General features: G+C 36.8%; 11 protein-coding genes and 4 long non-coding RNA genes across 19 annotated transcripts in view; 10 read left to right on the top strand and 5 right to left on the bottom strand.

Annotated features, from left to right (window-relative positions):
• The window catches only part of LOC122341358, a 19,528-nt gene extending 12,168 nt beyond the window's left edge, over positions 1-7,360 (top strand). Inside the window, exons 18-32 of the mRNA XM_043234706.1 lie at positions 178-282; positions 835-983; positions 1,080-1,127; positions 1,334-1,415; positions 2,560-2,600; positions 2,881-2,968; positions 3,237-3,283; positions 3,464-3,515; positions 3,825-3,877; positions 4,127-4,208; positions 4,825-4,895; positions 5,073-5,145; positions 5,418-5,452; positions 5,788-5,860; positions 6,014-7,360. Of these exons, the coding sequence (XP_043090641.1) occupies positions 178-282; positions 835-983; positions 1,080-1,127; positions 1,334-1,415; positions 2,560-2,600; positions 2,881-2,968; positions 3,237-3,283; positions 3,464-3,515; positions 3,825-3,877; positions 4,127-4,208; positions 4,825-4,895; positions 5,073-5,145; positions 5,418-5,452; positions 5,788-5,860; positions 6,014-7,320 (2,306 nt within the window). The 3' untranslated portion in view covers positions 7,321-7,360. The remainder of the gene's footprint in view (positions 1-177; positions 283-834; positions 984-1,079; positions 1,128-1,333; positions 1,416-2,559; positions 2,601-2,880; positions 2,969-3,236; positions 3,284-3,463; positions 3,516-3,824; positions 3,878-4,126; positions 4,209-4,824; positions 4,896-5,072; positions 5,146-5,417; positions 5,453-5,787; positions 5,861-6,013) is intronic.
• A 4,313-nt stretch (positions 7,361-11,673) lies between these two features.
• Positions 11,674-16,095, top strand: LOC122341922. Its single transcript, XR_006250502.1, has 2 exons — positions 11,674-12,072; positions 15,906-16,095. It is a non-coding gene; the product is annotated as an uncharacterized LOC122341922 (long non-coding RNA).
• On the top strand, positions 12,932-16,095 carry LOC122341912 (deformed epidermal autoregulatory factor 1 homolog). The gene is made up of 10 exons (XM_043235611.1): positions 12,932-13,032; positions 13,255-13,454; positions 13,705-13,803; positions 13,935-14,086; positions 14,198-14,245; positions 14,360-14,432; positions 14,542-14,640; positions 14,866-14,912; positions 15,204-15,285; positions 15,375-16,095. Exons 2-10 carry the CDS (start codon positions 13,268-13,270, stop codon positions 15,845-15,847), a joined length of 1,260 nt encoding a protein of 419 aa, XP_043091546.1. The 5' UTR covers positions 12,932-13,032; positions 13,255-13,267; the 3' UTR covers positions 15,848-16,095.
• Positions 16,096-18,613: 2,518 nt separating this feature from the next.
• Positions 18,614-23,987, top strand: LOC122341907 (nuclear body protein SP140-like protein). Of its 3 annotated transcripts, none has more exons than XR_006250499.1 (15): positions 18,614-18,741; positions 18,854-18,968; positions 19,616-19,800; positions 20,036-20,137; positions 20,276-20,409; positions 20,610-20,732; positions 20,824-20,848; positions 20,936-21,061; positions 21,584-21,717; positions 22,484-22,552; positions 22,635-22,753; positions 22,825-22,938; positions 23,052-23,099; positions 23,430-23,564; positions 23,683-23,987. XR_006250499.1 is itself a non-coding variant. In XM_043235602.1 (15 exons), exons 3-15 carry the CDS (start codon positions 19,629-19,631, stop codon positions 23,761-23,763), a joined length of 1,368 nt encoding a protein of 455 aa, XP_043091537.1. In that variant the 5' UTR covers positions 18,614-18,741; positions 18,854-18,968; positions 19,616-19,628; the 3' UTR covers positions 23,764-23,985. The 3 variants fall into 3 exon arrangements, 2 of the variants coding, with proteins under 2 accessions (XP_043091537.1, XP_043091535.1); XM_043235602.1 differs by having other exon boundaries at positions 22,638-22,753; positions 22,825-22,927; positions 23,683-23,985; XM_043235600.1 differs by having other exon boundaries at positions 22,825-22,927; positions 23,683-23,984.
• A 1,804-nt stretch (positions 23,988-25,791) lies between these two features.
• si:dkey-68o6.8 lies at positions 25,792-27,979 on the top strand. Its single transcript, XM_043234707.1, has 6 exons — positions 25,792-25,928; positions 26,971-27,127; positions 27,221-27,374; positions 27,457-27,621; positions 27,713-27,745; positions 27,921-27,979. Exons 2-6 carry the CDS (start codon positions 26,981-26,983, stop codon positions 27,977-27,979), a joined length of 558 nt encoding a protein of 185 aa, XP_043090642.1. The 5' UTR covers positions 25,792-25,928; positions 26,971-26,980.
• Positions 27,980-27,985: 6 nt separating this feature from the next.
• On the top strand, positions 27,986-30,082 carry LOC122341920. Its single transcript, XR_006250500.1, has 3 exons — positions 27,986-28,040; positions 29,366-29,502; positions 29,648-30,082. It is a non-coding gene; the product is annotated as an uncharacterized LOC122341920 (long non-coding RNA).
• A 517-nt stretch (positions 30,083-30,599) lies between these two features.
• sp100.4 (SP110 nuclear antigen, tandem duplicate 4) lies at positions 30,600-36,147 on the top strand. 2 transcript variants are annotated; one of them, XM_043235605.1, is made up of 13 exons: positions 30,600-30,915; positions 31,799-31,897; positions 32,038-32,171; positions 32,382-32,435; positions 32,719-32,752; positions 32,864-33,040; positions 33,365-33,498; positions 34,143-34,211; positions 34,355-34,473; positions 34,556-34,658; positions 34,758-34,788; positions 34,876-35,060; positions 35,151-36,147. In XM_043235605.1, exons 1-13 carry the CDS (start codon positions 30,804-30,806, stop codon positions 35,217-35,219), a joined length of 1,320 nt encoding a protein of 439 aa, XP_043091540.1. In that variant the 5' UTR covers positions 30,600-30,803; the 3' UTR covers positions 35,220-36,147. The 2 variants fall into 2 exon arrangements, with proteins under 2 accessions (XP_043091540.1, XP_043091541.1); XM_043235606.1 differs by having other exon boundaries at positions 30,617-30,915; positions 34,758-34,817; positions 34,920-35,060.
• A 3,646-nt stretch (positions 36,148-39,793) lies between these two features.
• On the top strand, positions 39,794-45,575 carry zmp:0000000912 (interferon-induced very large GTPase 1). Its single transcript, XM_043235579.1, is given in 4 exon segments — positions 39,794-39,823; positions 40,387-41,016; positions 41,018-41,579; positions 41,582-45,575. Coding segments are annotated over 4 exon segments (4,770 nt in total). The 5' UTR covers positions 39,794-39,802; the 3' UTR covers positions 45,139-45,575.
• A 147-nt stretch (positions 45,576-45,722) lies between these two features.
• Positions 45,723-48,410, bottom strand: zmp:0000001062 (GTPase IMAP family member 7). The gene is made up of 5 exons (XM_043235612.1): positions 48,230-48,410; positions 48,036-48,121; positions 47,851-47,910; positions 47,731-47,775; positions 45,723-46,928 (listed from the first exon to the last, which is right to left on the bottom strand). Exons 2-5 carry the CDS (start codon positions 48,115-48,117, stop codon positions 46,054-46,056), a joined length of 1,062 nt encoding a protein of 353 aa, XP_043091547.1. The 5' UTR covers positions 48,118-48,121; positions 48,230-48,410; the 3' UTR covers positions 45,723-46,053.
• Positions 45,723-53,981, bottom strand: LOC122341921. Its single transcript, XR_006250501.1, has 2 exons — positions 53,943-53,981; positions 45,723-46,021 (listed from the first exon to the last, which is right to left on the bottom strand). It is a non-coding gene; the product is annotated as an uncharacterized LOC122341921 (long non-coding RNA).
• On the bottom strand, positions 49,773-52,847 carry LOC122341919 (GTPase IMAP family member 9). The gene is given in 5 exon segments (XM_043235620.1): positions 49,773-51,435; positions 51,437-51,494; positions 52,119-52,196; positions 52,408-52,513; positions 52,714-52,847. Coding segments are annotated over 4 exon segments (1,032 nt in total). The 5' UTR covers positions 52,508-52,513; positions 52,714-52,847; the 3' UTR covers positions 49,773-50,639.
• On the top strand, positions 53,571-59,247 carry slc25a17 (solute carrier family 25 member 17). Its single transcript, XM_043235613.1, has 9 exons — positions 53,571-53,774; positions 54,378-54,438; positions 54,532-54,598; positions 54,689-54,840; positions 55,820-55,936; positions 56,031-56,179; positions 56,666-56,761; positions 57,662-57,747; positions 57,916-59,247. The coding sequence occupies exons 1-9, from the start codon at positions 53,700-53,702 to the stop codon at positions 58,064-58,066; spliced, it is 954 nt and encodes a 317-aa protein (XP_043091548.1). The 5' UTR covers positions 53,571-53,699; the 3' UTR covers positions 58,067-59,247.
• Positions 59,248-60,158: 911 nt separating this feature from the next.
• On the top strand, positions 60,159-95,464 carry mrtfaa (myocardin related transcription factor Aa). The gene is given in 19 exon segments (XM_043235087.1): positions 60,159-60,244; positions 62,534-62,596; positions 65,322-65,492; positions 73,363-73,428; positions 79,662-79,717; positions 79,815-79,890; positions 80,195-80,356; positions 82,052-82,212; positions 83,373-83,495; positions 83,592-83,842; positions 84,256-84,409; positions 84,723-85,094; positions 86,402-86,753; positions 86,786-86,895; positions 87,385-87,561; positions 87,655-87,771; positions 88,133-88,288; positions 90,290-90,347; positions 90,435-95,464. Coding segments are annotated over 17 exon segments (3,081 nt in total). The 5' UTR covers positions 60,159-60,244; positions 62,534-62,596; positions 65,322-65,335; the 3' UTR covers positions 90,968-95,464.
• LOC122341610 lies at positions 88,466-90,303 on the bottom strand. Its single transcript, XR_006250475.1, has 3 exons — positions 90,164-90,303; positions 89,921-90,087; positions 88,466-89,733 (listed from the first exon to the last, which is right to left on the bottom strand). It is a non-coding gene; the product is annotated as an uncharacterized LOC122341610 (long non-coding RNA).
• A 4,798-nt stretch (positions 95,465-100,262) lies between the features above and the next one.
• Positions 100,263-143,149, bottom strand: part of LOC122341793 (protein shisa-9) — a 58,908-nt gene continuing 16,021 nt past the window's right edge. The window contains exons 3-5 of one of the 2 annotated variants that reach the window (XM_043235419.1): positions 130,010-130,125; positions 111,880-111,990; positions 100,263-107,947 (exon numbers count right to left, since the gene is read on the bottom strand). In XM_043235419.1, coding sequence (XP_043091354.1) covers positions 107,481-107,947; positions 111,880-111,990; positions 130,010-130,125 — 694 coding nt within the window. In that variant the 3' untranslated portion in view covers positions 100,263-107,480. The remainder of the gene's footprint in view (positions 107,948-111,879; positions 111,991-130,009; positions 130,126-143,149) is intronic. The other variant, XM_043235420.1, reaches the window with a different exon arrangement.

The raw sequence follows: 143,149 nt of genomic DNA on the forward strand, positions 1-143,149 counted from the left end.
TAAGCTTCTCAAACTGTGTTAAGATAATGGACAGCATTGAAATCAATTAGATAAAAATAAAGTAAGCTGAGGTGCATTAGCAAATCCAATAATGTGAGCATCTCCTAGAAATGCCTTTTTTCATTGATCTGAAGAATACTTCTGGTCTGTTTCTCTATGATTATGTCCTTACCCTAGTGGCAGACCTAACAGATGTCTTTCAAGAGGCCAGAAACAAGGACCAGATGGCTGTCCATTGTGGAAAAATGGCAGGATGTCTGTACAGAATAAAATATGACAATGGCAAGTTTTGGGAGGATTATTTGTTTGATTTATTTTTCACATGGTGAAAAAAATGACAGATGTAGTTTTTCAAAATCAGGTTGAAATTAGATTAATGAACTAATGTAGAGTGTCACTTTATTAATAAATACATGCACACACTTTATGTAAGTATTGGGACGCTTGACCATTACACCAAGAGGGACTGTAATATTACTGTAAGCATTTTTGTTGGAATAAGTCTGTGTTTCTTTTCAACAGTCCAAAAGTAGAATAAAGTCCATGCATCCATAATAAAATTTGAATCACTCTGTTTAAGGTCTTTTACAGTGATTTGATGCATTTTTGTGAGAACAAAAATCCATATTTAAAATGTTATAAATACTTTTCTCTCACAAAGCTGTGCTTTTAAATTATGTGCACAGGACCATAGTATATATAAAGCAAATAATTAACAATTTAAAAATTTTATGTATGTATAAAAAAAGTGTGTCTAGTAAAAGCAGCATTTGTTATTTTAAATATGTGCACCCATTCATGTTATGTATGATTCTTTTTCTTCTCCGTCTTCAGGAGAGGAGTGTATTTCATGTAAAGAGAAATGGTTTACTCCCGCACAGTTTGAGAAGTTCGCAGGAAAAGGGCATTATAAGAAGTGGAAGGATAGCATCTATTACAAGTCATCACATGGCCTTCAAGTTAGATTACAGAAACTCATACAAGTATGTACACGGTTTTAGTGTAAGTTCTGAACTTATTTGACATTTTTATGAACACATGTGAACCTCATTTATATGAACTTTCCCTTTTTCTCCTAGAGTGGGAGTCTTTCAGAGTTTGGACAACACAAGGAGTCAGTTAGAGAGGTATTTTGTATATAAAGAACCAAAGTACAAGTTATATGCCCATAGACTTTAAATAAAACCAAATGTTGTATATCAGCCTCATAACATTGTATTCTGTGGATTAGGTTTCAACTCTCTAAAGATAACTTTTTACAATTACCAATTTAATTATTGTTATGGAGAAATGTTTTGAAATCACTACCATTATTACCACTATTTTGCCATAGGGGACACAGACAGAATCCAGTACAGGATTGTTTTCCAAGACTCTGACAACACCTGGAATTGAAAAGGAAATAAACCTGCCGGGTGAGTTTGAATCAACATTTGCATTTTTCTGGGCCCGTATTCACAAAACATTTTAACGTAAAAAGTAGCTCTTAACTTGCAGATTTAAAGGAAAATCTTAAAGTCCCATATCGCACAACTTTTTGGAGTTTTATTTTAGACGTTGATGTCCTTAAGAATATATATTTGTGGTATAAGTAACAAAAACCGTCTCAATATGTTTCTACAGCTCCTTTCTCAGGAGCTCTGTCAAAAACGGGTCAATTTTGGTAATCTTTTCTGAGTTGGCCAGGCCAATGAAATGTAACAATGTCACAAATATCTCACAGAGCTAGCTGGAAACAAAGGGAAGGCTGAGGTGGCTTATTCAAAACAATGCAGATTCGGCTACATAAGGAGCTTAAAATATCAGCCTCAAATTAAGAATATGATCACATACCTGATTCCACTGCCAGACAAAAAAGACAACATCTGTGGTTGAACACTATAAAACAAGTGGACTGGACAGAAACGATCATCAAAAATGTTTAAGTTTGCACACTTTTAAAAAGATATTACCTTTAGGGTTTTTAAAGGGTTATTTCGACTTATTTCGAAATTTTCCAAATGTTATTTTAGACCTTTATATGAATATGGCAACATAACATTGCCCTCTGCAATATTTTTGTGAATAAACTTCTGACAGAGACTCCTCCCCTCTCCTATCAGCCAATCAAAGTGCACGTAGTTAGTAAGCGCGCTGACCCCATCCATAGCATACCCGCCCATACTCTTAGATTTTCAAGATTTCACTCTGCTCCTTAGTAAAAGTTTGTCTCAGCAGCTTTGTGGGAATATTTTAAGTTAGTTTTAGCTAAGTTTTACTTTTAGCTAAAAACTTTTACTGCTATATAGGATAACTCTTAGTGGTAAGATAAAATGTTTTGTGAATATGGGCCCAGATTCATAAGTTAGTGATCTACCATTAGTGATCTGATTCTGTCTACTCTGATCTACTTTTTTTTACCTGTTCTGCAGTTCTCTGATCCTTACTATACTTACTTAAGGACAATTGCACATATTAAGCCACGTTGATTGCCAAAGAGCTTTATTCTTATGGTTCGTGTTTCTGCTTGTATTTCTTCATCTACATTGACCCTAATAATGGTTTATGTTTTCTACACAGACAATTCTTCAGATGAGTCTGTATCTGTAAGGCTCAAAATGGTGAGATGTGCATGTATTAATAAATTATTGACTATTAGTGGGCATGCTTTGAATGGGAAAACATCATTAATGTTGTTTATTTAGCTCAAATAGTGTCAAAAAGTGTTTTTTTTCAGGTTATATCAGTCAGTGTAGATGCACAGTCCTAGGCAATGTCTCAGAATGCTTCCTGTTTCTATATATATATATATTCATTTATATTCATACTTTAAACAATGATCAATTAACATATAATCATTCTAAAATGTTTTAAAGTCAATACCATTTATTTGTACCATAGGTGACACAGACAGAATCCCGTAAAAGATTGTTCTCCAGGAGTCTGAAAAAAACTGTGTGTGGAATTGAAGGGGAAACAATAGAGCTGGGTAAGGTTGAATGAAGATTTGCATTTTAGACTAATTAGTGATCTACTGTTAGTTGTCTCTGTCTGAACGTCACCTCATCTGCTGTTTATTACCTGTTCTTTAGTTCTCTGATGCCCACTATACTTGCTTAAAAACATTTAGCAAATGTTGAGCCGATTTGCTGATTCTAGATTGCCAAAGTGCCTTTTTGTGTTTCTGTTTTTTGTGTGGTCATCTATATTGTCATCTAAAATGTTTATAGTTCATGTTTGTTTTCTACCACATACAGACAGTTCTTCAGATGAGTCTGTATCTGTTGCTGAAAGAGTTAAAAAGGTGAGATGTGCAGGTATCGATCAACTGTAAATTATTACACAAGCACTGTAATTGAGAACTGTTGAATTAACCCAAATAACTAACTTTCACCTTCTCCCTCATTACCGAAATGTACCTGATTACATATCCTCCATTAATACACAAAAATTGTTTTAATCTTATCCTTTCTTTTTGGCACAGAACAGGAGAGAATCTGTCATTTCAGCTCAAGAATATATTGTCATTGTTGAAGGTTAGCAAGCTCTTATATTTTACATATATATTATATTATTTCTCTTATTTTGAACTTTATAATTTTTACAATTCCATATTCTTTTAGACTGTGAAGACCCTTGGTTTCTTTCTTTTTATTGCTTCTCATTAGAATAAGAATACTTATAGTTCAACAGTAAACAGTGGTCTTACCAGTCTCTGATTCCCACTATACTCGCTTGAGAATGTTGTGCACATAATAAACCTGGTTGCAGAGTCTAAATTACCAACAAGCTTTTTCTCTTTGACCCCATGTACATTGACCCTAAATATGTTTGTTTTCTACCAGATACAGACAGTTCTTCGGATGAGTCTGTGTCTGTTGCTGAAAGAGTCAAAATGGTGAGATATGCATGTATTGATTGATTGTAAATTATTATTGTATTTGCATTAATCTATTTTTGAGAATTGAGTTTAGCATTTAGGACATTCTGAGGGAATCATAAAAATAACATGTACAATAAAATCTTTCAAATAACTAAATTATATACCTTCTCCCTCGGTTCCTGTAATGTAACAATCTATTGTACCCAGATATCCTCTATTAACAACTGAAGGTTTGCTTTAATCATATCCATTTTTTTGGCACAGAACAGGAGAGAATCTGTCATTTTAGCTAGACCAGTCCATAAAAACATAACAGAACCGGCAAAATTTCCTGCCAGTACTAGAGGTTAGTGAGCTCTTTTACCTTCTATATATTATTATATTTTTTTTATTTTTAACTTTATCATTTTTAAAATGCCATATTTTTTAGTGGAACTGTGAAGACCTTTGGTTACATTCTGTGACGAGGAGCATGATAACAGGGTTGAGGATACATTTGCAGGCTTTATATTTTTGGTTTTAGAAATAGCTAGGAAATGATCTAAGGTAAGGAACAAAATAATAATTGAAAACCAGGTAAAAATGAAGTTTTAAAAAATACAAAGGAAAGGAAAGGAAAGGAAAAGAAAAATTAAATCATGGAATACAGTATCAAACATAAACAATTTAGAGTTGAACAGTAACCATCGGTCTTACCAGTATCTATGAAATTGAATTTCTGAGTGATACTAAAATATATATATATATATATATATATATATATATATATATATATATATATATATATACACATATACAGTATATATATATATATATATATATATATATATATATATATATATATATATATATATATATATATATATATAAAATCTGTGAAATTACCATTTCAGACCTGTTTGTGTGTGCTGTCACTCATCTTCATTCTCATGATTTATCTCTTTGTCCTTCCCCAAACCAAGATTCACCTGCACTCCCCACTGTTGCTTCAGAAACTGCAGAATCAAGACCACTGAGGGAGTCAACTAGAGAGGTATTGTGTATATACAGTACCAATGCACAAGTTATAAGCCCATGACCCCATAAAACATGAACCATATTCATATGCTGTAGTTCAGCTTCATAACAATGATTGTATTCTGTCAGTTACAAATCCACTTTAATGTCACCCTGAGATGTTTTAAAATCACTACCATTATATTTTATATAGGCCCAGAAAATACAGTTTTCCAAGAGTTTGAAAATACCCGTGTGTCGAATTGAAGAGGAGGCATTCCAGCTGAGTGAGTTTGAATAAACATTTGCATTTTAGATTCATTAGTTAGTGATCTACTGTTAGTTATCTCTGTCTCAATATCACACCACCTACTGTTAATTACCTGTTGTTCAGTACTCTGATGCCTACTATAATTCCTTGAGGATGTTTTGCACATATTAGACCAGGTTCCTGCGTCTAGATTGCCAAAGAGCTTTTTCTCTTAGCGTTTCTGGATTTTACGTTGTCATCTGTATTGACCTTAAAATGGTTTGTGTTTGTTTTTTATCACCTCCTCAGATAAGTCTGGATCTGTTGCTGAAAGAGTCAAAATGGTGAGATGTGTGTATTATCCTATTGTGTAGAGTTGAGTTTAGCATATGCATAATAATGTATCAATGGAAATACATGTATATTGTTATTGACAGGATGCCATAACACTAGTATGCTTTGCTTAATATTCTATAGTATAACATAAGAATAAATTATGAAAATTATTTTATTAATATAGCTTAACACTGGTCATATAAAAATAACTACATATGTACAATTACCCAAATAGCTAATTTCTGTCTCACCTTATCCATCAGTTTCTGATATATACTCAATTACTGCGCCGACATATCCTCCATTAATGAAGGATTGCTTTAATCTTATCCTTTCTTTGTAGGCACGGAACAGGAGAGAATCTGTGATTATAGCTGAACCAGTAGAACCGGTAGAATCTACTGCCAGTGCTAGAGGTTAGTTAACTCTTTTATTTTCTATATATTATAATATTTTGTGCTATTTTATTGTATTTCTTATTGTGACATTTAAACTAATATTGTATAACTTGTTTGCGTTTGCGTGTGCTATATTCTTGTGATTATCTCTTTGTCCACCCCCAAACCAAGATTCCCCATCACCTTCCACTGATGCTACAGAACCTGCAGTATCTTCTGTCGTAGAGGATGCAGATCAGATCACAGATGAAGAAGCAGATGAAGCAGCAGCAGCTCAGCTTGACTTCAACGATTCTCCTGCTGATGCTACAGAACCTGTAGTATCTTCATTTGTAGAGGAGCCTGATCAGACCCCAGATGAAGCAGCAGCACATCAGCTGAACTTTAGTGAATCTCCTACTGATGTTAAAGAACCTGCAGTATCTTCTGTTGTAGAGGAGGCCAGTAAGACAACAAATAAACCAGCAGAAGCTCAGCTTAACGTCAGCGATTCTCCTGTTGATGCTACAGAACCTGCAGTATCTTCTGTCGTAGAGGAGGCTAATCAGATCACAGATGAAGCAGGTGAAGCAGCAGCAGCTCAGCTTGACTTCAACGATTCTCCTGCTGATGCTACAGAACCTGCAGTATCTTCACTTGTAGAGGAGCCTGATCAGACCACAGATGAAGCAGCAGCACATCAGCTGAACTTCAGTGAATCTCCTACTGATGTTAAAGAACCTGCAGTATCTTCTGTTGTAGAGGAGGCCAATACGAAAACAAATAAACCAGCAGCAGCTCAGCTTAACTTCAACGATTCTCCTGTTGATGCTACAGAACCTGCAGTATCTTCTGTCGTAGAGGATGCAGATCAGATCACAGATGAAGAAGCAGATGAAGCAGCAGCAGCTCAGCTTAACTTCAACGATTCTCCTGTTGATGCTACAGAACCTGCAGTATCTTCACTTGTAGAGGAGCCTGATCAGACCACAGATGAACCAGCAGCATCTCAGCTTAACTTCAACGATTCTCCTGCTGATGCTACAGAACCTGCAGTATCTTCTGTCGTAGAGGAGGCTAATCAGACCACAGATGAAGCAGCAACAGATCAGCTGAACTTTAGTGATTCTCCTGCTGAAGCTACAGGACCTGTAGTATCTCCTATAGAGGAGCCTGATTGGATCGCAGATGAAGCAGCGGGTGAAGCTGCAGCTCCTCAGATGAATTTCAGTGGTTCTTCTGCTGAATGGCAGGACCCTGTTGTTTCTGAAGGGACTGAGAGGACAGACCAGATGCAGTTATTTACATTTCTAGGAAATCAGTTCAATACCATACACGAGACCCTAAAATCAATTGATTTGTCTTTAAAGAAGCTGATGGAAAAACAGTCACAAGACACACTGCCTCAATATAGGTATCTAATTCCTGATTTTATTGGAAATTCACAAATTCACTCCTTAGTCAAGAAGGAGCCAGTCATTGAGGAATCAATACTGTGATCTAATAGAGGTTATAAATAAATAAATATTATTATTATATTATTATATATATATATATATATATATATATATATATATATATATATATATATATATATTATTATTATTAGATAATTCTTGTACAAGTTTGTTTTTAATTAGATTACACAGCCAAGACAATACAAAATAATCATTCACCATTTTTATCACATATTTATACATATTAATGTATATTTTACATTTTGTTGTTTTAATCATTGGCTGAGTTTTTTTTTTTTTAAAGAAATAAAAAATCAATATGTGTTTATTTTTAAAAATCTTTTTTATATTTACTTATTAATAGAAGCATTCTGTTTTGTTTTATGTGTGTCACACACGTGGACTCTGTGGGGTTGTTGTTTTTGTCCTGTGCCATGTGCCCTGTGTGACCTACTTTTAGTTAATGTCTTATCATATTCGGCTGTGTCTAGTTTATTGAGTATTTACGTTGTGTATTTAAGACCTGTGGTTTCAGTTCTCTTTGTCCGATCTTGTCGATTGTTTTATGTGGTTTAGTTTATTATTCCTTTGTGTGCATGATTAAAATCGTTAACTTTATATTCTCGTCGAGTGCTCCTCTTTAAACCACACCGTGACAATGTGAATGTATGTGCAATATTTGTTTTTGTGCATTTTTTTTTTTTTTGTAGTTTGTAGTTTGTTTTTGTTGTTAAGTATAATCGTCTTTGGATGCTCATCTGGCATGTAGATAGATTTAGATGGCAGATGGTCAGGTGAGTAAATTCAACCTTTGTATTACACCTTGGTTTTCATCTTAGTATTGTTTACCCGAAAATGAGAAGTCATTACACCTAATTTTATGAACCTGTTTGAGTCTGTATCTACTTTCAAAATAGAATCTGTTTTCAGCAGAATAATGGCTATATAAATAATTACTAATACAATTTTATTAATAAGATAATGGCTGTGGTTTATTAGGTTATAATGCAGTTGGAACTAGTGAGATGTTTGTTTTTATAGATGCATTATAGTCATGTCAAAATGTATGTTGTTAATCAACTATACAGCTAAATAAAAAAGAAAAAAAATGGGATGTGCAGGTTGCCCGGTGACACAACTGCAAAATATATATTTCCTTTTCCTTTACAGTCATGCACGTAGGGCCCCTCCTCGTGCGTCTTTCCCCATTTCTCCAGTCGGACAATTCAGAAAGACATCGAGGTAAGAGTTGGAGGTAGCTACCAAGATAACGCTTATTGCTGTCAGTAAGTACTGTTTGAATGACGCTGACTAACTGAGTGCTTTTCGCCAAATAGAGTTTTGTGTGAAGCTTGTAGTGCTGTTTTGAAACACTATGCCAGAAAGGTCGTGTGGGCTACATTACGTTAACGTTTCGGCCTTTTTTTATTGTTTCCTCACACAAAAAAAAAACACAAACGGTCCAGGAAGCAAGTATCTGCGTTCGTTTCTACGTTCACACACAGCGTTTGTTTGCATGAATGCATTGCATCTCCGTTGCTTTTTGCCATGCGAACACACGCTTCTAAACGCGAGACGCGAAGATGCTGTTAGGTTACTTATGAAATGCCATTTTAATTATTTTGACTGCGTTTTTGCTCTGAAAGTTGTTTTAATCTATGGCTAGCACTAGTTTATTCATTTTGATGGTTATGATAGTGAATGTGTATCAAAGGCATCTGCGTATAAGCAACATATGCAATAATTTACCTGTAGGCTATACGTTCAAATTTATGTATTTTTCTTTCATATTAATTTTGGCTCACTCTCACATAATCACATTTCATGTGATTTTTTTTTTTTATATATATATATATATATACAACGTTATACTTTAGCAATACACGCAGCACAAATAAATAATAAATGCTTATCATGCTACAGGAGATGGATGGAGAATTATTTACTGATTCAGGGCAGGATTGGGCCAGTACATCTGAATATGACCGGATGAGCAAGATGGGAAAACAGAAAGGAAAACAAGGGGAGAAAAGAAAAATGAATCAACAAAACAATAGCAAGAAGAAAATGGCCAGAAGAAAAAGCTCTAGGCTTCCAGGTAAGCATAAAATGATACCTAGAATAAATAATTTTAACTTTGTTGAAACAATCGGTGATCCTTCGTGTTCGTGTTTGTAAAAATATTACATCAAGACAATAGGCAGCATTGACACCATTCATGAAGTAGAGCCGAGGTTTATTAGTATAATATTAGTATTATCCAGTATAACAACATTTGGCCTTCACAGACTTGAAGAAGATGAGTGCTGAATCAGTTCTGAAGCAGACAAAGCCACAATGTGAACTGAAGGAAAACTCCTCAGAAACCATTAAACATTTTAATGAAGATGGCAGAAAGGGGAGGAAAGAGAAAATGAAAACGCAAAGAGACTTCAAGCAGAATAACAACAAGAGGCCATTTTCCTACCAAATATCCAGTTCAAAGAAGCAGAGCCAGAATAAAAATGACACGGGTAATTAATGCTTTAATTCCCCTAATAATGCCAAACACGTTTTACATGTATCTATTTTTTTTAGTAATTTTGAAGTATTTTTGGATTATTTTGAGAATGTTGTTTTTGTTCTGCATGTCTTTTTAGGGGTAGACCTAACAGATGTCTTTCAAGAAGTCAGAAATAAGAAACGGCTGGCTGTTCGTTGTGGGAAAATGGCAGGTTCTCTGTACAGAATAAAATATGGCAATGGTATGTTTTGGGATGAAAAAAAACAAGTCTAATTATATTTATTTCTCACATGTAAATGAACTTGAAAAGCACTGAGCTTTTAAGAACCACATGTTTTATTCACCATATGAGAGTGCCAAAGTATCCACTTCCCTCTGTCCATATTAACGAACAAGAATTTGTTCACTCCATTTATGTTCTGTATAATGTTTCTCCGTCTTCAGGAGAGAAGTGTATTTCATGTAAAGAGAAATGGTTTACTCCCGCACAGTTTGAGGAGTTCGGAGGAAAAGGGCATCACAAGAAGTGGAAGGATAGCATCTATTACAAGTCATCACATGGCCTTCAAGTTAGATTACAGAAACTCATACAAGTATGTACTCAGCTAGTGTGAACTCTGAACTGAGCATATGTGAATTTCATCTTATTTAAATGAACTTTCCTTTTTCTCCTAGAATGGATGTCTTTCAGAGTTTGGACAACTGAGGGAGTCAATTAGACAAGTATTTAGTATTTATAGTAGCGGTGCACAAGTTATAAGCCCATAGGCCATAAAACGTAAATGATATTCATATATGTTGAAGTTCAACCATAACATTGATTGCATTCTGTGATTTATTGAATCAACTTTAATACTTTTGACTTTAAAAATGATTCATTAAGTTACTAATATCATGCTGAGATGTTTTAAAATCACCACCATTGTATTTTACCATAGGTGTCACAGACAGATCAAGACGGTGCAAGCTCAGTGCAAAATGTCACGAGCAGGAGTGAATTAATTAACTCTTTAAAAGGTTTTCCAGAGTCTTGGAAAAGACTGTTTTCCAAGACTCTTGAAATACCTGTGCGTGGATCTGAAGAGAAAACAATCCAGCCGGGTGAGTTTGAATCAGCATTTTAACTTCAGATATATTAGTGATCCCTGTCTCCCTTTGACATTATCTGCTGTTTATTACCTGGTTTCACGTGGTCATCTGCATTGACCTGGAAATATTTCATGTTTTCTACCACGCACAGACAGTTCTTTAGACGAGTCCGTATCTGTTGCTGAGAGAGTCAAAATGGTGAGATGTTTATTTATTGATCAGTTGAGAAATTATTTTATTAGTGCATGTTTATAATCCTGTTGCGGAGTATAGTTTAGCATATGAGAAATTGACAAATTCTGCTCCCATTCTGAGGATGTCCTTATATAAAAATAACTATGTAACTATTCCACATACTTATCTTCCACTTTTTCTCTCAGTTACTGAAATGTACTCACATTATCTTTTTCGGCACAGAACAGGAGAGAATCTGTGACTATAGCCGAAACCGTCTGTAAAAAGGTCACAGAACCGGTAGAATCTACTGCCTGTGCTAGAGGTTAGTGAGCTCTTTTATTTTCATGTCATGTTATTTCTTTTATTTTGAACTTTATAGGTTTGTCATACCATATTTTTATTAGACTGTCTTTGGTCACTTTCAAATGTCTTATTTTTGCCCCTTGTTAATTAAATTAAATGTTTTAATTCACTATCTTTGACTGTCCTCCAAGATTCACCTGCACCTCCCACTGAAGCTCCAGGACCTGCTGTATCTTCTGTTGTAGAGGAGCCTGATCAGACCACAGATGAAGAAGCAGCTCCTCAGATGAACTTCAGTGGTTCTCCTGTTGAAGCTCCAGGACCTGCTGTATCTTCTGTTGTAGAGGAGCCTGATCAGACCACAGATGAAGAAGCAGCTCCTCAGATGAACTTCAGTGGTTCTCCTGCTGAATGGCAGAAACCTGTCACTTCTGAAGGGACTGAGAAGACAGACCAGACGCAGCTGTTTGATTTTCTGGCAAACCAGTTTAATACCATCAACAACACCCTGAAATCAATTGATTTGTCTTTGAAGAAGCTGGTGGAGAAGGAATCACAAAACACACTGCCTCAATACATCAGTCTAACTCCTGCTGTCATTGAAAACCTCCAGATTCAGTCCTCAGTCAAGGAGGAGCAAATCACACAAGTTTTAAATCAATGAAGTAGACTTTGACACTGAACAGAGTTAGTACTGAGGAAGCAGGACTGTGATCTGAGAGGTTATGGTTAAAAGAAGTTCATACCTAGAGTGTGTATTTATACCTATATACTATTTTTACTAGATGATTACTTCAGAAGTTTAGTTTTGATATAACATCTGAACAGAAAATTAACATTTTCGTATTCTTTTCCATTTTTATTTTTTGTCACTTATCATAAAATGGTAAACTGTACAAATGAGTTTGTCTTTGGTTCGGATTATTAACAGCCAAACATAATCACTCAAAATCAGCTTTGGTTATTAATTGGATCTCATTATATTAAAATGTATAAAAGATGACCCAACATAGATGATTTGGACGATATTTCTTTTTTGAGGATTGCTGTACAAAAACTCTTTCCATTGGGGCTGGCATTGTTTTCTCAATATGGGATGCAGGTGGCAGTGTTGTACAGAATTTCGGGTATTCTGTTGTTTATTTATGTATTTTTTTACATGGAGGTTAAACGTTGTTTCTGTGATTGCAAAGTGTGTGTGTGTGTGTGTGTGTTTGTGTCTCAAATAAACATTAACCAGCCTGCGTGTCATGTTTATAAAATGTAACGATGCATTTCAGTAGGGCTTTTAGGGTTAATTCATAGCAACAACATATAAGTATACACTTTTATATTAATGCTCATTTAATTATTTTAAGTAAGTTTTTAAGTAAGTATTTTATTTTTTAAGTAAGTGTATGTGAATTGTTTATGTGGTGTTGTAATGCAGTTAGTATATGACAGGTGCAAAATGTTTGCATTGGTACTGAGAGAGATTCTAATCTGATCCTTCTTTTATTTTATATATATATACAATAACAACTTTTTTTATTATTAAAAACACAGTCCAAGAGGCCAGTTTCAGTTGCGTTTCTGTGTTGTCGACTAGACTAGAATCTAGTCTGATGGGAGTGTTTCATTTAGTTTCTCTTTAGTGTTGTGGTGGTTTGAAGTGCAGCCAGGTTCATTTCTGTCTTTTACAGGTAAGGTCATCTTTTCATTTCTTTAATTATGCCCAGAGATACATTTTATGACCTAAATAGTGTTTACGATATTTTGTGCATTTGTGCGCACTACGCCTTCTTAGCAGCTTACATGGATTTACCTGAACGGTGTAAACATTCAATATGTTCACAAGTGTGCTTCTGCTTCGGCTCGTACAACCAGTTCTGAATGTCCTAAACTAAATGATGGCTGTGCTTTAGGTACCCAAAAGAGATGGATGGTAAGTCATCCATAGATTTAGAGCAGGATTCGGACAGCTCTTCAGGATCTGACTGGATGAGTGAAATGGAAAAAAGTAAAGGAAGACAAGGAGGAAAAAGAAAGATTAGGGAACAAGATGACAAGGAGAAGGAAACGTATTCCAACAAGAAGATAAGCGCTAGAAGTAAAAGCAATACTGGTAAGCCTGCGTGGAGCAAATAAAGCTTCAGACAATCAAAGTGTTTTTTATGCTCAAAGACTGCATTAAAGTACATCTTTGGCATTATTATTTCAATAAAGGTAAGGCTGAGGTTAATTTAGCAGAGTTGTAAATGCAGACATTTAATGTTGAATTGTCTAAAAGCCTGAAATACAAAACCAAGGGACGAGGAAATCAATACAAGTCTGATACCTTGAATTACATTATATTTTCGTTTTTTAATGTCTAGGCCTAATCAAAGTCTTTCAGGAGGCCAGAAATAAGATAAAACTAACTGTCCGTTGCGGAAAAATGACTGGTCTTATATACAAAAAAAAGTATGAGAATGGTAAGTTTTGAGTTTGAGTTATTATCAGAAAGACATTAAAATTTAGTTTCAGAAATACGTCTACTCTTTTAATTGCAGTATACGCTTCTTACGCTATTTATATGTTCTTTATAATGTCTCTCTGTCTTAAGGAGAGAAGTGTGTTTTATGTAAAGGGCATTGGTTTACACCCAGACAGTTTGAGAAGTTTGGAGGAAAAGGAAATAACAAGAAGTGGAAGAGCAGCATCTATTACAAGTCATCAAACGGCCTTCAACAAGTGCAGTTAGAGAAACTCATACAGGTATGTGTGTGCAGATGGTGTAAGGCTTGAACTTCAGTTTTTACTTTGTACTGGTCCTCGTATGATTTAAGAAAATCTGATTGTAATGCAAGAGGTATTTATCCATCTTAGAATAGGTGTCTGCCACAGTATGGATATCTGAGGAAGTCATCTAGACAGGTATTTCAATCTAGCAAACCCACGAGCCAAAAAACATAAACAACATTCGCTTGTTTCATATTAAGCATGAAAATATTGATTATAATCTATTTTTTTTATTTATGGGTGACACAGACAGATGTGTGTGGTGCATACTCATCACCTCAGCAAAGTGTGACACGAAGGAAGACACTCAACCACACAAAATGTAAGAAAACAGTGTCTTTATTAACTCTTTAAGACGTCTTTGTTCAGTACAATATAGGCTGTGACTTCTTTACAGTAAAAAATTACAATTGGGACCTTGCTACCATTAGATTTCACTGGCAGTAAGGAAAGTAATCGCAGAAATAATAATGAAATGCCCGCGTGTGGAAATGAAGAGGACACAGTGAGGAAGAGAACAATTCAGCTGGGTAGGTTTGCATGAACATTTGCATTGTAAATTCATCTAGACATTTTCTGTGCTAACATGTTCAGTGGAATACAAAGCTTTAATTTTTTTTAATTGTGTACAAAAAGAACAAAGACTCTGCTTGCAGAAAGTTGTTATTATTGATCTCTTGTTCACTTTCATACCATTTACTGATTAACATTCGTTCCTACGAAAAAGAAAAGTGATTGTTTTCTGCCCCATACAGACAGTTCTTCAGATGAGTCCATATCTGTTGCTGAAAGAGTCAAACTGGTGAGATTCAGATGTAACGGGGGAAAAATGGGTTAAGATGCCCACTGAGCAATGTGCATGCTTACGGATATATTTCAATATTCTGTTACAGTTTAACAATTGACATTAGGGAATATACCCTGCTACTCAGAGGTTTGTGGTTAGTAAGATATTTAATTCAGCAAGGATGAGTTAAATTGATTAGAAAAAATACCTTTAGAATCTTACTAAATATTTCTAATTCAAATAAATGCTGCTTTTGAACTTTTAGAATAAAAACAGAAAGCATAATCTTGTCATTTCTTTCCACAGAACAGGAGGGAACCTGTGAATTCAATTGAAACTGTTGGTAAAAAAATCACAGAACATATAGGATCTACTTCAAATAATAGAGGTTAGTGAGATCAGTTAATTCCTTCTATCGTGATTCATTTTAAAATTAAATTAAATGTTTTAATTCACTATCTTTGACTGTCCTCCAAGATTCACCTGCACCTCCCACTGAAGCTCCAGGACCTGCTGTATCTTCTGTTGTAGAGGAGCCTGATCAGACCACAGATGAAGAAGCAGCTCCTCAGATGAACTTCAGTGGTTCTCCTGTTGATGCTCCAGAACCTGCTGTATCTTCTGATGTAGAGGAGCCTGATCAGACCACGGATGAAGAAGCAGCTCCTCAGATGAACTTCAGTGGTTCTCCTGCTGAATGGCAGAAACCTGTCACTTCTGAAGGAACTGAGAAGACAGACCAGACGCAGCTGTTTGAATTTCTGGCAAACCAGTTTAATACCATTAACAACACCCTGAAATCAATTGATTTGTCTTTGAAGAAGCTGGTGGAGAAGGAATCACAAAACACACTGCCTCAATACATCAGTCTAACTCCTGCTGTCATTGAAAACCTCCAGATTCAGTCCTCAGTCAAGGAGGAGCAAATCACACAAGTTTTAAATCAATGAAGTAGACTTTGACACTGAACAGAGTTAGTACTGAGGAAGCAGGACTGTGATCTGAGAGGTTATGGTTTTAAAGACAGCTTCAAAAACTTGTGGTCTAATTTGAACTTGAACTAGTGGTCTAATGGTTTTTAAAAATACATGTAAGGTATATCCATAGATATGTGATCCCCCATTTCTTATAAAAGGCCAATTCAGAAATGGATTTTAAAAAGCAATCCCATATTAAATTCTGAATGTTATGCACCTGTCTTAATGCTGTGTTATTGTGTCATGCAGATTTCAAAGCACTTTCATTTTCATGTGAGTACGGACAGTGTTAAATGTCTAAATGGACCTCACCAGATTATTAACCCCTAATGTTGTCAGGTTTAGGGCCATGGCGGCTGTGCATGTCTCACCTAGGCCTTCAGTGGCGTTCAACATGAACTAATGAAACTCTTCTTAATACCATCATAATTATGCCACCTATAGAAACCATAAATATTACACAGATATGCAGCAGAGCATGGCAGGTATCTCATGTAATGTTAGTCAGAATGAATGCTGTAAAGAAAGCTAGAAACCCAGTTAATATCATTCAACTGTTCTCCGCGGCTGTGCAATTCAACCGTATTTATACCTCAGAGATAACATTGAGGTGTTAATTTAGGTGATTGTGTGTTTTAAATTTGACCTAACACTTTAATGAACACCTGCTTTCCGTCTTCACGTGTCTCCCTGCTGCTCTGCCCGCGTGATGGGGGAAGAAAACGATCAAGTACCATGAAAATAATTAATTCTCCGTATAAGTCAAGGTTGAAAAAGAAATGACTAAATGAGTCAGCGTGGAAAAACTGAAAGCAAAGTCCTAATCCCAGCTAAACAATTGTGTGACTTCAAATGCAGACCTTGAGCCCTAAACAAAGGTACTGGGACGCTCCCTGCTTTATGAACAGAAAAGAAATCTAAATGTGATGTTGTAGACACTGGAAGCAGGTGCGATACATAGTAGATCTATTTAGAAAAGGATTAAAGAATATATATATTTTTGTTTACTAGAAAGTGTGCCCTTTCCCAGTGTCTTCCCCATCTTTCCCCAAAAGGTGCAAACTCTCCACATCTAGGCCTTGATTAATGTCAATTCCACTTTTTAGTTCCGATCTCTATTTGGAGGATATTTGTCTTGAGTATTTACAGTAGTGTGACATCCCAGCTTAGTGTGTGTGTGTGTGTGTGTGTGTGTGTGTTTCAGCTGCCGTATGGAGGGGGGTGGCTTGTGCATGCCGAGCGTGGTTTAATCAATCAACGTTCTGTGCTGAATGTCCTTCCAGGCCCTGACACGTTCTCACCGCCCTATCAGACCTGTTCCTCCATCTGCTGTAAAGAAAAAAGTCAGCCCCGCCCCCAAACTCACAGCATTAAACACAAACACACAGCTTTATACAGAACCAGATCAATTTGGACGTTAGTATACAAATGGTTGATGTATAGATAACTTTTCGTAATACACAAATCACCTAATAAGACCAAAATGAAAATGCATTGTAGTATGTTTTTATTTTAATAATTTGTCGATTAGTGTGTTGCTTTATATCTTCTTTTTCGTGTAATTCTTTGTGTGGGTTCTTTTTGTTTTGTAACCTTTTTATATTTTCTTATGTAAATATTGTGAAGTATAATTAGTCTTCAAGTGACTCATCTGGAATGCTGATATATTTACATGACAGGTGACAGGTGTGCTGGGTGAATTCAGTCAAATGTTTGCATTAAATGGGAGGTTAAACATTCTTTCATCATTTACTCATACTGACGTCGTTTCGAGCCTGAGCCTGTATGAGTGTCTGTCTTCTGCTGAAAAGAAAAGATGCTATTTTGAGGAATGGTGGGAACCAAACCGTTGCCAGCAGCCACTGACTTCTATAGTATTTGTTTTCATGGCAAACATGGTAATGTTTCGAAATATCTATTTGTTTCTCTGTATCAGTCAAGTTAACTAAATGTGGCATTTGACCCTCACAGACCTAAAGAAGATAAACGCTGAATCAGTTTATCCAGTATTCAGTGTAAACAGAAACCAAGAATAAAAATGACACACGGGTAACTAATGATTTAAAACTTTGAAGCAAAAGTAAATAAGTAGTTTTTAATATGAGCACCCATTCATGTTGTGTATAATATTTCTCTGTCTTCAGGAGAGAAGTGTGTTTCGTGTATATTTCATATTTAATGTTTACGTCTGTACAGTTTGAGGAGAAGGGCTTCACAAGACGTGGAAGAGTAGCATCTATTACAAGTCACCTACAAAATATACATGGCCTTCAACAAAATCACTGAAAAGTATGTATTCAGCCAAGGTCTCAAATTTATTGGACATCTTTATGAAACATATGAAACATTTTGGATGTCAATTTACTCCATAAAGCCCGTAAGCCATAAAGCATACATCATATTCATATGCTGTAATTCTGCCTAACGACATTGAACAACTTAGTGAGCTCTTTTATTTTTTTATGATTTTTATGATTTGTTTGAAGACCTTTGGTCACTCTTGCATCTTGTTTTTGCTTCTCATTAGAGTAAAGACCTACCTAACCTTTTTGTATTTGGGTGCGATATATTGATCTCGATCGGATTATTTTAATTATTTCTATTTGGGACATTAATACAAGAACTACTATGATATACCCAGTAATTGAATGTATCTAACTTTTAAGCTTTTATTAGTTAATATTTGATCACGTGTGGAGAAGTGCTGGTTTGTAAGGAGAGTGTGGCTGATAGTTGTTTGTATTTGGTGAGACAGTTTAAATTTCAGTTTCATTTCCATGTATCTGAGACAAATACGGTGCAAGAACGTCTCCTGTAGGCGCTCTTTTGCGCAACAAAGGGGAGGATTTGTACTACAGTCGGTTCAAGTCAGTACTTATAAGTCAAATTCAGAAAATGGCTTACAGTTTAAACAGGATTCACAAATGAAATTCTGAATGATGTGCAAGTTGGTCTTTTTTCTTTCTTTCTTTTTTCAAGAGGAAGAGTGAGGCGGTCGCTGCTGAAAGGTGTGGTTAGGTGGAGTGTGTTTGTATGTTCATGATGATCTGTGCTTAGAGCGAGGAAACAGACAGCAAGTCATCAACACAGCAAGGTAAGTACATTCATTCAAGTTTGATATTATTGCTAATGTATGTTAATATTTTCTGCCCTGTGGTTTCTATTATTTTCTTTGCTATTTTCTTCTGCCTGTCACACGGTTTTCAAAACAGTACAGGAAGTGACTTTCAGTTTTGTTTCAGTATGATTCAGTCTCATTATAATGTACTGAGTTCATCTATTTCTTAGATGACTTGTTTTTTTGTGATTTAGTGTGCTTTCTGCAGCTACTATAATGCAGAGGATGTGATAAATATATAAAAGATATATAAAAAGTTAAATTACTGCAGAACATGAAGCGTAGTGTAGTGTAGCTATTGAAAAAGAATGAATATGACATTAATTTAAAGATATAATGCTAATATATAAATAATGAATGCATATGTACTTTTATTTATAAGTACATTTATTATTTTAATGTTACAATCAGTGCTTTTTACAGTGACTTTTACAGTGACGTCCCTTATATTGAAACGATTGCACTTAAACATAAACATTTACTTTATTGGTAAACTACTTTTTTATTAACATGTTCGTGTTTCATTTGTCATTTCGTGCTAATTTTGGTCATCTGTTTTTATTCAGCATTACATGAACAGAAAGATCATTTCCTATAATCAATCAATATTGCATGTTTTTCAGAGAAGCGCAGGACATGGAAGGAGAGTCGGACACAGACACGACCTCTGACTCAAAATCTGAATCAGATTATGATTTCGAGAGCAGCACAGAATCTGACAGTCTGAGCGAGAACGACAGCGCAGGAGGGAACAAGAGGAAACTGAGGCCATCTTCCCACTGTACGCCCAAGAAGAGAAGATCTGATGGTACCAAAGCAATTACATTACAAAACAATTAGATGCATTGTAAAGACACCACCCTGAGTGTAATGTTGTGTATTTTAAAGCTTCGATGATGCCCAAAATGACTTAATTTCAATGTAAAAGACAAAACAACGGATATATTGGTCAGATATATCCATATAGAAATGGTTTAATAGTACAGATGCATTTTTTAAAAGAACAAGTTTGTGTTATATTACGCATGTGATATTTGTTTCAGACTACAGCCAGTATTTGAAACGACAAATCGGAAACAAATCTGAGCTTCCCGTCACATGTGGAGATAAAGACGGCATCCTGCATGTGGACATGTATAACGACTGTAGGTGCAGCTGTGTTTAATATACACGTGAAAAGCCACTTGTGGGATAACGTCTTGAACGTCTCTGGAGCATCCTGAGAGGTTCCGGGACAAAAGTAGATCCAGTATTATTTTAGATAAATGTTTTTCTGTCTACAGTGAAGAAGTGCATCTTCAGCGAAGACCAGTGGTTCAAGCCCAGCGAATTTGAGAGGTTTGGAGGAAAAGAGAGGAGCAAAAAATGGAAGGCTAGCATCTTTTGTGAAAATATTCCACTCCAGAAACTCATAGAGGCGCGTAAAGTGGTTCAATTTATACATAATCAATGCATTTATAACAAGCATTCGATAAAGGCTAAAAAAAAAAAAAAAAAAAAAGCATGAATGATTCAAAAGTATGTTAAAAACAATAACATATTCAAATTCAAATTCTATTTGTCACATACACATACATACATGTGTCAGCGTTGATAAGATGAGCACATCTTCCATAGGCTGGACTTTTGTCATCCTTTAAGAAAAGCCAGTCTCCGAATAAACAGATCGATTCTCCTGACTCCTCTGACGCTGACTCTCCTGACTCCTCAACTGTTGCTAACAGACTCAGAAAAGGAAAGGTAAGATCCTGCTGTGATGACTTATGATGACCTGATATGATAACCGCATTCAAAAAATAATAACAGTAAATAACATTTCATTCATTTTCAGAAACAGCTGTTGCCCTCCTGCTCCGGTCAGTATATCAGTGACCCACAGCCAGACGATATGCTTGTTAATATCAACAGTTTTCTATATTTCTGTATTCTTTATTTTGTTGTAGAATCAAACAGCAGGACCAGTGATGACGATAACGATATCACCGACATGAGTGCGTTTGAAGGTTCATTTTTACCTGTCACCTGTGGTTCTGGCTCTGGCATCCTGCACAAATATCGCTTCGCCACAGGTATGCAAGTGGTCTTACTTTAAAAATAATGAATATTATGTGCTGGTCAGTCGTTTACAGTAGCTCTAAATAACACTGCACCACAAACGCGTCGTAAGTGTAAATGTTGCAGAGCTGAGATGATCTGAAAGCTGAATAAATAAGCTTTGGTGACCCATGCAATGTATTTTTAGCAATCGCAACAAATATACCCCATGAGGTTTGATTAAATTTAATTGGCAAAACAGTATATTTTGCATATAAAATAAACTTTATTGAACTGGTAAATTTGTTTAATAGAACAGTAATATGATACTGTACTCTAGATAACTGTGTAACTTTGAGAAGAACTAACTTCATGAAGACCCTGAGCAAAAAATGACATACAGAGAGGCTCTGCCGGCATTTAATTGCAAGTCCCACTTGTCATATTTGTGTCTAGTGCAATGACAAAAACTTTTTAAGAGTGATATAAGTGCCCAAATACATTAGTTCTAAAGGTTTGTCAGACTATGGTACGGAGCCTCAGTGTTGTTAATCCAGGGCGTTGTGGGAGATGCATAAGAACAAAAGACTTCTGGCTGACACCTGAGGATTTCATCAGACTGAACAAGCCAGGTGGAATGTGGAGAAGAGACATTTTATCCAATGGGATACCTCTGGGAAAACTTATAATGGTAAGCATGTTTTTTAAAACAATATTTCATCTTGAGCCCTCAGTTCTTATGTATTTAGGAGTGGAAAATTGAAAAAATATGTTTAAAATGTAAACACTGATTAGTCGGACGAAGATCAAACCATGCAGTCATCAGTTAATAGTCATTTGGTCTCATTCAACATTTCATTTTTTCCTCTTCAAAAAGTGATGCATGACGCAAACCACAGCAAGGCAGGGCTTTTTTATTTTATAGGCATTGATTCATCAACCTGTGTGTATATTAGTTCATTTTTAAAAATTAATGCACATTGGAAGAAAGCAACCCCTTTGTATTGATTTAACTGTAAATAATTCATATGGATCAGTCATAACACAGCATGCTTACTTTTGGATTAGGGATAAAGCTGTAATGATAAGATTTATATGAAAAGAGATTTATTACGGTGTTATTTTGTATCACTATCACATCTATTGTTTTGGTTATTGCTCTTTATTTATAGAGAAGTTTTTACAAATGTGTCATATAACATTTTCCTACTGCACTAAATTGTTACACAGGTGTATTATTAGTCAACATTTGAATTGAATCGAGTTTTTGTTTTTAGGTTTTACTTTGATCAAATGTTTGACTAGTGTACATGCTACATGATACTGTTCAACTTCACTGACGTGAAAAAAAAATATTTGTAACTTTTGCTAAATCAAACAAATTGTGAGACTAAATCAAAACCAACAGTGTTCAAAATTCTAACTTTTATAATTTGACACTCTCACGTACATTTCAGAAAAAAGTTTTGCAACTGCATATGATCGCCTGCGATTGTAAGATGTGTAAAGACCAGGACCAGGACCTAGTAAGACAACAATCACAATCACAATCGCACCAGAACATCATCCACATGACAACTAAACATGCTCTGTGAACTCTTGTCCCAGCAGAACGATGACGTGTGTCACGTGTGTGACTCTGAGGGAGATCTCGTGTGTTGTGACGAGTGTCCGCGAGCTTTTCATTCGCTCTGTCACCTGCCTGCCGTACAAGAAGACTCGTTAGGGTGAGAAAGGAAGAAATCGCGCTGGGTTAGACACTTTGTGTGCACGGACGTTGTGTGTTTTGTGTGTACAGAAACCAATGGAGCTGCACTTTTTGTGTGATGAAGAAGATGGGAGGCTCCGATCAAAAGACCACGCGGGACGTTTTGAGCAGTCCGGTCTCTCAGTACACGCTGGTGATGTTTATGTAAAACTTTTTAGTCCGTGCAGTGGAATTCAGAGTCCAAAACAACATTTCTTACATTTTATAGACCAAAAAATGTTGATATATAACGTATTGTCTGTTTGATTGTCTTCCAGCACTGCCAGTACCTGCTGTTACACCTGCTACACGAGAGCAAGACCAATGTAAACCTCATATTAAAGCCCCGTTCACAGCACGATAACGATAAACATGTAGTTCTGAAATCGTTTTTTAATATTAATGAACATCAGAGTCCATACCAGAATGACAGCGACAAGAGAAACGTTATCATTGGAATTAAAATCCATCCTGTTCTCACGAGCTCGAAACACTTGCGCTTAGAATAAAGAGACGATGTTGTTAGCTGGTGCGTACGCTAATATGATTATCTTTAGTTACGCTCATCGTTATAGCGCTTGGTGTGAACGGGCCTTTACGGATCTGATAAGTGGTGTATATGTACAGTATGTGACATCTGAACTGCTGGTGTTCAGGTCCCAGGATTCAGTCAGAACATTACTGCTCTGGACAGAATGAAGATGAACTTGGCGAATAATACTTATCAAACAGTACAAGCGTTTGTCACAGATACCGAACTGGTTTTCAACAGCTGGGACACTTCCAGTGAAGTGAGTCTTATTTTAACCTTACGCAATGTTTAGCATTAACAAGAGTCTTCGCCTTACCATCCTGTTTTCATATGCTAAGCTCTACATTTGTTTCCCCTCCTCTCTCTCTTCTCCGTAGGACAGCGACTTGAGCAGAAAGGCCTCGAGGCTGAAGGAAGCGTTCAAGAGGGAGTTTGAAACCGTCTTCAAGCTCCTTTAGCATCAGGCTGTGGGTTGTTTGTTAACACAACTGACAGCTAAATCAGTAAATGTACATCAGCAAATTAACCCAAAATTGTCTGATTTATAGTGATATATTTCTAAACTGAGATAGAATTAATTTAAACATGAAAAATAACATACTTGATTTAGTTTTGTCACTTGTTGTATTTTTTCTTATTATTATTTTTTAAACTTCAATAAACTATTTGTTTTGTATTAAAAATGTGTGCAGTAATTTGGAGAGTATTTCGATTGTTTGATTTACATTTATTATTAAACAATTACTAGTGTTTTTGTTTAAATATATTGTTGTTATGTCACTTTATGCTGCTATAGTGTAATCGACTCATCATGAATGTAGAGTACAATGATTCTGAATGAATGAATCTATCTATCTATACATTTCAGATGGGTTTTTTTTTTCTAGCACACCAACTTGCATCAAATTACAGTTGTATTAATATCTTTGAATTCCAATTAATTTGAGCTCTTCCTCACTTACAGATGAGAACTGCCCCCTCACTTCAAATTCAGGAATTAACTTAGAATTTAAAAGGCTATTCAGTTCAATTCAGCGCTGAGGGAGGAATTGTTCCACTCTATAATTATCAGGTGGAACAGCTAGGTTGAGCACTGAAAGAAATAAAGGCATCAATCCTAAACATCTAGATCAAGCATAACTAAATGATGACTGTATTTTAAAGAACCACAGATTAATAGCAGGATGCGGACAGCACTTCAGGATCTGACTGGCTCATCCAAATATAACGGGAATGAAGATTTAAATGGGAGGGAGAAACAATCAGTTCATTACATGTTTTTTTTGTAGCTGGCAGTTTAAACTGTCAATTCAGTTAAATCAAATTCAGGGAAACCATGCAAGTCATATTAAGTCTCTGGCTCGTTGTTCATTGCTTTAAAATCTGCATGGCTAGATCACGTCATGCCGGGTCCTGTCTGTTTCCACTTCCAGCTTTATTTGAATTTTCTTCTTACTATTTATTTATTTATTTTACATTATCATTATTTTTTTGTTGTTTTTTTAAACAAACTGTTCTTTATGTTAAAATTTAAGGGGGGGTTTGTTTTAACCTTAAATGCAATTTCATTTCATTATCAAATAACCTTTTAATATAAAGCAGTGGTTGCAGGCAGGTCTGCACTGAGGGGTGCCGTGAGATCTTTTGAGGGTGCCAAAAGGGAAAAAATTGCACTAACGTCTTCTATCTGAGGGGATGGAGGAGGGGACTACCGAGATAGCGGAGAGTAGAGACTTGCAATCCCGCGGGAGTAAGTCGTGGGACCCGACGCAACCCAGTGCGGCGCGGGACGAGGTTTGGTGTGAACGCGGGTGCGGGCGGTCACATTAAGCCAATTTATTTGCGGACTCCCGCAAAATGGTATCTTAAAATTAAATAGTTAAAAAGAAATGAAATATTATTTATCTGCTGACGAACAACTCAAAATTAAACGTGGTTTTTTAGACCCACACCGAGGCAAAATGTCACATACAGGTCAGCGCATGCTACAGATATTATCATTATTAAAGAAAGGAACATACAGAACTACAAAGCCAAACAAAGGGAAATCCGATATTTGGAAATGTTTTTCTTAGTATGACGGTATGGAAAGCACCTTCCTTTGCGAGCTGCGACAAATGCAGCAAAATACTGCATACAGCAGCCACAAGTCTGGAGCTTCAGGTCTGAAGCGTCATGTGTGCTCAGTTTTAATGTTTACATAGCGGGAAAAAATAATCTATATTGTTGCGGAACGGGACAGAATGTGCGGGAGCGGGACTGAAAAATCTGTCCCGCGCAGGTCTGTATAGACTGTCCACCCAACCCGTTTCAGTGAGGGTTGTGGATTCTAACACACGTACAGGACAGGACAGGGTATAAGGTTTGTTGCATGCAAACTCGAAATGAAACAAATAAATAAATAATAAGAAAAAGCTACGGAGATTTTAAATACCCTTAAAACGTAACTTTTGAATAGGCTTTCCAAGGGTGTCAAACTTGTTGGGAACCACTGATATAAAGGCTTCTGTGATAGCAAGTGATCAGGTGTGCAGGCAGGTCTGCTGAAAGGTGTGGTTAAGTGGAGCGTGTAAATCTGTATCTGACTGACAAGAGAGAAAAAGAAAGTCATAGACGCAGCGAGGTGAGTCGCATTAAGCCAATTCCTATTTTTTTGTATCTGTTCAGATCTCTTGAATTTTTTTTATTCTTCACATAATCACATTCTGAAATAACAAGCCAGGTAGCAACTTTCATTTTCTTAAAGCTGGTTTTACAGACAATAGACATGTCCTCCAACCAATATGTAGTTATTATGTGTGTTTTCTACCATTTTACCTGCGTTTAGAGGGTACTTAACCCTTAAAACGTAAATATAGGTCATGTAAGGTACTTGCACAAACAGTACTTTGTTCATTTAATCCTTTTTTTTTTTCGTTGGAGAACAAGCAGATTATAGGCCCATTGAAAGTTTACATACAATAGCCTAGTAGTTATTATGTGTTTTTCTTAATCTGCACCACTGCCATAATGCCCTTTGATTATTATTGATGAGATCATACACTCGCAGCTTTAATAGACTGCATTCACACTAATGCACAAATTTATTTCCACGTATCAGGTGTTTTGTCCTGCTCTGAAAACATAACTGGTTGTGTGCATCAGCTTCGTATCGTAAAAGCAGACGCAAGAGCATTTAGCCGCGCAGGAATGAATAGCGCTGAACTCCAAACGACAGATATGAAAGAATAAGTCAAATTCAAAGTCAAAATGGCTTTCACGGCGCATGATTCTGTACAGTAACAGCTGACATGAGCAGACAAGAGTTGCATGTTTGATCAAAGCCAATTTTAGCTACACAATACTAAAGATTGCAACATGAACAAAACAAAAGCAATAGCAATAATTTTGTTCATTTAATCCTTTTTGCTTACTCTCATGTCATGTCTGGTGCAACTGCACACTGTTCCTATTTGCTGCAAAACACTTTAGGGACTGGTCGTGTCTGTAAAACAATATATATTTTTTTACTCATGTATGCATGTTTACGACAGGGCTGTAATTAAGTCACTGTGGGCTCAAGGCTTACTGTGTAAAATACAATGAATAAAAAGTTATTTGAGGAGAACTGTTAAATTCATAGGTACTGTACCACACATTCAGTAATATAAAATCAGTTTTTTTAGCACAAGAAACATGGAAACTATGGACATCGGATTTTTCACAGATGAGCAGTTGTTCATTTTTTTCTGCCAAAACAAGACAAAGATGTCTACAATAGAAGAGCCGTTGATGTTTCTAAGACATCTCAAGGACAACAGACTCATTAAAGATGAGCTTTACGTAAGATTGATCCTAAAATTTCAGACCAATCATCTATTGATCTATAAATAAAAAGGTTTAACATTTTACATTTTGGCCTTTTCTTTTTTGAAGAACACTACTAAAGATGATGGTGTGTATTGTGCATTGGAACACATTGAAAAAAATGGAAAGAAAAATGTTAGAAGATTCTGGCGATGTGTGTCCCAGGAGCACATCTTACAACGTTACTCTCTACTCGATGAAGTCACTAAAGCTCTGATGAACTGTGAGCAATCATATCCATCCGTCTGTCTCACCGTCTCAGAGTAGATTTACCTCTTCAGCTGATTCATTGTCTAATTCCTTAGCTCTTGAGAGCCAGCCAAACAAAAAAAGAAGAGAAAGAGCTGAGGATCAAGGCACAGGAAAAGAAGAAGAGGTTAAAAAGCGAAGGACAGAGAGCCACTCTGTGTCTGACCAAGCTGGACCATCATCACAAAGCTCTAGCACCACAGATAAAGACACGAGGAGAGGTGACTTCTAATTCAGATCATTTATCTGTCTGTCTAAGTAAGTACATTAAGTTCTGAAATCATCTGCTTCTTATTTTGTAAAATTCTCCAGATCTTCCCAGCCCTCCAGACTCCAGTCCAAAAGGTTGGTTTTGTGTAGAAAAACAGGTTGCTGTTCATTAAACACCTTTTGGCATGAACACACATTTGCTGGACACTTCCCACCATTATTTATATAAAAAATGAAGCATATAGTAAAATAATTTGTACATTTTGATTTTACTGCTCAATTAACAAGACACCTCTTCTAAACACCAAAGAGGATCTCTGGAACATACATAATAAAAAGTCAAGATGGCTGAAGCATATAGTAAAATAATTTGTACCTGTCACGTGTGGGAACAAAGAGGCCTTACTGGACAGAGAAGCACTGTATAACAGTATGTTATCTTCAATGTTTATGTATCTCGAAGCACATAACCTTCTTTCTCAAGGTATTACACCAATTATAACAATACAGATTTCTGCATTTATGCTCTCTATCCACATAATTGTTTCAAAATAGCATTTTTTAATTGTTCTATTACTATTAGGATTCTTTCAGGTGTGCGTTTAATTGACACAAAGTGGGTTAAAGTTTCACCCAAAAATGTAAAATTGCTGAACATTCACTCAAATAACATTCTGCTCAAATAGCATTTTATGAATTGTGTTTTACTAGATATCACAGCCTCAAATCTAATGAATCTTTTCAATGAAATAGATTTGTAGAAATCAGGCTCAACATCTCTTACTCAACAATGGTCCTCTGCAGTGAATGGGTGCCGTCAGAATGAGTCCAACAGCTGATAAAAACAACACAATAATCAACAAGTAGTCCACAAGCCTCAATCAATTAATTAGTTTTATGTGAAGGGAAAAGCTTTTTAAAAGAATCGAAATATTTTTTAAGACGTTTTCATTCTGACGGCACCCATTAACATGCACAGAATCCACTAGGTGAGCAAATGAAGTAATGCTAAATTTCTCCTAATCTGGGGTGCGTTTCCCAAAAGCTTTGTTAGCCAACTATGATCGCAAGTTCAACATGGTTCAACGATTCTGTGTTTTCCAGAAGCATAGTTCAAATGAACGTTCGCAATCAACGTCACAAACGAACATGTCTGAAACTACAGCTTTGGACCTTTGATTAGAAGCATAGTGTCTTGTCAGAAACACATATAAGCTTTAATAAATATGCTCTTTGGCACAAGAATCAAGAGAACATGCATTACTATCTGTATCTTCCATTCTAGTTAAATGTATTTTAATTATGTATTTTTGCATATCCGTTCTAAATGTCTATTCAGGGAACCCTCAGATTATGAAGTAAGAAGGAACCCGCGATCAGTCAGAGATCAAATAAAGCATTGAACAGAAAATAGGTGTCATGTTCAATACAGCAGCATCTTAAAACTCTTGAATCAATTAAATAGCACAAGTTATTCCTCCACCACATGCATGTGACGTCTTTAACAACGGCCGTATGTTGGTTCAAAAGAAGGAGATAAGACTGTGTCCGGGAACAGACGTGGCTAGTTAGTTTGTTACCAACACAATGCATCGTACTATGGTGGTTAGTTTTTTATGTGCATTTTTTCAGACACCACTTACACACAACACTAGCCTATATGCAGTTATTACATTTTTATAACTATTGGTGAAACAATTCCGAAACTATCCAGATCATTTACCATTACCATTAATATTTCATTTTTATTTTCAGGAAAGATAAACTGCATAAAAAGTAACCAAGAAATGATCTCCCCTTTTACATTCGAGGAAATGGGTGGAAAAGAATCGTGCAAGGACTGGAAAACAAGTATTTTATGCCAAGGCATAACCCTCAAGAGTCTCATGGAGGTGAGAAAAGGAAGAGTGGATGCTGATGTGTCTGGGAAATTGAATGAATTTTGTCCAAACTGAAACATTATCTTTCAGTTCTGTGACTTAATGGTAGTCTTTAAAGCAAAGCAAAATAATCTCTCTGGTCTCTTTTTCTTTTCAGATTAATATTTTGAAAACACCCAAGCTTAAAGGAAAATTTACCCTTCGTAAATGATGTGCCATGCTTTATTTATTCAGCATTTTGAGTCACTCAATATGCTGACCTCATGAATGTACATATGTTTTAATAAAGTTTCAATAATCTAAGGCAATGAATGGAGTGTTATGAAATAAGAGCTTTGATTCAACTCTAATCAAACACACCTGAACAAGCTAATCAAGGTCTGAACGCTTACTTGGAAGTTTTAATTAGAGTTGGGAGCTACATTGGAGTTGGCACCCTATGGGGTGGACGGGGAAACTCGGATTATCCAAACAGTCCTATTGTTTTACTGATTCTGATTGCTTTACTAATAGCACCTTTGTCAAATGCAGTGCATTAGCAGCTTTGATACCTGCTCCATGACTGCCTTAATCTAATAAAGGTACCTATCAAATAAAGATGTGTCCAAGTGATCAGAATACGGGAGCATTATCTGTATCCAACAATTCCTGAAAGCTTAAAGAAATAAATATTTAATTTCTTTCCACACAAAATGTATTAAACATAAATATTTAGGCTACAATGGCCTGAAGATTTTGCTAATGAAATCAGATGCAATGGCAGTCATTGGCAACCAAAACAGTTTTGTTACCAACAGTCTTTAAAATACTAATATTTTATGTTGTGCAAAAGTAAGTAAGAGTAACATTTTATTTGTCATTGTTATACAGATTACATATAATTATTTATGCATTATTGCATGTAAGTAACATAAGCCAAACCCTTAATCATATGGTCAATTATTTTGTAATTCAATTATTTTGAATTCAATTATTTTGAAGTGTATTTCTGAAGATGCTGGGGGCGTGGCCAGTGCATTAACCGCGTCAAAATACTTAAATAATGAATTACGTTAACCCGTTAAACGGACAGCCCTAATTTAATTGAAAATGTTAATTTTTTTGGAGAAGCCAAAATAATGATATGCTTTTGTGTGGATGTTTTCTGAGGTTATAGTTTCTTCAGTGGACCGGGTGGCTGCTTTCAGTTTCGATAGCGCGTTAGAGTGGGACGTACACTTCCTGCTGTTCAAATAATGCGAAAGATACCACAGTCTCCTTCGTGAAATGACGCTTTTAAAACATCCAAGAATCAGACTGACTGAAATGAAGCGATGAAACACAGCAGGATGAAGAAACGAAGCTGTAAGAAGAGAAAGCAGACGGGGTCTTCCTCCCACTCTAAACATAAGAAGAGGAAACGAGTCGAGAGACAAAACTGCCCTAGTAAGTCCAGAAACTAGTTTTACTGATATAATGACAAAACAGTAATGAATCAAGTAGCTGTTCTTTGAAATAACAAGAGATGCACATTTTACACATTTATTCATCATTAATGAATAACTAACTACACAGGAACAAATGACTAATGCTCTAGTAACTAGAACTACCTAACAAGAAACTCTAATTAGCAATTTAGTAAGTAATAGCACTCAGTTGAAACTGGTAGTTTGCAATTAGCTAATCAAAAACTACTTATATATATATATATATATATATATATATATATATATATATATATATATATATATATATATATATATTTGGAGAACTCCTGAGAACTACCATATGCAGGCTCATAATTAATGTGAATTATAATAAATAATATCAAAATTAAGATGATGGTAACCCACTAGTTATGAGTATTATCAATATTCTGAAGTGAAAATCATCATAACTCCCTGATATCAGCTGATGTCGTTGTAAGCATTTGGGACGTATGTAAGGTTTTCAATCACCAGTAATGATTGAAATCTAGCAAAGTGAATTACTAACCAGAGCCTTACAAAAACCTCTAAAGTTTACAATGACTTCAGTAATTACTAGTGGGTTACCATGGCCTTCACTTTAGAATTAATTATACGTTACGTATTATTCATGTTATTTATGAACCTGTATACTTTAATTCTTAGTAGTTCTTGGGGAGGCATGAAAAAATAATATCTACTGATTAGCTAACTGTGAACTACCACATTCGACTAAGGACTATTGCTTACTAATTCATTAACAGTGTTACTTGTGAAGTTATTTATTAATGATGGAACCGTATTCTAAAGTGTTGCTGAATTTTCTTCTTCTTCTTTACCTAACCGATTTTTACTTTTTTCAGAAACACTGCCAGCACAAAACAACACTCTGAACAAAAACCAGCTTCCCGTTACGTGTGGCTATAAAGAAGGTGTCCTGTATTTGAAGAAGTTTTATAATAGTAGGTGCAAGAACTTTTCTACGTGTTGAAGAATTGAGTGAGAGCTACTCGTTTCAACATTGTAATTCTGTTTTAGGACACCCAGGTGAAACAAAGTCATTTCAGTAGTGGCTGATCATAAATCATTTTTCTATCTTCAGAGCAGAAGTGCATCTTCAGTGAGGAACAGTGGTTCAAGCCCACTGAGTTTGAGAGGTTTGGTATGAAGGAGAAGAACAAAAAGTGGAGGACCAGCATCCTTTGCAGTGGGATTCCACTCCAGAGACTCATAGAGGTGCATGACACCGGTTTCAAACCCTTTTAACTAATGCACTAAACTATTTATTTGGTTAATATAAACTTTGTTATTGATGTATGTAAGTAAATCATCTAAAAAACACATAAAACGAATGGAATAAAAATGGACACAATGTAGATCATGCTGTCGAATACAGTATAGACACATTTATGATAAATTCTAACTTTGTTTTTTATCTGTTCACAGGATGGATTTCTTTCAGCTACAACCTTTAAAAAAAGCAGAGTTCAGGATGCAAAGGTTTGGCTGCTTTTTAACTGTTGTGCATTAGATTACATGAAGGACTTAACCTTTATAAGAGACCAAGATGCTCATTGCTTGCTATTTATTTTACAGTATGTGCACTTACAGTGTAAAAAATAAGGTAACTACATGGGACAGGGCCAGCTTTAAAGATAGGTTCAGTACCTACTATAGCTTTTACCTAATTAATGTAATTAATATAATAAGTACATAGTATGTACACGAGTAACAGGACTGTAAAATAAAGTGCTACCAAAATTTCTGCTTTTGTGTTCTACAGAAAAATAGAAGTCAAGTGGGTTTGAAAAAACAGGGTGAGTAAATAGGGACACATTTTCCTTATTGTTTGGCGCAACATTTCTTTAAATAAGATCATTACAACAGTCATTTTTTATGTTTACTGAATGTTTGTGTATTTGTTGAAGAATCACATGAAAGGATTGAAAACAATCAAGACGACGATGACAATAATGATGATGATGATGATGATGATGATGATGATGATGATGAAGCTACTGACATGGGCGTCTTTGAAGGTCCAGTCCTACCTGTTACCTGTGGTTCTGATTCTGGCATTCTACACAAGTATCGATTTTCCACAGGTGTGTGAACGGGAATGCTTTTAGAACAGTTAACACTCTTATCCGTGTTTTACATGCACAACTATAAAAATATGTTATGTTTCTCACAAGCCAGGCTCATTGGAAATATGTGACTCTGCCTACATTTGAGCAAAGCCTGAAATATCTTGCTGAAGGTACATTTTGCTGCACTTTTTTATCTGACACCTCCACAAGAGGCACTATAGGGGTATTAGTAGGCAGAGTCCCATATTGGTTTTCTTTTGACATATTAACAGTGAATGCAAATTCACTGATAACTGCGGTAGTACAAGACTTCCGCGCTTAATTTTGTCTTTATCTCAGGGCGCTGTGGGAGATGCATAAGAACAGAGAACTTCTGGCTGACGCCTGAGGATTTCATCAAATTGGGCAAACCAGAGGGAACATGGAAGAAAGACATCGTGTCCCACGGAGTGCCTCTTGGGAAGCTTATAACGGTAAAAAAATAATAATACTAAATAGTAGACATGTATTTAACGTTTCAGTGAAACAAACAGTGGTTCTCAACAAACAAAGCCGTCACATTGTGCCACAATTCATATTAAATCCTACAAAAACCTAGGACAAGATTACACCTGACCTTTGTGTTGTATATATGGCTACAATCAGTATTATTTTTACTGGGCTTGTAAGTGTTTATATACTTTAGGGACAGCTCACTCAAAAAATAATGTCATTTACTCACTCTTAAGTTGTTCCAAAAGTAAATCAAGTTTTGGTTGCACTTTATTTTGATGTAACTAACTATAACTAACTTTGTAGCTACATCTCAACCACATGTCTACTAACTCTCAGAGTGGACTGCTAGGGTAGGTTTAGGGTTAGTAGAATAAGTTGACAAATACTGATACTCAGTATGCTGTGGATACATCAAAATAAAATGTTAGAAGTTATTAAGCTGACAATCTAGTAATAGTCTATGGACTGCTAGTTGACATGTAGTTAGCAGCCAATGGTAGGTGACTTCCATGGTTTTCTTATTCATACTATGCATGATCGAGTGCTGTCTGTTGGTATGGCAGGGTCTGATCAAATGTTTTTGCAATATACTCAATACTGATGTTCTTTCACATCCTTACAGAAGAGAGCTTTGGAGCCACATGCAGTTAACTGTGATTGTGAGATCTGCCAAGAACCGGATCAGAACCTAGTAAGACAACATCACGCACAATTACAGTCACGTCAAAGCGCCGGCAAGACCACCGAACCTCATCGGATCTGCTAGCACTTTAAATGATTTCTGCAGTGTGCTCCATAACAGTGTAGATATTTCTGTGTGAACTCTCGACCCAGCTGAATGATGACGTGTGTTTCGAGTGTAATTCTGAGGGAGATCTTGTGTGTTGTGACGAGTGTCCGCGAGCTTTTCATTCGCTCTGTCACATACCGGCTGTACATGGAGACTCATCCGGGTGAGAGAGAGAGAGAGCGCATGCTGGATTAGACAGACTAAACATGTGACTTTGTGTGACGCCGCGTGTTTTGTGTGTACAGAAGCCAATGGAGCTGCACATTTTGCGTGATGAAGACTGCGAAAAGATCTGCTCAGAGGACCCAACAGGATGTTTTGAGCAGTCCAGTCTCTCAGTACACACTGGTAAAGTTCATGCAAAGTCTTTATCCCAAAAAGTGGGGTCTTTCGTTGCACAGAGAAAATAAAACGGAGCGCTTACGGGGTGTTTGTTGTGTGTTCTAGCACTGCCAGTATCTGCTGCTACACCTGCTACGTGAGTGCATGACTGACCCCTGCGCCAATGTAAATCTCATCTGCCGTTGTGTGTCTGACCTGTTCTGGATCATTTAAATATTTAAAGCTCTTGGTGTGCATGCGTGTGACGTCTACACTGCTGGTGCCCAGGGTCCGGGAGACAGTGAGAACATCTGTGGTCCCATGATGCTGGGCAGAGTGAAGCTGAACCTGGAGAACAACGACTATCAAACAGTGCAAGAGTTTATCAAAGCTATTGAATACGTGTTCCACCACTGCACCGCCAACAGGGTGAGTTCGGAAATATATCATAAATCAATTCATGGCTTTTTTTTCCATAGATTAAATCCTGTTGTTTTTCCCATTTCCTTTCCCGTTTAGGATAATGACTTCAGTAGGATGACATCTAGGCTTAAGGAACTGTTTGAAAGCGTCTTTGAGCCCTTGTGATATCACGCTCTAAAAAGCAGTCCTTTGTATAAATACAGTACGACAAATATTTATAGAGCATCACAAAGGCTTTCAGTTGTAAACAATTACTTGCAGTGCATTCAACTCACCGCCTTTTGAAAAAAAAAGTTTAATTCCAAGTATATGATGTACATGATGGGTCCAAAACCGATATGTTTTTCGTTGTTGCTGCTGTTGTTTGTGTCTTGCATTGAATGTGGTGAGGTGGGGAATATTTATTAGTATTCTTCTCATTAAGGTAAATAAAACAGCAATGGTTATCTCATAAAACAGAAAAAGAGAATGTCTGTTAGTGTGTGTGTGTGTTTCGGCTTTTTAAATATGCCAAAAGTATTACTTATGTTTTTATAATCGCCTCTCATTTGATGCTGTCAAAAAATATGGCACTTCCCTGACTAGGTTTTTCTGTGTCAGAAGTGTGTAGGACGGAGATACCAACCAGTAGATACCATTTCTATTCAAGTAATACAGACGTTTCTTTTAAAAATTTGTTTTGCAATTTATTTCTAATGCCAGTGGCAGGAAATGCGCGCCTTAATGACTGTGTCATTTTTTTTTCTGTGAAACAAAGGTTAAATATGTCCGGAATACCTATAATGAAGAAAAATTAATTTCTGTTCCTCTGTAAGGTAGTGATTTTCTATTAGTTTGCCTAGCGGTCAAAATGAGATATCACCAGGGGTCCTGGAAGAAAAAGTCATATGTACCTTAAATATACAGGATGGGGATTCACAAGAAACCATATAGTGAGGTGTTTTCAAGTTGCTTTCCTTTTGTGGAAGAGTACAGCTGTTATCGGTTTGTAACCTTGGGTGAGACTAAGATGAAAAAAAGTGGAGGACCATGCAGCAAACTGTGTATTTCTGTATGGCTGTCTGACCTTCTTTGCGACGAATAAAATCTTTAAAGATAATTTATTGAGTTTGTTCTAGTTTTTTCTAAATTGATACCACACTAGCTAATTAGCTGATGCTAACTTAAGGTCATTTTAAAAATAAAGTCCCTTTTTTTTATTCAACCAGCTAATTAGAAAACATTTTATGGAACAAAAAGGAGAAAAACAAAGGAGTTGACGTTCAGAACAGAGTACAGAGTACAGGGGGGTCATTGAGGCACTGAGACGGTCAAGAGCACAATCAAAATCTTCAGTGCTTATCCTGTTGGACCTGTCTGCTGCTTTTGACACTGTAAACCATAACATTCTCCTATCAACCCTCAGACAGATGGGTGTCTCTGGAACAGCCCTTCAGTGGTTTGAGTCCTACCTCTCTGGTAGGTCTTTCAGGGTATCATGGAGGGGTGATGTCTCAGAGTCTCATCACCTCAATACTGGAGTGACTCAGGGCTCAGTACTTGGGCCACTGCTTTTTTCCATCTACATGACATCACTGGGTTCTGTCATTCTGAAGCATGGCTTCTCTTATCACTGCTATGCTGACGACACTCAACTCCATCTCTCCTTTCAACCAGACGATCCCACTGTTTCTGCACGTATTTCTGCGTGCCTAAACGACATCTCAGTCTGGATGAAGGATCATCACCTGCAGTTAAACCTCACAAAAACAGAGCTCCTCGTTTTTTCCGCCAATCCCAACATACAGCACAAACTATCTTTTCAGCTAGGCTCGGCTACTGTATCCTCGTCTAGGTCAGCTAGGAACCTTGGAGTGACCATTGACGACCAGCTAACTTTCACTGAGCACATTTCAAAAACTGCTCGATCTTGTAGGTTTGTGCTGTACAACATCAGGAAAATCAGACCATACTTATCAGAACACACTACACAGATCCTCGTCCAGGCACTAGTCCTGAGCAGACTGGATTACTGCAACGCCCTCCTTGCTGGCCTCCCAGCCTCTACAACCAGACCTCTTCAGATGGTCCAGAATGCAGCGGCTAGGGTGGTCTTCAACGAACCAAGGAGGGCCCACGTCACACCCCCTCTTCATTAGTTTACACTGGCTTTCTATAGATGCCCGCATCAAATTCAAATCCCTGATGCTGGCCTACAGGACAATCACAGGCTCCGCTCCCTCGTACTTACACTCACTAATTGAATCATATGTTCCCTCCAGGTGCCTACGCTCTGCAAACGAAAGGCGTCTTGCAATGCCTTCACAAAAAGGTGCAAAATCACTCTTGCGCACCTTCACCTGGTCTGTTCCTCGCTGGTGGAACGATCTGCCCGTTGCCACTAGGGCAGCAGAGTCACTAGCAATCTTCAAAAACCAACTCAAAACTCATCTTTTTCGTTTGCACTTGACCCAACATTGATAGCACTCTCTTCTTCTTCTTTCTTCTTCTTCCTATCCTTTTCCTATTAAAAAAAAAAAAAAAAAAAAAAAAAAAAAAAAGTTTAACGCTCTTATTGGCAGGCATTTGTTAAAATGTTTGTTTATAATTTGATATGTGTACACTGATGTCTGAAACCATAGGATATAGTAGGTCAAACAGTCTGCGTTCTCCAGGCCGCTCTGTCTTACAGCAGACAGTTCATCAACACACAGTGAAGGATACAAATGAATTCCCTCAAACATTACCGATGAAAATGAGGGAAGCTCATGTTTTTATTTGCCTGTGTGGGTGTGGTTAACAGACTGGTGCGATATAATAGACAAGGAAGATGTCAGAATATTTCATTTGGCTGTGTAGCGAAGGTAAGGTGGGAGGTGTGTTGTATTTCAGAATATTATGCCATTAACAATGATGGTTACTGTAGTACATACTCTTTTAAGATGTTGTACTGTTGGCGGTGGTGGTTGAGAGCTTTATGTAAAATAGCCGGGTTTTAGAAAATGAAGTTAAGGTTCCATAAAAATGGCTCTGGTGAAATTTAAAATGTTATAATTATAATTGAGGTTTTATATGTTAAACGATGTCAGTGGCAAGAGTTAGAGACTCAAAATTTGATTACGAGATGACTGTTGATGAGCTTTTCAGAATAATTCACATCATGCGACACAATGCATGCAACTGCACACCACATTGTGTTTGCATTTGCAAGTATGAATCGTCTTTTATTAAATCAGATTTTAAAAAGTCTTCTTTTTTTTTTGCTTCTTCCTCAATTTTTCCCAGAGTCACAGTGCTCTCTGTTATAGTCTGAAAAGAGATCGGTCTGATCTACTGTACATGGGTATCATGGGTAAGCAAACAAATCTATAATTATCATGTTTAATGGCCTATTTAATGAACACATCGTTTTTTGTCTTTGCACACTCAAACTAGAATGTTATATTTGTGTGTAACAGGTTCTCTCTTCTCAAAGGCTGATAATGAAGACAGTACAGAAACATCTGCATGTTGTCAGGAATCAGGACCGAGGAAAAGAAAGTGTAATGAGTCGTTCCAAGGGAGTAAGTTAATCTGTCTTTTTGTTTTATTGCGTATTAGGAAGGAGGTCCGTGAACTCATTTTCACTGACAGATTTTACAAATATTAAACAGTTAAACAGGACATATTTTGAAATTTTCTTTTTATCAATGAATTTATTAATTAAGCAGACTTTTTTAAGCGATTTACAATCGGGGAATAAAAATTAATGTTTCTTCATAAAGAGGCAAATAAAAACAATAAGTGTTCATAACGACATTTCAGATATTTATTTAGAATTCAGTCAATCCTTGTCAACATCGTGCTTATTTAGCACTTCATGCAAGCTAGACTTAAATTGAAAATGTAGTGATTAATAAAGGAAGTAACTGATTAGTTAATTAGTCGTTCTCAATTATCAAATCGTTTGTTGCATTTTTACCCTACAGCAAGATACTATATAGCATAATTACTCTATAGACTACATAAAAAGCAACAGCTGACTAATTCAAGACAATAAGGGATACAAGGGAAACTGCTCAAAAATGTCAGCCATGGCAAAACAAGACTTCAGGATGAATGGTGTGAGTTTGTCCCCTCCGGTGGTGATCGGAGAGACACTGAGGTCGATCCATGACAAAGATCCATTGACTTTCAGAATATAAGGTTTTATGATTACACATGCTGTTCTTTTGATTTGCTCAAGTGAGCAGCATACGGTGGGTACGGAAGGGACCATGTGATATTTCAGTTTTTCTTTTGTAATAAATGTGCAAAAATGTCAACAATTCTGTGTTTTTCTGTCAATATTGGGTGCTGTGTGTACATTTATGAGGAAAAAGAAACTTAAATGGTTTTAGCAAATGAAAAATTTAAGGGGGTCTGAATACTTGATACTGAATACTGAATACTTCTAATTACATTTGTAATTAATTCTATAATTATATAACTGCAGGTATCATTTTTGTTACAGCAAACATCAAAAAACAAAAAAGTGACCTTGCACCAGATGGTAAGTGTGACATTTGATACCTCTTTTTTGAATCAATGTAATATGAAAGAGTTTTGCAATAATTTATTTGTTAAAAAAATGAAGATAAATAGAAAATAAAGATATCTGAAAATAAAGCATAGTATCATTTCAACACTTGGTTTTATTTTATTAATTATAACAGATTTTTAACAAATGTTTACACACACAAAAAAAACCTCTGATTTTAGTTTTTTTATTTTTAGGCAATCAGTTTCAAATGAAACCAGGCAATAGCGAGGTAAATAAAAATTCATTCATTCAAACTAAATATAAATAAACAGATTATATACATTTACCCTTCTCACAGATTACAGCTCAAAGAGATAGTTCATCTGAATAAAAAAATTCTGTCATTAATTACTCATCACTTCATAAGACCTTTGTTCATGCTTAGAATCTGAGAGCTTTCTGAGTGTTGTGGTTCTCTAATGAACAGTGGAGGACTGACTCAGAAGACAGGAAATCATTATAACAATAAAGTTATTGTACTTGTTGCACAACTGAACCACTGATGGTTTAATGATGTCCGTTTCTGTGCCTGGTAGTGTCCTTGCTGTCTATGGCGGGTCAGAAAACTCTTGCATTCTATCAAAAATATCCTTTTTTTTGTTCTGCAGATGAATGAAGGCCTTACAGGTTTATAATTAATCAATAATTAATTACAGAATTTTCACTTTTGGCTAAACACTTTTTTGGCTAAACTTCATTGATTAGACTTAATTTCACATAAATTGAATACATTTCATTTGATTAGATTAAATATGAATATGAGATATGAACAACTGTTTTCTAATTTATCAGGGTAAAGACAATGAACATGGAGTGGTAGGGCAAGACCAGTACGAAGACAAAGAAAGCTACAAGCAGAAAAGCATCCATCAACTCGTCGGTAGGCTTAATCTCTTGTGCAAGTACCAGAGCAAAATAAAGTCACACACCTTTCTGCAAGTATCTGAACCTTCATTACAGAGGCAAGAACCTTGCGAGGAGATTAACTTGGTCCAAACTTATATACAAAGACTCCTGATGACAGATTACAGAGCAAGATACATCCCAGTAAAAGAAAAACCCAGCGAGGTGTTCAGCACACAAAGAACCATGGTGTTAGATACAGGAAAGACCAATGCTTTTGAGAAAATTTTCAAGAGGTCTGCACCTGAACAAAGAAATGAAGCCAGTAGAAGCCAGCCCATTCACCCAATGGATATTCAGATGATAGTTTACCTCTATGCAGATAATTTTCTTCGTCAGCTCATGGTAACAAAACTCTCACAGTGTCAGTATGCTCTTCCTCTGCTCGTGCCCAATCCATTCTCCCAAGAGATTGAATTTCCTATGTGGACCTTCCAAAAAATAAAGAAAAGCTGGAAGTCATGTGAAAAAAACATTAGCAAAAATCAATCAGTCTACAAGACTGAAACACCCATGGTTGCTTTTTTTTAGGTTTTCACAAGTTTCTGCATCCAAATCTGCATTAATGAACAGCCTGATCAATGAGCGGCATGCCACATTCTTTCACAGACACTGTTGTGGAAGCAGCAAATCCCACCTGTTGATGGACGGAGTGGTTGAGATCGCCTGGTACTGTCCATCTGGAGATAAAAACGATAAATTCACAGACTGTGTTGCATTCTGTAATCTTCATGGTGATGCTCAAGATAATGAGACACAGCTAAAAATTCTGACCGAAGAGTCCTCGATAAATGTAGTGCTTTTGCCCAATCTTGATAAGAGTGACAAAAGTATGGCAATAGTGGAAAATCTCTACAACAGCAAAAAGCCTCTCATTTGCCTTCTGACTGAAGTTGACTCAGGTGTTTCCAAGATGCAGGAAGGCAAATATAAAATTGGCCTGAAACAAAGAAATAAATCAGAAATATCTGAGGATGTTAGAAGAACCATCAAAGACTGCCTCTCAAAACCACTGTCAGTTTTTAAACTTATGAATATAGGCAAACACAGAGAAATCAAAGTAGACGAGAATGATGAAGACTGCAGGGGAAGAAGACAGCAGAGTGGATGATAAGACTACTGGAGGGAAAGGAATTGTCCAAAATCAAAGAAACATTTCTGCCTTGTCAGGGAAAACTGTGGCACGACTGGTGTCTGAAGAGCAAAGAACTACATCGACCTCAAGGGGATAACATTGAAATGCACAACAGCCAAAAACAAACAGAGATGCGCAAAATCCGAAAGCAGCAGAAAGCATCTGGGGTCAGTACTTTTATGAACCTGTTTATTGAAAAAATGTATTCCAAAAATGTTGACGAGAAGATGTATTTCCTTAAATGGCTTGGGATCCTCCTGGATGAGTACACTTCAGAAGATCTCTCCTTGCTTCATCATAAATACGATGAAAAATGGTCAAAAGTGCTGGATTTAAAAAAGAAACCCAATAAATCTGAACATCTCACAGCAGAACAATCACAACTAGAGATACTCTCGGAGAAACTAAATGCAGCAACATTTGGCTTGGAGCATATACTTCGTGAAATTGGCCAGATATATGAATCAAATGTATCTGTGAAGAAAAATACGGGAACTGGATGCACAGTAGATGTCAGGTCTCTACCACGGATTGTAGCAGAGCTCATGATCTCCGGTTACCCACTGGAGCTGATGGACGGTGATGCAGCTCATGTGCCTCTGATTTGGGTTCAAGCTGTTTTAGATGAACTTATCAAACTCCTGGGAGACCAGCGGGTCTTTGTCCTGTCTGTTTTAGGTATTCAGAGCACTGGAAAGTCCACTATGCTGAATGCCATGTTTGGACTGCAGTTTGCAGTCAGCGCTGGTAGATGCACCAGAGGAGCCTTCATGCAGCTGCTCAAGGTGTCTCAAGAACTAAGGAAACAGTTAAACTTTGACTACATTCTTGTCATAGATACAGAGGGTCTTCGTGCTCTAGAGTTGGCTGGCAGGTCAACAAGAAATCATGATAATGAAATGGCAACATTTGTTGTTGGTCTTGGAAACATGACTTTGATTAACATTTTTGGTGAGAATCCAGCTGAGATGCAGGACATCCTTCAGATTGTTGTTCAAGCCTTCCTGAGGATGAAGAAGGTACGACTGAACCCCAGCTGCGTGTTTGTGCATCAGAACGTTGGAGACATTACAGCGGGTGAGAAGAACATGGTAGGGAAAAGACGCTTGCAGGAAAAACTGGATGAGATGACTCAACTAGCTGCTAAAGAAGAAGTCTGTGATGCAGAATTCTTTAGCGATGTCATAAAATTTGATATAAAGACTGATGTGAGGTACTTTTCCCAGCTGTGGGAGGGCAGCCCACCCATGGCACCACCCAATCCATGTTACAGTGAAAATGTGCAGGAGTTGAGGAGCACTATTCTGTCTCATGCCTCAAAAAGTAAGGGCGTCACACTTACACAGTTCAGGGATCGTATAGGAGACCTCTGGAACGCTCTTCTGAATGAAAACTTTATTTTCAGCTTCAAGAATACTTTGGAGATTATAACATACAGAAAATTAGAGGAGGAGTACGCAAAGTGGACCTGGAGTCTCAGAAGTGCCATGCTGGAGATTGAAGACAAACTGCGCAACAGAATCAATAACAGGAAACTGCATAAAATTGGGAGTAGAGAACTGGAAGAGGAGATGGCAAAGACCCTTAAAGATGTGAATGGCTCCATGAAACATTACTTCACAGAGCACAAAGAAAAGGAGATGCTGATTCAGTGGAAATTGAAATTTGAAGAGAAAATCAAGCACCTTTATGGGGAGCTTATAAGGGATGCAAAAACAAAATTAGAGAACATCATCTCTCAAAGGGAAGCTCTCACCAGACTGGTTCAAGAAAAAACCCTACGTGAAAGAAGACTCCTGGAGAAGAGCAAAGAACTTGCTTTAAGTCTTAAGCACAAGGCTCTTGATGAGAATGAGTTGAAAGGACTATTTGATTCAGTCTGGGAAAAGTGGGTCTCTGAGCTGACAACAGATGTTCCACCATTTAAAGAAATCAATATAAAATATGACATAATTACAATCCTTAATGAAATGCATGAAGAAGCACTTGTTCTTGACAGATTAAATAAGTTTCAAAACATTTTCCATGTGTCTGATTTCACCATATATGTAAATGCAATCAAAAAAGCAAACAGAAATTACATTAACACTCCCCTGTTACCACCAGAAGAACAGGAGTCAATAAAACAACTGATGCACAATGCCTTTCGTCAAACTGAGAATCGGGTGAAATCAAAATCAGTTGCAAAAATTGGATATAATTTAACTTACATACAAGAAATTGCTCAACTTGTAAAAGATACTGTTGGAGGACACAAGTGCATGCACACAAAATATGAATTCAAGAAAGAGTTCATTGTTGATTTGACACTATATATGTGCCAACAGGCATGTATAAGTTTTGCAGAACTTCAACAGGTTTTCAGAGAGACTAATGATCCCTGGATTTATTTAGAGAGAAAGAAACCAGAATACTACACTGTTTTCCAGGGATTCTGTAAAGGTGCAACATCTGCTGCAGTATTTGGAGCCTTAATCTGCAGTGAGCTGAAAGAACCCATTCTCCAGAGTGTCTACAACAAGACCGCAAACGATCTAGCAGGAGAGATGCGCACAAATATTCCAGCTTTCAAAGGCAACAGGTCGAACCTGGAGAAACACATTCTGAAAGCACTAGCAGAGGAGGAGGAGGACTTTAACAATTATATCCAATACATTCATCATCCCAGGGACCACTTTGAAGAATTCATCCAACGTGAAGTTAGAGCATTCATAACAGAGGGTAACCCCTCAACTCTTGCAATGATCAAGGGAAACATCAGACACAAAGAGCAATGTGTCATCACTGCTGCTGAAAGAGCAACAGCTGAAGTCTTAAGTACTGCTGGAGATGCTGATATGTGGCTGGATATATTCTCAGGCTCTCTGAAAGACGAGCTTGAATACAATAAAGAACACCTCACTGGTAACTGCTGTCAGGACATCACTGATTTTGAACTTCTGGAAGAGGTTGTGAAAAGAGAACTTTGTCCCATAATAGAAGAGTTGAACACATACTTAACAAATGTCTCTGATATTGAAATGAAAATGTCTTGGAAACCACCAGATGAGATTTTGATAGAACACTTCTGTCAGTGCTGCTGGGTTCAGTGTCCATTCTGTAAAGTTGTCTGTGTTAACACGATGGAGGACCATCCAGGAGATCACATTGCCCCTTTCCATCGTAACTGTGGGATGAGAGGGATGATTTATCGAGGTACAACTAACCTTTGCTTGGACTTCTGCACATCTTCAGTGGCGAGTGACACACATTTCTTTTTCCCAAAATGTAACTCAGATGAAACAGTTCTATGGAAGGAGTACAGAACAGCAGGTCCAGAGTTTGAGAACTGGTCCATCACGCCTGATCTCTCAGAGCTGCCATACTGGAAGTGGTTTGTGTGTCGATTCCAGGCTGATTTGGAAAAATATTATAACAAAACGTTCAGTGGTTGTGGTAAAATTCCAACTGAATGGAGATCCTACACGAAAGAGCAAGCCCTGGAAAGTTTGGAGAAGTACCTGTAAGCTTTTAAATAAACTCAAGTAGGAACCATGTGTCTTATAAAGCCTGGAGCTTGTTGCCAAAAGCTTTTATTGTTCTCGTCACTTTTTATAAAGAGATTTTATTATACTGTAATTAAAATAATAAAAAATATATTATTTAATATTAATCATTTTAGACAGAAATGATCATGTAGACCATTAGTTAGACTTTGATGTATACAGGGTTTTGATTAATATCTCAATGCCTTTTTTCTTCTTTTTCAAATAAATAAATTGTAAGAAGTTTTGTTTTCATTTGTTCGCAAATGTAGTTTTTACTGACATTGTTGTAGCATTGACATTGTACAGTCCAACACATTATTGTTTTGCAATACATTGCAACATGACTGCTGTCTATGGCACTGTTTAATTCAGTAATTGTTTTAAAGGTAGTTCTCGAGCAAATTAAATTAAATTATTTATAGGATAAAAAAAATGAAGGTAATAATTTTGTTGGCACACAATGCAATGCATTTTCTTTTGCAGAAATCTTACTTTTAGATTACAAACCTAAAAGTTCTGTCAAGAGAAATCCTCCAAGACCATTTCACTGTTGTAACCAGTCATCAGCATCAACATCTTTATTAGATAATGACAGATTCAAGAGTCAGCGACAGAATTACAACACACAGATTACATTGGTGTTTCTATTTTTCATAGCAATAGAGGTGATTGAAAGTTGAGCTGTGTTATAATTTCCATCAAGTATTGTGGGAACATCTTCAGTTAAATTAAACTTCTGTGGTAAGTTAATGTGAGTTTTACATACAGTAGCACAAAACAATAAAGAGCCACAAAGTAAAACCTGAACAGTGCAACGTGTGTGTGTATGTATGTATATATGTGTATATATATATATATATATCTCTAGAACTCATGAGAAAGTTCCTGAACAGCTCATAAATTGGTTCGATTAAAGAATGATCTGTGATCTCGTAGCAGATGAGGGGCTCTGGAAAGACCTGCTGTCAGAGTTTTGCGTCTTGGTGGATTCTCAGCTAGTCTCCGTGCATCTTCCTCTGCCTCTCTCCAGAGCTCACGCTTTTTCCTCTCTAACTCCTCCATGTCTTCGTAATTCTCCTCCAACTCCCTCTCCTTTCGTGCAATCTCTTCCTGTCTCTCCTCCAGAATCTTCTCTTGTTTTTCACGTATCTTTCTCTCAGAGTTCGGGTAAAACGACGTCGTGTAGCAGCTTCTGCCATTGACGGCCACCAAGGTATCGATCTTCTCCAGAAGTTTGGTCACTTGCTCAAAGTTTCCCAGGTTCTTGTTACTGAAGAACACAAATCCGCCGCTGCATGTGCGGATGAAGTCTCTGAGGTCTTTGTCCGAGCTGGCGATCACATCATTCGGCGTTTTCCCATCTAGTCGATCTCCGTGTGTGAACAGAAGAACCGTGTAATTCCAGACGTTCTTCCCGAACATGTTCTGGATTAATTTATGCATGTTCTTGTCCTCATTGGTTAAGTTTCCCACCGGCTGAACCAGCAGAAACACATGTGGTCCTGGTTTATAGAGCGAGACAGATTTCATGATCTCCCTTATGACTTCCTTCTCCATTCGACTGATCTTGTTCAGACCCGGCGTGTCGATGATGGCCACGGGTCGTCCGTTGATGTTTCCAGATGCTCTTTCACAGAACCGTGTGACTCTGCTCAGCTGCATGTCCGTGTTGAAGACGTTACCTCTGAGGATGGTGTTTCCGGTGGAGCTTTTTCCAGACCCTCTCGCACCCAGTAACATGATGCGCAATTCCTCTGCCTCAGCTTCAGCTGGAAAAAGATTGGGTTGAAACTATATGACTTTTCCGTTAAAAAAAAATCTGCCATTATTTATTCAAGGAAGTGGTTGACAGTTATATCACCTTCCCACCACTAGAGGTCACCTTATCTAGAATACTGACTTATTGTCTTAGTTTCTTACTGATTTAATGTCATGCCACTATCTCTGCACCCAAATACATGTACTATGTACTTTTTGTTATTGAAATAGAACATAAAAAGTTAAATGGCTATAAGAAAACATGCCTTTTGTTCTAAACCTAAATGAAAAGATATACTGTCTGCTTTTTACATAGACAGCTCAGCTACCTTGTAAGGGAGCATCCTAACCAAAACGCACTCAAGATTAGTACAGAATTAGTATATTGATAAACTAATGACATAATATACTGTACTAATAAGCACAAAAATGAACAAGACTCTCACATATTGGGTGAGCTCTCGATTACAACGTTTCAAACTGACATTTCAAAAAGTTATGAATTACTTAATTTAATTTAATAGCATTGTTAAATCTTTAGGGTTTGCCCCAAAAAATGTTTTGCTGTGTTCTTACGCCTAAAATGCTATCAAACAGTTTGGAAAAGCACATATGACTTTGCAAAACCTTAGTATCACTTCTGAGCATTCTCGGTATTCTGATCTGATGTGTTTTGTATCTACGGCTCAGATCGGAGTGATTTAATGCGCAGAGGACAACTCAACTCAAGCACCAGCAGACAATAGATCCGCTGAGCCTGCTTAGTACAATGATTTATTTCCATTTAAGGCCAGAACTTAATATCACACTTACCGTTCAAGGAAGGTGACTTTGAAATGTTTTTTAAGTCTTGAGTATCTAAACCAGATAAAGCCACATAATTATTCAATGAAAATAAAATAATTAGTAAATTTTGCTGTTTGTTTGGCTTACCATGCAATGTTGGTGTTTTGGAGTTTGTTCTTACATTTTCATATAGTTCATCAATTTCAGCTGCGGAAGATATGAATAATCATATGCGTAATTGGTGAGAATGAATGTCTTTTTATAAAAGGCTTTTTAGAATGATTTGATTTGAATGAATTGATTCAGATGTGATAAATGAATCAGTAACTCACAACCCAATGACGAGTCCAGTTCAAAAGTTTCTTTCCCTATTTCAGCCTTCAGACTGTCCCACAGCTTTTCTTCTGAAGTCATTGCTCTGTTTTATGTAAAACAAATAAAAACAATGCATGAAATATTTGACCTCAGTGTTGGAGACTCAAATCCCAACTTTAATATCTACAGATGTATAAATGAAAATACTCACAGGTCAGAGCTGACACTTATGATTGTGGATCCACAGACAGAGTATAGAGTTCCTTCACCGCCGAGAATGACGGAGAATCCTGTTTGACCAGTGTCTTTAAAGGTTGCTCAAGCCAAAGAGAAGTCTTTTTCTAACAGGCATTTAGATGATAAGAAAAGAACCAAACATCTTAGAGATACGGAAGTAATTTCAGTAGTTTCAAGCATGAAGACACTATTGAGTTATAGGGTTGCTCATAGTTCTTTAGTATTTCATCCAGTCAGACACATACACTGTTATCTGGCACGTTTCTCAGATATGCTCAGATATGCAAACGTGAGTGGCATGAGCTTTACAGATATGTGTGTGTGTGTGTGTGTGCGTGTATATATATATGCATGTGTGTGTGTGTGTGTGTGTGCATACTGCACATTTTAAGTGGATCAGAAACGTTCAAAAACGTTGTCGTAAAACAAAAACTGGTTTTAATTTGAACTTTGATGAAAGGTTTCTATCTACTTTAAATGTTGACTATTATACATAGAAAGAGATATAAATTACAGAATTCTAAGCTGAATAAAAACACATGTTTTTCTTTGTGGCTATGAATATTGTTCAAAACATGACGTTTTCAAATATTCACATAACAAGTTGAATGTCAAATAGTCCTATTCGGAGGTTTTCATGTGACAGTGTTGAGTATTTCATCTGGTGTGATGTGTGACTCATTTTCAGGAAGTGCAGAGATAAAAACCTGTGAGCTCACACGTCAAGAACAACAAAACAACATCTCTGATTGCATCTTGCTATTTTCAAGATGTTTTTTTTTTTTCATTCAAATTAAATTCGGAGCTATGCATGTATTTAATATTTAATATTATTTTATAATTATTTTATATAAATTTATTACCAAACAAAAATTATCTAGGCTCAACCCGAAAAATGCAAAAAAAAAAAGGAATTCATTTTTAGCGTATCACAAATCTATGTGTGTCTGTATATAAAGAAATACATTTGTAGGCTGTACAAAATAAACATTTTTGTTTATACAGTATGTTTACTGTGCATATTGATTATGTATATAAATACACATCCATGCATGTATATATTTCAGAAATATACAGTATTACTTATATTTATATGTAACATAAATTATATAATATATGCATGAAAATATCATACTAAATATGTGCATGTGTGTGCATTATATATATATATATATATATATATATATATATATATATATATATATATATATATGTATATATATATATATATATATATATATATATATATATATATATATATATATATATATATATATATATATATATATATATATATATATATATATATATATATATATATACATACATATATATATAAACAATATACACAGTACATTGGTAAAATGACAACTCATTGAAACTATCTGACAAAGTGCTGAATGCTCCTTGTGTCTTTTATCATGCCCCTCTGAATGGTACAGCATATTACAGTAGATACTGTACAGGTATTTCAGTACACTCCTGAGCCAGGGGAGGGCAGTGCTGACACAGGAGCCTCATGATGCAGAAGTAACCAGAGCATGTAGTCAAACCACTTGTGTTACTGGAGCACTCTGGTATGTCATCTCAAGAGGTTCAAAAGAAAGACAGAACGTCAGACAGAAGGAAATGAACTGTCTGTCTGAAACACCGGAGGGAGGAGAAAGACACCAGTTGTTTTTTTTTAAATCTGGCCAGCACAATGATTTGAGTTTCTGTTTCTAAATTAAACACTCTTTAACACTTAATTTAACACTCTTTATCCTGAATATTTTTTTTTACAGTGGTGCAATATGTGACTTGTTTCATCGTGTTTCATTTTTCCCTCAGGTTAGTGGATCAAAAACAATATGAAAATAATTCTTAACTGGAAGAGGCTTTTCTGTTTACACTCATGATATTTAATCCAGATTTATTAAACAGGAACCTTTTTTAGTCTTGTCTTTTGTCACTTGAAAGTAGTGGCATTTAAATTTATATTAGATTAAATAAGTTTCATGCATTTTTTAGTCATGCAGTATTTGTGGTACAGTAATTCATCTATAGACCACAGGTTAAATTTACTTCTAACAACAACATAAAAAAGTAGTGTGATAATATTTAAATGCCATACAAAGAACTACATTTTTAAAGGTAAAAAATATTAGGAGCAACAGAAGAAAAATGATTAAATGCAGCAGTAAAAACTTTTTCATTATAAGTTTCTTTTCTGACTGAGCTTTTTTCAGGGAGTGATTTAATTCGAATGAACAAACTTGATTGGACATCATATTTGACATTAATGAGTTTATGGAAAAGATATAACCTTTCAAGTGGATTAAACTGGGCATATCCATTTACCTAAGCAATAAAAAAATATCTAGGTCGAATGATTATTAGAGTTTCTAGGTGGGACACTTCTGGCCCGATGATTTTTTGGCTAGACTCATAGGCTTTTTTTGTTTGGCTGGATTCCCGGCCTTTTTTCTTGCATCGTCTTCTTCTATTCTCCAGAGTTCCCTCGTTTTTCTCTCCACCTCCTGCTCAGTTTTGCAGTATATCGCCAGCTCCCTCTCCTTCTGTGCAATCTTCTCCTTTCTCTTCTCCAAGATCTTCTCCATTTTCCTCCTGATCCTCCTCTCCGAGGCCGGGTAAAAAGACGGCGTGTAGCAGCTCTTCCCGTTGATGGCCACGAGGGTCTCGACCTTCTTCAAGAGTTCCGTGACGGGCTCGTAGTTCTCGGTGTCCTTGTTGTTGAAGAACAGGAAGCCGCCGCTGCACTGATGGATGAAGCCCCGGAGCTCGTCGTCGGAGCGCGCGATGACGTCGTTCGGCGCCTTGCCCTCCAGACGGTCTCCGTGAGTGAACACGATGATGGTGTACTTCCAGACAGTCTCCCCGAACATGCTCTCGATGAGTTTATGCATGCTTTTGTCATCGTTGGTTAAGTTCCCAACGGGCATGACCAGCAGAAACACGTGCGGCCCTGGAGCATACAGAGAGATGGACTTTAGGATCTCCCGGGTCACCGCCCTCTCCGTGCGGCCGACCCTGTTCAGACCCGGCGTGTCGATGATGGCCACGGGCCGGTCGTTGATGTTTCCAGATGCTCTTTCACAGAACTGTGTGACTCTGCTCAGCTGCATGTCCGATATAAAAGCGCTGCACCTCAGGATGGTGTTCCCGGTGGAGCTTTTTCCGACCTCTCGCCCCCAGCAACATGATGCGCAATTCCTCTGTCACAACCATGAAATAACAAGCTTTTATTTACACACATGCACACAAAGGGATCCACTACATGATGTCCCCAAACCTGGTAAAACAAATGCTTGATATGTTTTATCAAACGCTTTACACATCCTTCATGACACGCAAAATATCTTTTTTATTAATAATAAAAAGAAGATTCTTTTTAGTACAAAAATTGTGTGATATTGATTTTTATTTTATTTATTTTATGATTTTTATTTTAATCCTGCTGTTCCAAGCCTATTAAAAAATAAATCTCTCATTAACCTTTGTTATTTTATTGCCAAATTTTTAGATTAAATAGGTTACTTTTGTCAAATTGTTTTCTTCCAGTTAGCACAGGTTTTGTATATTGTTTTAGAAGACCTTATGCACAAGTTTTTGAGTGAACATTGCTAAAATAACCCACTATTTATATATTTATTTATGTTTGAGGCCTACAACCAATCATTTTTAAAATTAAATATATGAAACCAGTGAAATATATGAAACAAGATTTGCTCTAATGATATAGAATAAGGAGAAACTTACAAACAATTTTTAAAAACCAAAAACCGAATTAGGTACAGGATTTTCAGCACAGCAGAGGTTAAAATGATTTTTAAGAAAAATGCAGGTGTTTTAAAATATGTCACCTTCTTCATTTGTTGATGCGGTTACATTGGTTTCCTCTATGTTCGGCAGATTTTCATACAGCGTGTCGTGTGTTGCATCTGTGAATAAAGTTGCTGCTTGAGTCCAAACAAGACATCATTGACAGGACATTCGCTGTGTAATCTTCAAGAAATGTTGTAAATAAAAAGACATAGATCAATCCTTATCTGATCACTGATAACTCAAATGTTGTAGGGAATAGTTACTCAAATACTTTGGCTTTTAGAGATACTATAAACAGATTGATTTGTGTAATTCAATGCGCCTCACAGCCGGTTGATGAATCCAGTGCAGAATCCTTCTCGTCTTCCTCAGAGTCGTCGATCTCTTCGTCTGACTTCTTACTCTCCATCGTATCATGAAGTGTCATTATTTTCTGATTTTAGAAAGAAGAGAATTTCACACCGCATAATATCATATTAGCAAGCATTTTTGTCTGGTTAATATATCATTGCACTAATCTCTTTTTAAGCATAAAAAAATATTTGTAAGACACCTAGAACAAGCAAAATTTGTTATTCATGAGTTTATGCTTCATAAGAGTAGAGACATCAATAAAAAAAGAAAATGACTTACCGCAGCTGATGAGTTTTAAACCCGTTCATTTATAAAACGATCAACACATTTGCATGTGAAGAGTCTCTAGGGAACATGGTTTCTTCTGTGCAGTGAAGAGTTGTTCTGTTTGAAGGAAGGTGTGCTGTGATCCACACAGGTATCGACTTCAGGGAGAGGGCTGGTCCTGTTGAAGGATGCGATCATTCGACAGGGGTTTCGTTGAGGCACAGGACTAGTTCAACATGTTAGTCAGGTATATAAAGTTTGTTTGGCACGTCTTCTTCTGTTCTGATGAAAAAATGCCCCTCCAGCCTTTAAAGTGAGGGTTAGTTTTCAAACAATGATTACAACATTTTGAACACACAGCTGGAAGAAATGCTACACGAAAACCAGTCAAAACACTTCATTCACTGAAGTCTGAGCTGTGGCTGCATTTCACAGTATCTGTCATCTATCTAATAGTAGGCCTAGTTATTGTGACCATTGACTATGTAGCCTGATAAAATTCAAGAGGACATTTTTTCTTGCACTTATTTATTGTCAACATAAATATTACTCTATGTGTTTTTGTTCGGTGTTCTGCTTTAGTACACAAGCTGAACTTCCATTTTCCAATAAAGAAGACTCAGCGTATTTTTTGTAACTGTTTTATGACAATTTGAAAGAGAAACCTGTCTGAGACAGACATATTTCCCCTATTAAATGTCTATTCAGCTTAAACACAGCTTTCGCTGACTTCTCCCCTTTTTTTTAAAGCTGTGGTAGAGGTTTGCGTTTCTGGATTGGCTACGGGTTGCGAGGTCAAGTGCAACTTTCGTCCAATCATCGTGGAGGAGATTCATACACGCATTTTCATTGGCTAAATCGAACCCGGAAGTGAACGTTGACAGGGAAATCTCTTCTGCGAAGCGGTGTATAATCCATAAATCGGAACTCTGAAATAACATTATTTGCTTCTGAGCTAAATAAAACAACTTTGCAGTTACATCTTAGAGTGTCTTAGGATGGGCTCTAGAGATCTGAAACTCCTGGATGTGTTTTCATACGAAAGTCTCGTGCATGCAGTCGCCGGAGCGATGGTAAAAACAGCCTTTTAAAACATCTTACATGATTTACACAGTCACAGCTTTTAAATGAAATGATCACACATCTGTCTACTTTCCTGACCTCTACCTGCCGCGAGACGAAACTAAAAAACAAACCAAGAACAAAATAAAATAAAGCCAGCATGTTATATATGACTATACATATATATATATATATATATATATATATATATATATATATATATATATATATATATATATATATATATATATATATTATTATTATTATTATTATTATTATTATTATTATTATTATTATTATTAGGATATACAGTAGGATTATTATATTAGTAATATGCAAGTTAACATTTTGTTTCATTTAATATTTTTAGTTTAATATGAATATAGCAATACTTTATATGCTGGAATACAATATATAATATAATTAATATTGTTGTAATGTAATATAATGTTATGTTTTATATAACGTATAGAATATTTATCTATCTATCTATCTATCTATCTATCTATCTATCTATCTATCTATCTATCTATCTATCTATCGACCCATCCCAAGGGGAATCTCTTGAGTACATTACAAGTTAATTTCTGAGTGATTTATTTGTTTGTTTGTAGGGCAGTGTAACAGCAATGACTGTTTTCTTTCCTCTTGACACAGCTCGGCTCAGGCTGCAAGGTAAAAAGGGAAACACATGAGCTTATTTTCCTCTGACTTTCTCTTGGTAGTGTTTTAAAATACACGACCATGTTTTCGTCTGTTTCTGTGCAGTTGATGACAAGCGGAAAGCCAAATCTACCCCGGCCATTCTGTCAGAGATCATCAAGGAGGAGGGTCTGTAAGTTATTTCACACGCATCTCATTGTGTCATTTTCTTTTTCATTTCGGGTTGCAAGCACAATCATGTGTTTTAACTCTCTCTCTCCAGGTTAGCTCCATACAGAGGCTGGTTTCCTGTGATCTGCAGCCTTTGCTGCTCAAACTTCGTCTACTTTTATTGTTTTCATAGTCTGAAGGCCACCTGGCTGCAAGGTCAAAGGTCAACACCAGGAAGAGACCTCATATTTGGCATTGCTGCAGGTTTGCTTTTATCAAAAACCAAAACCAGTATTTCAGAATAGTTTTTTGTACACTTTTGTGCAAAAGTATGTATTAATGTGTCATATGCTCATCAAGGCTTTTTTATACAGTACAATATATAATCAAACATTTGTTTTTTATGTTATTAAAAATACAGAAAAAAATAATATTGTGGAATATTTTTGTAATTTTTAAATTTGGTTTCTTATATTAATATAAATAAAATATTTATGTGATGCAGTGCAGAAATAAAATAAAGTGATTTTTATAATATAATAAATATAATAATGTTTTCAAAATCATTACTCCAGTATTCATTGTCACTCTTGATCTCTTGATATTTTTGAAATCTGTGATATTCTTTAGTTTTTTTAGTTCTTTTTTTTTGGTTTTGGTTTGATGAATAAAAAAAGTTTATTTAAGATAATAATAAACATATGTCTTTACTATTACTTTTCATCCATTCAACATATGCCTGCTGAATAAAATAAATTATTTCTAAAAAAAAATAAAAATAAAAAGAGTGACTCTTGTCACGGGTCCCACTGTAAAAGGAAATTGCAATAATTACATTTTTGCCGGTATTTTTGATCAAATAGATACAGCCTTGTTTAGCTTAAAAAACCCATACAAAATCATACTGATCCCAAACTTTTAAATGGCCGTGTATATATTTTTGTGCAGCAGGTTATTTAAACAGAAATGTATGAATTGCTATACGCTTGTGGCAAAGCACAATGTAACTTTATTTATTTTTTGTGGTAATTATTTTCGTGCACCATTCAAAAGTTAGGTATGATTTAACAAAAAATATGAAAAGGGAGTTAATACGTTTATTTAGCTATAACGCGTTCAATTTTTTTTTTATTACAATTGATTTTTTTATTTTTTTTTTTGAAGAATGTTGGTAAGAAAGCAGCAGTTGGTAACCACTGACTTCATATCTTCATATCTGCTACACTTTTCTGTCTACCTTTAGGTGTAGTGAACGTTCTTGTGACCACTCCGCTCTGGGTGGTCAATACCAGACTGAAACTGCAGGGGGCGAAATTCAGAAATGAAGACATACAGCCCACGCACTACAGCGGAATTATTGGTAATTTATAAAAACTCGTGCACAATCCCGATTTCATTGCCTTTAATTCAGACGTGTGTCCGGTGATGATATGAGGTGGTCTGTCTCTCTTTAGATGCGTTTGCACAGATCGTGCAGCAGGAAGGAGTGGGTGCGTTATGGAACGGGACGTTCCCCTCCCTGCTGCTGGTGCTCAATCCCGCCGTGCAGTTCATGATCTACGAGGGTCTGAAGAGGCAGCTCACGAGGGGCGTCCACAGAGAGGTCGGGGCAGGCTGCTGGTCCCAAAACAGTGGCTTTAGAATCTGCTAAAACTCACAGTTCAAAACTTTTACAATCTTAAAGCTTATGCAGAGAATTATGGTAGCGTATACAGGTGAGTCTATTCACAGGGTCTCTGTTGCCTGGGAAACAGTAACTACAGCATTAAAAGCATGCAGATGATGCTTCATTTAGTGTTCATGTGCAAGCATCTGTCGAGTATGAGCGAACGACCCCACATGTGGTGGTAAATGTGCGTTACCGTACCAGAAGCGTTACCATAGCAACATAGAAATATGGTTATGTAAGTCCTTGGTAACCGTGGATGATGTCAGTGTCCACTGAAGTTTAATTTAGAACGTGTCAGCGTTTCGGGTTTGACTTTTAATGTGCGGTTTCCTCTGTTTAACAGCAGTGTGCAATGTGTTACATTTTCTACATGTTCAAGTTTCTTTATCTCCAAACGTATTTCTGTTTGATTGTTTATAGCTCTCCTCAGTGGAGGTGTTTCTTATAGGAGCCATTGCCAAGGCCGTAGCAACCACCATAACCTACCCTCTACAGACAGTTCAGTCTGTCCTACGGGTAAGACCAGAATACTGGATTACTGGTTTTGGTTCAGGACCCTTACTGTACTTCTGTATACTGTACGTTAGATACGTCACGTTCGGGTGACGTGAGCCTCTAACAGATTATGCACTTAATGTAGAAAGTAAGTGCATGTTGATAGATTAACTTCTAAATGTGATAAAGTATGATAAGATTTTCAATGCGAAACAAATTTGCTATATCGGGAAATAATCATCCTAGTCCGGACTCGAGCATCATGATGCAACAAAACACAAAGTCTCATTTAGCAAACCCTTTCATTCAAAGCAACAAGTAGGAGAGCATGTCGTGAGGGTAGCTTTGAGATTTATATATCATCTGAAAGCTGAATAAATAATGTTTCCGTCGATGTATAGTTTGTTTGGAGGGGACAATATTTGCTCGAGACGCAACTATTTTAAAATATAAGGGTGCAACAAAAACTAAATACTTAATGTTCAAATTTAAAATTGTCCAAGTGAAGTTCTCAGCAATGCATATTACAAATCAAAAATTATGTTTTGATAGATTACAGCTGGAACTTAACAATATATCTTCATAGAACATAAACTTTATTTAACATCTTAATGAATTTTGTCATAAAAGAATAGTTTTGAGACTGGCTTTGTGCTCCAGGGTCACATTAAACACACACTGGATGCTCCCAGGTTCTTTCCTCCCTCCAATAAAACTTTTTTTTTCTTCCTGTTGTGAGCTGTTTTTTCGCTCCCTAAACCATGCATGGTTAGGTTAGATATATTATTTGCATTTGCTTCCATCAGTTCAGATCCGTTGCGACAAACCAAACCAGAGGAGCCACGCTTTTTCTGAAGCTTTGTTTCTGTTTGCGTCGGGGTAATGTTGTCTCTTTTATCCGCGGCTCTCATTTGTGTTCAGTTTGGACAGCACGGGCAGCCCGCGGGTCAGTCCAAACTCCTGAGCAGCCTGAGATCTGTCATGCATCTGCTGATCAATAGAGTCAGGTAGAAAAACACGCTTTACTTCTGACCTGATTTTGCCTGTGAAGTGCAAATATATTTCACTCTGCAGTTCATTTTCAGTAGCTGTCAGCCGAGTTATTTTCAAGTGATTCATCGGGCTTCTGGTGACATCTGCTCAGGCTGAGATGTTTGTTGATTGATTTATTGCAGGAAGTGGGGCATGCTGGGATTGTTTAAAGGCCTGGAGGCGAAGCTGCTTCAGACGGTCCTCACCGCCGCACTGATGTTCTTGCTGTACGAGAAGATCGCCAGCGCAACCTTTAGGGTCATGGGGGTCAGACGCACAGCGATGGCCCACTGACCTCTCACGGGACGTTTATTAGTACGAGTATACACGAGTTATGAAAAATGGTCACGTGTTTTTATTTTTTCTAAATTATTGCAAAAGACAGGAACATTCAAATGTTATGACACACTTGACTTGAAATAAATAAAATATAAGTAATAAGTACAATATAAATATCAGGGGAGAACATGTAAACAAACATTAGAAAACTATTAAACACTAATATTAGAATTAAGACTGAAAATATTAAACAGTGGCTAATTTAAAATATTATAACGCTTTATTAGCATGTACATAATACTACACTAACGCTGATTCATAGATTTATAAACTGGTTATAAAATGTCAAAAATGTTTTGTGCTCCTTTTTAGTTTTTGTATAATTCTCATGTCCGTTTGTGTTATTATTTTATAGTTTAACGACATTACTATTATTATTGAGAAAATGCTGAAGGAAAGAGTAAGTGTGTCAAACGTTTGATTCATGGATTAATATAAATAATTATCACAAAAAAAGGGTGTATGCAGTACTTATATGATAAATGCATTGTGTACCCTTTAATGAAAAAATGCCTTAATAGGTCAATACCTTGGTCAGTATTTAATGTAGTTTTTAAAGGAATATTTCATTTAAAATATGAACTGATTTGTTTTATGAATTTCAACAAGTCTGGACTGGTTTATATAGTGTCAAAACGAAAATCATGCACGTGTGATGTATCTGTTTTGCAAGATCATTGCTGTCAACCTGGTCTTAGATCAGCCTTCCTGCATTGATTCAGTTTACAGACCGAAAACAGCTTCTAGACTAGTTTTTCTGGTTCTGTGTAAGTGATACTTGACAGCACAAAGTCACTGACACCATAATTGACTTTTATGCTTAAAAATGTTTACAGTCTGGGCATAAAAATAACTTCAGTAACGGGTTGTAGAATTAACCAGTTAGTGAATCAGCTTCACAGGCATCATGACGTCTCAACTGTGAAGACACTGAGCTTGAGGCTCAAGTGCATGCTTTATGTACAGAATCATCATGGATGAATCCGTACTGATATTTAGATAGTAAAATCATTTCTCTCTCAGCACTGATGGTCACACTGTACTAGAATGCATATAGTTACAGTTGTGTATGAATGTAAAATGTGGATGTTTATTTTTGAATGTTAATGATTCTATTAAACATGAAATTGAAAATATATTTGATAATCATACATCCAAGGTCAGATCGGTGATCAATGATAAAGTGGTAGTTATATATATATATATATATATATATATATATATATATATATATATATATATATATATATATATATATATATATATATATATATATATGTATGTATGTATGTATGTATGTATGCAATCCCTACATTTTAATGGGGTTAGAAAAACAGACAATTGCATAAATTAGCCTCCTGGTGGCAGTAAGATATCTGTCTGTGCTGTACTTCGACACACACACACACACACAAAACTCAGACGAAAGCAAATTTTACTTTTCATGTCCCCATGATTTTGTGATTTATTTAACTTGTTTTTTTAATTATTATTAAAAGAAATATTATAATTTAGTTAAAAATGTTTTTACTTATTGGACGGGTTTTATTGTTGTTGTTGTTATTATTATGTTGACAGGCGATACATGGTCTTCCTTCAGTGGTTGCTTGAGAGCCGAATACTCAACTGTGAGGAAAACAACAACAAAACAAATCATTTAAACCTAAATAAAATATTTTGTGTAATAAAATATATTTGTGAGATAACTGTACACTTTAAAGAATAGTATTTAAATAGGAATTAAAGCGAAACCATTTAAATTAATACGGTTAATGAATACTTTTTTGTGCTGCACCGAAAATAACGTAGCTGCTAATTAGCATGGTAAACACTTGTTCCTGTGGAAGAAATCTCAACGCTGAGCGTTCCACCACAACCGGTGAGCATTCTAATTGGTCCCCTTGTTCTAACGGGAACACCGAGCTGTGAAGTGATTGGCTGAGAGGATTCGCGGAAGTCATCTGAATCAACCTATTGGCTCTCCGCAATGCCATTCTTCAGAGTACTCGAACACTATTGGACAAGTCCTAAAAACAGGCGGGGTTCCGGTTGAAGTTTACTGGATATCGGAAACGATTAGTGGAGTGCGGACCAGTGGAATACCAATAGATGAGATGGATCAAGCACCGTAAAGTAAGACAAATGTAAAACTTATTGTTTTTAAGACTTGGTTTGAGACGCAGCCGCTGTGCCTGCGCGCTCGCTTGTTAAAATGCTTTCAGGGTGTTTAATATTGCATTATAAGCTTGCTGGAAGTTGTACTGTGTAACGTTAGTTGGGAACGGCAAGCACATGGCCTGAATTTGCTTGTCAGGTTACTTGCTAGGTGAGACAGCATGTTTTCGGGACTGTCAAACGTGTGACTGAAGGTTATAAGGGATACAGGTCACCTTGGCCACCGTGGGCACGGGAGGGTGCTTGTGGTCCTGATGCTGTGAAGGTGGGACTGTTATGTAATGTGCATCATGACATGGTGTTTTTATTCTTTTATTGCATGCATCTGTCATTAGGCGGGTTGGCACACTGTGACAGCTTTTAACACGTGTTATCTGCAGCCTTTTAAGTGTGTTATTTTGCATCTGGCTTACATGCAGGTAGGTATGTGCATGGGAACACCACGTTTTCTGCACTTTTGCATTAAGGTGTTGTCTTACCACATTGTATGAATACTGTATTATACAGTCTGATTGAAGCTGATGGTCACAAAGATGCATTTGAACTACGTAACCGCATTATAGCTTAACAAACAGTGCTGTGATGTCCCGTTTTACGTCAACATTAGTCATTTAAGTCAAATGCTTTTTAAAGATTGTTAGGGTTCAAGGTTCTGCTTTAAGCGTCTTGACACTTATTGATCGCTCTTTCTGTCACTTCAGCATTTTGACTGCAGGACGGAAGCACGAACGGACCATATTCCACTTATACACAGCAATAACACGGCTCACGATCAACAAGCACGACTTGTGTGTGAATTAGGTCAGCTTGTGATTCATAGCGCCAAAATAAAGTGGGTCAAAGGGAACTCAAACTTCTGCTCACACAGGAGACTTCGAGATAAATCAGCTTAAATTTATAAAAGCGACAGTCCTTGTGTATTCCTGTCGGCGTTCTTTTAGTCTTTCTCACTGCGTGCTTTTCGTCTTCCAGCTCAGGTTTCAAAGGAATGTTCTGGGTTCAAAACAAGTTTGATTTTTATCAACAGCAGAAATGTGCAACTTGTACTTTTGATAAAACGCTTAATTCCTCTGCATAAAGATATGCGTTATTTGGGTCTGTCTAAATGGTGCGGTGGAACTGCTTCTCAAGGTGGATGAACTCATGGTCATGGTTTATCGGTGTGATTCTAGTTTGTGGATTTCTGTGCACGTTTACTGTCCTGTTCTCTAGACTATCTCTAGTCAAAATGATTTTCTGTGGCTCGCTGTTGATGGAGCTTTTATTGATCCCAGAACATTCCTCTGTGCAAAAAAACTTGTTTTTAAAAAGTAAAAATCAATGAGGGCCAGTGTTTAAGGCCTGTGTTGTTTCTGTTAATACTTAATAAGAAAACAAAATCTGTAGGTAATCAAAATAAAACTGACATAAAATATAACTTTTATGTATACATGCATGTGTGTGTATTTAAGTAAATTACATTGTTATTACATGTTAGGACATTAAATATGTATCTATGCTTATTTATTTATATAATAATAATATTCTTGTAAATATTTTCAAAATATATGCTGCATGTTTTTTTTTATTCATAATAAACATACACAGTGCGCACAAATATTTTATGTAGTAACAAAAATGTTATTTTGGATTTGATTTTTATATATATATATAACTAAACCTAAACATTGAAAGTATATAAATAAAAGCTCATTCAAAATATTAATTCATACTTAATAGTATGCTAAAATAATGTGGTTGATACTGAATATTTTTTTTAATTCATTGATCTTCTACATTTTTTCCTCGCAGCGTTGAACAGGTGGTTTTGTGTGGACTGTTTCACGTTATCTTGGTGACAAATCAGAATGTGCAACAACAATGCTGTCTTCCCGGCTCACGTAGAATGACCTTTGTGCAAACCGTAAAAAATTACTTTTTCATGAAATGCCGAAAGCTATGAAGCAGTCAGTATTGTGCGTGTAAGTATGTGTCACTTTCTAGCGGAGGTTTAGGAAATTAAATAGTTATATTATATCATTTCCAGCTTCTAGTTAAAAAGAAAATTGTAAATTGTACACAAAGCTTTATTTTGGATTCGACCCATCATTTAACAGCACTGATTTCTAACAAACTGAAAAATGCTTTTTTTGCTACATATATATTGAACAATCTTTTTAACTCCCCTCATGCAAACAGATCTAAGAGCTGTTGTTTTATTAGCTAATTGTTTTTTGCTTTTTATTGTCCTGTTCCTCTTTCTTCAAGGTGATGGTGCCGCACACCTGACATGGAATGACGCTGGACTTTTTTGAGCAGAAAATAAATCAGGTAAGCACCTACACGCAAACACCTCTGGGGGTTCCCCGCTCGCATCTGCTCGTGTTTATTTTGCTGCTGCGTGCGCAATTCCCCAAACCCTGATGTTCTCTGCGCTTCCCAGAAGCTGTCTTAACTTCCTCCATGTTCGCTTCATTCTGCTACTGCGTTAACTAACCTGCATAGTGGCCATATAGCCTTTTAGTCTAAGTTAACAACTCATTTTGTTTCTCTAATCTGATTTGCCTCAGAGAGAATAAAAGCGTTAGTCTGCTTGACTGTGCGTTTGAAAAGTCAGTCGGCGATGTGTCCCACTTGGGTGAGCACCAAGCAGTTGGCCTGGCTGCACCTGGCATGGATTAGCCAGCTGCCACTTTGCAGAGGCACCAGACACACAGCATGATATTCTGACCCGGTGACCTCGTGTTTTGGGTGAGGTTTGTAGTTTAAACCTTGCCTGCGCTTCGCTTGTTTAGCTTGGTAAACAGAAACACCGTCTAACTGCCTTCGGCCGGAGAGCAGTCCTCCCAGAGGGAATGGTGTTTTGCATTTTGACCCAGTTAAAAGCAAATAGACCAATCCCAATCCTCACCCTGAAAAGTAGCCGAAACCGAAAAACGTGTGACTTTAATTGGACTTGAAAGATCAGTTGGCCGGGAAGCGATCAGACTGTGAGTTAGCAGTGATGTGCGATTATGATGTCAGTAAGTGCAATGCGTTTTCCCAGCACTGGAGCATCGGTTTCCCATAATGATCAATAAATTATATACATCTAAGTGTATAGTGAAGTCTGTATCGTCATCCATGACTAGAGAGAGTGACTGTACAGTCAGGATGTCAGAGATAGATATACGAGAGAGAGAGAGAGTAGAAGTGCGATACGGCTGTTTAACGCAGGGCTGTGATTCAACCGCATTTGATTTGTCCAAGCAAACACATTCTTGCCACATCTATTGTACTAATATAAATATATGTACATATTTAAAACAAAATATACTCTGTGTTTTCATAAATAATAAATATATACAGTACATATACATTATATGAATTTTTTTCTTTTATTAATTGTTTGACAGCACTTATACCTTATTTATTTATATATATATATATATATATATATATATATATATACACACACACACACACACATTTCTTATTATTAAGATGTTAAAAACCATTTTTGCTGCTTAACGTCCCCATCAGTACATGAGAACTTCGCGGTCCCTTTTCCCAACACTTCCCTCTGTTCATCATCGCTCTCAGCACATTTTGATCACCACAAAATACTCCCACTCGTATTTTTAGTAAATGTTCTGTACAACAAATAAAAGGGAAGAAAAACAAGGAAATTATGGGAAAATAAATTACTTTGCGGAGCAGTTGCGGTGTTGAGAAACCGAGATGTAAACAGAATGCACCTGTCAATCATGTTTTCTCAATTGTGACATCATTCATCGCCATGGTGATAGATTCCAGCAGCACTGTTTTGCTCAGATGGCCTGATGAGAGCCAAGCGTGTGTGTGTTTGTTTGTGTGACGCACTCTGCACATGACTAAGCTGTTATCTGCTCTGTATTCAAACCCCGTAGAGAGAAATTCTTTACTGAGAACACCTGACAATCTTTCTGTCAAAACCAATTCTCTTGTTCTGCAACAGAGTGGACGTTTTATCACAACTTTCTGTCAGTGAAAATCTGACGTAATCAGTAGAATTTAGTAATGGAACTCACTCGTTAATATCGTAATAAAAAAAATAAACCTAATTAGACTCAAATTAAGAAAAAACTGAACTAGGCCTACTTCATATGTTATATGTATTCATATGAGTTTGCAGATTTTTTTCTCAGTAAAATAGCTGATTTAACCGTGGAATTTCCCTTTTATTCAAAGCAAGGTAATAGGATCTGACACTCAACTTTTATTTTTTGGAATGGGGATTTTTGTAACTTGAGATCAGTTCTATTTTACTGAGAAAAGTTGTTGTTGAATTTCTATGAAAGTACAAGAACATGTGACTTTATGAGTCCATTATAGTAAAAAAAGGTTTATGTAAAGAAGTGAGTTTTGCATATCATGTGTAGCATATTTACTCTTCCTAGATGTTACAAACACGCACTCATACGCTGTGAATGGAGAATTACGTTTTCCCTTTTTGAACGTTCTAACCTTCTAGATCTCTTTTTCAAACATGGACGTATCGCAGATATTGCAGACATTCTGAAATGGCCGCTGATTGTTGGAAATGGAGCGCCTCATTAGCAGATGTGGCTGTGACTGGATGTGTGACTCGGTGTCGGGGTGATGTTATGCCAGATACCTTCTCAATCTGTCACTGCAGAGATGCTACATGTGTTTCTCTTTCTGCATGTGAAGTGTTATGACCTGTTACCATGGCAGTGGTGTTTGTCATCTGCCTAAAATGCTTGCAGCAGAGTTTGTGTTACCTCAGTTTTTTTTTTTCTGTTGCGGTGAGATCATATAACTTTACACACACACACACACACACACATTCTCTCTCCAAGTAGAACGCTCCTTGTCTTTGTGAATATGACCTTTAGTTACATAACAATGTTGTGCAGTTTCCTGGAAAATATCCTTGTGCGTATTCTGGAAAAATGTCACAAGTGACACTTTGTTCCCTTTAAAGCTCTGCAATCTTACTAAATACAAACTTAAAGTAGGTTAACAATGAATGACTTGTAATCACTTTTAGTAACGTTATTTCTTTTTGTTTTAGGGCTGTTTTTGACTATGGCGACGATGGAGGAGGAGTCAAGTCCCAGTGTCACTCCTACTGATACCGCAGGCTCCGCCTCTAGTCCTCAGAGTGACGCCGTAACCAATGAGCTGCAAGAACTGTCTCTTCAGCCCGCCCCCAACTTGCTTCCCATTCGTGAGCGGAAGAACGGTGAGCTTATTGTAATGCAAAAACATTTAATTGTAATTAATAAATCTGAGACGTTAGGTAAGACACAGGTCGTTGTCACTCGCCCCATAATACAGCATACGACTTAAATTTATCTCCATCGCTCTGTGAAATGCCACCCGTCAGAACATCATATTTTTATCCGGGTGGCTTAATGAGAAGAATTTTTCACATACAGTTTATGTCAGTGTCACCACATGGAGTTATGGAGGAAATAAAACCGAAGACAATTCTAGATAAGCTTCTGGTGGACAGTTTTACATCAAAAATATAAAAGAAATGAGGTACGGTTCATTTGAGACGATGCATTTCATTGCTGGCCTTTTGTAAAACCAGCAGCCAGTTGGAAAGCAATTTTGTTTTCCTTTAGTACTTTGGACCTTCCTTGTACAATCGTGGAATTTATAAACAGATTTTTATAATAATAGCTAAAAATTATAGTAACACTTTACAATGCGGTTCTATTTGTTCACATTAATTTAGCTTGATCTAATAATGATCGAGACCTGTAAAACATGTATTAATCTCAGTTAAAGCCAATTTCAGCATTTGATAATACATTATTAGATACATAAAATTACATAAAGGACCTCAGCTGAACTCAAAATGAGATATTTTAAATAACGTTGGTAACCAAAACAGTTGCCTTTAGTTTTTGACTTCTGCAGTATATATTTCAGTGTTACTGAAGTCAGTGGCTACCAGCAACTGTTTGGTTGCTAACATTCTTCAAAGTATCATCTTTTGCATCGATGATATCAACAGAAGAATGACTCCTGAACCGCTAAGGGGTGAGTAAGTGAAGACAGCATTTTCATTTGTTGCTGGGGTATCCATCCAAGTAACAGACTGTACTGTAAAGGGTTCGGAACAAATAAATGTACGTTCACCAACATGCACAATTAGGCATAGACATAATGTTATGATTTGATATGATAGGCTTAGTATTCCGATCTGCAAACGTGCACAAGCTTGCACATGGCTAAGCTGATTAAGTGCGTTTAGCGTGTGGTGACCAGCCCCTGGCTAATAATGGTTTCTAAGGTTATTTTGCATTACTAATCTTTGTAAACACCCACACTCACATCCCACAAGCTCTAAATATGAAAGACTGAATTCAGATTAAAAACCTAGTCGTAGGAGCCACGTTATCTGTGAGGTGTCACCACTGCCACCCGGTGGATCTTTTCAGCACTTTTTTTTGTGTGTGTGTGTGTGTGTGTGTGTGTGTGTCCTGGAAAAGTATTGGGCCGCCTGAAATCACTTACAGTATATACACAGTCTGGCAAGTAAGTAGTCATTTAGCAGATGCTTTTAACCAGCCGTGAGCGACCTGATTTTAAGTGCCTCGTTGAGGCTAATGGATCGGCCCTAGTGAGAAGGGTCTGGCTTCAGACCTGCACTCTACTCTGTCTGCAATGTCCCTTGCACATTCTGTACAGGAATCGAGAAAATGAGTTGCATAACGCTGTATAAGATTTCGGTGCTTATTGCTTCATTATATGTTATAGACTTAACTACTTTAAAAGAAATTGTTTCAGCGATGAAACTCGCAGCAATATGTGTTTGTTTACATAAGACGTAGTGTGTTCTGTCTTTCTGCTGTACCGCCAAGACAAAAAGAATATTTGGACACGTCCGCTTAATTGTTTTCTTATCCAATGCCATTTATTTGTGTAAATTTCAGTTGGTGTCTGAATAATTTTTTGGGGACAACTGCGTGTTTGTTTGGCGGTGTTGCAGAGCTGATGTTGTGGACCTCAGATCAAACATATATGCAGTTATATACAGTTATACAATTAACTGACAACACAATGAAAACATGATAGCACAATAAAAAACATGATTTTAGAAAATTAAAAAAAAAACGGTTATCTGTCTTTGCAAATAAACTTCTTAAAAAAATTTGTGTATGTGTGTGTGTATATATATATATATATATATATATATATATATATATATATACACGCACATACACACTCTCTGTTTCATTAATTGATCACAAGAAAAGGTAAAACCAAAAGAATGTTTTCCCCAAAAACCTGAATTTCTTTGTGATTTAAAGAAAGAAAGACGCAGACATCTTGGATGACATGGTGTTGAGTGAATTATCAGTATTTATTTTTTTTATTCTGAAAGTGAAAGGAAAATTTCATGCTATCTCGAGGGCCATCTCGAGTTTGTTTCTTCTTTGGAACAGGATTGGAGAAATGTATCATTATATCGTTACACCAATGGATCCTTTGCAGTGGTTAGTGCCTTCAGAATGAGAGTCCAAACAGCTGATTAAAAACAACAATGATCCAGTGTCTTGTGAAACAAAAAGCCAAAAGATGTTTTAAACTTTAAACTATTGCTTCCAGTTATTCAGCTAAAATATGAGTCCTCTATCCATAATATTGCTTTCTGTAGTTATCTCTAGAAATTATTGAATGAATGAATGAATATTTTATTATCATTTTACTAGTACAATTAAATTAAATGCAATCCTTTGGATGGAAATATGCAAGCAAAAAAAAGACACATTAAAGGAACAGTCCACTTTTTTTTTTTTTAGAAATAGAGTTAATAATTATTACAGTTTTAGAATCCATTCAGCCAGTCTGGCGATAGCACTTTTAGCTTAGCATAGATCATTAAATCCAATTAGACCAGTAGCATCTGACGGCACCCATTCACCACAGTAGATCACATTATCCAGATAATAATATATTTTTTAAATTAGTTTCAGCATTATTTAAATATTAAAAAACCTTTTAGTAGAGTTAGTTTTGTTTTAGTTAACAGTAACAACACTGATGAGAGCCTCCACTTGTGATGCTGGAGACAGGAATGTTTATATACACTCGTTTTATTCATTAAAATGCAGTTCCTCATTTCTGTCACCCCTGAGCCATCACATTTTCTTAAGTGCGAAGTTTATCTATAAAATGCACGCATCTCTCTTGATTTGTCTCGTCCAAGGATATTTTACACCCTCACACTTTGGCGTGTAAAAACAAATGTGCTACAGGAATAAGTCTGCGGCGTATTTGCTAAAAGAGGCTCCTGAAACACCTGCCGAACGGAGCGATTTTACACCTTAGCGGTGAGGTGTGGCTGTCAGACTTTGGATGCATTTCCATAAATACAGCAGCTTTAAATAGCTGCTCCAGACAATTGTGATGCAGCCGCCACAAATCTGCACTTTTAGGAAGTCGTATGTCACAGGTTTTAATTTTAGCCATATATTCATATTGAGAAACACACTTCTGTGACTGCGAACGTGCGTTTGTGTGTGTCATTCTGTCAGCAGAGAGAGGTCATTGAGTGCAGAGTGGGCTGCTTTAATAAAGCACACACTACTCAGCACAAATGTGTGTGTGTGTGTGTGTGTGTGGACTGAATGACTTAAGGAGCAGCTGTGGTTGTGCGGTAGTGCTGTCACACACACACACACACACACACACCTTTCCCTGCGGATAACTTCAGTCTCCATGCTGCTTCTGCAACAGCAGGAGCTCTGGGTCTTTGATGTGGCTGTTTCTTCTCATCAGATACCTCCGTTCTTTATTTTTTATTTATTTCCTTTCCATCATCTTCCACTCTCTTTTTCTCTCATCCGGATTCCAGTTAGCAGATCAGCAGTTCTGGGTGAATGATTGAAACGGGCGAAATATGAAAGACACAAAGGCTGAAATACATTTTTGGAGCTAGAAACTTCAGTATCTCTTTGAAGGAAAAAACGCTGTAACTTTTTTTTTTTTTTTTTTTTTTTTTTTTTTTTTGACCTTTTTGAAACCTTTTTTAAAAATCCTGGCTACCATGCTGGACACCAGCTCCTGGCTCCACGCCAGCCCCGCCCCTTTTGGATCTGCTCCAATCAGCTGCGGTGTGAAGAAAAACTGCATCCGATTGGACCGTGAGCGGCGAGCCTGTCTGAGTCTGAGAGAAGGTGTGGGGTCATACTGCATGCATACGTTCAGACCAGCAAACATACTAAGCCTTTAGCGAGCGTTTTGCAAAGACCGTGACCTGCTGTTACACTTATTCATCAGTATTTTGAGTTGTATTTCATTTTTCTCTATGTAGCTTGAATTTTCCATTGATTTTATTCTTACAGCTTTAGTAAGTTTACTTTAGCTTAAATGTATTAAAACAAAGGGCGACCCTGATTTGTGCCAACAATGAAGTCTTGCTTAAAACCCAGAAATAAATTCTTCCCCCGATTTACCCTTCTGCTGAACATAAAAGATATTTTGTGTAGCCAAACAGTTGATGTACCCCATTGACTTCCACATGGGGAAAACTGCTATGGAAGCCAATGGCTCCCCTTCAACTGTATGTTTACCAGCATTCTTCAAAATATCTTCTTTTGTGATCCGCAAAAGAAATGCGTTTATGCGGGTTTGGCACAACACGAACGTGTTGTTGAATTACATTTTGAGATGCACTCGTTGACTGAGTGTGTTGAAGGACTTTAAATCTGCTGCGGCTTGGCAATCAGATGTAATTAGATCAAATGTGATGTTTTATTTCTGTATACTTTATAAATAGCGAGACCGGTAAACAGCAGACGTGATCCGCTGAGCCGTTTGCACGTGTTCGTGTGATTGCGTGTGCTGTGCGTTGCATGCCGTGGGTGATGAGGGAACCGGAGCGATGACATTAACAGTCCAGCCTGAAGAGGCGTCAGCCCATGCGCACACACACACACACACACACACACACACACATGCTCGAACAGCACATTTAGGAGTCCTACAGGTCGCAATTTGAGACACGAGGTGTAATTTACAGTGATATCCTCAATAACTCAGCAGCAGCTCAGCGGCCTGCCGCACAGATTGAGTGTCAGGTACAGTATGACTGTGGAGACTCAAATAGAAACATGTGGATGGAGGGGTTCCAAACACACCATAAGTCCTGCATTGTGAGCGTAGTTTAACTGTGACAAACGCAAATCACTAAGAAAAACAACTCATTTACAAGGGTCAGATCTGTTTATATCCCGGTGTTGTTTATTAGTTGCTTATTAGGATGCATATTACTAGCATGTCGGGTGATTATTATTGCTTTTAAAGCACGCATTCATATTTTTGATCCCTTAATCTTATCCCATACCTGAACCTAAAAACTAGCTTGCTATTAATTAGCAGCAAATAGGGAGTTTACTGAGGCAAAGGTTGTAGATAATAGTTAATAATAATAATGGGAACTGATTCCCAAACTAAAGTATTCCCAGATAAGTTTTTTTATTATTATTTTAACCCCCAGCACAGGTTTTAAGGATCAAAAAAAATTTGTAGATTATCTTATCACATAAAAAAAATTCACATGAAAATCACTTGGCGTGACATGCATTATTCAGTACGATAAAAAATACACTGCTTAGTTAAATAATCAAAAAAGTGTGTTTATAAGTGCGTGTGCGTGTGTTTATATACATATGTAATATTTATTTCATTCACATTTAATATTTACAAATATATTTTTATGTAAATGTGTAAGAAAAAAGTTCTACAAAAGCCATAAAATTATATTAAACCATGTTAAACTATAGTAAATTGATTTATTTAGCAGCATTTCAGTGTTTTTCAACATTTTATTTGGGAAAATGATAAGGCTGTGTATCTGCAGTAATGTGGCAATTCAATACGTATCACAATACAGGGGTTGCGCTACGATATGTTGCAATGTATTGCAATACGGTAAACAAGACGATATATTGGGATACTTATTTTAGAAATGGGAGAATACAATATAATTTCAGTGATTTAGAACACACCATCGTATGCAAACCTTGGCCAAAAACAGCGCTGGCAGTGTGATCACAGCTTTCGAGACGGATAGAGCTTGGTTAGGATGTGCATCCCTTTATTTTCTGCCTTTGTTCTCACTCTTCAGTTTGCTGAGGGTGACATTACGTTGCTAAATCAGTGTGGATGATGTGTTTTGGCAGTAGTTTGTGCTGCAGTATCTCACTCTGACGCTGGAAAACTCACACATCACACACACAATTTTCCCAGACCAACTTTAGATCCCTAATACTGCAATTATGAGTCATCGGCCTCAATTCTCTTGCTTACGCTGGGTGCGACAGTCATTAACTCACAGCGTTGAGGTTTAGCGTGTATGTTAGCAGCACTGTTCTCCTGAAAGCGCTTGCGCACACCTCCTGCCAGCTCTCGATTTCGCCTCCTTTAGTGACCTCACACCGGATCAAAATTCAGCAGCCCGTCAGCTGCTGCGATGACATAAAGCCAGATCACAATTTAGCAGCGCAACAGGTGCAGCGCTGGCTCTGTCCCACAACACAAACGGCATGTGAACAGCTGCTATAGGCGCTCGGTTCATAAATTGACCCCTGCTGACAGGTACAGACCTCAACGACACCAGCCTTGATCAAAACATCTTTTGGCTTTTAAACAGTTGACAGAGGGGCGATAAAATGTTTTTGTAAAGAGACTTTATCTCAAACTAGTCATTAACTTTATCATTACCATCAAAATGTAATTTTATACATTCCTCATACGTGTGCAAAATCTAATACGTGTTGATATACTATTGATATTAAGTTTTTATAACAAATTGTGTTTTTATTAAATGTATATTTTACATCATAAAAGTGGCCCTAGAGCACAAAAACTGGGGTATATCTGTAGCAATATCCAACAATACATTGTATGTCAAATTAATCGATTTATGTTTAAATATTTGTTGTTATTGACATTTTTTCTGCATGTACTTATAGCTTTTATTGTAATTCCTCTAACGGTTCGATTCAGACATGTTGACTCTATGCCACATGGTTAATGATGACGCCGAGGAGCAAATGTGTCAAAATGTCAGATGCGAGAACCAAAACCACAGCTAGAGAGGTCTCGATTTAGCCTTGTATCATGTTATTAATCTAACAGGGCCCGATGTAAGTATGTTACATGAACGGCTTGGAGATACGATGCTTGAATTTCTGTTTTGGGGCCCTCGATAAATATCTGAAATTTTTAAAGGCTAATTTATATATGAGCCTGTAAGCAGTGTGCTGTCTCTTTGTGGCTTTACTGGTAAATCACTTGATCAAGCCAATATTTAGTTGTGACTGTACCTTTTGAGGTTTCAGTCCAAACCCAGATAACCTGTAAAGTAAAATAAACATTTATACCTCTGGCTGCTGCTGTAGATTGTATTTTACACAGTAAATGTGCCAGGACCTTTTTTTTTAAAATGTGCTTTTTAGTTTGATCTCTATTTATATTCAAACACTCATTTAACAGAATTGACGGTCTTTCTTCCTGTGGTAAGCCGTGGAAACATCTCGTACACTTCAGTTTAAAATCGAATGCAGAAACAGGAAGAGGAAGTGTGTTGTACTCTGTACTCTCTCCTCTCTGACTGATAAGCTCTCTGCCGGCTGTCAGGAAGAGCTTGTTCAAGAGGAGGATGAAGGAGACAGATCGAGCTGCTCGCCGGGTATTTATATGTGTCTTATGCTGTATTTTCTTTAGCGCGCCGTCTCCCGAACACGCAAATATTGATGCATTACAATAGTAATGAACTACAGTGAAGCAATTTCCTCAGAGTAACTTTCAGATGTGTTTGGAGTGTTTTCATTGCACAAGACCGGTCTGTTAGCGTCAGACCAGCACTCTCGTCTGTTTTACTAGATTTGAACTCTATAAAATGTTTCGTTTCATTTATGTTTATGCATTTTGCTCTCCTGAAGCCAACCAACCGATCGATCTGTTGTTGTGTAACAGTGCAAAATTATGTCCCGAGAATGAGTGTTTGAATTAGATGAGTCATTTTGCCCAATTCTTGATAGGTGACTAAATGTCTTCATCGTTGACTTTTTGTTTTTGTTTTCTTCTAGTTCTCCAACTCAAACTTCAGCAGAGGCGCACTCGAGAAGAGCTGGTTAACCAGGGGATCATGCCACGTAAGAAGCACTCACACTCTTCATCTAGCACTGGTTAATAATCTGTTGTTATTAGGCAGTTCTGTTAGCGTTTAGATTGAGGATCTCAGACGTTTTGTAGCACATCCCGAATCTTCCTTTGGTCTGGTTTTTGACATTTTTACCTTCCTTGAGCAAAACCGGTCCCGCACCTGGTTCATGGTTTTCATCTTTATGTGAATCTGGGTGAAATGTAGGTGCCTTGCGGTTAGACGTAGTAGGCACAGCTAGGCTCTCTCATCCTGTCGAGGATGCTGATTTTGTTTGGTATACGTAAGATAGAGTTGAACATCCTTTTGCGTTGTGGTTTTTCTCTGAGCATGAAAGGTTGGCCCATTCATCTCAAAACTACAACACTTCGATCTTAACTGTCAGGTCATCACTAATCTGATGGTGTCTAAGTACTTGATTTTAACAAAAAGGTTTCCATCTCGCGTTGGCTGAAATGGTATGGTTTGATTGAAGTTAGTTAAAATGGTGAAAGATGGATTGCTTGATGATTTGAGTGCTTAATGATGAGTAAAACAAGTACCCGGTAAGTTGAACAAGCTCCTTTTTGAAGTCAAAGCTTTAAAGTAGCTCAGCCCAAATTACTCAACAGATCGCTTTTTTTTACGTTTATACACTTGTTCTCACTCACTAAGTGTCTTGTATAAAAATTACCAAATTATATTTAGGTTGCTATTGATCAAAGCTAAGATTATATACGTTGAAATGCAAAACATCGGAGACAATCCTCTTCTGTTGAAAGTGGTTTGGGTCTAGGTTCTTTTGAAGCCGTTTTAGCAAATGGCCGGCAAGCTTCAGGACGGTTACACTTTTCGCAGTAGTTGTCGATTTGAGTCAGTTCATTTTAGTGGCTCTGTAGGCGTTTATGCTAAGCATATTGCTGACACTTAACCGAGACTTTAACACTAAAGTTGGCTCACACAGGATGCAAGGTTTAAAACAATGCAACACTTTTGACCAATTAAAGGTTCAAGAGTAATTTAACAGCCTTTGAGAACATTACAGCGAAGTATTTTGTATAATAGGATCATTATTAATTTAAAGTGCCCCTATTGTGGATATGTTATGTTTTTTTGAAAAATAGCTTTCATGCGGTGTGTGACACAACTCTTAAGTGAATGAAAACATCCTGCAAAGTTTTAAATCTGAAAACACACAGTTTACAATGTTGACTCTGAATCATTGAAACAAGTCTTTTTTTAAAAAACGACTCCCAAGCCGTTTCATGTTGATGTCAGCACGAAACATTTAGCATATTGTCTGCCTGAATGAAAATGCTAATTTCTTCTTAGCCACTAGGTGCCTCTTTTGGAGCTTTAAAAGCTCACAAACACTGCTTTAAATGAAATCGATCAGTCGTTCGGGAGTCGCTGAACAAATAAGGTCAAAATAAATGCATGTTATAAGAAAATGAAAGCGGTTTTTGACTTTGCATGCATGCCAACCTGTTGTTGGGGACTCCCAAAAGCAAAATGTAAACCTTTCATTAACCATAATAGGGGCACTTCAAAGGTTTTTTCCTCGATGTTACAAATGTAAGTAATGCGAGTAACCGAAATACCAAAGAAAAAAAAATCATATTTTTAGGTAAACAAAATTGGAGAATATTTTGATTTTATTTTATTTTATCAATGATGTTAAAAGCATTTAGTAACAATCAGCAAACAGAATCTGACCAATAACCAGTAAGTTGCAATCATGTGCTATCCTCCAATCTCCAACTCCTACACAAAACATTAGACCTAACCTTTTGAGGATACCTGCTGGAGAAACACTGTGTAATCCAAATGATCAAATCGATATGATGCTGAAAGCTATATCTGAATCTGAATACAAGTTTGCATGTAAATTATCTAATATTATTATCTCAAATATGCAGTTTCCATGTAACCAACTCATTTTGTCTGGAGAGAGATGGACTAGCTAATCAAAGATGTTTTGTTTTCTTCTTTTATTTTTTTCCCCTCCTCTGCTTCCAGTGCTTTATGTGCCAGTTTCATCTACAAATAGCATGATTTACATGCATCACTTTTTAAAGCGTGCACATGACACAAACTAATGCATTTATGCTTGATTTCTAATAAGCATTGATTGTATGACTGGCCCTTTAAGGAGGCGTGCCAATAATGGAAGCGCCGAAATCTTGCTTAAGATCTCTTCTTAGAATCATCTGCAAAAGAAAAAGAAATGAAAGCCAGAAAAGCAGAAGCAGAGGGTTCAAATAAGGTGACCATTCCCCTAAGCAGTTTTATGTAATGCTTCATACTGGACCCATAATATCTTCCAGCATCTGTGATCCAGTTTGAACCCAGTGTCTGCTGATATCAGCATCTCATTTGGCACACTGACTGACTGTCAACACTGTTCAACCAGCAACGGTCATGCCATAGAAAATACTGTCTAAGAAGCTGTTTCTTAGAGATCTCTTTAATTGTCAGATATCTTTTATAAATGATCTTTTTAGCATTCTATATTATTCATCTGGCATGTTGATTCATTGAAAGCTGCGCTGAAAATTAGAATATATTGTTGTAATTCTCATTATATTAGTCTTATTTCTTTATTTGTATCTATTTTGTATTTTATTTACGATTACGTTTTTTTTTTACTTTTATGTTTTAATTATGTTTTTATTTAACTCTTTTTTTTCTTTTTCTTTTTATAATTTTTATTATTTATTTATAAAATTCAATGCATAAATAGGTGTCCTGAGACATGAATTTCAGGGATAAATGAAACATGGCATGTTTGCATTAAAGGTGACATATCATGATAATCAGATTTATTTTCAGGTTTTAAGTGTCTAAATCTACCGAACAAAAAAATGTGAAAAAGAGTAACTTTGCATTATTAAGTCTGTAAAATAAGTGCTTGTGACGTTGCAAAGGGACCTCATGATAATATTTCCGCCCCGAAGCCTATTTAGGAGACGATAGAGCGGTGGATTTATAGATTTATTTACTGTATATTCCTGTTTACCTCCATAACTTTGGATATATCCACTCAGAAAACCATAAATCGGAAGTTTGATTTCAGCCCGATAAACATGATAATCCGAATCCAAACCTGTTTTTAGCAGGCACAAGCTGTAATGGGACGGCTCTATTCTGGAATAGGGGGTATTGGGCAGCAGCTCATTTGCATTTAAAGAAACGGGCACCAATATCAGTGTTTCTGCTTCCGCTCAAAATAGGCATTTTCAAAATGGAATAATAAATGCTCTGTGTTAAAACTTCAGACACATTCTGGGGACACCAGAGATTTGTATTACACTTTGTAAAATGGAGCATAATATGTCACCTTTAAGCAATCATGGAAAGTAGGTTTGGGAAACTAGTTTGAAAACAGTCATTATTTTTGCAGTTTTATTTGAATGCTAAAAAGGTCTAAAAAGTCTAAATGTTTCAATTGCTTTAAATCCTAGTCTAAGATGGAGATATTTAATGCACTATTAGTCAAAGTAAATGCATGGCTGGCCATGCTTTTCATTTGGGTGTGTTGCGCACAAACACACACACACACACACACACACACAGACACACAAACATACACACACTCACTCAGTTGAGCCAGTGAGCAGGTGATAAGCAGTGTATTTAAATATATGCCATGTTTCCCATTATATCTGTTAGTAAAAGGTCAAACGCCTGCTATAATCATCAAAGCCATTTGCTTTCCAAATCCTTTTGATTATGCGACGCAAACTGGATACTCTGAAGAGAGAATATAGAAAGTCGTTTGGTTAGAAAGGTTCTGTCCAAGATAGAAATAAACCGCAATGGCAGCAGATGGCAACCTAGGGGATCTTTACAGAGCTCACCCAATAAGTGTCTGCATCTAAATATGGATCCCAACGGGAAGGAAGAGCAACCAGCAAATGTGTATCTGCACTTTCAGAGTATTCCTGAGCCTCACTTTCACTGTCTTCTCCCTTTCACTTCCTGTGCTGGCTTGCATTTCCTGTCAACTTGATTGCACTCTTTCGCTCTTATCTGCTTTGTCTGATCTCCCTTGACTGAGCTGCCGTCTTCCACTCTCAAATGAATGTGTGTGTATATGTGTGTGTATGTATATGTATATGCACTCATGGGAAAACCTGTGAGGCCAACGACATCTTGCCGGACATTGAGCATGAGGCGAAAAGAGCGAGTGAGACAGAGGAGAAAGCAGCAGCAGCAGCATCAGCATCATTGTCATAGAATTTCTTATGTTTAAAAAGACTGCCAAACTGATTAGGAGTGTCAGGAGTGTCAGGAAAAGGGGGCAGACTGCAGAGGGTCCGGCGGCTAAAAGCGGCCCAGAAAACCCAGTGAAAGGGTAAAGCATGCTCAAGCAAGAACACCATTCTGACCAGAGGGGCACTTCTAGACCCTTTTTAGGCTTTTTAGGCATATAAGTGTTTCAGTGTAGTTTGTTTTTCAATTCAGTTTTTATTTCAGGAGCAGTACACAAATTTTTGCATGCATTGTTAGTAAGCGTGGATGCCGATAACACTGTAAGTGATTTAATCAAAGGAAACGTGTTCTAGTGTTTTAGAAACACTTAAGTTTGCATTATCAGCTCTGCGAATCATAGATCCAGCATGCAGTTGAGAAAGGAAATCTGAAGATTTGAGCCTGAATCTTGATGGGGATGTGGTTACAGGGACTTTCTGCACAAGTTCTGATTACGTAAGCTAAAGCGGCATGAACTCATTGGATACTCTGAAACGCTTCTGCAGACATCTACAAGTGCAGTTATAAGAGGTTTTGTGCCCTAATTTTCACCTTTTCAGCCTTGTTAATTTCTCGTCTGCAGATAAACGACAAACATGGCCATGTCTTCGACGGTGGAGGACCGTTGTGAATGTAGGATCCTCATTTAGTGCATAATCAGCTTTAGTAATTGGCCTGTTTCTGTCAGATAGTACGACCGCTTTTGATCCCAGTGATGTAATGAATCCCTAGTATCAAGATGGCGGTCGGGTCACGTGGCGTTTAATGGGGTGTTGATGACGATGAGGCATCAATCACATCAAGTGGTTTTCACACTAACCTCATCATTTCTTTCTCTCTCTCACTTTTTGTTCTCACTTCAGGCTTTTTGTGTTGTTGCTGGTCAGGGTTAAAGGGCATAGTGTGTGGATGCAGTGATGTGAAAGGAGCTCGTGTGTTGCTGTGGGCAGTCAACCACTCTCACCAGAATCTCCTCATAAACACCTACTCATCTTTTTTTTTCCTCTCGCCTCTCTTTTTTGTTTCCACGAGCCGTCTTTGCATTTATCACAAATTATATATTTGTCTGTTTTACAGAATTTGGCTTTTTGATTTGTAAAAAGCACACATACAGTACATTGCAGAATTGATTTGACATGTTTTTTGTAAATTATTATAATTTTTTTTGCAATATGTTGCGTATAAAATGTTAAAAAATAAGTAAACATACATAAAACTAAACTTATGTATTTAAACACATACGCATTGATGGCTTTATATTTATTTCTCGATTTTTGTATTTTTTTTTTTACTTTGCAATATAACAATATATATTCATTTTAATTATATTACATATATATATATATATATATATATATATATATATATATATATATATATATATATATATATATATATATATATATATAATTATATTAAAATCTATTTAAAAATAAAAATGTAGAAATGATTTTACAGAAATGTTCTCTGCGGGCTTTGCTTTCGGTCTCCGGAGACGCTGTGTGAACTGTGAACCAGATAGAGAAGCTTTGTTTCAAGGTGTATTAAATATGGGGCAGAAACACACACTCAAGACTGTGAACCTGCTGGATTAAACTGTCTTCCGGATGTGCGTGTTGCGATATTATTTTTAGGTTTTGCGCGCACAAATGCGTACGTGTTCCTGGAGTAAAGAGGTGCAGAGTAATATGTTGTTCCTGTATCAAGCTCTTTTAACAAGCATATATTTTTTTTCTCTCTGAAACTTTTTTTTTTTTTTTTTTTAAATACAAAAATAACTTTTTCACCTGATCCAAAAAAAATCAGAAAAGTATTTGCACCTCACTGCAGTAAAGATGTTTCCTGTAATCTGCACGACGCAGATAACGAGTTTGCTATTTATGACTTTTCTCATTTACCGAAAAAATCAGTCCTCACAGCAGAAACGTTATACATTTATACATCAACTTTGGATTTAATAGTCTTATCTCTCCCTTTCTTTTTGCCTTCCAGCGCTGAAAAGTTCTGCATCTTTTCATGAGCAGAGGCGAAGTTTAGAACGAGCTCGGGTAAGTCCTTCACAGATTGTTTTTTCATCGTCTCTTTCCAGTCAAGCCAAAATAAACACTATAACTTTATTTCTCCTACTTTCCTCTCGTATCTCAGACTGAAGACTACCTGAAGAGAAAGATCCGCAGCCGTCCCGAGAGGTCCGAGCTGGTCAGGATGCACATTCTTGAAGGTGAGTATTTTCAAACCCTGACGCACACCTCAGAGAAACACTACGGCTGCGTCCCAAATCGCATAATCTCTGACTAGGTACTCCTTTGGAATAAGCAATTGCTTAGCGACTGCTTAAAAAGTATGTTCTATATAGCATTAATGTTTGTAGTTAGCAAGTTAGCAATTTCGGATGCAGCATGTGCTTTAAAAGCATTTATTTTAAATACGTTATTTTACATTTACATTATTTTAAATACATGGCTAATTTTGCACGTGTGTGTTTTTTTTTTGTTTTTTTAACTGTATGTATTTTCTGTATACAGAGACATCAGCTGAGCCGTCTCTACAAGCCAAGCAGCTTCTGCTAAAACGAGCTCGTCTAGCCGACGATCTGAACGATAAAATCTCCCAGCGGCCCGGACCGATGGAGCTCATTCACAAAAACATCCTTCCAGTTCACAGCAGTCTCAAACAAGCCATCATAGGTACTATTTTCACGCATGACATATTTTACACACTACTGTAAATTTTACTTCACAGTTTTAACAGCAGACGTAGTTCCCCCTCGTGTCAGTACCGTTTGAAGATTTTTTTATTTTTTTTTTACTATAGTAAGTGTACGCTTTATCTCAGATTAGTTTAAAATGTTTGTAATATGGACTAACAATTTTGTCGCTAATCTATTTTATTATACGCTTTTAAATTGATATATTTTACATGTAAATAAGTAAATAATATTAACCATGAATAAGTGTAAATGGGTGAATAGCTGTAATATGAATATTAATAAATGGCTCAAAGACAAACAATAAGTGTAATACTGCTTTAAATGGCTGTCGTTTTCCTGCCCCCCAAAAATGTAAATGTTTGCTGTTTAATTTAACAGCAATTTTAGTTTTTTTTGCTATTTTTAAATTTTCCCCTGATATAGACACACCCACTAAAATGTTAAATTCAGTGTAACAATTTTATCAGGCATATTTGCAACAAAAATCCACTTATGATACATAAAAAAATTAATTACTTTCACCCCAAATACGAATTAGATATTTTTAAATGTACTAGCTATCAAATAAAAATACTAACAAAATTTTTACAAATTGCCACTGTCGTAAGTTTAGTTTTTTACTCCTTTAAAACACAGTGAAATTGAATATGCTCACTTATAACTTTATGTATTTTAATGTGTACAAATCAGAATAAGCATGTTGTTTGAATTTTTACATAATGTAATATTATCAATAAAACCATAATTACCTTTTGTAAATTGCTCTGACCCCAATTGTAAATATAAAAAAAACATTTTTGTGTTAACTGTGTAAGAAATTGGTTGCTTATTGTTATCATTATCAACTTAGTTGATTAGTTGTTGCTGTCTTAAACATATTAGCCTTATATCGTCCACAAAAATTGGCGGTTTAAAAAAACCCATCAACCTAACATTCTCATTTATATTCCTCTCACTGCACATTTCCTCGGATCATTCCCTTCTTCCCCTCAATCTACATCCATACACAAGCTCTTCGGTGCTCAATCCAGCGCGTCATTAGCGGTGTGTGCGCGCATTCATCTTCATATTTATATCCCTCCACGTTCCTGCAGCGCTGCAGAGGGTGATAATTTAATGCAGAGTTATGGTAATGAGATTGGTGTGCGTCGAACACCAAGTTAAATTAATTAGAGGGGAATTTACGTTGATGTTCATACAGAATACGCCGCTCCGTGGCGGCGTGAGTCGATTAACCGTGAAGTTTATGCCGCGTCACACAATGCAGCACAGTGAAGGAATGATGAAAGACGTTTGCACAGAATGGCTTAAACTGTTTTAATCCCTAAATAACCTAATTAGAGAGTTAATGATTATCGGCATAATGCCACGCTCTCAGAACACGCTCAAATTAAATATAAATATCATGCACTGCAGTTTAAAGGTTTTATTATTCACTCTGGGACAATATTAGTGCAGCGTAAGTGAAATGTGGAAGCTGCGCACTAAAGATCAGAGATTTCTTTCATGCCGTTTTTTACTTAAGATTACTGATGATTGTTATTACAACCATATTTTTTATTTATTCTTTTTATTAATACTTTTTTTTGTGGAAATAATAGTAGTATATTAGAGCTGTGGACATTATATTTTAATTCACTGCAGTTTACTTACAGTACTTTTTCTCCTTCAGAGACAGAGTTTTCAAAAGTAGAAGCGGAGAGCTCTTCGTTTGACGAGGAAAGCAGTGACGCGTTCTCACCCGAGCAGAGCCTTCGCCAGGACTCTCCCCTCGGCCCAGGACACTTACCGTCTCCACCGGAGATACCGGCCAATGAAACCACACCAAAACAGGTGCTGTATGTCAATTTGCTAACTTTAAAACATTTTGGGGAAAAATTTAAAAGCATAATTTTTAGACCTCAAAGTCACAGAAATGTATTTCGTTTATTTAGCGAAATCCAAAATGTTCCATTCAGATTACCTTGCCTTTTTAAAGATTAGTTTTAAAATGTATTTTAATGAATTTCGATTACATTCAAAATCTAAATGAATGAAAATTCTCTGCTTCAGTGCACCCTACATTTTTTTTTTTTTCTTGTCGAACATACACCATTTATGATCATTTAAATTAAAACAAATTCATCATTTTTGATCACTAAATTTAAAACTATAAGAAATTGTTTTTGCTATTTGAAAAATAAACCTTTTTAAAAATTTGATTAGATTAAGAAGATATTATAAAATATTCTTCATCTAATAGTTATATTTTATTTATAATCAGCTTATTTCAGTTAGTTAGCCAGTGCATCTCTAATGCATTTCCAATAAAAAAAAATGATTTTCTGATTTTCATTTTAAGTATTAAATGACCAAAAACTGATGCATTAAAATTAAAAAAAGAACCAATAGATAACTAAACCTTTTTTTTTAACTAAAGTTAAAATGAACAATTTAAATTTAATAATTTTTTTCGAATTTAAAAAATGAATTTAATATAAGTTAGTAGTAATAATAATTATAATAATAAAATACTTCAAACTGTATCAGTGGTGTGTAAAATATAAAGGTATATTTTTAATGCACAGAATGTAAATAGAGTGTCTTAAACAGATGGTCTCAGCTATTGATTTAACCTGTACAGATCTTGGCAGTTTGAGTAAAACCCCTCTAAAGTTAACAAGCTAATAATCTTTCATCATCAGAATATCACACACAAACACTTTGAAGTCTTCGTGCAGCTCCTTGTGCTCAGTCAGCTCTCAAGAGCCCTGAATTATTTGCAGTGCTCACCATCTTCATTCAGCTCTAGCACACACATAGACACACAGACACACACACACACTTCTGCTAACAAGCACTTGATCTTCTGCACACGTTAATGTTTTGGTTCTGTAGTTGCATTTACACACACACACACACACACACACACACACTCGTCTGTGCTCTCTGAATGCAGTCATGCAAACACGATAGAGTTCTTCAAGTTCATGTTCTTCTCTGTATTGTCGTAGGCCCCGCCCCCTCCTGCTCCTCCTCCTCCTCCTCCACTGCTGCCAAACCCAGCTGGCCCCGCCCCTCAGCAGAAACTAACCAATGGAACGACAGGCCACAAGCAAGCTCCTGCACTACAAAAGGTGACAGTTCCTCCTCTAACCCAGGACAGCCAGAATTGCTGTTTTAAACATATAATAAGTCCTCTTTCTTGCTAAATGGCCTTCTGTGTCACGTAGGGTGGTAAAGTGGGTAGTGAGCGCCCTGCTCAGAGATCTAAGAAGGTAAGGGACAACAAACCCAAGGTGAAGAAGCTGAAGTATCACCAGTATGTTCCTCCAGACCAGAAACCTGAGCGTGAGCCTCCACCTCTGCTCGACTCCTCCTACGCCAAACTCCTCTATCAACAGCAGCTCTTTCTCCAGCTGCAGATCATCAACCAACAGCAGCAGAACTACAACTACCACACCATCCTGCCTGCTCCACCCAAGTAAGACATGACGCATGTTCATTGTGTTGTCTGCATGTGTTTTTTGTAATTCTGTGGATTTCAATTGCAAGAAAGCACATAAAACACATTATCAAAAAAATCTGACAAATTACTGTACATTTTGTTTATATATTGAATGATAGTTGCTTTATGTTACGTTACTTTTTTGGATAAATAGAAAGTTCAAAAGAACAGTGATGTAGTAACTTTTGTAAACTGTCACTTTTTCTTTAATTGACTGCATCCTTCTTGAATACAAGTAAAGTATATTTTAGTGCTGGGCAATGATTAATCACAATTGATATAAAATATTTTGTTTACATAATATATAAAATCTATATTATATAACCTCTATCTGTCAGGCAAAAAAATGTAAGGCAATTAACATTACAATTTGTCTACATTTTATTTAGGCCTCCTGCTGATCAGCAGCCTGCCTTGGCCAATGGCCCGTCGTCATCCAAAAATGACACGCCCCCTCAGTCAACATCCACTAATCAGCAGACCACTGCGATCGGAGGCGGACTCAAAATAGCACCCCTGCCTTCCAACCTGGATGAGCTGAAGGTTGAATCCCCTGCTTTGATAATAAACATTAGGCCTGGTATCACAGATAGGGTTTAGACTAAGCCAGAATTAGGCCGTAGTTAAATTAGGAGCTTTAAGTCATTTTTATAAGCATGCCTTAGAAAAAAAACATTACCAGTGTCCATCATGAGACAATTTTTTTTAATATTTTAAGATCAGTTAGTGCAAGTTGTTTTGAGTTGAAACAGCTCAGACTGGAACTAGACTTAAACCTTGTCTTTGAAACCGTGGGATAAATGGACTCCTTTAATGGACTCCTGTCACATCCTGTCATTCTCTTCACTTCCTGCAGGTGGCAGAGCTGAAGCAGGAGTTAAAAGTGCGGGGCTTAACCGTCTCCGGCACCAAAAACGACCTTATTGAGCGGCTGAAGAATTTTCACGAGCAGAACGGTGGCACCAACACACCGACAACATCTAAAACCAGCACACCACCAGCCCCTGTAGTGGGAGGGGTCTCTTCCTCCACCCAATCAGCAGACAGGAGCCTGGGGGTTGCTTCCTTCCCATTCGCTGCTGCTGCTGCAGAAAGGGGCGGTGCTCCAATAATGCAGTTTGGCAGCACTAGCTCCTCCCCTCCGGTTTCCCCTGCCCACTCGGAGCGCTCATCGACTGGAATGAGCCCAGATGAAACCAGCTGTAATGGAGATGCTTTTGGGGAAATGGTAAATGTCTCCTGTGCTTTTGTGCTGCTAGTCTTCAAAAGGATAAAAAGGATAACTTCGGGATAAGCAGTTGTGAAACGTTATGAAGTGTGTAAAAAGTGACATTTACAGATAGGCTTACCCTGTGTCTGCTGTGGAAGTGACCAGTGAAGCGTTGCACCACAACAGCTAGAGGCTGATGCATGTGTCAAAGCTGCATGTCACCTCTGAGTGTTCACTCGCCACAAAACAGATCTGAGCTTGAGGCTACACTGCACAGCAAACAGGAAAACGCTGCCTACTCCTTTTTTTTTTTTTTTTATAAGATCTCATGGCCTGATAATTGATGATTAAACAATAAGTTTAGACTTCAGGCAGTAGCAAAATAAAAAAAATAACATCCTACTGTAGTTTTGTTGAAAATCTGTTGGTCTAATTATTTATAAAAGACTTGAAAAGAGAGAAAATCAACTGTACAACTATCTCTATAGATATATATATATATCTAATATATATAATATATATCATATATATATATAACATTTAGACTTGCCCAAAGTAATGAATAAATATATAAGACTGTGAAAATATATAGAACATAGAACATCTCCTGGTTGCATAATTATAATAAACAATAAATAAATAAAAATGTATTATTTATGAAATTGGATTTCAGCAATAGTAAAATAAAAGTAAAATCCTTAATACTTTTGTACAAATATGGTGGTTATATAATTGATAACGATATAATAATTTGTAGTAGAATTTAAATGTTTAGTTTAAAATAATATTTCATCTAGATTTCAGCTATCTTTGTTTTTTAGAAGAAAATCGGTCAGTCTAAATATTGAGGATGATATCGTAATTATTTTCTTAATAAAAGTAAAAGGAGTTTACTTCAAAGTAATAATTAGGCTAAACCTATTTTTGCAAAAATGAATATGTAATAATTCATAACAATTTATTTTATTAAAATAATAATATAATTCAGTAATATCATTTGTATGATGTGAATATAAAATTGATTGCTATTTATATTTATTTGGTTAAAAATCTACAATAGAATGAAAAATTGTATTTGTCTTCATTTTTTATTTTAGCATAGTAGTAAAGTTGTTTATTAAGTAGCTGTGCAGTAGCTGTAAGTATTTATGCATGCAAATATTAATGCAGTGTAGTTTTGTTATGCTTTACTGTACTGACTCGTATACCCAAAATATAGATTTATTACATTCATACAATTATGTACTGTAAGTGTTCCCTCAACAAGTTGAGTATTTTGAATGGCTCTTAATATTCGTGTTATTTCCCGTTCCTGTCCCTTTCAGGTGACCTCTCCTCTTACCCAGCTCTCCTTGCAACCTTCTCCTCCTCTCCCTTCCACGATCTGCATTAAAGAGGAGCCCGGCAGCCGGACATCTCCGTCCTCCTGCTGTCTGCTGTCCGGGTCTGCGGCGCCCCCTATAGACAAGGACCAGATGCTCCAGGAGAAGGACCGACGCATTCAGGAGCTCACCCGCATGCTGCTACAGAAACAGCAGCTGGTCGAATCTCTGCGCTCGCAGCTGAAGGGCAAGCGCGTGGCGCTTCCTGGAGTCAGCATGGATGCGATCAGAGCCACTCTTAAGGAGGAGGTCATAGAGGTGATGGAGGAGAGCGAGATGGTGACAGAGCCCAGGTGTTTCCTCAGGAAGAGACAGTGGCTGCAATAGAGCTGGAGCAGGAACAGCTCATAATGCAAGAGAACCAGCGCAACCTGCAGCAACAAGTACATCAGAGGAAGAGGAAGACACAAAAACAACAGCACAACCAACAAAAACAAGTCAGTAGAGTTTCCTTTTTGAGATGACACTGTCGTCTCATTACAGTCATTTAAAGAGCAATTCCAAAACTGAATCCTGACCGGCTTTGAGTCGTGATCCCTTTGTGAAGGACCCAGTTTAAAACTAACCACTGCTAAATGTTGCCTTGACAATTACATTTTTTACACAAAAATTACCGGGGGAAAAAAATGTAAACATTAATAGATGTAAAAATAAATAGATCATAAAAGTCATTAGCCTTGTGGGAAGTGTGGGGACATATAGTGCTGTTGAACTACGGGCATCCTAAGAGTACTTTTATATTTATATTTTTTTATATATATTTTTTTTTACACTATTTCCCTTGACACCCTAGCACTACACCTCAGCCTCCTGGGGTTATGTTTGTGGCACAGCAGCAGTCAGACACTGAACTTTTATTGTAATGGAAAATCATGGCACATCTCATGTTTTCTGCTAACCTTTCTTCTTTTCCATTTTTCCAGCAGTTGCCTCAAGCACTTACCAAGCAGCAGTCAAGTCCTGTTTCTTCATTCCCGGTGGATGTACTCAACTCAAACTCCACCCCCACCATAGTGACCGACAGCAACGGCAACCAGTTCCTGCTAACACTGTCCAATCAAAACACAGAGGCACCAGCCAGAGGCCGCCGCACCCAGGGCAAAGTAACCAATCAGATTAAACTTGTGCCTCTGTGCTTAGAGATGTCAAAATCTATACAATTATTATGTAATCATTGATGTTTATCTCATTTTCAGAGACTGCAGTCTGCACCCACCGTGTTTCCCAACCAATCAGTGACTGAATTCCTTAACAAAAACAACCAATCAGAACAGCCCGTACAAACCGTCATTTTAAAACAGCCAATCAAAAAGGTTAGCACAACAACTCTTTATTGCTGCATTTTCACACTCTTTATTTACTGAGAATCTCAGCTGATACTACTACTATTTCAATCGCCATGTTCATTCTTTAAGCTGTTAATGTTAATTGAGACTCTATGACAGCTAATAGGAAAGGACTTTTGCAGAAAACTGTCCATATAAATTAATGATATGTATAAAGGCATCCCTTATTCCTGACAAGTCATTGAACACGGTTATGAGACTTTCAAACCCACTTATTAAAATGTTAATGACTAATCACTGTCACTGGTTTTCAAATGAGGGCTGCAGGCATGGGCTATTAGCCCATTAACATCGGGACTAATTGAGATGCATGTTTTTACTTTGACAGGCACTAAAGCCAGACCTAAATGTGACGACCAATTATAAAGCATCAAGCTGCACATCCATCTCATCACCAGCCAATATCCAACCGTTCTTCTCTCCGGTGGATTCTACGAACACCACCGAACCCGTCCCCTCATCTCCCAACAACAACAACAACAACGTAAGTGTTTGGATTATGTGCGTATCAAAGACCTGTTTCGAAACCTGGTGTGCTTGCAATGTGCATCGTTGTAAACAAATTCAGTTGTGGAAAAAGTATGTGACCCCTTTGGTAGAACTTATTTTTTATTTATTTATTATTAATCCCCAGTAATGGGTCAGTAAGTTTTTTTTTTTTTTTTTTTTTTTTTTTTTTTTTTTTTTACAAAATAATCGTTTTATTCTTTTATTTGATAATTATTTTGTTGATAAAGTGCCAGCTCACTTTTTTGTTTTCTGATCTATAGGAAGAGTTATTATAGGAAAGTATGACAAATTCAAGGTAAAACTAGTAAAAAACGCAGTACGAAAATTATTAACTAAGCGTGCAAGGATCTTAAGACTTTTACATAGCTGCAAAAAGTTTTTGTTTTTACTCTTCTGAACTTGATGAAAGAATCTCGGTTTACAAAATGGTTTCTGGTTCTGATTTCCATAAAAAATTAAGCCGCACAAGTTTTTTCAGCCTTGATAATAGTGTTTGATAGGAATGTTTTTTGACCCCAAATTACGATATTAGCATGATCGTGAAGACTGGAGTATTCCTGCATCACAGGAATAAATTACATTTAAAATTGTATTCAAAAAAAAAAAAAAAATACATTTTAATTTTACTTCTTTTACTGTATTTCTGATCAAATAAATGTAGCCTTGGGGAGCTGTAAGAGACTTATTTCGAAAACATTAAAAATAAATCTCACAGACCTCAAACGGTAGTACATTTAGCTATTGATATGCTCGACTGAAAGCAGCAAACCTTGTAAACCTTCACAGTGCAGACTAGAAAAAAATTGATTCCCTTGTCTAAAGTCTTCTAACCAGAGTCATGAATAACCTGGAGTCCATTCAAAAACACTCACAAATTTGGAATCCGCTCTTCACAAGAAACACTGGCTGATGTGAAGCACGCCTCGAGCCAAAGAGATCTCAGAACACCTAGGATTAAGAACTGTTGACTGTGTAAAGCTGGAAAGAGTTACAAAAAAGGGTTTTGGAGCAGAGCTTATGTTTGTGTCTGTACTCTATGTAAAGACTGTCTTGGGGCCAGTAAGAATCTTTTCTTCAACTAAATAACAAAATCTATGTCATACGAGGCAGGAATTCTAATAGGAGTTGTGTCTAGACTGTTATATGGCACAGATTCTGTTAGTAGAGTACGGATTTATAGGTCTGTGATATAAATAGAGCGCAACGTGTTTGTGCAAACATCTTTATTGAGACATGCATGTGAACCGTTTTGATCATTTGGCACAGTATCTTTACCAATTCTGCTTAATCTGACCTCAAAACCTCTCCTCTGTTTCATACCTTTGTTTCCTTCCTTCACGTAATTTTTCATGTGGAGCCCAGGAGGAGTACGTTCATGCAGTTTTTTCATATAGTTCAATGATGAGCATGTCTGTCCATCTCAAAAGACATCAAAAACACCAAATAAGCACCGCAAGTACAGGTCAACTACTATTTGGGAGATTAGACTTCAGGAGTCTTGAAATATAGTGTGTTAATAATATGGGTTACTTTTATGATCCATATGTTACATTGAACTGCATGAAATGCTTAAGAATTCGTATATAAAATAATGACAGAACAATACCTTTTAATATGCATCCATATCTGTCTGTCAGGAGGACATGTGTGTGAGTTTGGACCAGCATGCTTTGCTCTCTCCTTCCACCTTGTGTTCACCAATAGCTCTTTGTCATCAGGTACCTTCTCGTCCTTCATCTCTCTTCCATCTGCTGTTGAATTTCTGTTGTTCTGCTGCGAGATTAACTTGTTTTCTTTTCATGCTAACATTTCTGACCATCCTTTTGTGTTGAAATCCACGATTACTCACCATTGGTGCTGTTTTAGGATTTATTTTCCCGTTTCATTTGAGCTATTTCATGGATTTCGTGGAGCAGATCCAAGATCTGATTATTGAATGAGATGCCAGTATCTGATGATGTTGATGTTCTTGCAGGAGAATGGCTGCCATCAGCAGGTTGATGACCTGTTTGACATCCTAATTCAGCGTGGAGGTGATGTTTATTTCTAATTGTCATTTAAAGCAAGTCAGATGAGAGAAGAGTATAGCTGCTTACCCTTTTTTTCCCTGCGTCCTACAGAAATCTCAGAGAACTTTAAAGCAGCACCGGATCCTGTTCTCGAAAGGCTTCGGCCGAACACGCCCCTTTCCTCAAGCTCCTCCCCTCTCAGTCTTTCCCGTCCTCCTGATACGTCCCTCAAAACTTTAATTTTAGAACCTCAACTTCCTTCAATTAAGACGCACAGCAACTGTGGCACAGGAGGTGGGCGTCTTGAAGATTTCCTGGAAAGCACTACTGGCAAACCTTTGCTGGGAGTGGAGCCAGGAGGACCGACGACGCTAATTGTTGACCTCCACAACCAAATGCTCAGCACGGCGAGTATCCTAGACCACCCACGTTCCCCGATGGATACATGTGACATGAGTTTCTCCAGTCACTCCCCTTCAGATTTGATAGACTCCGGCCCCGATCCCATGGATTGGCTGGAGCTCGGAGTGGGTGGGACTGGAGGGGAGGGGCATGGGATGGTTCATATTAATGAACACAACTCCTCTAGCTTATTTTCCACAGACTTTCTGGACACTTGTGATCTGAATTGGTCTAGCTTATAGCTCATGGGATACTGTATCACAGACTGCTATATTTTTGGAAAGGGCCTAGTGTGGATTAGCTTCCTTCACATAGTACAGTTTATATTTGTTTCCACCACTTTTCCAGTTTGGATTTGAGTACGGCTTTTCAAAATACTAACTTGAATTGGATTTTGGTACATATTGACTGACTTTTATCCTTCATCTTTGCTTGCAAAAGTGTGCTCCCACCGCTGATAGCATGCATATGTCACAGAGGCGTCTATGTTTGGTTTTGATCTGGGTGTCTTTTGTTCATCTGAAATCTTTTCAATTTAGATATTAGAACAACATATCTTTTGTGTTTTAATCATTTGAAATACACAAATTGCTCTAACATTGATGACAAGATGCTTTCTAGATGATGGAGTCTTTAAACTTATGGAAATATCTAAAGGTACAAGCAACATACCCTGATTTTGCATCAGTTTTAGCACATTAATTCACTAAGTGCAGATTTTGGGGTTAATTCACCTTTAAATGTTTCTTTGGCATTAAACAAATAGCTTTTCAGATTTTTACCTGCTTTACCAAATATAACTGCTAGACTTATGCATAACTCTTTGAAATATACACTTGAATTTTACTATTTATAGTATTGAACCGTTGTTGCTAAAACGTTTATAGCATAAGCCAACAGATTTTGTAACATTTTCTTAGCATTGACATTCATGTTACCATGAGCGTATTAATAATAATCAAGTTTAAAATTTGATATTATTAATCAATAGTACTTAACGCAGTTTGAATTCAGTTAGATCTTTGTTAAACAAGAGACAGGTACACGTATCTACAGCTACTAATGTTTAACATTCTGTAGATGTGCCAAACATATTATTTTATGGCTATATTAACAGCCAGTAATTATAACACAAAAATTGGATTATGCTACTTCAGCTTTGTTTTTTGTTTTTGTTATTTTCATCATGGAATGACAAGCCATTCAAACCTTGTTTTTGTAAGCATTTGCTAGCGTCGCAACCTGATGAGAGCTGCCAGATGAAGTTTAATTGTGTAGTTAATAGTACAAGATTAAACAATTCCCAGAGTGCTTGACAGTTGAGATTATGACTCCGATCTAATAGCCTTGTGTTACTTCCCATCCTTGCCAGGTTTACGCAACCAGTCTTCACCAAAGCAAAGAGGTATTAGAGTTTCAGATTTGTTAGATCTGGTGAATATTTGGTTCGGACCGTGCATGCTATATACTGTATAAGACACAGAGAGTTCTGGGAAATTACTTGCGAAAATATTGCCCGTATATCTGAATGTGGACTTTTGAACATTTTACTGTATATATTCTGCATTGTATATAAACTAAAATGTTGTATATGCCTATCACAGTACACAGCGTACTGTATGTACTGCACTGTATTTTATCAATACTTCTGTCTGTAGGCTGAAGTTATGATGAAGACTTATGAGCCTATAAGAGATAATGAATGTTTCGAAGATGATCTGAATGTATAGTTTTTAGTGTATAAAAGATTAGAAGATGTACACAAGACATAATCGCATTTAATCAATACGGAACATTCAAATTTCAAGGACCCTCAAAGAAATGTGTATATTATTATTGTTATTTTCTGCATTGCTTTAATGTGCATTTTTCGGTGCTTGTTGGTGCATTTTTCGGTGCATATTGTACATGAGCTCAGGAATGAATTGTGCTTTGTGTGAGTGAGGGAGAGAGTGTGTGTGTGTGTGTGTGTGTGAGTGTGTGACGTCATTTAGGGGAACAGCATTACTGTCCGCAGTATTCACGCTCTCCATCTGTTTGAATTTGCACTTACAGAGTTTTGGCTGGTGCTTCCTGTTGCCCAAATTGAACTTCATATCCACATGATCTCCAGTCCACCTGCTGTATGCTGGAGAATCAAACTCCTCAATTCTTTATTGGCTGAATGTATTCATTTGTGGGGCTTCTGAGCCTCTCAGGGCTTAATGTCTTTTAATTTTTTTTTTTTTTTCAAAAATAAAAAAAAAATCTAAATGTTACAGATAAAAATAAATGCTCTTTGTGCTATCCAGAGGGGAAATTGCAGTTTTAGTTTGACTAGTGCTTGGAATCATGATTTTCCGAACATGCTGATAGACATAACCCTAAACTAATGTTTTAATTAAACTAATGTAGTTTCAGAAGACCTCAAATGTATGGCACAAGTCGCATGGGCAACTTTTATTGTGCTTTTTTTTTTGTCATTTTGAAGCTTGACAGCCTGACTTGGTATTATATATTTTTCCAAACATGTCTAATGTATATAGTAGGCCTTATAGGGACAGTTCACCCAAAAATGAGCAAGTGAATAATGATTTCAGCACAAAGACATTTTATAGTTTCTGAAAACTTCAACTGTATGGAATAATTCACATGGACAACTTTTATTGTGCTTTTTTGTAATTTTGGAGCTTGACAGCCCGACTTTCATTAATATTTGTATAACATTAACATTTCTTTTTAAGGTCACTTGGAAAGTCATCGTGTTTGACTTGAGGGGCTTTCGCACCAAAGGAACCTTTTCATAGTTCCCACTTTTTGGTGTGTTTGTACCACAGGAGATAGGGACATAGTCTGTTCAGTTCTGGGAACTTAGTTTGAGGGAACTAGATTAGCTCCTACTTAGGGTAGGGTCTAAAACGGTCTATACCATCTATCAGTGACATAAGTGTATGCTAATTGGCCGAAGAGATGTGAAACACTGGCTACCTGGCATTTTTAAAAAGCTATGTAAATATATTTACTCCACAAACATGGAAAATGCTGAGAACTGAATTCACCTGTTGTCTGCAGCGTTTTGTTCTTTTCTCAACACCTCAAGTCGTAGGAGATTCAGTCGTTTTTGTAAAGCATGTGTTAATATCTTCGTTATCACAAAACTCATGACACACAACAAAAACGGCTCTAATCGCCATGTCCTCCATTCACTGGTTCATAGAAATCCAAAGATGGTTCACTTCTATACTTATCAAACTGCAACGTGCAATAGTCCCGCCTTTTACATAAAAGAGCCGATCGTGTTGCAAATATGGCCGGCGAGTGAACATACTTTAACAGGGCAAATAATATCTGCCGTTTCTGGGCTGCGAATGCAGCTAGGAAATTAGTTCCTAGAACTACGTGCTGTGAAGGTCCCTACTTGATATAACCCTGCTATTCTATTGTTTTTTTTTGTTGCTGTTTTTTGTATTTTATTGGTATTATCTACAGTTCTATGAAGACCTTTTAACATCCATGGATCTTTTTCGTTGAAATAAAGGTTGTTTAAAGTGGAAACGTTCTTCAAAAATTTTTTACAATTCTTTAATAAAGTTAAAAGGTTTTTTTAACCGTTCCCTTTAAGGTTCTTTGGGTAAGCAAAAATGGTTCTTTGGCATTGCTCTGAAAACCTTTATTATTAAGAATGTAGTCCAGTTTTGAACATCCGAGCTAAGCATTTTTTTGTGCATACTGTTTCTATAAGACCCTCTCGATTCTGATAATGCAATTATTATTTGCATAATTTATTATTGAATTTATTTCATTACATTTATGAGGGGCAAGTGTGAAAACAGACTGTCATCTGCAAAAATTACTTGATTTCACCCACGTTCAATAAACCGTGCTTCCAGGCTGCTGGTTAAATTAGATGGCTTGCGCGTGATAATAAATTCATAACTTTCCTCTGGCAAGATCGGTGTAATGCACCTCCCCTGCTTGCAAAATACTAATTCACACACCGTGTCAAATGCAAACCCTACCTCACCCTTCGATGAACCCATTAGAGAGCGTCTTGACCCTAGTTTGAGCGATAGTCGGGAATAAATCACCGGGTGTCTTCCAGAGCTCTCCGGTTCTAACAGAACAGTCTGTTCCCATGTTCCCCACCCTCCTCGATGACATCATTGCTCCTGTCCCGTGTGTTTTCCTCCTGGCTGAGTGTTTCGGTGTCCATTCATCACATGCTTTAATCAATTTACCGAGATGCAGAAATCTATCCCCTGTAATGGACTGCTGACCCAACCTCTTTCCCAGACAGCCTCTCTCTTAACAACCCGAATTAATTAAATGATGGCTCGTGCAGACGGAAGGGCTTGTCATTGTATTGCTCAATTGATACAGCATCATATGTAATTTATTCAACGCAACAACGTGATTTCGCCGAGCGGGTCGAAGCCTGATGGACGAAGGGGTCTCGTGTCCCTTCATTATCAGTGCGGGTTTCTCCTCAGCTGCTGACCTGTTTCATTAGTGTTTCCTCGAGACGTTTAAACCTAAGGTCATTTATTAAGGGTGCTTGCAGACTAAAGGAAGCTTTCGATGTATGTGATTGTGCAAGACATGTTTTGAGGATATAGAAATGCTTGGCCAGTTAGAAGTAAAGCTGGATTGTAAGCAAGGATAGCAAAAAAAAAGTAAACTGCAATATTATACCCAAAACATCTTGCAGTGGACTACCAGTAAAATTGTTTTTAAATTAAAACATTATGCAGACACGTTGACCAGAGTGTTCATTTTTGTTGTTTGTTTGTTTTTTCTTTAATTGCTAATGTGACATTGTTTGGTAATTGGTATTATCTAATTCTAAACTATAGTAAATAAACTGATAATGTAAGTAAGGATGAAGGTGTCTGAGTAAATTCTGGTATCATTGTAAAATTTTGCGACGCACAGTAAATGGCACTAACTTACATCCATATTTAAACCAACCTAATTTGGACAACAATTGAATTAATTTGGTGCAGGAAAAAGTCACATTGCAATCATTTCAGAAATTATTACAAACATAGAAAGCAACACTGAATTAAATAAGTTATTGTGTGAATGTACAATAAAATGTGATTTTTTTTTAATTATATTTAATTTAAACGCAATCATTTTAACATTCTTTGCTTACTTAAATGTGCTAACTATTCATGAATTTTTATCTATTGTATTTAAATTACTTATCTGTTGTGAAGCAAAACAAGTGAGAATAAGTCATTAATTCATTACAGTTCCTTGCAATCATCAACTGATATATAAAACTAAGCGTCCGTCCTACATTTTATTTCTTGTTGTACAATCAAATTAAGAGGAGACTTAGTTAAAAATGAACTAATAGTCAATAGTGTGAACTGCACGTCACAATGTGAGAAAGCGCCAGACATACAGTCTTCATTGTAGTGACCGACAGGTCAAAGTTGTAGAGCACATGCAGAAATGTAGCACGTGTGCTTGCCCTGACCGGTGTCATGTTGTAGAGCCCAACATTCATCTTCCATGTGAATAGTGTCATGTGTCCACCCTCTTTTTGCTCTCACAAATGATTGATGGAGCTGGATCTGGCGCTGTGTTATACTTGTGTGTGTGTAACAAAAAGGGTAGGAATAAAGTGGCCTTCATTTTCCGCAGACATGAATCAAAAGCGTGCGTGCTCGCTTTACAGGGTTGTTCCTTGTTGTTTCCTTCTCTGTCGATTTAAAAAAAAAACCAAAAAAACACTCTGTTCAGCACTGTTTTTCTCCTTTCCTTTTGGCAATGCTTCCTGATTATTTCATCATCTCTGTCTCTCGGTGTGTTTAAGTCCCATCTGGCTGCAGTTTCAGATGTTCATTTATCAAATAAACACACTTCACCTCTAACACCTAAACTCACTTTTTTTTCCTTTGTTTACACCATTCAACAATTTTGGCTTGACAAGATTAATTTTATTAATATTATTATTTTATTTTATTTTTTAAGAACTCTCTTATCTTCACCAAGGCTGAATTCCATAAAAAATGCAGTAAAAGTAATATTTAGAAATTTACATTTTAAATAATTGTTTTCTGTTTTAATATTTTATCAAGTGCCTTTTAACAGAAAGTGTCAAAGTTCGTTTCCTTGCTGAAATAAAATATTAATTCTTTCTACAACCCCTCGTTTTTAACAGTAATGTATATAAAGTGTAGGCCGAATGCGTCACAGCGGAGGAACAAAGACTGTCCCAATTCAAAGACTCATTCAGATGTGGCCTCAAAATGTGTCCTTCGTTTCCAAGGATACGGAGGATACAACCAATGGATCCTGTCATCCAATGTGGGCCAAGAAAAACAGGATTTTTTTGGAGAAAGAGAAATTGTTGGATTACGCTAACAAATGTAAAGTACTGTGTTGCAATTTAAATATGTAACGCTACAAAAAATATGGTTTCACTATTTTAATGGTGCCTGTTGACAACTGTAGACACTGCAGTGTTGGTAGAGTATTAGTGGGTTGGTAGGGTTGGGGTTAAAGTTATTAAGTTATTATTATAGTACAAGTTATTCATATATGCAATTCTATAGATAGTTTTTGCTTTTTATTATGTACATAAACAGAACAAGATGAACCTATTTAGACATGTTGTGAACGCTGGGTTGGAAATGGCTACCTAGTAGTAAGCCAAATAAAAACAAAACTTGTGGTGTTTGACTTTTGCATGTATATGTTACATGATTGGTATGATTAGGGATGTTTATCATAGGTAGGCAAAAGCTGTGTATTTTGAAAGGCAAGCCCATTTTCACAACCAATTTGTATGTATTTATGAGGTGGCTATTTTGTGGTAATTCGTACAAATTCTTACAACCTCACTCGCACATATGATTTTGTACGATCTGTCTAAAACCCCAGTGACGGGTAGGTTTAGGTCTGGGGTTAGGTGTAGGTCATTCATACAAATTCATATGAATAAATCTAGCGGTTCATTTATAAATCCGTAAGATCATCATGTTGTGAAAACACAAACCTGAACGCAGTTCTGCAAGCTCTATCGATTTCATTATTATTATTAAGTCCAGTAGAAACGTTACTGTCACAGTTGACAGGTGACAAGAACAATCTTCCATACGCCAGGCCTCCCCATTTAACAATAATCGGTTTGACCTTCACAGCCTTTGAATTAGGACACAACTACAGTGTAAACATTACAATATTTTATTAAGAATTAACTATGCATACTTCTTGTTACTAAAATAGCGAACAGGCTACAAATAAGCAGGACTGCTCTCACCTTGTCAGCCATCTTGTATGTTTTTTTTTTTTTTTTTTTTTTGCAAATCGTTCTGGGACTTTCTGGCTTTTGGAGCACATTCCTTGCCCTGATTGTTGTCTAGATGACTAGCTCACTAGGTTTTGGCACAGAGCTTATTACTGGTGTTGGTTTTGTTCTGCAGGTATTATTTCGTTGCAGATATTGCATGTGTATTTCTCCATCTACAGGCCCAGAGTGACAGACAGATGTTCAGAAGTACGCCTACATCAAGCGAGGATGAGAGACATCTGATGCCACTAGAAAAACTTTATCTTTTGGGAGCGGCAGGTAGAGCTCTGTCGGTGGAAAAAGCCATGTCTTGATGTGCTGATTCTGGTGTGAAATCATTCATGACAGGTTAAATCATTCATTTAGGCTGCAGACTCCTCAGAGCTAATGATGTTTTTGAGCCTCTCAGCACATAATTAAATTGCTTAACTTCAGGAAAGACTGAACAAAAGCACGCCATCTCAGAGTTGTCGACTGGCAGAAACAGTTGAGTTTTATTTCATTGTTGAATTTTGAGTAATCATAATGGATGGCTCCGTGTTAGCTCATGAATCTTAAATCATTGCTGACGGAGAGTGTTGCAGGGATGGTGTATTTTTGTAGGCCCAAAACCATAAACGAGTTTTGGTTTGTGAAGTCGTTGGGTTTCCTGTTAAAAAAAAAACAACAGCAACAGCATATGCTCGTTACACTCAAAAAAAAAAAAAAAAAAAAACTTCCTGTCTACCTGATTTCATAAAGAGACATCTGAAGAACGTTTTTGTTTCACAAAAGGATTTTTGTAGCAAAATGAGCAGATTATTAAAAGGTAAGAAAGAGATGTTTCTTCTGTGGCATCACTATGAAGAATCTTTTAAAGTGCCCCTATTATAGATTTTTGAAAATGAGCTTTCATGTAGCGTGTAATGAATGAATGAAACCATCCTCCTAGTTTTAAATCTAAAAGTGCACCGTTTATAAAGAAATCTCAAAACGAAACAGTCAACTTTGAATCATTGAAATGAGGCTTTTTTTAAAATGAATCCCAAACCCCTTAATGTCGAGGTTAACATAAAAAAAAATCATTCTTTGTCACTAGGTGCTGCTTTTGGAGCAATAAAAGCTCACAAACACTGCTTTAAATGAAATCGACCAATAATCAGGGGGTTCGGGGAAAATGAATCACTTGGGAGTCGTTGAACAAATGAGGTACAAACAAATGGATGTTATAAGAAAAATATAAAAATCACGCTCTTTGCTAACTAGTCAAGCCTTTAGAGAAATATTTTTGAAAATAATGTCTGTTGGAGGTTTATCCAAAATTTAGTCAAGAGAACCAGGCTGATGTGTTAGCCTACAAAAATGTCGTCACTGTTTGTAAATAATTATCTGTTTAAAATAACATCGTGTTTCTGAAGCATTGTGAATGGTTTATTTCAGGAGTGCACAGCCAATGAAATGAGCCGGCAGGAGGTCGCGGCTCCCTCCGGTTCCAGCACCTCTAATGTGAATGAGTGAGTGAAGTTGTCTTTCTTCCTCGACTTTCTCCCCAATTAAACTGCTGTGATAGACAGCTTTGCGGTTACTTCTTTGAAACCAATTCATTCCTCAGGCCACTAAAAACAACATGCCTCCCATTGGATTACCTATATATAAAGCGTATCGCAAACTTAACTGGTGAGAGCTGCCTAAAATCGCCAGTTCCTAATTTTACGCCATTTCCTTAAGTCAAAAGATTTCCAAACTGCTTTATTTCTGAGGCGAAACCATTAGTTAAGTCTCTCACGGTCACCAAGGCTGCATTTATTTGACCAAAAACTGCACACAAAGTAGTTTCCTTATGATTTTTCATCTAATGCATTTTTAATAGGCCTATATTAGTGTATTATGAGCACACAAGTTATTAATAGGTATTAATGGCATATTTACAAATTAACTTAGATTAATAAATCATATGGAAATTGTAAGTTAATAATGCTGAATGTATAAACTATTGCTAAAGAAATGATCAGTGTCCAGTTTAATGGACATTAATCTTTAAAGCTTTTTCCTGTCTGAGACTACAGTGTTTACAGGTTCCTTTGCAGCATGTGAATAACACCGCACTCTTACGTAATATCTCAATGTTTTTATATAGCCTAGTTCTCTAACAGTACGCACTCTTCTTTATGCAGTATGAATATGCTGAAAGTTTAATTTAGTCAAATTCCCCAGAACCAGCAGAGATCAGGCTGACAGATCCCCATCTGACATCATTAATCAGACTCAGTCCAGAGGAGTGTTTCACTCTGCCTTTTATTTTTTAAACAAGTTTATACAAAGAACACTTAACAATATTTCTGTTAGAAACAGATGCTTAAAAAGCCATTAAATCAGTTGGACTGTGTCCGTTTGTTCCTTGGAAATTGCAACTAGTGTCGTAGAAACAGTTGTCATTTTCTTTGCCGTTGTGTCAGCAGGGTCATCATCCGCTCCATCATTGCCCTCGTCATCATGAGCATCAGATTTGCTGTACCATAAGTTCAGTCATTTCATTCCTTACGGTGACAATTGGTTTCATAGTAATAATTCTCATTTATTGAATAAGGTTGCTCTCATGCCGACCTAACAGAAAAAACATTACAGATCACTTTCCATCGTGAAAGCTGCATTAGTTGTTGCACTGAAGCAGAGGAATTGTAGTTTTTATTAGATGATCTGAATATTTAATGTCCTGTTAATATTAAATGGAATATATAGAATGTTAGTAAGTATCTTTGTTTTATTTAAGTTGAAATTACACCATTTTCGATTATCAGCTTACAGATAGCTTTAAAAGGGAAAAAAATGAAAACAAACTAAAGTTTATCAGTTTGTTTTTCAATCTATCTATTGACCAGTGTCTGGTTTATTTCTAAAAGTTGGCTAATTATTTCTAGTATATAAAAAAAAAAAAATTGAGAAAAGAGAAAAAATATTGATGACTCATCCTGAACTAAAGAGTTTTTTGTCCAATCAGATCTGTAGGACTAAAATATCCCCTAAAGCCAAACATACAAAAAAAATAATAATAATTTTTGAGATTTTAATGTGCCCAACCTCAGCTTCCCGTTTCAACAAGGCAGTATGTCAACACAGGGCAGAACACATGCTCATCAAGCGAATTTATGGAGACTCCTTCAGAGTCAAACCAAACCTTCCTAGACATGACTTTTGTAACAATCCATAAACATCTTTTAATACGTGCAGCTTACACTCATACACGACTAAAAACTGTGGGTCTTCTCGAAAACAGGTGCGTTTCAGCTTGGCTTTTGAATCTCCGATCTTTCACGTGCTCTCTACTGCTCTGTGTTTCCCTGGCTGTCTCCCTCTTTTACCGTCCTCTAAATTTTATTCCTGTGAATTATTCAGCGTCTCCTCAAAGTGCAACCAGACTTAAGGGAAAAAAAGCATGGCAGATATGGAAATGGGGCATTAGACAAGCAAAAGAGATGAAGTCCGTGGAAACGAGAGGATTGGATGACAGATCTCCTCTCTCCACCCACAGTTCTTCATCATCATGTACTGTATTATCCTGCATTTCTCTCTCTCCCCCCAACCTCAGGAGACCCATATTAACTTAGATATCACTGACAGCTAAGTCTTACGCCTCCCACTGTCCCGACGAGATAGAGCGAGAGAGAGAGAAATGGAGGAACAAACACAAACGAGACAGTGACAGAGAGAGGGAAAAGCAAGGAGAGAAAAAGAAAGACTACAGTAATATCAGGTCCACAATGTGAGCAAGTGACGCGACAAAACTAGCTTATAATCAATGAAACTGTCAGCCATGGTGCAGCAGTTGAGGGTTCCTGCAGGCAAGGGTATAAAGTATTGAAATATTTTGTGTGCTTTATCACAAAATTAGCGTTCTGGAAACATACTTGTAACAGTTTCACGTAGGTGTCCGGTGTGCTAATATAGTAAGCCTAGTATTAATTAGTCATCAATTGCATTTATATCCTTTTATTGAGAATGTATTATTTCGTCTGCTTGACTGAACTAAAAGGGCATACCACGGTCAGAGGATCTCGAGAGACTGTATTCAATAAAATCAATTTTGATGTAAAATGTACAGTAATTGGTCAAACTGTGGTCATTTATACTTGTAAAGAGATGTCTCATCAATCACCACAACATGTGTCTATATTATAATCACTGATGAAGATGAATTTGCCTCGGCACGTTCAGTCTGCACAGCGCGCAGTCTGAGTTTCAGCTTATTGATTTTAGTTTAGCATCTGATGTGTCCTGTATATTTGGGAGAGCGAAGGCAACTGCAGTTAAACAGCTACTTTAGTAAAACAGTTACTTTAACAACTAGATCTCATTTCATCTATTTCAAAAGCTGAGAAAACATCTTTTAAGTACAATTACACTACTCTTCAAAGGTAAGATTTTGTTGTTGTTTTAGCCTCTTTTTGTCTGCAAGGCTGCATTTATTTGAAGAAAAATACAATAAAAAACAGTAATATTGTAAAATATAATTACGCAAAAGAAAAAAAAGCCGGGTAAAATATGACTGGGTTGTTTTGACCCAGTTGCTGGTTCTGTCTAATTAGTGTACAATTTTAAAATAACAGTTTTATTAACACATTTAATCATTTTTATTTATTTATTCCTGTAATGGCAATGCTAATTTTCCGCATCAGTACTCTATTCTTCAGTGTCACATGATCCTTCACACGATTATTAATGGTCCTTTGGTGCTCAAGAAACTTTTTTGTTTATTTGTTTGTTTCTTGGTCAATTAAGTTCAAAAGAACATTAATTTAAAGCATTTGTAAGATTATATGTCTTTACTGTCACTTTTGAACAATTGAATATGTCCTTGCTGTACAAAAGTACTATTTTTATTGATTTATTAAAAAAAATGTTTGAACTGTAATGCAAATATTATATTAGTAAAATACTGTCACACTACCCATACTAAAGCATAAATTTTCAGTACTTCTTACACCCCTCTCCAGGCCCTGTGTGTATATTTATGTCAGTTTCTAGATAACAAAGATGAAAAGTGTTTGGATTTACGCACTTTTCCTTTTTATCAAGAATTGCCAATTAATGGGTGGCACAAGTGACAACAACTATTGATGCCACAAAGGTAAGGTAAGGCAGGGTCAATTTTATGCAAATAAAGCATGTATTATGGCCAATAGCATTAAGAAAGCAGAAAGGGGAGAGACTGTGTGACCTCCAACAGTTCAGTCACAGTCCGTGTGAAAATCTATTGAGAATGAAGAGTCTAGGATGCGTGGAATAGAGAGAGTGAATGCTGACGGCAGAGAGCTGTGTATAACAGGAATAAAAAGACTTTACTTCCTAATCAGGCATGACTTCTGTTACAGAACTGTTTTGGGTAGCCCAACGTTAAAAGGAAGTAAAATTCTCAGTCATCCGACAAAGATGTAATTAAAGTTTTAAGTATGCTGTTTGCTGATTGCTGATTTTATTACATTGTTCGCAATGCTAGTATGAGAAGTTTGAGAACTCAGTCACTTTAAAAGAAGTTTAGTCTTTTGTTTAGTTGGTTGTTTAGTTTGGTTAAATACCATAGGGAAAAAATCCTTCCAGAAACCAAGCTGTCACTTCTATATTTGCGTGGCATTTTGGACAAATAAATTACTTGGAAATGTGTCGCAACGCACCTAGTTAAGACACGGGGTAACGTGAGCTGGCTGCTCCTAGAAAAGCCTTTGGGAAAGTTACACAAAACACTGTGTTTACAATGTCAAACCCTCAGCTTTAGTTTGTGAAAGGCTGTGAACTAATGCTGCTTTATATTCACATCATATACATACATTTTTACACAATATTTATATATTTAACTTTTTGCTTTTTTAACCCTGACGTATGAATAAACAAGCATACAGTATATAATCAGTAAACATGTCAAACACAAGAAACATGATAGGAGATATTTCTCAACGCTAGTGTTGCTGTAAAAAACTGGCCTTCTTTAAATCAACAGACAAGCCTAATTAGTCTTCCTGTCATTCTCTTTATCAATGATGCAACCAGTGGCTTTTAATTAGGATCAACCTGCAATTGCTGTAGCTGGCTTTAGATTTCCTTTAATGCTGGTAAGCTCAGACTTAGAGCAGTTGTCTTTTTTCACTTCTGTAATGAGCTTTCATATGTCCTTAACATGTTTTTGCATATCTTTTCAGGGTTTAAACAAGAAAAGTCCAGTTTTCTCAAAGATGGAACATCATTTTTGCTTTGCGATAAAGAGTAAAACAAACGATTTTGATCGCAAGACAGAGCATAACTAGTAAGCTTTGTCTGCTTCTACACAAGCTACTGTACTCCCTGTCATTGCACTGGGAAAAACAAACCCTTTCCACGTTGAACACGGGCAACTCCAATTAAGAGCACATACCTCTTTTAAAGCCCTTAGTAGAATTCATCCTAATTATACATACACAAAAGGTACAGCTTAAAATAGTGCATAAGATCGGTCAAACATACCACCAAACAAATGGAGCCACCAAACAAATGGGAACAATGTGATTCTCCAATATACATATTACATGTCTCTGGACTGGCAACTAACATGTCATTCAAGCATTGGTTATAATACGTCTTTTAAAAATTATAGGCTTTGTACATATAGCGCAAGCTTCAAATATGGCAAGACATCTTTTAAGTTAGTAAGGAAGATGAAAAGGGTGTTAAAATTCGGAAGCACTTCATCTCCGTCAAATGGTTGTCAACTGCGGCAGGCTCGACTTTGATTCCAGTTACGCTTACGGTACAAAAAAGACGACATTGCAAATAGTACATAAACAGTAAAAAGTACATCATGTATTGCTAAAGATAAAATGCTACCCGGTGGCATTCACATCACAGGTAGAACGCTTTCGTTTTAAGAAGAAATCAGAAACAACAGTCATTCAGCTTATTTGGGTGGTTTAAAATAACCACTGGAAACGATTCTTCACACCGAAGGAATTTGAAAGTAGATATTTACACCTTGTGTTTCTCTGTAACAGATGTTTTGATTTCACTTTATAGTCCTTAACCTGTGGAACTAAGTAGTTAATTGGCCAATCCAGTGATTTATTGAGTTCAGGTAAAAGTTTATTCCTGGACGATCTCATCTGACTCAGGATTTAAGATGATCTAGCCAGAGATCTTGATCACACTGTGGTTTTGTCAAAAGCTAAATCTGCTCTTCGCTTTTCCGGTATTACTCAAAGACAGACTTCATGACCTCTCGGTCGACAAAGTGGCTCCATTTCAGGCAGAGGGCTGTGTAGCTGGCTCACCTTGGCATCACTTGACATTTCTGTGCCAGGAGAGTCTGACAGCCATGTCTGTCCTCCAGGGTTTGCCCCTGAAACCCAATGACACCCTGGAGCCATTGCCACCAAAACAGAACGAAGCATCGCTGTAGATCAGGATAGTTTGACTCGATGCTGACCCAAGAGAGCATGTTGATACATCCTCCCATCAGTTCAACGGTTGGAAATAGCCATCCAGGAACATGCTGTAACTGTAATTGTTGTCATATTTTTGGAACTGCTCTCCCTGGAGTTGGTCCACAAGTCAAAATGATCTCCAAAATAAAGCTGGTGAGGATATAGAGGATATAGAGAGAGAGAGCTACTTGTTTCTTTCTTTTTTCATCCTTTCTTTATAGTTCATTACAGACCCAACTGCTGTAACATACTGCAATGACTGTAATGCGATCTAGTGTTTAGAAAAGAACGCTTTGTACCATTACAAGTGCGTTGTCTCCTTCTTCTGAGTTCAGTAATCCTTTTCTGCCTCTCGCAATACTGCTGTTTTATTTGCAAGCAGTTCCGATGAACATTTCACACTCTTTTATTGTCCCTAGGTGGCTTGTTCATCAGATGTCACTGGCCTGTAAAATCTCACAAGGCTGTTCCAACAAAGTGTGCTACTTTTTAGACACAACTGTTTGCTTGGTAAACAGATGCTTTATTGTTATGTAAAGAAGCAAGAAATTACCATCAGACATATTTGCAGGTCTCCTTTAAATTAGTTTTGTGATCTCGCCATTTGTCTTTGAGCAAGAACCATAAATCATCGTCTGGATCCTTTGTCAATGAAAAAACCAAACAAAACATAAGATTGACAAGGAAAAAAATGCAGAATGGGAAAACATATTTTGGATCTGCTGTATTAAAAGCAGGCCGTCATCAATTACAGCGCCCCCTGCTGTTCTGTGGCAGTGTGGCAGCCAAACGCCTGGCTGGGAACAGCTTGGAACAGCAGAGAGAGAAAGTGAGTTTGACAGCTGTGTCCATCAGTCATTTGGCCCCAGGCAGAAGAGGACGGATAAGCCTAGTATTGCTACCATTTTCCTTGAGCAACTCCCGAGACACCTAAACTTTTCATTTTAAATCTGATGCCCACCACCAGATTTGTTGTTTTCCCATGCCATGTGCAATAGGATGCTACAATAGGGTGTAGGTATTGCTGCTACATGCTAGATTTCGCTAGATTTTGTCTAAGAGGTTCTTGCTTTCACCAAAAGGATAATTATTTACATTCAGAAGTATTCGAAGGAAGCAGGCTTTCTGACAGATATTGCAAAGGATACACATGGATCAATTCAGCAAAGTTGTTTTGGCAGTGCTACTTGTGACATTGCCAAATTTGTTCACCTCCTTCGTCACTACGGCACCTCATCTCTGCAGGCGACTGTCGTCCCCTGAAATGTCTCTCTTGAGGTCTGTCTGTAACAGAGACTGGTTTATCGACCTTGTCTTTACCTGCACTGTGTCTCAAACAAGAGTTTGAAATAGAAACAGCCAGAATAGCTATGACTTGATGTTGGTGGTTCGCTCCCTGGACAAGTGCTGGAATGCATTCTTTGATGAAGGTGTTGAGGTAAAGAGTTCTAGGGACACTGGACTTTGCCAAATTCACCTAGACCCTTATCCGTTGCCTGAAATAACAAACCCTTTGACATCACTTGAAACTCTCTTTCCCTCTCACGGGGCACCTTGGTTTCTTTGCTGTCCTCTTCCGTATGCTTCCTTGCCGTTCTTTGTCCTCAGTGGTCTAGAATTGTCGAAATAATATCTCACTGTGTGGCAGCTCTTGGCTGATGGAAGCTGACAGCACAATGGCCTTGTCCAGAAGGGTGTGAAGGCTCCTGAGGTGCAAGGCTCCTGCCTTTTGCTAACGGACACATGGGTCTGGGCCACAAGAGACATCTGAAGGCCAGCAGTAGAAGAACAACAGGCCTGAATTTTAGAGGGGAGGTGGGATCACCAGGGATTCAAGGCCCGTCAAGAATCGGAATCAAGACCATGCAACGTTTTCCCCTTCAGTTCTTTGTATTATAGTACAATGAATAGAAATCTAGTCCAAAACAAATACAAGGAGGAAATTTTCTATAAATATAACTGAAGTGCATGTAGAAGCTCTCACGTCCGGTTATCTAATCGAAATCATGCTTTCTTGTGTTCTTTTGTATGTTTTCCAGACCTTTCCCCTCAGACCGTCACTTCCGTTTTGCTGTTCGTGGGCAGTCCCTTGTGTTTTGGGTGGAGGTGCGGAGACTGTCCGTACCCCAGAGGCTGAGTGAACAACTCAGGAAGAGTCTCGATGCTAAACTGACGCTTGTTGGAGAAGGCCTGGCGCCGACTGTTTGGTTGTGAAAGTGGTGGCTGTGGCTGCATCATGAGAGGGACCTGATGCTGGACATGGCTCTTGTTGGGGTCCCAAGCTTTGAAGGCAGAGCTCGAGGTGAGCGGGTGGGTGTTAGTCTTAGAGATCTTGGGCTTGGGGACTTGAGCTGATGTTATGGTGATGGCCAGAGGAGTATGGATGTCCGGAGGAGGAAGAAAGGGTTTGTCTTTTGGGTGGAAAGCAATGGGCTGGAAGGTTGCAGGCGAGGATTGGCGATGTGCATAATCCATCATGGGGTAGCTCTTGGGGTAGTAATCCCTTACTGTAGTATCTGCAGAAAGAAAGGGCAGGAATAAAACAAACAGTTAGAAATAGAATCTAACACTGGGACAAATATGCAAGAGATTCATTTAATAGTGTTGCTTCTACACTCACATAATGTGTTTGATTATATTTAGCGTTTAGAGGAGTAAAACACCTGGAGCAGAGGGTCATCAAGCGTGACATGAGGATGCCCTTGGCTCTTTTTTACGTCACGCCACGCACATGCATGCATGCACGTACATACAATGACTTTAGGGAGCTGTGGCTTTTCACATCATGGTCATGATTAAATATGAATTATATGTATCCTGAGGCAGGACTCTGTTTGAAAGGATCAATGCAAAGAATGTCCAGTAAAGAGGCGATGCTCATAGCTGAAGGGGGACAGTAGAACGGTTTGCAGATTGATCTGGTTTTGTTTATATGGTTAAAATGATACTTTGAAGTACAAGGACAACTTACAAAGCAGATTGTAGAACGTTTTTAAAATGCTGTACTGCAATATTACCCAACAGGCACTCTAGTGAAATGTTTTATACTTGCTTAGAGCAACAATCCATAGTTTTACTTTGTTGATCTCACTACTGAAGCATCAGTTATAAATTCAGAACTATAATTATTATGCATTGTGTGTAATATTTTGATTAGTCATATTTACAGTGGCTCTGCAAAAGTTAGGTACATATGTGATAGGCGCCAGTAAAGGTTGCAAATAGTATAAGTCAGGCTGTTTTTTTTATTCTCTTGCAGGTTGAAGTGGGTTAGCATGTTAGCATAGTTGACAGAGGAGAGTTAGCCTTTTAGCCTGTCTCGTCAAATTAGCCCATCTCTGCTGAGTACTGCAAGCTATAGACAGGCCACTCGCTTCACTGCCCTCAGACTTAAACAACCTTGCTTCACTGTTTTGTCATTTTTGTCTCCTTTTTCTTGTTTTCCATCCTGACTTCCTATACTGTCCTTTATCACTATCGATTGAATCACAGCTAATGCATGAGGCAAGTTGCCTACCAAATTTCAGTGTATGTGTACGTGTGATCTTAAATGTATACCCTGACCTGGTGTTAATCATTGTTGCTGCCAAAGTATTGTAATCACTAAAGTACAACTGTGGTAACTTGGCAATAGCAGCTACTGTTATGATTCTGTTTGACCGCATCAGTATGGACAAGCTCACTGTTTGTAGTTGTGCATGAGTGAATGTCGGTTAGTATTACAATCAGCTTAGAAGGTCAGAATGAAACCTGAAGGGGTTTTAGGGACGTTACACAATGCTGAGGGCCAAAGCCATGTCTCAGCATGTTTGAAAAAGTGACAAAATCTGTGTGTAGAAATATGACAACATTTACCCAAATTAGGATGTTAGACAGTAAATCAAGAATTAATTTGCTAATGCGGTTAGACAGACGGATTACCTCATATTATATTTTTATGTATGCATATCCATTAGCACATACATGTGCTTTTTAATTCAGAAGTGTTTTGATTTGACTTTTGAAGGAGAAGATAGGAGCTAAAGAATCACAATTCAGTGAAGGTCCAGTGAATAGGTAATGTGGGCAGTGTGCATTGAGTAGGCATGAATTATTTAGGGAGTGTGTTTAAAGAGAAGGACACCAAGATGTATTACCCTGATAATAATGAGCAAGAGAGGGACAGATTTAATGCATGCACACACACTTATGCCATACACATAACTAGCCTGAAAATGACTCTATCTAGACAGAGATATATATTTTAGCACTTGCAAGTTTTATTTTATTGCAAATAAATGAACGAAATGATAGAACGTGTGTGTATGTGTGTGTAATGGCATTTGTGGCATTTGTGTCATGTTTATAATAACATACTAAACAGTGTTTTATGAAATTAAAAAAAATGGCAGTAATTTTTTGTTTAGTTGTAGGGTTGGTGTAGCGCAATAGAAATTACAGTATAAAAACCATATGGAGAGTATGTAAACCACAAATGAAGTATGAGTGTGTGTGTGTTTATGGGTGCACAAATTTGTTTAATGACACTGCCTATGTCCTCGTAATTAAAAAGGCTTAAAAACACACTAAATGGTGTTTTTTTTGAAAATCCCAAAAAGTTTCCTGTAAGGTTAGGTTTAGATGTAAGGTTGGTGTGTATGTGTGTGTGGTCCTCAGGGGCATTCAGGCACTGCAACAGGAGAGAATGTGACATAACAGCCTGATGATGTCAGACACAGGAAGTGCTCAGAGAGTGAACATATGTATCTAACTAATGAACAGACGGTAAATGTACCAACAGACTCTCTGTCCATTTCTTCTCTTCCCTCTTTACCACATCTACTTTTTTCTCTTATCTTTCTTGTAACCCGTACTTGGCTTTTCCCCCATATTTTTTTTTATTCTTTACAACTTTCTCTGTTTAATTTAGTTTGCCTCTCTCTATATCTGTCTGTCTGTTTCCGATCGTTATTCTTTAATTAAGAAGGTGCTGGGAAGCTGTCTTAGGCACCTGCCACAACTTGGCTCCGACCTTATTCATTACACCCCCTCCCCAAGCGCATGTTCTTCCTCCTTTTCTCCCGTTATCCTCTCATCTTTCCCTCCACTTGCCCTGCTGAACTCTCCCCATCCACTCTCTTTGCCAGCGCAGTCAGGGCTGATCCACCTCAAGCTTTCCAAATGCAATAATCCAACAGGAGACACCGTGCCAGAGACTGCATGCACACAGTTGTACGACTGCACATTGTTTAAAGGGGAAAAAATAAATCTTTCTGTGTTTCATCCTCTCATATCTTGCAAATATGTGCAGCAGAAATACATGAGTAATATCCAAATTCTTATTGATTTGTGAAAGGATATTTTGAAATCATATAATATTTGAATTGAATTGTAAATGTATGCTAGTGCCAGATTAGAAACAGCTTTCTCATCATGCATTGTGTACTGACTAGACGTTTTCACTACCACCATGTGATGCTTTCGTTTTGAGCTGAAAAGACTAGAATTAGTCACAGAACAATTTAAACAATAAATAAATAAATAAATAAATAATTATTAAATGCATTTTATTTTTAAAGTTCACATAAAGACATTTATAATATATTGTTACAAATAAATGCTATTCTTTTCCTATACTTTCTTTTCTTTAAAAAAAATTTATAAATGTTTCTGGAGCAGCAAATCAGCATATTAAAATGATTTAGTCATATTTTAAAAACTGCTCACAGGAATAAATTACAGTTCAATTGTATTCAAACAGAAAACAGCTCTTTTAAATGCTATTAATACTTCACAATATTACAGTTTGACTGTATTTTTGATCAAATAAATGCAGCCTTGGTGAGCATAAAAAACAACAACCCCAAATCAAACTGTATTTCTTTACTTTTATTATTTTATTGAAATGATTAAGAAAAGATAAATTAAAGATTTTCATATATTCCGTGAAAATCCAAGCTTATGATGTCTTTGAATCTGTTTTTAATGCTGTGCTTCCTGCAGCACGTTGTGTATACGTTTCCTTAATTTCATACATAAAACACATTATTCGACCGAGTTCCCGGCGAGTGTGTATTTATACGTGTCTCGGGGGTAACGCGCTAGCGTGGCTGTTCAGTGATCAGGCCCCTCCGTGTTTGGAGTCATGCCGTGACTGATAAGGTCACACTACTTAGTGTGTGTGTGTGTGTGTGTTTGTGTCTGTTATTATCATATCGGCGCACGTAGAGCACACGCTCCCGAGATCACCCGCCTGCGATTCTAATAACATGTCAGGGTTTTTTCCCTCTTGATCTGAGAGGTGATATTTGCATATGTGATTACATTGTGTGTTTTCCCTGCAGTCAGTGACACTGGGAATGATTTGCAATGGTAATCAGTGGTTGTGGGTAAAGTGACCTTGATGAACATGTGTGGCGTTTATGGTGCGCGTTACAAGATGCGACAGCTGTTTGTGCTTGCGTCTTACCCATGGTCTTGAGAGAGGAGTATTTGTTGAAGCCCAGGTTGTTGTGAGGCTGAGACAGAGCCATTGCGGGACTCAAAGGAGGAAGCGTGACGTTATTCAGGTGGTTATGCTCTGAAGGAAGAGAGAAAGCACAGGAGGAGAAGGAGGGCAGAGAGGAACGAGGGAGCAAGGAATAGAGAGAGGGACAGAAGGAGGAGGGGCGCGTTAGTAAATGGGAAGTCAGCACATTTATAGAGAGATGAGTGCATGTGATTATACGGTAAAGGAGAAAGTCTGCCGTTCATTTCAGCGAGAAAAGGGGAACGAAGGACATGCGTGAGTCTTGCAGCTCAGAGGTTTCTGTGGAGCGTCAAGGTCGTGGGTTCAGGTTTCAGACTTTAAATAAAAGCGTCTGTTGTATAAATGTGAATGTAGGCTGCTGTTGCGTAACGCCGCAATCTTAATGATGTTCTCAGTTATGTTTTATGCAAGTACACTGCAAAAAGTTTTTTAATTAGTCTTTTTTTGACTTTCCTCTCAGTAAAAATAGCCGTAAAAATCCTTGAAACAAGATTAATTTACTTGAGAAGTGGCAATGCGTAAGATTTTAAGACTATTTTAAAAGGACTCCCAAGTTATCAAAATGATCCAAAACTTGAAACCCGTCTTCTGTCTGGTTTGGACTTTTATTGCCCAATAAAAGGTGTGAGAAAAAGCTAAATGTTTTTTATATTTTGTCTAAAAATGTTGAAAACTTTTCAAATTCAAATAGTATATTCTTCCATAAATCAGGCTTCGCAGGGTCGGTGCATGTGTGTTAATTTATTCCTTTTTCAAGTTTAAAGATGGTAAAAAATGGTATAATGTAATACAAAAGTTACCAAAATATATAAGATAAAATACACTTGAACGAAAACATCTCAATATCTATGAAATGTCACTGCTCATGAAAACGATAATACTTGTTATTGAGAAATAAATCAATTGTTGAAACGTAATAAAACCTGTTAAATGAATGTGACCGCAAAGCCTCAGATCTGTTGGTCTTGGAAGAATCCGATGGGAGATTTTTGAGTTCTTATAAAGGACAATGAACACCCACCAACTCTTCAGCAGCTTTGGTTCCAGGTGTTTTTATTTTATTTTATTATTATATACATGTATATATATATACATTTATATATATATATATATATATATATATATATATATATATATATATATATATATATATATATATATATATTTTTTATTTTTTCCAGAAGTACTGTAGTTCAAAAATAGGTTCCAACCAAAACTAACATCAGTCACAAGCAAAAATGTTTGAAGATCAAAAATAAGAAGGTATTAAATTAACAAAATCTAATGTTGGACTATTAGTATTAATGATGGAAATCACTGTAAATTACATGATTAAAATCAGAAATTCAATGATTTCGGCTTCCAGTAAACTTGATTTATTGGGTTTGAGGATTTTTCTTCAGGCTCTGGTTCATGTAGATCATTCAGACACTGTTGAGATAAAGAAATCACTCTTTTTTTTGTTTTCTGTTTGTGCGCCTGTGCCATTGATGTCCGTTCCTGAATTCGGATGCACGATAGACCGCTATAAATGCGCCGGTCTGCTGTCTATACGCTGTGCAGAGGTCACTAAAGGTTATTTGGGACAAACACCCCGTGTCCTCCCCTTTGGGCTGGGGTGTGTGGTCACTGACCTGATTCTGTCAGATCACTCTGTGCTTGTGTGTGTGTGTATATATGCACTTAACGTATATATATGTTAGTATTAGTGGATATGTGTGCTTTAGGGTGGCAGGACGGATCGTTACGCCACATACATGCAGTCTAGTGTGAATTACACGCTCGGGTTATATCACAGCAAATGGAAGCAGATCATGGATCGTGTCAGGTTCATGTGCACCGCACATATTGTTTTTATTGACACTGTCTGACACATTTGAAAATGGCTAATCATGCACACACACAATCACGCGTGGCACGATAAGAAGACTATTTCCACTTTGTGGCTCCTCCGGTCCAGATCTGCTGTCGAATGTAATCTCTGCGTGTGTTCGTGTGTTTATTTGTTACTTGGTCTGATGACGGCTGAGGCTGTTTACCGTGAATAAAATGCATAGATAAAGAGCTGTTTCTTCATCATGTTTGCGGCGTCGCGTTGATCAATGAGCATACTGGAGCTATGTGCATTAAAATATGTAAAATACTTTGTATATTTTATGTACATCATGTTTTATGCAACTTCAAGAAGCATATACAGAGCGTTTCTTCATGTCTCTATGCACAGTGTGTGTTTTTTGAGCTAAAGCCTGGCTGATTTAGACCCACGTCTTGTGTCGAACTCCACACCAGCTCAATCTCATACACAACAGGAGTTTCTCTAAATTAATTCTCTTTGCGCTCTCTCTATATATATATATATCTGTGTGTGTTTTATTCTCGGATTCACTCACAAGAAAAAGTTTCAAACTGTAATAACTAAAGTGCCTTTTCAAATCAACAACATGCTCTTTTGACATGAAAGTCTTGGATTTACTATGTGCAGTAAACATATAGTCTCCATAACACAAAATACTTATCATTATAGAAATGGGCATGTAAAAATGGTTATTAAATAGTTTTGGCTAAAGAAATTATATTTTTGCCTCACGTTTGATGTTCTTAAATTTAGATAAATGTATCTATATTAAAATTTTTTAGTGTCGTGTGTGTTATGATGATGGTGTTTTGTATTTGTGTGTATGAGACTTGTTCACCTTCAATATTTCAGCATTATATTAGCGTTTACCTCAGCTTGTGGAAATGTTTTAATGAAAAATTGTGATGAACTTTTTACCACTTGCTCTCAACATATTATAAAAAAAAAAGAATTAAAAAAATGTATATATTTACACTATTTCCGTTACTGAAATGTCCTTTTTAGGTATATTTGATTTAAATCTACAAAACCTACAACCAGAGAGGTCACGTTTGTATTATAAAATGCACAGATTTAGTTTTAGAGTGTATATTTAAATCAGTAAATTTAGTACATAACTATTTCTGCTGTTCTGGGTCATGTCATCATCTCTGACAGGAAGTGCTCTTGCATCATTTTTCTCCGGACAGACTGTTTTTAAGGACATATGGAATAAGAGATCTGTAGCGCTCCATACTGAACTAGAGTTTTCCTCTAGAGGCTTGTTCTAGAATAGAAGTGTCAGACTCCCAATAATTAAAGGTGTGACATCTTTTCTCAGTTTTTCCAATTCTTTTTATTTTCTCTGTCTGTTATGTTGTGAAAGAGAATGGGTAAAAATGTGATGTTTGGAAATACTGATAGGGTGTCAATCAAGCAGAGATTCTTTCATTTTAAAACAAAGATTTTCCACTCTTACGTTCAGTGGCTTAGTAACGAATTTCACTTTGTAATTGAGATCCAATGCAAAGGGTCCATCTGGAAGGTCCTAGCGATCCTGAAGATTTTGACCACCTGCCTCAGATGTGTTTTATAATGGTTCAGGCTGAACTCTGCACACCCTTGAAAACTGAAGCACCAAAAAGGGGTTTTTGCAACGATGTCAAAGATGAACAATTTGGCCTTTCAGTGAACATTTCTTAAAAGAGCCAGACTGTGGGTCCTTAGTGTAAAGAACATTTTAATAATCTAAAAAGCCTTTTTCAACTATAAAGAAACAAAAAGGATATCCTCGTGAAGTCAGAGGTGCCAATAAAAACCTTCTTTATAATGGCTGGCTGTGTTCTCACGGCAGCAAAATAAAAAGGTGTTATAATATTTAAATTATTGACATTTTGTTTTTGAATGTTATTCAATTCTTTAACTATACTATACCAGCAGTAACGTTGGGCCTACTAAAAAAGGGGAGGATGTTTTTTTTTTTAAATAGACTACTTTCTAGTTGCACTACTAAAAAAAGGTATAGGATAGTATAGGACAGTCTGAGCCTTTCGTTTGTTTAATCTCGAACACTAATTTACGTAGACATAGCCATTGTAAAATTATGTTGAACTTCTCAGAAAGCACATAAGAAAATGAAATATGCAAATGCTTTGAAAATATGCATTGCTCTGGAGGCCTTTGTTGAACTTTGACCTTTATACAGCGTATTTTTGACTTCACAGTGCACGTGCAGTAGCTGGCCGTGGAGTTCGTTGATGACAGAGGCTGTGTTTTTTGCCTCAAGAGAGCATTCCTGGTCTGCAGCACACGATGCCTGGAAGTCCACCCTGTTCCTAGTTCTGGCGCTGGTGGATTGACATTACGAGCACGAGGCTCTGAGCCGTTTTCCGCGCCCAGGCTGCAGTTGTAATCTAATCATCTAATCATCTAAACTCCGTTACACGCAGACGTGGAGATCAGACTCTGATACAATCAGACATGACTGTGTCTCACACTATATCTGCCCCTTACCCTCTTTGTCCTGCTCTGTTTGCTCACATTATTCCTTCATTACCTTCACGTGAAATCAATTAATCAGCAACAAACTAAGAATTAAAGGTCAGAGGTCAACTCGGGCCATCTGATACTACATACTTTTTTTTGTTTTTTTTTTTATGATTGACATCCCGTGCCATGTTGAAGGTTAAAAATGTATGTATCGCTTGCCCCAATTCTCTCTGCTCTCCATTATTTTTTCCATCGCTCGTTCCTCGTTGTAGATGATAGAGTGATGGCTGGGTGGCCTGTGCTCCTCTCAGACTGGAGTTACGTAAGTTAATGAACTGCTAAATGGCTATCGAACTGTAGATGCCTGTAACAGCCCATGGGAGTCTGACGTTTGCGTCATAATTAATAATAACTGCACGCCGGTAACTGTGCGGGGATCTGCTAACCTCCTGAGGAGTGGATGCTGGCCGAACGAGGACGGACGCGGGAGAATCACTTTGTGCGTGTTAGATTATTCATCTGCTGCTCGGAGATTGTCAGAATAGATAGGCTGCTTTCACAGAGATGTAGCTCAATATCGGTCAGCGCTGACTGGTATGAATCGGTTTGCAAATTGTACTTTAGTGATGAAAGCACACCTCGGTCGGTCCAGTCGTTTTTGCTTGCTGGCTGAGATAGAAGACGTGACGTATTCGTAAGAAATCTTAAGAGCAAGTCAAAGTGACAAGCCACGGGAGAATCACTATGAAGTCACTATGATGATGTCACAATAACGATTTTACAATAGAACCCCGATGAATCTGAAACGGATTCACAGTGAAGTCACAATATAGTCACAACAGGAGCCACAATGGAACTTGACAGACGATGAAACCTATTATATATTCTAGTGATATAGCTTTTTATTATGTATTCACTTCATGTTTAAGTGTCTAATAAGTGATATGCAGAATCAAAAATATAATTATTTTAACTTTAATAACTTTTTTTACATTTTATAATACGTAATGTTCTGAATGTTTAAGCAACAATGAAGTCTGTCAAAGGCTAACACCTTTTTTATATTCTAATGATAGTCTCGCATTTTATGATTTGTTGTTTTTATGTTTAAGTGTCTGGTCGCTGATATGCAGAATCAATTTTTTTAACTATATTAAATATTATTTTAATATTATAATGCATCATATTTATAATAATTTGTTGCTGTTGTTATTATTATTTTCTTATATTGATATTAAATATATTATACTTAATTTAAGTGTCTTTTTTTAATAAATAATTTTAATAATAGCTTGCACATCGTCCTTCTCTGTTTAAACAAAGTAGGGAGTAATTGTGGAGAGACTGCCAGACTGAAACCAAAGTAGAAAAGTCGTGTTTTCTCAGAAATAAAGGTCAGGAATCACTCTGAAGAGAAATTGTAAACCTTACAGATTAAATCAATTCTCTTTTCTGGTAAATAGAAGACATTTTCCTGCTTTTTTGACCGTCCACAAGAGGTTCAGCTTAACTTTCTTAAGACAGACTTCACAAAACTTTTTGTAGAGCGATTTCTCACTGGAACAATATGTACGGCAGAAAAAGCGTTTGATATCCATCCGTGGATCCGCTCCATTGGAGTTGGAGATTTCTGTTCTCTGAGGGTAGGATGTCCCTCGGGGTAAAACTCAATCAAACACACACAGCTCGCCACAGAAAACGCACTACTTCTCATTAATAATGCATCATCCCGCTCAGGAAGAAAGAGCAATCAACATGCATATTCATTTAGCTTTTTAAATATTACTGTCCAGCCCTTTAAGGCTTTGAAGAGCATTTTACCGCAAGGATGAGAGAGAAGCAGAGACAGGAAAAGAGAGATAAAGAAACAGTAAAATAACCCTAATATGCAAAAGAAATATTGACTGCCACGAGGGAAAGAGAAAGTAAGACAAGGCCATATTGCATTGCTTTAATGCTTTAGAAGTAGAATTGAGTTAGAACGGTGCGGCTGTGTGTGTGTGTGTATGTGTGTGTGTGTGAGAGAGAGTAAGATCAGCTCCTTTGTCACAAGTACACACTTAGAATTGACTTGAATTGGCTCTGATATATTTTGATGAATAATCAGTAGTGACAGTGATGGGTGGTTAGACTGGCTCACACACACACACACACACACACACACACACACACACAGACAACTTTTTTTGTCAAACAACTACACTTGGCCCTAGATCTGTGCCACAGCACACTATCTGACACAGTTTATTGCTGTCAACATGCATTTAGTTACACACACACACACACACACGTGTCAACCCATTTGTTGAAGAGTGTTAAAAAACTAGCTATTAAATTAAATAACCAAACAATTCAGTACACGTGCATGCACTTAAACATTAAAAATCAGATCAATAAAATATGAAATTACTTCAGGAAATATACAAGCCGAGTTCTGTTTAATTTCCCTTGTTTTATAATTAGTAGGTAATCATTAAAGAGTTTCTTTTGTTGGTGTGGGAGAGTATGAGGAAGATGCTTGAACAATATGGAACAGAATCAAGCAGGACAGATCGATTGGGATGAAGATGTACGCAGATGTTTGCATTCATTAGCATTTTTCTAGCTGCTATTTTCCATATTCTTGAGCATTAGGCTTTCAGTGAGAAGCTGTAGTGCACATCTGGGTATCCCTTCATTATGAGGACCAAATGTCCCACCAAGGATGGTAACACCAGTACATTTGGTCCCTTGCTGGGCTTTTATTTATTTTGGTTCCACGTGTAGAAAACAGCTTAGAAATAATATAGAATGTTTTTTGAAAGTCTAAAAGAACTTCTTGTGTGATGGGTAGGTTTAAGGGATAGAAAATACAGTATAAATACCATTATCAATATAAACAGTCCCTGTAAAATGTAAAAATACAACAATATTTCAGTAATACTGTAAATTATTATTACCATTTAAAATACTTTTTTTTAAATTCTCTGCTAATATATTTATACAAAATGTAATTTATTCAAATATGCAAATCTGAATCATTACTCCAGTCCTCAGTGTCACAGGATCTTTCAGAAATCTTTCTGAAACATATATTTATCAACAATTATTAATGATAAAGTTTAAAAGAAAAAACATTCATTTGAATTAAAAATCTTCTTGCTGAATAAAAATATTGCTTTCTTAAATATATAAATCATCAAAAATGTCACTATAATGCCCTAAAATGATTACCATGATGATTATGTACAATAGCATTATCTGAAATTACCACGGAGAACCATGCAAATATTTCAGTATCATGGTATTTCAGAGTAGCCTGGTATGGTCTTACGCCATTCCTTTACCTTGGTTCCTTTTTAAGAGTAATCTGGTACCATGTTTTAAACGTAACGTTAAAAACAGGGTACTTCCAAAATGTCTAAAAGCCATGATAATACAATTAGTAGCTTATGTTTTTTTTTTAGTGTTGATAGATAGATAGATGGACACTTTATTGATCCCCAAGGGTAAATTTAGTAGATTGTCAAACACACACACACACACAGGCTACACGCGAGCTCACTGCCAGAACCAGTACGGTTTTATTTTTCCGCTTCTCAATGGACTGGAACTAATTTAATGACACATATTCAACTACATCCATAAGCCGCATGCAGAAAACTAACATACACACAAACACACACACACACACACACACACGTACACACTGAAACCTCATTATGAGCACAGGAAATTAGCGAGCCTCCCCAGACTTCATGCATATGTGTCATCAGATCCCAACAATCAGCAGTAAGTACAACCCATCCGTTTATACCAATGATGGACCAGTGCAATTTATACGTACAGTCTGTGTGTGTGTGTGTGTGTGTGTGTGTGGAAGAGATCGGTGTGCATACAGTACAATGCATTTCATTCACTCAGCAGTAGCCTAACCAATCTCTACAAAGTGCTTGCGAAGCAATCGTGTGTGTGTGTGTGTGTGTGTATGCGTACGTGTGTGTGTGTGTGTGTGTGTGTGTGTGTGAACCTGCTCAGTTAAACCTGATTGATGTTCTCACACACACACACACAAGCAGCTTTCTGACCTTCAAACCACCTCCAGTCGCCAATCCCCCCAACCCCCCTACCCCCTTGCTCCTCGGATGGTACGACCCTTTTCAATCCCTATCTGAGCTCAGTCGGACTGGATCAGTCCATCTGCAGAGGAAGGGGTGTTTACCAACCTCTCTAATTAGGCTGCATAGGAGAACCAGAATAAAGGATGGGGGCAAAAAAAGATAAAGAACAGCAAATGTTGTGGAGTGTGATTGTAAGACAAAGGGAAGATGAGAGGTTTTCAGAAGCACAGTTGAGTTATTCATGCAGTTACTTGTGTTTTGGGAGAAGGGCGATGAATGAAAAGGGAAAAAAGGAATGAGAAAAGACAGGACGGAGGGAGAAATGAAGGCATGTATGATGTCTAACACAGAGACCAGCTGCTCTACTGTCACACTTAATAACCCTCACTCTTATTTCCTCTCTCCCTCTCTCGTGACGTGCTGATGCTGTCAGTGTGAAAGCATGTTTCAAAAGAAGTGTGTGTACAGAGTTGCTTGTTGTGGTTATTTTGAGATAAACTGGTGTGTGTGTTTAGGATGTAAGGTGGTTAGTAATGCAGCTACTGTATAAGAAACTGTGTGCATGAAAGAGATCGTTCAGCCAAAAACGACAGGTTTATCATTGTTTGCTGACCCTCGTGTCACTCCAAACTGCATGACTGACTTTCTTCTGTGGAGCTCTTGAGGAGATTTTTCATGAAAGTGCGTATCAATAACACGTGTTTATGTTTCAGTTTGGCATACTGTTGATACGCAGGTATCATATGCACACCAAAGCCATTTTTTGGATATCAGTACCACAATTTGTCCATGATGTTATAATATAAGCGGAACCGTAGCTTCAAAAAAAGACACAAATAGCTCATGAAAGTAGTCCAAGAGTAAAATTACAGTTTAACCGTTTGGCATTCTTTCACTAAACACTGCCAAGTGAAACTTTTTTAAACTTTCGTGGTGAGAATGATACAATAGGGGAAAAAAAAACCAATATTTCAGAGTTTTTTAGCACAAAGTTTCTCAAGGGAACGCGATAATTTTGCAAGGCCAAGCAAATGTTTTTAAGAGAGAGAACACAAGGTTTTCTCTAGAGAACACGGTAGTTTGGCGAGAAAAATTATAGTTTTATGAAAGAACACAAAGGTTTCGAGGGCAAACGTTAAGAGTCTCGGGGGAATACAACAATAACACATTTGTGAGAGAACGCAACAGTTTTGCGAGTGAACGCAAGCGAATAAAGTTTTAAGAAGAACAGTTGTTTTGGTGAGAGAACGCAAATCTGTTTGTGAGACAATTCAACATTTTTTGGTGAAACACAATATTTCTGTTAGAAAACGTAGTAGTCTTTGGTGAACCCAATCATTTTGCAGGGGAATTTCGCAAGTTTTTCAAGAGAATGCGAATTTAGTCATATAGACAACTTTTACAGTATTTTTAAGGATAAAAGCTCTAATTACCGTTCATTTTAGTTGCATGAAAAATAAAGTAAAAATTCCAAATAGTGTTTTTTCACATATAAAAAATTGCGTCCCCCACATGTTTGTTTTCCTGCCTTCGAAATTTGGAAAGGTTTAAAAGTGTTTAATCTGTGTCGCTCTTCTTCACGCAGATGAATCTAAATCAGCCACGGCTTTTGCAGGATTTGACCCTCCGATTTCCACCGAGCACTGAAAAACAGCTGGATCTGAGGACATCCGAAAACATCTGTCACATGTACGAAGGTCAAACCAGATGAGTCTTACCCACACACATCCTGCCTACAGCTTGTCTATCTCGGTGCACATCATTTTTGGAAAGTCACATAGCCGATTAGACTTTACCTCAAACACACTCATTGCTTTGACTTCCATATGTGCTGTGGAAACTAGGGGTGTCAATGCAGACCTTAAGGTTTAGAAAACTATAAAACTTTAAAGGGATAGTTTATCCAGAATTCTGCCATCATTAACTCAACCCCGTGTTATACGCCATCAAGCTTCTAAAAGGATACAAAATCACCCTAAAAGAAATCCTACACACTAAAGGACATTGCATAACTTCAAGAAGGTACTTTTCTGACACTTTTTTAAAGCTTTAAAGGTCTTAGGCTTCAATTCCCCCATTCACTGTGAATGCATGTTAAGCTTTTGGAAGACTATGACTATGGACAACCACAGGGCATGAGAGTGAGTAAATGCTCATTTTTGAGTGACCTATATCCCATAGATTGTGTAATTCCTGGTATGTGAGATGAAAAGAACACTTTACGGTACAAAAAAAGGAAAATTCTAGGGTTAAAGACGTGTATTAAGAGAAACACGGGCACGTACGTCATCCTGCTATGCTTGACATTTCAGTGTCTCTGTTCAGACCACATGTACTATCTGCCTTGTGACATTTAAACCTCTTTCAGTTGGAAGGAGAGAGGTTGAAAGGGCAATATTTTCCACTGTTCTGAGTTTTTCGTATTTTCGGGATTTCCACTCCATTTCCTAAAAAGCATATCTCGACCTGAGCTCTCTTTCTTTCTCTCTCACTCATTCTCTACGTATCTGCCATTCACCACTGTATTTTTCTCTCTCCTTTAATCATCCTCCTTTCAGACAGGCATCAATACATGTGTGATTGACACATTCTACTACAGCTTTATGATTGGTGCATTTGCAGGAAGGAAGCTTCCTGTTGTTAAATTGCCATGGCAGCATGTCGACTTCAATCCCTACAAAGTGCCTTTATGTAACTTTAACTGAATTGCACAGCTGCACCAGACCAAAATACAATATGGTATAAACTTTTGTTAGCTTTGGACAAGCCTTGGAAAGATTGCACAATAGATTTTCTTGTTTTTTTTATGCATTTATTTTATTATAAATCTTTACATTGTTGAATTATATATTAACATTATATAAATGGCACATATTCGGCCATTAAATACATGTTTTTAATGAATTGTTATTCATTTATATATAATCTAAAAAGAAGTGTTTTTATAATTAAAACCACATTTTTAACAACGTAACCTTTCATATTATAAAATGTAAGTAAGTTTTTTTTTTTTTCAATTTATTCTCCAAAGCCAATTTTAGTGCATTTAAAGTGTGTGAATGTATCAAGAGATGGGAACTCACATGAGCAACCTTCACTATGTCTGGTGTGCAACGGCCTTTGTTTAAAGCATTGATTTCAAATATTGTCCTGTTAAAACACACAAACAGCTCATTCCAAATATTTTCCTTCCTTTCTGACCTTCATGAGATCTTCAAACATTTTATTTGATCTTTTTCTTTCTGGAGGATCTGTTCCTCTTGAGATTACACCTTTTCTAAGATGACCTTTCAGCGGTAACATGCTGTGTGCAGAAGGTCACACTGTAATAATGATATTAATTAGAAGAAATAGAAAGGACTTTAATAGCCTTGAGATCCGGCCAGGGCAAAACATCACAGTGAACGACTATTAAAGTGTTTGAAGATGCATTTTATTGGCCGTTTTCTTAACAGGATCTGATGGTGACTGTTTATTAGCATGTTGTTACAATTTTTTGTTGTTGTTGTTTTTTTTGCCAATAGCTTAGAATGGTATAAGCACTTCTGAAGTCACATGTGTCGTATTTTCCAGAAAATATCAGAAAAACACTGAAACAAGATAAATGTACTTTAAAAGTAAAACCGCACAAGATATTGAGATTTGTTTCCAGAGAAAGTATGTTTAATATAAGTGTATTTTGTTATGACAACCTTTGAGGAAAACAGAACAAAAAACTAAAAAATTAGGAAAAAGGCCTGCAAGAGCAGCAAGACAAAATACATTCATATGAAACTTGTTTCTTATGAAAATATTTCTTAATATCCTAATGTTGCTTCTCAAATGCAGTTATCTTGTCTTGAATATTTGTAGATATTTTGCCAAAAAAGACAAAAATAACTGTTAGAAATATTTTTGCAGTTAGTTTCCATAACAGACTGTGTCCTGTCTGCTAGCAGATCCTGATTACTGGTTCTGTAGCCATTGTAGCTTCAGGCTCAGTGTAGAAATCACCTCTGATCTGCAGCAACATCAAAAGAGTTCAGATCAGTGAGCATTACAACAGGCCTCAGATCAGTTTAACCCTGTTACGAAGATGTGTCAGTGATGAAACGAATGCTCTGTCCTGCTGTGGCTGCAGAATATTGGGCTAATGTCCTGCTGCTTGTCTGCTGTGTTTAGACCAATCTGAAGTGTGTGTGTGTGTGTGTGGTGCCCACAGCTGCTGGGGTCAGCTAAAGGGCGCTGGAAGCGGTTGGTAAGATGGGTGTGATCAAACTTCCACTTCATTACACTTTACACACACACAATGCAGTACATGTCTGGTCAGTCACACTGGTGCAGACTCTCAAGGGCATATATATATATATATATATATATATATATATATATATATATATATATATATATATATATATATATATATATTTTGGCTGCATTTATTTTATCAAAAAATACAGTAAAAACCGTAACAATGTGTTTTTTTAATGTAAAATATCATTTAATCCTATGATGGTAAAGTTTCTGCAACTTTTGGTCAAAAGCTACAGTAAAGACATTCATATTAATACAAATAAGTGCTGATTAATTGTGTGTATATAGTTAGGGTTATAATCAAAATTCTTCAAACACCTTTACTTGCAAGACATTGTGCTGCTATGAAAGACCAAGGCATCAGTTAACTATTGTAAAAGCTTATTATTAAACATTTGAGTTATAGTAATGTGATTAATTATTGTACAAAAATTATTGTACAAATTATTGTACAAAAATGTAGTCAATTAGTCAATATACTGTGTGTGTGTGTGTGTTTTCTTTAATATTATATGACTTGATAAAGATGTACAGTGTTATAATATGAAACATATATTAATACAAAATTACATTTTTAAATGTAAATTTTTTTTTATAATTTTTATTGAATTTATCTATTTCTTTTTTCATATAGATAGATAGATAGATAGATAGATAGATAGATAGATAGATAGATAGATAGATAGATAGATAGAACATATAATTCACAGTTTTATAAAAACACTGGTTTACACCTTTGTTCAATAAATAGCCATTTATCCTTTTGTCTTATTGAAATGTATCATATTTATTAAACATTATTCATACCCCCAGTGCTAGACTGTGATTACAGTAGCACCACTGACAAAACTATATTCACAGACATAAGGACAGACACGTCATCTTCAACACACACATACAACCTGACTTGACCCCACACACACACACACACACACACACACACATGCTGTCTGCCAAGAACATGATTGGCACATATGGCACAGAGTCTTTTTCTCTTTCAACGCAATGTCTCATCATCAAATGCAAACAGTGTGACAACTCATGCTGTTGTACTCATTATATGCACATATGAAGCATTTCGCACAGACCCATAAGATCTGCATCTTTCCAAACGCAGCAAAAACATGCTTATATCAGCAGTAAAGTCGTCTGCGTGAGAGATGTGTCTCTCCAGAGCAGGTGAAAGAAACGGAAGTGTTTTTTGCCTAAAGGCGGTTCCAGAGGCGATTGTCTGCTCGGCCAGACAGCAAAGATGAACTGTAAGATTTACTGTAATATGAGCACGAACATCTCTCCACCTGTCACAAGATGTCAATCACACGCAGGTGAAGTGTAAACTTGCTGTGGTTTTGTATTTGTCCCCACAGCTGACTAGAAAGAAGAAGAATGGAAATAGTTTTTACGTATATATTTATATAATTTGCTATGTTCATTTAAATCATTCAAATTCAAATCAGTAAAATCACAAAATGACTTTAGGAAGTTCACTTTTATCTGATCGCGCTCTACCTGATAACATTATTTTTGTAGTCAGCCTGATCAAATTTTTACATTTGATAGAATAGAATGAAATTTTATTATTTCATATTAAGTAAACAATTTGATAATGCAGTTGCAAAGGTCATATGACAACTAAAAACAACAAAAATAATAAAATTAATGCCGTGATTTCAATAATCAAAAGGATCAATTTTTAGGCGTAGTCAATACTTCAGTTTTGTACATTTAGATGCTGAAAATACGTATGTATTTGTACGTTTAGATGCTAAAAATATGTCAGTTTTATACATTTTAGTGCCTGTAAAAACTTAAATAAATTAACATTTTACAGAACAAAATTTTATGTAAAATGCATGCGAATTATCCTGAGATCATGTTGATAAAGTACAGAAGATTTTTGGACATAAAAAGGTTGTTGAGTCGGGATTCGATCTTGGGACGCCCATAGCACAATGTGTTGTATGATCAGCTCTGACATGAAGTACGTTCTTAAGGTTGCCTGACAAATTGTAGAACCGAAATGAACAATGTTGGAGAAAGTTACTTTTAAAAGTAACGCATGACAATATTGCTTTAATCCCTAAAAAACTAACTAATTACGTTACTTAGTTACATGTTATTTTTAAATGAGGGCAGGGCTTGTTTGTTTTTAGCAAATCGCTTGTTAATAAAATGGGAATAAATACATAAATTATATTTGTCTTGTTTAACATTTTTATTATTGCAGGTTTGTGTAATATTTTATTAAGTCTGAGTAATAATGATTCTGTTTTTGTGCAGGTGAGTTAAGTAAATAATTTTCATATTTAGCTTAGAGCTACAGTATGACAACATGTTCACACACAACTCCTCTCAACATGGCAACAAGAAACCTGTCAATCAATACACGCAAAAGTAACTTGCATTACATTTAAAAAAAGTAACTTCCTCTGAATTAAAAAAGTACTGCTTGTTACTTGAAATGCATAATCTTGCGTAACTTACATTGCTTGTAATGCATAACCCCCAACACTGTTCATTAATAACATTTAATTCTTCAGAAAACCATTTTTAAGAGGGTAAAGTTGTTTGGCAGCAAAACGTGCCACCATTATGAGTGTTTATGGATGATAATGACAATAAGCATGATATTATTAATGTCCAAACACACCTGTGTTTATTGCTTTGTGTTTATACTCACCTTAGCTATGATTAAATTGTGATCCTGGCCGTGGTAAACATGATTATAATTGGGAATGTGATACCATAATGATGCTTATTTAAAGCGTATGCTTCCTCAAAAGGTCATAACCCCAAGATTACAAATATTTGTTGCACCAGACTGGAAGGATGATGGAAGAGGGAGAGACGGTTCTCTCATTCAGTTCTCATTCTCCTCTCTAAACATGGCTCTAATTCTCCCTCCATTCGACAGCCTATCACACCCACACCATTCCTCTCCCACACTCATTCATCTTTCCTCTTGTCTCATTCGCCCTTTCTTTATTCCTCCCCTTAGGTCTTTTTCCTCCCCTCCCATCTCTCTCTTACTATTTATTCATTCAATCTCCGTCTCATTTTCCTTCTATTTTTCTCTGCCAGGTTCCCTCACCTGGGTTTCTTTATTCCTGAAATCTAATTTTCCTTCCTGTAGAAAGTGCTTCTCAAACTTTTTCAGGTGGTGGACCCCGTCAACAAAGACCGCAGACCACTTTGAACTCCAAGAAAAAGAGAAACCACTTTGAACCAAACTGTTTTGGATGTAACTTTTTTTAATTACTGTATTAATCACAAAATGGCATAATGTTAAAACCTTTATAACGTTTTATATTTTGGTATTATTTTACATTCTCTCTCTCTCTCTCTCTCTCTCTCTATATATATATATATATATATATATATATATATATATATATATATTAAGCTCTTTTCCCATCATCATATTTCACCTTTGTCACCTCATTTCTATCCTCCTCCTTTCAAATCCATTCATCCATCCTTTCTTCCTGACCACCTGTGTTGACGTGGGTCTACCTGTCACGACTCTTCAGCTGTGTTTGTGTGTGTGTGTGTGTGTGTGTGTGTGTGTGTGTGTGTGTGTGTGTGCGTCTGTGTGTGTGTGTGCAGATGGATCGTTCTTAGACCCTTGTGACCCTTAGTGTAATCAAGCTGGTTTAATGAGCACTTAATTAAACTCTAGTTGAAGAGATGGATTTAGAAGAGGAAGAAGATAAAAGAAGTATGAGCAGAAACACTGGCACAGTGGAAATTCTCACACTCCCAAGGAAAACTCGCACCTGTGATGAAGTGCGTGTGTGAGATTTAGAGATAAATGGGTCCCTAATTCTCAGACAGAAGGACAGTGTGTTCTTGATCAGCGGGTCTTGGCTGAAGTTTCTTAATTATGCCTTAATTAGCACAGTTGCTTCGTTAAGCCACTTCCTCTTCGAAGGCTGAGAGGGAGCAGCAGTAGGACCCTCATATCCGCAAATTTAATTACTCCCTCATTCCAGTTCATTACCCTCACAGGGTCAAAAGGTGATGGCCTTTAAGCCTCGGTATGTTTGCTGAGATTTTATCATCATGAACATTTAATGGGTCATGATCGAACTTTATTTTTGACTGCAAAGTGAATGTGAATGTGCTGAATGATGACATAGCTACGTAAATAAATAATTATAATACTAATAATAAAATATTCGTTTTGTAGTTTATTCATGCAAAGCAAAGTCATCTTAAAGCTTTTAGGTGCAATTGCCGCAACTCTAGTGGCACGAACGGGATTATAAAATTAAAAGACATTGCCATGATTAAAAGGTGTTTCTATTTGATTATCAGGGTGTTCTGGGGGAGATAAGCACTTTAGGTTCTATTACAGACAGTTCCTTCCGTCTTTAAAAAAAAGTCTGATTGCATAAAAGTAAAAGTACACCTCTCCTCATCAGGACTATATTTGAGGTACAATCCGTGCCCGTAGCAGATTTCAGAATGAGTTTCATGGTAGAGTTTATGATTAGAGTTAAAGGGCAGTGGTATTTTATACTTGAAACATTTTCTTTTCTCCTCAGGAAGGTTCATAGAAAAATTAATAGAAAAAATATCTTTAAAAACTAAGACAAATGAAAAAAAGGACATAAGCCAGTTTAAAAGCGTGCTTTACTGGCAAAATTGATCAAAATTAAAAAGACTTTAAGCTTAAAACAAGTTAAATAAATTTGTCAGTGGGGTAAAAACATAAAGCTGGGGTTCTAACTCTGTCTACTCTATTCTTACTCTAACATTTTTTCATCAATTTAAACATAAAGTCACTTACAATATTTTTTTTTTCAAAAGAAAAGACAAAAAACAAATCATAATATATTTGTATTACATTTTTCCAAAAAACTCTAAAAAAAATTTTTTTTATTAATATACAATTAAAGTATTTATTGAATCATCCTATATTTTATTTTTTTCGATTTTTATTTGAATTGTACATATTGTTAAATTTTTTTATTACCTTTTTAAAGTAGTGTTAGTACTTCATCTTGAATGCCAAGACATCTGACATCTATCATCTAAGCTTTCTATTTACTTTATTTCAATTACAGAAAGCTTTAGTGAATGGTACCATTAACTGAGCCAAGGATACCATGCAAGGCTGCTCTAACAAACATCAAAGTTTTAAAAGTGCCACAGTATCAAAATCAACTACAGTTAAAGTTGGGCTATAGAAAGTATTTGTAACGCACACATTTAAACAATTATAGGATCGATACTTCACATGTGCCGAAAAACCTGAATATTGGCAATTGAAATACAAATGCAAGCACTGAATGTTTGACGTTTGTTATATTTTATTAAGCCCAGCAGAGACTCTGAAGCCCTGACTCACCGTTGTTGGTGCGCATTGACCTGCCAGAGATGCCGTTGGATCCGATAGGGTGGTGGCCTCCTCCTCTGTCCACACCCCCCGGTTCGCCTGGCTGCTTCAGCAGTTCCGTCAGGGCCCTAAAAAGAGACGGGATTGTACGCCATCAGTTTCTCAGCAGGGCAGTTGGCAAATAAGAATGAGTAATACAAACCAGACATGAGCCCGGGCCAGTGTTTTGCATTCGGTCCAAGTCACGTCTCACTAATTCAAGTCATTCGTCTTCAAGTGTTAGCATTACGTGTCTTGAGGAAATGAATGAACTTGAGATTTCAGCGAATAGTGCAGGTTTTAGTAAAACGTGCTCCTAAAGTGCTGAAGGTCCATTTCTGGAAAGAATCAGGCCATTGCTCGAGCATTTTAAACCATTTTATGGTTAACGCTTTAAAGGCAGTCGCACATTAGGCAAGACTTCTTTAAAATGGTTTTCTATGAGTGTATGCACAATGGCAGTGTGGCAGTCTGGGCTAGAAACTCATGCAAAACAATGTGTTCGAATTTTAACCCAACACTCCTCGTCCAGTGAGCAACTGCCTTAAATCGGATGCTCTGTTACATTTTAAAATAACATACTATCTGCACTACAACCAGACATACCCAACAGTATGAACAAAACAGACTGTAAGCAATGTTTCTTTCATCGTGAGTCATGTTTTTCGCAGAACCCGTACCCTGGGATTCTTTATCCTAAGTCCAACTCCGTGCCTGCTGAGCGACCAAACAAGCTTATTGCATCCGAAAAACAAAACATATAGAGCTGTATCATTACTGTGTACAAAAACGATCCAAAAGTGCTCGCTGTTTACCACTATTATTCATTTCTATTGGAAACTATAGGCATATGGACTTATTGTTACCTATTTTGCATCTTGAGCAAAAGTTCCCATGGGTCCCTTTTTCGTCGTGAGATCAGTTTGGTGACATCTGTCGCCTTTATTCATTTTATTTATGAACCTTCTTCTTTGCACTCGTTTGTGTGTTTTGTATTCATATATATATTCTTAGCAACTGTTCTATATTTACATTTAATTCTTTATTTTTGTCTTTCTGTCTACACTACGCTTTCAAAAAAATGCTTCAATAACTGCCCCAACCGTCCTTGGCTCTGTCCCTTCCTTTGTTCACTAATTCCTGTTCTCACCTTCAGAATCGATCCAAAGCCCTCACTGGGAGCTTCACTGACCGTAACCTTCACCGATCGTCCAGTAGCGAGCCATATCTGAACTCTCAAGGCAGCTATAATGTCTCGCTAACACTTAACTAACAAGCAACCCTCTCAATTCATCCATCCCCTACTGGCAAGTGCTTCGGTGGTTGCATTAAAATTGTGTAGGTGCACAGGAAGTGCGAGCGTGACCTGATTCCAGTGCAATTCAAAATAATTCTGCTCGGCTGCTCTTCAAGGTTCCGTTATTTCCCTTGTGACATCATTGTCTCAACGTTCTCTATTCCACAGGCTGAGATTCAGGGCTGGATGGAATCTTGGGACATTTCTAAAGCAACAATTGCCAGGATCGCTGGGCTAAGGCGTACGAGAAGGGTCTGTCTCTTTCATGATAACGACCAGGAGAACGAGGCACTCGGCTCCGGCCAGCTCTCTGCTGTATGCTCGACTGATGTGCTGCCCTGTGAATCATTTCTACTGTCTCCTCAAAGCCAGTGCAGGACACACAGGACGATGGCTGTCTATAAACTTCCTGTTTCTCTAGCGAGCCGCATCATTTCCTGAAGATAGCATATTTTACACTCAGGCAATTGTAAAGGTAAAGTATGTTAATACAATAATCTGGTAATTTAAACAGTCCATATTACTTTAGCATTATAAATATTATTGGTATTTTTTAAAAAGCTGGTTTTAACAGTTTTATATTATGCTAACAATACTTATATACAGTAGATAGATAGAATCACATTATTTTCATGTGGTTATGTTTTGTTTTGTTAAGTCAATTTATAATTTTGAGATCTTTTGAGACAAAGGTCAAAGGTCACACTTCAGAGGGGGTTTTTTTACTCAAAATTGCATGACATAAACTCACAATGCCAGGTTAAACAGTCAGAACTGTGAATATAAAGTCCCGGTTCTCTCTTTTTAATCCAAATTGCGCAATATAAACTCAAAATTGCAAGAGGGAAAAAAAAACCATCAGAATTGTTCAATAAAAACTTTACAATAAACTTGGGTTTCTTAAAAAAATATCTTTCCCCTGTCACAACTGGACCTTATAACTTGCAATTGCGAGTATACATCTCACAATTATGAGAAAAAAGTCAATCACAATTACCTTAACGCTCGAAATAACAATCATCAAATTCATTTCTCAAATGTGCAGCCGTACACAACCACAAGCTACAGTGGTTTTATTTCATCGATTCCATATATTTAAGAGAAAATCCACAAACTGCAAAGTAATTAAACATTATAGTCAGTTTAGAAAGTTCTCTTTCTGCAACAGAATTGGTAAATTTAGGGGTGTCAAACTCATTTTAGGTTGAGGGTCGGATTGGAGAAAATGTCCCCTTGTGCGGCCAGAATTATTTTTTTAAACCCTAACTCCTTTGAAACCTTTTGCTAACAATTACGTTAAAATTAACCATAGCATATAATTTACAAGATAAGTAACACACATTTAGTTTTCCCTTTATTTTCCTTGTGTGTTTTTGAGACAGCACATTGGTTGGTTTACTGTGGGCTATCATGGATAAATAAGTAGCACTAAAGCCGCCATTAGGTCGCAGAGTGATACATTGACTCATTCATTAAAAAGATTTATTAAAACAAGCGATTCATTAGAAAGAAAGCTAGTGATTGCTGTTATGACTAATTGTCACTAAATCATTGACATTATTAAAAAAAAAAAAAACACAGATTCATTCAGTGGCATTCAGCGCTGCTCGGAGACGCACAACTGGTCTTTGACTTTGTTAAAAACCTTTTCTTGTCGAGACAGAGATAAACTGCATTTTGACTACAAAGTAACACACTTCATATTATCATCTTGTTCAACTGTTTCATCAATTGTCACTCAAATCAATTCATTTGCGATTGCGCTGACCTTCTTGTTATTACTTGCAAAGACATATTAAAAACTTTAACAGAGCATTTCACCTCCGTATCTTGAATTAGGCTATATTATAAATATTCTGATAACCTGAAATAAACCGCCAGGATTTTGTCTTTTGCAGAGTTACAATATGTCAGCTTGCACATCATTAAAACAACAGTTAAGATATTAGTACACAATAATTATTGCGCACACTCCTTGCTCATTTACTTTCTCCATGCGAAGCTGTCCAGTGCGTGTCCTTTAATATATTACCACCGACACAAGATTTAAGACTTGACATCACAGAACCTTTCTTTTAATTTCTCCTTAAATAGCCAGCCAGTTCTCAGCCCCCAACGCACAACCCTTTAACCGCATCGCATTCTCCACTTTCTTTCTGCTCCTCACTGGAGACATCCAAACTTCCTCTCCAGCCATCCAACAACATGTCCGCTAGACCTCAATTCTCCTTACCCTGCAAGCAGTTGCCCCCACTGGTCTCGGCCGGCGTCCATTCTTCACGAAAACACTTGCCAAAGAGTGTTTTTCAAGAACAACAATAATTTCACTCTCCTCTTCCAGGTCGAATGTCTTCTTTCGGATAGGTTTAAAATCACAGCTTCCCACGCGGTCATCAGTTACAAAGCAGCTGTCATAATATTTTCATCGTGCTGCTTGCCTTCCTGACGCATACAGCAACGTAAACGGCAATTTGTTACGCTTTACATTAAAAATGTATGAATTAATTGTTTAATTTTTTATTATTATTTTATATTACTTTCAAATCCTCCTGCGGGCCGTATGTTTGAGTTATATAAAACATATGTTCTTTTCAACAAATTCAATTATTAAAAAGGGTTGAGATGGAAAAGAGGCAGTAGAGGATTTTTAGCCGTCATTAGCAAGCCATGGGCACAATTTGTTCTCATTCGATGCAGATTTCCATCGGTGTGTTTAAAACAAAACAGACCTAAACTGACATGTCGGTTATTGATCTCACTTTCGCACTGGGCTAGACCTGAACCGAACACTTTGATTGATCTCTGGTGGCTCAAGGTTGCAGGAATGGGGCAACATGATCTTTAAATGCATCTCAAATCGCATGTTAGTCTTGCATGGTTGCTCTCAGGAGAATGTTTCTTATGTAAGGATGTGCAGAGCACATGTATACATGCAATCTGAGAAACATCTACACGCATGCTTCATTCATCTGCTCCCAGCTGTGTTCACCAAGAATATCTCCGTTCTGTTTCGCAATTAAATATTTTAAATGGCTCAATCTGCTTCACCTACGGCCAGATTTTATACTTCAGAACAGAGCAGCAATCAACCGTCATTCAGCTGTTTATTGACAGGAAATGATCGTTAATCACACTGATGGTCTTAACTTCCAGGGGCGTTAATGTGTGTGATGAATGAATTTCTGATTGGCCATGCATATGATGGATTGGATTGCATAAGTGTGTATTAGAAGAAATTATGCGAGAGATCTCCAATCTTGCTGATGTTCTCTCAGCACGTTCCCCTTTCATTACAGAAACATGTGGTCTTTAATTAAACTGTTACTTTTCAGCAAAATTCCTATTAAGGCACTCCAGTGGTAATCACAGGTGGAAAGACTAACTGCTGGCGTCCCAAATCAATCTTAAGTGCCCCCAACTGACTCCTAAACTCACTTTAAGACTCGGTTGGGAGCACTTTGACAAGAACTCGTAGGCCTTTACGCTAGACTCCCTTCTAATCAATATAATCACCACCATGATAGAAAAAAAAAAACTCTCAACCAGTTTAGACCAGCTTACAGTGCATTACAGTGACACATTTTTTTAGTCCCAGTTTGACATAGTCTTTTCATTTTCATCAAAGTTTCATTGTCAAATTCGTTATTTGATAATTGTATTGTTATGATAAAAAGATTGTCGTTATAATTATGTCAATATTATAATTACGTCAGTAATTATTTACTACAGGAATGGGGTGTAATTTTATTACATTTTAGCTTATGATAATGTTTAAAAATAAAATACTCGAAGTGGCACACCAATATTTTTCCAGTTATTAAAATAATAATAGGTTTTTCTTTTACTGATTTCAGTGCATTTTAAACACTGTAAAAGCATACAATACAAAGTCAAAACTCTCCTAGCTGAGATGTTAATAGCATATAATGAGTTTAAGTTACTGTGTTGTGAATTAATAATGCTTTTTAATTTTTATAGAAGATTTAGGATATTGCATTATGTTACATTATGTTGTGTGTGAACAGTGTTACGCATTTAGACTAGCATGCAACGGTTCGAAATTTGCCATTTGCTTCAGGTTGTCCAAGCGTAAGACTGCTTATGTTGTATTATTAATCTCGTATAGGATGCTTTTCATCTAATTAACCTGCTGGCAAAGAAGAATGTTTAGTTCTTTCAGCTCAAACTAATTTATTGATATTTAAAATAATTTAGCTATGGTCACGGTGCATGTTTTTACGGGACCCTGTCTCCGCCGCGAAATTTTGATCTCATAATTTATACATTGTTTCTCACAGTTCGGAGTTTGCATCACACAGTTCTGACCTCGTTTCTCAAAATTCTCCTCGCAATTGTGTTTCTGTATTAAAAAATACAAGGTAATTGTCTTTTTTTCTTCCAATTCTGAGTTTATACCTCACAATTCAGATTTTCTGTCGTCTTGGATATGCTGTAAAAATGTTTAAATTGTGAGATGTAAAGTTAGAATTCTGAGAAAAAGGTCAGAAATGTAATAAAAAGAGGCAATTACTGTTTTCATATTTTTTTATTCAGCGGCAGAAACAGGCTTCCATATCCAGTGACGTGAAACTATTTACATTTTTGCAGCTGGCCATTTAAACAGCCACTTTATTAACAATACATTTTGAAGCATCCATAAGATTGAAATACATTTCAGCACAGAGATTTGTTTTCAATCTCGTCATGCATTGGGAATCAGTTAGTTGAAACTTTGAGCTGGTGAGGCAGATGGTTCAGAGTGGCCCGGTTAGCCACAGGGCTAATGCTGCTCCAGTGAGAGAGACTGTATGTGTACGTTTGTGTGTGTGTGTGTGTGGAAATATGTCTGCTTGTGTGTGTTTCTGGTGCATTAGCCATTAGCGATATCACAGTAGGGGAAATATTTGGCCCTGATGTGCCTGACACACTACAAAGAGCCTCAGATATAGTTAGCAGCAAACCAGAGACTGCGTGTGTGCGTCTTTGCACACTAATCTGAGTAAAAGAGACCTTTTAGTCCCCCCCCTCTTTTACTGTTTCAGGAGAAATCATGTGGTTGTGTTCAAGGTTGTCTGCTTGGATATAAAATCATTCAGATGTCAGTGCATGTATCTGTTTTAGTAATCTATTGGCGGGAAGTGAAGATTTGTTGGGTAACGGAAAAGCAATGAAGTTTGACATCCTTCCCCTCCTGACTGATTTTCTGTAGAAAACTCAATAACGCCTGACAGCAGCAGATTCCTCTCTGCTGACTCCTGGAAATTTATAGACCTTCTGCTTATTAACTAAACTTGAGACAAGAGCATTGTGGGGAAATTTAGAAAAATGGACAACCCTCATCATTTCAACCCCCAAAAGGGAAACGTGTTTGTATGTGGGATGTTTTATTGTACATTAATGTGAAAATGTTATTGCTTTGTAAAGTTAGAATAAATATGCAAGCCTTAATGACACAACCAATCACATCTGTGATTTGGTCCTTGACGTTCTTTACATGGAGACACAACAGTTTGTCAAGGTGTTCAGCTGAAAAACACTCTTAAGACACTAGGTCAGGCTATATTAAAGGGGTCATTTGGCGCATATTTTAAGTCGATATGATTCTTTAAGGTTTAAATGAAAAGTCTATAACATTGGTTAAAATTTCTCAATGGTAGTATAAAAAACCCCTTGTCGAATGTGTGTAGATATTTAATTACTCCAGACGCGCGTCAGCCATCTCGTCATTTATAATCAATGAATATTCAAAGATATACAAGTGTATATCCTGAGAGAGGATCACTTGAGCTCTATAGTTGTCCAAAAGTCGTGTCGCCAGAAATCGCCAGCTCTCCATTGAAATGAATAGGATAGTCTCGCTTTGTCGCTGAGTGCGCTTCATAAAAACTTTATCCTCACTTCTTCTGTAGATGAAACTAGATCACGATTGATTTGCGCAAACATAGATGCATTTAAGCAGATTGGAGGATGCTATGTCCATTATTTCATCCAACAATGAAACATCTCAGTTGTTTATTGGAGAGTAAACTATGGAGCAAACAGTGACAGACTGATGACAGCTCACTCGGGGCGGGGCTAAGGTCATGGGAGGGGCCTGTGCAGAACTACATCATTCTGACAGGAATCTCAAAACAGTCTGATTTGAAAAAGGCAATTAAAAAAAAACACTATAGGTCGAATTTTTATCATTTTATCATGTACGCACTCTTCCAACACACATTTGTGTTCAGACAACTCATAAAATTAATTTTACATATGACTCCTTTATCAGTTCTGTCTCTGGGGATGTTAGCGTGTGTAGACATTTTTGTTGGATGGACTGATATAGATCACCTATTAGAAGAGGCGCAGGCATCTCAAACACACATACCCACGCTCAAAGCTCGGCAAACAGCACAAGTCGCCCAAATGTCATGATCATAGGTCTGTTTTCCAGCAGCCTGTCCTCGTCTCTCTGTCTCTGTCTTTCTGCTGTTATCTGCACATGAATGCAGTCGTTTGTAGTCTCTTGTCATTCTTCTTCTAAAAAATGGATCCCTTTCTATCTATGATCCCTCTCTCGAATTATAATGAATCTGACAGCTGCCAAGTACAGTCCCAAAACACAGAAGGAGGTGTATTTATATGTGTGTGTGTGTGTGTGTCTGCCTGTCTGTGTGCGTCAGCAACCAGGGTTTATAAGCACCGCAAACAGCATTCATCTTATTATAATAAAGCAATATTCCTGTTTAGCTGTTTATACAGGTTGAAGCTCCATTGCAGTTATATTCCTATTGGCAGAAATTGCATTAAGCCTGGAAAAGCAATGTGCTGCAAAATTTTTGTTTTCTTTTTTTTTTAATTCTTTATAGTAAAGAATATATTCTTTAATATATTGTTTAACACTTTATAGTAAGGTCCCATTGTTTAACATTGTTGGCTTTACTTTAAGTGAGCAATGCCGTTACCCATGAAATGATAACATTAACTACCTACACATTTTGGTCTTTGTTGTTGTTGCAGTTTACCTGTAGTCTAGAATTTGTGTTTATTCATATGCATACACGTGTGGGCAGACTGTAAAAACAAAACTATTGAACGAAAACATCGCTCACCACTCTGGGAATATGTCGTTTGAATCAAACTTTCATGTAAAATCATTAGAAGTTCAACAAGCTGCATCAGAAAAAACATGGCTTTCTTTCTCTACCTGTGCTCTCTGCCTAAGCGACCACCTGAGTCCAATGAAACAACGTTCTTAAAGGGGCAGCACCCCACAAATACATTTGTTACCATATTTATGAATCTATGTTAACATTATAGTAATACAATACAGTTGTTCAACAAAAAATTATTATTTTAAAAATGTATTAGTAAATCTTGACTCATTACACTTTATTATAAGGTGTCCTTGTTGAAGTGTAATTACACATTTAAGTACTGAGTAAAATTAATTACATGCACTTAACATATTTCATTTAATTATGCATAATTTATTGTTATTATAATAGTAGGCACAAATAACGTGTGCAATTATAATTGTCATTTTATTGCTTTTTAATTAATTAATTAATGTATTTATGTATTTTATTTTATAATTTTGTAACAAAATTTTACAACAGGTAACACTCGTGAACTACTGACTACGACTTTTCCCGCAATAAATTCCTAATTTGCTGCTTATTAATAATTATTAAGGTAGTTGTTAAGTTTAGTTATTGGGTAGAACTAGGGATGTAGAATAAGGTCATAATATGTGCTTGATTACAGGCATAGCCATGAAATAATTGTATTTAATGATTGATAATTAAATATTTTAATGCCTTGCAATTTCAAATCATATAATTTATCATATAATATCTATTTTAAATGTTTTTAATACATGTAGCCTATGTGATGCAAAAAGACCAGAAATACAAAAATACAGAAATACGCAACAGTGTGTGATATCGAGCTTACTAGAAGTTTGTGTTCACATACTGTACTTATTTCAGTCCTTTGTCATCATAAACAGAATGAAGTGTCTTAAAGAGTAGTTCGAATTAGAATGTAATTAACTGAGTTATACTTCTTCCGTATATTATGTTTTTTGTATTCTGACAATGCTGCTTGCAGATTATTCCTTTACTGCGGTCAGATTTACTGCCCATGTAAATCTATCCCATGTATCAGGTTCCTTTATTTCATCTCTCATCATTATCTGAATGAAAACAAAACAAAAGGCTTTCCCCATTCTGCCACACACTCATGCAAATGTCACTGCATGCAAACACACACACATGCACACACACACACACACACAGCACTTTCCAGAACAGATGAGGCTTCAGGGCAAAGCTAAATGACTGACGTCACTGCAATGCATGAAACACACACACAGACACACACCCAGCTTGTGTGAGCATATGCCGCAAAGTAGAGCTTATGTGTAGATATACAATTAAACATGGATGCTAAGTTATCACACTCAGAGAAATACACAAGCAAAGTATGATTCACACCACAGAGCGTAGAGTGTAATATCAAAGAACCCCCAGACCGCGGGGAACAAATCGAGTGTGTTTGTATTTGATGTGATTACGCTCAAGACGCCCCATCACACACTGCTGGGAGTCAAGCACATGTGGTCAGAAATGAAGCGCTTTTAGCCAAATACAGTAGAGTTTTCAGCAGATGTGGCGTACTATAAATAAAACTGTATTTGATGTATGCACGAGGCATGTTGTCAATCGAATGGTAATAGAGCTAGATAAACTTTGATGTCGGTGTGATAAAGTTCGCCTTAAAATGCTTTCAAGGCATGAAAAATGTAAGCATAGAAGAAGCTTTTCTTTAAATAAAAAAATGTTAAAAAGAATTCAGCTATTTTATTTCACTGTGTGTGTGTGTGGTTTATGGGGACTCAAACTGTTTAATGACATGTGTATAACAGAGGTATTGAAATTTGAAAGTGATTAATGAGAACACTGCCAATGTCCCCATAATGGGTTTAAAAAACATACTAAATGGTTATACAGTTTTTATAACATACAGTTTTTACAGTATGAAAACCATTAAACCTGTGGAGAGTCCTAATAGACAACAAATGTGTGTGTGTGTGTGTGTGTGTGTGTGTGTGTGTGTGTGTGTGTGTGTGTGTGTGTGTGTGTGTGTGTGTGGCTGGGTGGATGTGGGTGTTTGTAATATACTGGATGATGTAGAGACAATTTTTTAATTCAGAAGTTGCTAGTAATTTCCACAAATAGTCATACACACATTGTGTTATAACATTATCTCTCTCTCTCTATATATATATATATATATACACACACACACACACACACACTATATATTAGTCCATATCTAAATCAAAGTTGGGTTGAGTCTTTGGATATATACAGTAGGCAGCATTTTAAAAGGATCAAAAAAGTTGTCCTAAGAAAGGAAATTATATTATATATATATATATATATATATATATATATATATATATATATATATATATATATATATATATATATAGATAGATAGATAGATAGATAGATAGAATTTCAATGTTTAAAGGCACAAATACTGATCTACAAGATTTGTAATTTATTTTGTTACTGCTTATTTAATATTAATAAGTAATCAGTGCACTACAGCAATAACAAAAAATGATGTGCTTTATAAATATTTCAAGAATAATTCAAATGAATTACTGCTATTAATAATGTATGCCATTTAGATTTTTCTTTTGCGATCTAAAAGCTCACACATTTATGTATCTGGGACTGTTGATCTAATTGGGGCTCACTTGACAACGGTAATGTAAAAAGTTATTCTCAAAACTCACAATTTCTAATTCATGAAAACAATACACTGAATAAGTTAACATGCAAATGTCGTTCCTTGTTTGGGTGTGTAAATAAACCACACAGTCAATCAGTTAGAGAAAACAAAAGCACAGGCAAACAGCCTGAAGGACTGTGCCGGGTTCGGTGGATTGAAAGAGCCAGAAGGAGTAAAACACCAGATGCATTGCTTTAATGTATAAATATATATACCATAGAGAAATGTATGTTTTTCTCAATTTAATTTCTTATCTGTTTGTTGTTGGAGGTCAAGCATGGCCAGGATGTCTATGAGCTGCGTCTGTACTGAATGCTGATGCAGGGTGGCCGACGACCCACTAACAGTTTGTGGATATCGATGGATCTCTGCTGTGGCATGCAGAATCTCTAAATCTACGTGATGACCTCCTGTGATCACATGACCACATGTCGCTAACACGCTATCGCTGCTCCCGAATGATGACTCGCGCACATACCCTGCATAAATCAAAAGATCACGCGCACTGCATAAAATTAGCATTCATGCCTTTCTCTTTCTCGTTCCCTGTGTTATATGTGATGTTTAGCTGCGCTTAGCCACACCTGTCAGCTCATATCAGGTCTGTAAAGCTGTAATACACTAAAATGCCCTCTGATTCACACTTGCACAGATAAACATTCATAGATGCTATTTGGCTGTGAATTAACACTTTTTGACTGACACTTTAAGTCCTCAAAGTCTCGCCCTCTCACACATTCACAGACAAATAAACGCCAGGGAAATATTGCGTCAACAAGCAAACGCAGACGCAAACGCTCGGCCAAAGCATCAAAGGATATAGTTAAAAATGTAAAATCTTCGCAAGCGTTTAATCTGAGGGAAATCATAAAATAAATGGAGGGAATAGATTATTTTTTTTTTAAAAAGGGAAAAGCAGTAACATTCAAAGTGAGGTATATTAACAGGATATTTTTAATTTCATGCTGACTTTAAAATGCGTTACTTTGTGGTGCTAGCAAACTTCAAAATTCAAGGGAGCAATAGAGTTGCCTCCATTCATAGTGAATATTCAATTGCCAATGCTCTTTTCTCCTATTTTCACAGCTTAGTAACACAGATAACAGTGTTAAATGTAATCTTAAAGGAATAATTCACCCCAAAAATGAAAATGTACTCAGCCTAAGACCATCCAAGGTAAATGGGAACAGATTTGGAGATATTTAGCTTCACTGAATGGGTGCCGTCAGAATGAGAGCAGCTGATAAAGACATTACAGTTGATAAAGTAACCCACACAATTCCAGTCTATCAATTTGAAACTTGCAAAGTGAAGTATTTTTTATCAGCTATTCTCATTCTGACGGCACCCATTCACTGCAGAGGATCCGTTGGTCAACAAGTGATGCAATGCTACATTTCACCAAATACGTTCTGAAATTAAACAATGTCATACATCTTAGAGTACATTTTTAACAAATTGTTACTATCTATTTCTTTAAGCATTCTCAAAATGTATGTTGATTATTAATTACATTATAATTCAAAATAAAATCCACAACAAATTCACTGACAGAATTTAACATTGTTTTGTTTAGCATGTTTTATTCTTAAATAATACAAACAAAATATTATTGAATTTTACCGTCTGCCATTTTTTGGTCATCGGTCATAATATTAACGTAACTATCTGCCGGAATGCTTATATTAGTGCATAAGTTAAATACGAATACTATTTTGTTTTGTCCCTACTCGTACATTTGTTTGAAGCCACTAAAACGTGCAATTACGGTATCCTAAACGCCTCACCTCTTACATGTACACGCACAAGCAAATTCATGTAGCAATCAGAGTAAAGAACAGACTGAAGTTGTACTAGCAAGACGTCGATCCCTAAGGCAAGTCTATCTCGCTCGCTCTCTCACACTCTCTCTCTCAACAGTCTGCCGTCAGATTAATGCAGATTAATGAAGTCTAAAGGCAACTCAAGACGTATTGGCACCCTTCATGAAACTGAGCAAATGGGATCGTTTAAATTAAACAAATACA

Source organism: Puntigrus tetrazona, chromosome 3 (genome assembly GCF_018831695.1).
Source record: "Puntigrus tetrazona isolate hp1 chromosome 3, ASM1883169v1, whole genome shotgun sequence".
Classification (NCBI taxonomy): domain Eukaryota; kingdom Metazoa; phylum Chordata; class Actinopteri; order Cypriniformes; family Cyprinidae; genus Puntigrus; species Puntigrus tetrazona.

What these genes read in the sequence shown, in the direction of transcription:
- sp100.4 (XM_043235605.1), top strand. Translation starts at nt 30,804, where the DNA reads ATGAAACACAGCAGGATGAAGAAACGAAGCTGTAAGAAGAGAAAGCAG. An exon ending in AAGAACCGGATCAGAACCTA is followed by an intron (nt 34,212 to 34,354) that starts GTAAGACAACAT and finishes CTCTCGACCCAG; the next exon opens with CTGAATGATGACGTGTGTTT. An exon ending in ACCACTGCACCGCCAACAGG is followed by an intron (nt 35,061 to 35,150) that starts GTGAGTTCGGAA and finishes TTTCCCGTTTAG; the next exon opens with GATAATGACTTCAGTAGGAT.
- si:dkey-68o6.8 (XM_043234707.1), top strand. Translation starts at nt 26,981, where the DNA reads ATGGAAACTATGGACATCGGATTTTTCACAGATGAGCAGTTGTTCATT. An exon ending in TCATTAAAGATGAGCTTTAC is followed by an intron (nt 27,128 to 27,220) that starts GTAAGATTGATC and finishes TCTTTTTTGAAG; the next exon opens with AACACTACTAAAGATGATGG. An exon ending in TCCAGACTCCAGTCCAAAAG is followed by an intron (nt 27,746 to 27,920) that starts GTTGGTTTTGTG and finishes TAAACACCAAAG; the next exon opens with AGGATCTCTGGAACATACAT.
- zmp:0000001062 (XM_043235612.1), bottom strand. Translation starts at nt 48,117, where the DNA reads ATGACTTCAGAAGAAAAGCTGTGGGACAGTCTGAAGGCTGAAATAGGG. An exon ending in ACTGGACTCGTCATTGGGTT is followed by an intron (nt 47,911 to 48,035) that starts GTGAGTTACTGA and finishes TATCTTCCGCAG; the next exon opens with CTGAAATTGATGAACTATAT. An exon ending in CAAAACACCAACATTGCATG is followed by an intron (nt 47,776 to 47,850) that starts GTAAGCCAAACA and finishes TATCTGGTTTAG; the next exon opens with ATACTCAAGACTTAAAAAAC.
- LOC122341912 (XM_043235611.1), top strand. Translation starts at nt 13,268, where the DNA reads ATGGATGGTAAGTCATCCATAGATTTAGAGCAGGATTCGGACAGCTCT. An exon ending in AGTTAGAGAAACTCATACAG is followed by an intron (nt 14,087 to 14,197) that starts GTATGTGTGTGC and finishes TATCCATCTTAG; the next exon opens with AATAGGTGTCTGCCACAGTA. An exon ending in GAAGAGAACAATTCAGCTGG is followed by an intron (nt 14,641 to 14,865) that starts GTAGGTTTGCAT and finishes TGCCCCATACAG; the next exon opens with ACAGTTCTTCAGATGAGTCC.
- LOC122341907 (XM_043235600.1), top strand. Translation starts at nt 19,629, where the DNA reads ATGGAAGGAGAGTCGGACACAGACACGACCTCTGACTCAAAATCTGAA. An exon ending in TGTGGACATGTATAACGACT is followed by an intron (nt 20,138 to 20,275) that starts GTAGGTGCAGCT and finishes TTCTGTCTACAG; the next exon opens with TGAAGAAGTGCATCTTCAGC. An exon ending in GCTGGGACACTTCCAGTGAA is followed by an intron (nt 23,565 to 23,682) that starts GTGAGTCTTATT and finishes TCTTCTCCGTAG; the next exon opens with GACAGCGACTTGAGCAGAAA.
- slc25a17 (XM_043235613.1), top strand. Translation starts at nt 53,700, where the DNA reads ATGGGCTCTAGAGATCTGAAACTCCTGGATGTGTTTTCATACGAAAGT. An exon ending in GCACTACAGCGGAATTATTG is followed by an intron (nt 55,937 to 56,030) that starts GTAATTTATAAA and finishes GTCTCTCTTTAG; the next exon opens with ATGCGTTTGCACAGATCGTG. An exon ending in CTGCTGATCAATAGAGTCAG is followed by an intron (nt 57,748 to 57,915) that starts GTAGAAAAACAC and finishes GATTTATTGCAG; the next exon opens with GAAGTGGGGCATGCTGGGAT.